General features: G+C 42.5%; 1 protein-coding gene and 4 long non-coding RNA genes across 5 annotated transcripts; 4 read left to right on the top strand and 1 right to left on the bottom strand.

Moving 5' to 3' along the window:
* The first annotated feature begins 8,913 nt into the window (after positions 1-8,913).
* Positions 8,914-39,923, top strand: LOC125756312 (uncharacterized). Its single transcript, XR_007414359.1, has 2 exons — positions 8,914-9,100; positions 37,336-39,923. It is a non-coding gene; the product is annotated as an uncharacterized LOC125756312 (long non-coding RNA).
* Positions 39,924-46,234: 6,311 nt separating this feature from the next.
* LOC125756313 (uncharacterized) lies at positions 46,235-60,906 on the top strand. The gene is made up of 2 exons (XR_007414360.1): positions 46,235-47,358; positions 59,025-60,906. It is a non-coding gene; the product is annotated as an uncharacterized LOC125756313 (long non-coding RNA).
* Positions 60,907-70,675: 9,769 nt separating this feature from the next.
* Positions 70,676-72,192, top strand: LOC119373999 (zinc finger protein 572-like). Its single transcript, XM_037644060.2, has one exon. The coding sequence runs from the start codon at positions 71,121-71,123 to the stop codon at positions 72,030-72,032; it is 912 nt and encodes a 303-aa protein (XP_037499988.1). The 5' UTR covers positions 70,676-71,120; the 3' UTR covers positions 72,033-72,192.
* Positions 72,193-124,730: 52,538 nt separating this feature from the next.
* On the top strand, positions 124,731-135,693 carry LOC119373715 (uncharacterized). The gene is made up of 2 exons (XR_005179947.2): positions 124,731-125,030; positions 134,054-135,693. It is a non-coding gene; the product is annotated as an uncharacterized LOC119373715 (long non-coding RNA).
* On the bottom strand, positions 134,001-136,240 carry LOC119373716 (uncharacterized). Its single transcript, XR_007414361.1, has 2 exons — positions 134,549-136,240; positions 134,001-134,213 (listed from the first exon to the last, which is right to left on the bottom strand). It is a non-coding gene; the product is annotated as an uncharacterized LOC119373716 (long non-coding RNA).
* Between the last annotated feature and the right edge of the window lie 7,939 nt (positions 136,241-144,179).

Raw genomic sequence — 144,179 nt, forward strand, 5'->3', positions numbered from 1 at the left:
AATTACTTTATTTGCTGTCATATTTATGCCTCAAGTCAAATATGTCTGTCGCCACTGAAAAGGTAATTATGAAAGCAGTGAACAAATATCTCACTTCCGTTGTTTTAGAGGATTTTGAGACACATGTTTCTTGAAACACTCGGTATAGTACCAATATTGGTAGACCTGATGATCTTGCTTGTGATTTTGTTCACTGCTGGTAACAATTTGTTCACCTCTTTTTTTTTTCCTAGGTACAATGTCAAGAAATGTCACTCTCAGGTCACAGTTGGATGGAGAACATCCTGTGAACTCCTACTGTCTACCTTTCATTGAATATGTCATTTTAGGTTTTGTTAATGGCTGTGTTATGTAACTATTTCACGTGTGTGTAACTCAAGCTTTCTGTGGTTTGCTTAGGACACAATATGATTTCATCTTTTTCCTTGATGCTCATGTGTTTGATCTCTTTAGAGAGTAGCATGTTCACTGGCTGGAGCCTCCTTAGTACAGTGCTGTTGTTTAGGTGCTTCAAATGAAAGTTCATATATTGTAAGTAGTATTATGAATGTGCTTGTTTAGAAGGAAGGAAATTTATGAAAACTGATGTTTTATTTTACTAAGTATTTGTGAAATTCGGTCGTTTCTATCTGTTAGAGGGTCTTATTGTTAGGTTTTTAGGTTTATTTTTATTTCGAGCTTCTTGTTATAGCGTGTTCGTATACTGTATCATATCCTCCTTTTACCAGAATAGTGGATTGCATTTATCGAGTTACCGGAACGCTTATTTAAGCAATGGTCGAGCTACCCATGTGTAAACAATTCTCTGCATACATGAACGTATTCATTTACACTTCCACAAACCATTAAATGATGATGATAACTGCTTGTAAACTATATTTAACTTAGGTAAGATTGAATCACCACTATCGTAAGATTGTAATAGGGGTTTTTAGCATGTACGGTATTCCGGTATACGCAATTACATGTATGGAATACAGGGTTACTGTACGATGGTATCGAAATCCTATGACGCTTCGTACAATGCAGAACATTTGTTTTCGCCTAGTGTTCTTAAAGGGAACAATGTTAAATGGTAACTCATTTCGAATTTTATCGCTGCAAGGGATTTAACACCAGCAGAAAAGTAGAATGCACCATGTTTCTGCAATAACAATTATGTTCTTGCCTGCTTCATCTGAGCCCTGCCAGATGGCACCACCTAACCAGCCTCTCACGTTTACGGCCATAAACATAAAATTTTCCTGGTGATTAGCTTAAGTTCCGTGAAAGCAATTCTACATTCTGTAAAGGTGTGTGCATGCTTAGATTCCAGCTATTATTCTGGTAGCACGATAACATGAAAAGGGTACAGACAAACTAAAAACCTCTTATAGCATGGGTGTATTTGTCGCCCTTGAAATATGCATTTTCCCGGTATTTTAATTATAGTGCTCAAGAAATAATGAGTACTACTTCTATTGTTCTACTTTACCTTGTTCAGTGCGGCATACTGTCTGGTATACTGTTTTTTTACTGCATGCTTATGCATTTAAAGGTATGTCAAAGGATAAGACATTGTAGCAAGACAGTAAAGGGCAGTAGATTATGTTCAATGTATTTTATTAGTAGCAATGTGTTTCGCCAGCTTGGTCTTTTGGCAATTGCACGTCGAGCAAATGTAGAAAGTTGGTTAACCAGTTATGTCTTGTCTGAAATTACCTTGATGTCTTTTTCAGTGAAGAATTAGTGTAAGTTAACATTAACCTCATTTCCAAATTGCGGCTACAGTGGCTGCATTCTTCTGAGGGTAAAATGTAAAACAATCGTGTGCTTAAATTTTCGTACACGCGAAAGAACCCTAGGTGGTTCAAAACAACCCAGCTTTCCCCGCTACATCATGATTCATAATCATAGAGTGCTGTTGCCATGTAAAACCCTACAATTTAAGTTTATTCGCATTTGAAAAGGAAAACAGCGTTTGACTAACCAGTCTTCTTTTCTTTGTGCAGCTTCGACATCTTTCGGCCATCCCGCAACTAGGGATGCTAAGAAGACACCTGGGGGACGCCGTCACCACTGTAACTTGTGTGACTATGAGACTGACAATGCAACGCACCTGAAACACCACATGACGGTTCATACAGGCGAACGGCTATTTAAATGCCACTTGTGCCCAGAGAGCTTCAAAGGAAAGTCCACATTGGATGTCCACGTGCGCAACCACACGGGCAAGCGACCATTTAAGTGCCCCTCATGTGCTCAAAGCTTCGCAGCTCTGTCAATATTGAAGAAGCACATTCGCACGCACACGGGTGAGCGGCCGTATAAATGCCCTTCGTGCCCACAAAGGTTCTCGACAAATACCACATTGACCAATCACGTGCGCATCCACACAGGCGAGCGGAAGTATAAATGCCACCTCTGCCCCCTGAGTTTCCCCAGAAAGTTCACATTGGATGATCACATGCGCTCACACACTGGTGAGAGGCCATATAAATGCCCTTCGTGCCCCCGAAGCTTTTCACGAAAGTTCGCGCTGAAGGAGCACATGTACATCCATATGAGCGAGCGGCGATATCAATGTCCTTCATGCCCCCGGGCATTTAAGCAGAGACAGGGCCTCACAAAACACATGCATGAACATGCACTACAGTGACCATTTAAGTGTAAGTTCTGCTGTCACAGCTTTTTAAATCGATGCTTTTTATGGCTAAGCGAAAGGTGGATCTGGTGGTCCTGTGTACAAAGAAAACTCCTGGCATGTGTGTGCCACAAGAAATTAAGGAAGCCCCACTACTCGCTACTGGTCCACTAAAAATGAAGTCATCGTCTGAGGGCAAAACCATATGTGTTGCAGAAATTGGGCGAATCTCACTACTCACCACTAAAGGTGAAGAAGAGAATGTACGTGCAGCACGCACCTATTAATATTTCTGGACAGTTGTTAATTGAGAAACACGTTAATGAATTATTGGGATTAACTTCGTGATAAACACCGGGGCAGCACGGTTCACCTTCACTAGTTAACTGTATGAGTGCTTGGGTGTCAATTTTTTGTTGTAATTTCACATTTGACTTGTAGTTCCGGAGCACTGTTACTGTGCCGAGCTACGTAGGGTAATAATACTTTCATTAGTTTCACTAGAGCATCATTATACGTGCGGTAAAATGTAGTGAAAACATTTCATTCCTCTTCATGATTCTTTACAGTGTTCTTTGCTGACCAGATGAGCGTTCGCTATGTCATAAGTTTAAAAATAGTACTGGTGTGTGACCACAGCTTGACATTGTCAACTCTAAACCCTTTTTGCAAGCCACTCATTTGAACACACATAAAGGTAGCACTTTTATACCAGTAAATGATAACTGTGTGGGTGTGCCTTTTGCAGTTTTGGTTCACACAAGGCTCGATACCTGAAAGGTAGCACCAAGGCAAAAATAAATATTGAAACGCAACCACATTTTTATAGTTGGAAAAACTTGCAGAAATTTTGGTCTGAAGCTCTTATAGATCCTACAGATAAACGTAAGTCATCTGTTGGCGCAGGGGCCGAACTAAAGAAATTCAAACCCTTTGTGGACTTCACCATTCGTACAACAGTGTCCAACCATCAGCCAACAAGGTGTTCATCACGAAGATGCGCGAACTGTAGCACAAAGGCACACCCATCTCGAACAATTTGGATGTGCCAAACATGCAACGTGCCACTCTGCCTTCGGAAAAGGAAAAATTGTTTTTAGGAATTCCACAAGAAGTGACTCCCTCTGTGCAAAGCGCAAAGTATGCTGCTACATTGAAAACGACCAGTTGTTACATATGTGCGGAGCATAGACCCTTCCGGCACGGTGGTCATCAGCGGTGACAACCACCTGGGAACTTTGTTACAAGTCGTAATTTTTTTCGTGTGTGCAATGTGTTAATTGTGATCTTTTATCATAATTTTTGCATTAAAATTCAAAATTTAAAGCAAAGCCAACTTCTGAGCTTGAAAGAGTTAAGCTAAGGATGCATCACCTTCGAACTGTCTCTACCCACAACAACAATGGACATAAGAAGCAGTGCCGGCTCCCTACTTTGGAAGTAACCGTTGGTGGTTCCGAAGGATACACAAGGCAAGATTGCTAGCCACTTCATGTGCAGTTTCTGTGCAGTCTCCTCCTGATATCTGCGAGCCTGACGTTGGTGCTCGCAACATCACCGAGCAGCGAGTGGCGATGCTTTCTGTTTGCTCGGTTCTGTTCGCATTCTTCGTCATGCCTGCATTATGAAAGCTAGTGTTGACATTCATTGGGTGACCTGTGTGTTAGCTTGTGCACGCATGACACTGTGCATGTTAATTTAATTGGTATGGAATTTTTCCTACTACGTATTGTGTCGGTAAAGCTATGATTCTCACTTTGTATATACCTAATGTTCTTATGAGTTGCTACGTCTATCAGCACTTGCTTCACCTTTCAGGCAGAGTTACGACTTTTTGTGTGCTCTTATACGTCGAACCTTAAACTCACGTCACGGGATGATTTGGCACAACCTAACAAGTTGCTTTGTTGCACTAGAACTTGGTGTTGCCACCCACATTGAATGCTGTACGTTTTTTTTTTGTTTTGTTTTTTTTTTTAGATTGCAGCAATTCATAGTGTCTATCATGGTATAACTTTGTACTGGTATTACATTTAAGAGCACTCATTCATTAACTTCACTTTCTATGGACTCATGTCTGTACTTGGCCAGTAGTAACTGTTAGATATCTCACTAGCATCTTTAATGACTGCAGTATGTGTTAACATTCTGGGAAACCAGATATTTACATGTGCTCTAGAAAAGCTCATAGTATGCATCTTTTTCGTAAGTGTCAATATAATGAGTTGTAGGAGAGTGTGAGCGTGGATGCCATATATTGTGGGCACCATTTCCAACTTTACATACGAGACCATTAACAATGTACGTACAGAAATGCAAGTATGTATGTCATCATGTTACTTCAATCTTTTTCTTCTGCATTGGCCATTACTTCTATATTTGTAATTGGAATGGACGCTGCCGATCCTATGCCATGATTTCGTCATTAACTAATCTCCTTTCGTAAAGAAGACATTGGAATGCTGTCATACTGCTTCAGGCATACTTAACATTCGTGTGTCTCACTCTCCAAGTGTGAGTGAATGAGATAATATAAATTTGCCCCTTTAATTGTGGAATGTTTTCATTAGTATCAACGACTGTCTCAGATCTCTTACGTCTGTGTTAATGGTGCTTTCTGTAGTGTTACTTTGTGAACGTTAACATGGTGTCTTTTCACTTTAGGCTCACACTAGCGTTGCGACTGTGTTCTGTACTTGTAGGCTTTTCTGCTGCTCTTTTCGTTATTTCCTATTATAATTATGTGTTCGATTTCTCATATTCCTACGGCATACAAGCACTTTGTTGCATCCAATAATTAAGAATTTAACCACTTGTCACTTGATGTAAGTATGTTTTATCATGCTCAATAAATTACTCTGTTTTGTGACTATTATTCCTTTTTGGTATTTCAATGTTTGCGCTAAAAGTATTCGAGTAATAAGCACTTTATTTTTCTCTGTATTGCGATGTAAGTTTGCTGATTGCACTATGTTTAATTGTTTTGCCATTGAACGCAGTTGCGCTGAAGGAATTTTATGACTAACGCTCATTATTGTGGAAATGTGGTGATCCGTCTAGGTTTTTTTTAACGCTCATAATTAACCGTGATCTACGTACTGTGTCTGTACCAGAGCATTACATGTGCTGTCTTAAAGCAATCTGGTATGTGTGTGATTGTGCTTCATAAACATATAAAGCCAATAGAAAATATTTTAATGGAATCTGCATCATTTGTCTTACTGTAGGCTATTTTAAGGCAAAACAATTACTAAGGTAATGTTACATGTATTGTTCATAAAGTATTAAGGCTGCAACCTGTATAGTGTTTACCTCAATTGAAATGTGTGTGTTTGTCTTGCTTTATTATATCATTTGCCGTTTGCTTAAAGCGCGATGATTGCCTATTTGGTATTCCTGGTAATGCACTGCGGTGTCACTTGATAGAATCAGGTAGAAGAATTCAGCACAAGCTCTGCTGCTTTGATCTTTACATGATAATGCAAGGTATTGTTCCGAGAAAGCTCCCGCCGTAAGAAACCTGGAGAGAAATGGGATATCCCGCAGGGGCGCCCGCAGTCTGCAGGCGTTTGGTGCGTTGCGACACCACGGACCCGAGCACGTGGTAGTCTGGCACCCCCTTGCCTATCTTTGGATAGCTGGACATTGTCCGAGCTCGCAGAAAAAGAATCCTTACAACTTGGTTGATTCTTTGAATTGGGACCCTTAATAAGGTGCCCCTCACCAGGCCAGATAACATATAGTTATGCACTGAAAGTTGTTACGTGCCCAATAGAGAGCATTCACGCGCTGTGGAGGGCTAGTTATGGTGCTTGACTGGTGACCCGCAGGTCGCGGGATGGAATTCCGGTGGCGGCGGCTGCATTTCAACGGAGGCGAAATGCAAGAGGCCCGTGTGCTTAGATTTAGCCCTCCACTATGGCGTCTCTCATAATCATACAGTGGTTTTTTGATGCAAAACACAACAATTATCGGGTATTATAATAGAGAGCATTCTACTGCAAAAATTTTTTTAATTACTTCATTACAAGCAGATACAAAGAATGTTTTAAAGGGAAGTGCAAACATGATGTGAGGGTGCGAGCTTCTCACCTTTTCCACTTGCCCTGCCTAGCCTTTGCAAGCAAATCTTCCCGGCATTCTCCCGTACTGGAGCCGGAAAATTGCGTGATGCACACACATCAGCTTGTTACGCACACATTGCAATGTGAGGGTGAGACACTCTATACTTCTTTCTGTGCAGTTTAAGCTGCTCTGTATGGTGTGCAGCGCAGGACCTTGTAACTACGTAGCGTACTCAGTGTTGTGTATGTCATCGCCCCATCTTGGAGCAGGGCACTTGCAAAGATTCAACTTGAAATTTTAGCTTTTTTGGCAGCGTGTCGCGATGTAACTTTTGGCAGACATCATCTGAGCGCACAATGTAAGCATTGCGCTTGTCAGCTCAAAATGGCCAGATCTGATGAGGGGCCTTTTAAGGCAAAGGTTAGGGAAAGTGAACCACTCAACTTTCTGGTTGTTCGCACAACTGTCAGATTTGCTGCAGTGTTTACAAATGTTGCAAAGATTTGCAGCATACGCTCCTAATATTTTCTTCTAGCATGGATACTACACCTTCAAGTCCAAGCCAGAGCCCACAGAATATTTGTCTTAAAGGGCTCCTGAACAAAAAAAAAGTCTCTCTTCATCCACGTATTAGCGTAGATAATTTGGAGGTGCTCCTTCTGTGACACCATTCCTTATGGGACTAAGTTCTGCTAGGAAATGTCAATTTAGCTGTTCGATTATCCCTTAAAGGATTGTCACTTGTAGAACTTCTGTGCCTGTGGATAACTTAGCTACTGTTGGCAGACCATAATTTATCGCAAATTCTCACTCACAGCAGCTGCACTGGCCGATTCCTGTTGTAGAGATGAGCAGATTTAATTGGTCCAGATGTTCAGGTGCCCTCAATTTATGTAAAGCGCATGTTATCCTTTTGTGCTGCAGGCCAAACAACTTTTATTTGCAGCATATTTAGAAGCAGACAAAGATTCTAGATGCAAAAGGTTCTAAATGAAAGTTTTTTTCATTCTGGACAATCCAATGACCCAAGGCTGTTGTTAACAGCAATGTGAGTGCTAGGGTCAAAGTCTAGAGCAACTTAAAGTTCCACAGCCAGCTGTCAGAAGTTTCAGGTTATCTTTTCTTGGGCAAATGCAATACAGTGGCAGACATGTAATATTGTTAAAGGGTCCCTGCAACAAATGCGCCATGTTTGTTATAACCAGAAGTGCATCCCGCAAATGCACTAAGTAAAGTTGATTGATGGTTGAAATAACGACACTCGCTCATTTAGATGTCTCGGTAAAGTACGGCAGTAGCACTCTTCCGCATTTCGGTTTTGCCAGCGAGATCGTTGAGATTTCATCACTCTGCTAACATTACCAGCAGTCACCTGTTGTAAATCTCGGAGCACCAATGGACTCCTTGCAGGAAGTGCTCGATGTCTTCCATTTGATCCGACTGTCTGTCTCCACTAATTAAAATGTTAATCAAAATCATTTCTTTATTTGCTGTCATAATTATGTTTCACGTCATCTTAAGATGTCTGTCAAATATCTCAATTCCATTAATTTAGAGAATTTTGAGTCACGTGTTTCTTGAAACACCTAGTGTAGTAGCAATATTGGTAGTCCTGATGATTTTGCCTGTGGTTTTGTTCACTGCTGGTAACACTTTGTTTGCCTCTTTTTTTTTTCCCCTAGGTACATTGTAAGGAAACATCAAAGACTCTCAGGTCACTGTTGGTTGGAGAACATCTTGTGAACTCCTACGGTCCACCTTTCATTGAATATGTCATTTTAGTTTCTGTTAATGGCTGTGTTTTGTAATTATCTCGCATATGTGCAACTTATGCTTTCTTTGGTTTGCTTAGTGCACAATATGATTTCATCTTTTTTCGTGATGCTCATGTATTTATTTGGTTTCTTCAGAGAGTAACATTTGCTGGAGCCTCCTTCTCGGCAAAGACCACTGACTTCTCGGCAAAGACCACACTGCGGAATCACCTGCGCATCCACACAGGCGAGCGGCCGTATCAATGTCACCTGTGCCCCAACAGTTTCTCCAGAAAGTTCATACTGAATGATCACTTAAGAAAGGGAAAATAGACAACCACCCGTCTGTAGCACGAAGCTACAAGGAAATCGCCGCTGTGGGTGCGCAAGTGAATGATCACTTGCGCACCCACAGCGGCGAGCGGCCATACAAATGTCCTTCATGCCCCTCAAGCTTTACACTAAAGTGCACACTGAAGGACCACATGCACACCCACACAGGCGAGTGGCCATATCAGTGCCCTTCATGCCCCCGGGCATTTAAGCAGAAACAGTGCTTCAAAAGGCACGTGCGTCAGCATGCACTACAGTGACCATTTAAGTGTAAGTTCTGCTGTCAGAGCTTCTCAAGATGAAGCTTTTTATGGCTAAGCGAAAGGTAAATCCGGCAGTCCTCTGCACACAGGAAACTCCTATCGCGTATGTGCCGCGAAAATTAGGCAAGCCCCATTACTTGCCACTGGTCCACTAAATATGAAGAAGAGAACACAGGGGCGGCAAACATCAATTAAGATTTCTGGACAGTTGTAACCAGTAATTGAGAAAGACTTTATAATGAATCGTCGGGATTAACCCAGTGATAAACACTAGGGCAGCACGGTTCAGCTTCGCTGGTTGACTGTACGGAGTGCTTGGGCTTCTTTTTTCCTTTTTTTTTTTCTTTTTTTTTTGCAAGTGCACATGTTACCAGTTGTTCCAGAGCACTGTGATTGTGCCTAGCTGCGTAGGATAATAATAATTTCATTATTTTCTTTAGATCATCGTCGTGCATGCAATAAAATGTAGTCAGAACAGTTCATTTTTCTTCACGATTCTTTACAGTGTTCTTTGATGACCAGATGAACGTTCGCAGTGTCATAAGTTTATTGAAAACCCATGTATTCGTACTGGTGAGCGACCACAACTTTAAATTGTCAACTCCAAACCCTTTTGTATTGTGTCGCTTAAACTATGATCCTCACTTTGTGTATACTGAGTGTTCCTATGAGTTCCTACGTCTATCAGCACTTGCTTCACCTTTCATGCGGAGTGATGACTTTTTGTGTGCTCTTAAATGTTGAACTTTAGGCTGGCTTCACAGGATGATTTAGCACAACCTAACAAGTTGGTTTGTTGTATTAGGACTTAGGTGTTGCCACATACATTGAATGCTGTACGTTTTTTGTTTTTTTTTTAGATTGCAGCAAATCGTAGTGTCTATGATGATGTCATAGTATTAATAGAACTTTTTGTTGGGCTAGTTGGTACATGCTTACTGAAAAACCAAAAAGACGCGTACCATCAAGGAAAAAGTAAGGACAGGACAGAAAGGGCGTCACTCGCAACTAACTTTATTCCCAGAACATCAGCGTCATATATAACCACAGCGACCCTACGCCCTTTATGTCCTGTCCTTACTTTTTTCTTGATGGTACGCGTCTTTTTGGTTTTTCAGTAGTCATAGTATTACTTTGCACTGGTATTTTGTTTAAAAGCACTCATTCATTAGTTTCACTTTCTAAGGAATCATGTCAGCACTCAGCCAATGCCAACTGTTAGACATCTCACTAGCATATTTATTGACTGCAGTCTGTGTTAACATTCTTGGAAACCAGATTGTTGGAGAGTGTGAGCGTGGATGCCATATATTGTGGGAGTGAAGCACCATTTCCAACTTTACGTACGAGACCATTAACAATGTACGTACACAAGTGCAAGTATGTATGTCATCATGTTACTTCAATCTTTTTCTTCTGCATTGGCCATTACTTCTATATTTGTAATGTGAATGGACGCTGCCGATCCTATGCCATGATTTCATCATTAACTAATCTCCTTTCGTAAAGAAGACATTGGAATGCTGTCATACTGCTTCAGGCATACTTAACATTCGTGTTATGTCTCACTCTTCAAATGTGAGTGAATAAGATGGTAAAAATTTACCCTTTTAATTGTGGAATATTAATTTTCATTAGGATCGACGACTGTCTTGGATCTTTTACGCCTGTGTTCATGGTGCTTACTGTAGTGTTACTTCGTGAACGTTAACACGGTGTCCTTTCACTTTAAGCTCACACTAGTGTTGTGACTATGTTCCGTGTGTGTAGGCTTTTCTGTGCCTCTTTTCGTTACTGCCCATTATAATTATGTGTTAGATTTCTCATGTTCCTACGGCATGGAAGCACTTTGTTGCATCCAATAATTAAGAATGTAACCACTTGTCACTTGACGTAAGTATGTTTTATCACGCTCAATAAATTGCTCTGTTTGGTCATTATAATTCATTTTTGGTATTTCAATGCTCGTGCTAAAAGTATTCAAATAATAAGCACTTTATTTTTCTCAGTATTGCCATGTAAGTTTGGTGATTGCGCTGATATGCTTAATTGTTTTGCCATTGAACGCATTTGCGCTAGAGGAATTTTGTCAGTAATACCGTAATTATTATTGCGGGAATGTTGTGACCCGTCTAACTTTTTCTTTACATGCTCATAATTAACTGTGTTCTTCTTACTGTGTCTGAACCAGAGCATTAGAGGCGCTGTTTTCAAGCAATAAGGCATGTGAACGATTGAACTTCATAAACCTATAGAACCAATAGACAGAAATTTAATGGAATTTGGACCATTTGTCTTAGTGTAGGCGATTGTAAGGCAAGACAATTGGTATGGTAATGTTACGTGTATTGTTCTTGAAGTATTAAGGTTGCAACCTGTATAATGTTAACCTCACTTGTAATATTCTTAAAGGGGCCCTGCAACAAATGCGCCATGTTTGTTATAACCAGAAGTTCATCCCGCAAATGCACTAAATAAAGTTGATTGATGGTTGAAATAACGACACTCGCTCATTTAGATGTCTCGGTAAAGTACGGCAGTTGCGCTGTTCTGCATTTCGGTTTTGCCAGCAAGATCGGTCAGATTTCATCACTCTGCTAAGATTACCAGCAGTCACCTGTTGTAAATCTCTGAGCATCAATATGCTCTTTGCAGGAAAGGCTCGATGTCTTCCATTTGATCCGACTCTCTGTCTCCACTAATTGAAATGTTAATCAAATTCATTTCTTTATTTGCTGTCATAATTATGTCTCACGTCTTCTTAAGATGTCTGTCAAATATCTCACTTCCGTTGTTTTAGAGGATTTTGAGACACATTGTTCTTGAAACACTCGGTATAGTACCAATATTGGTAGACCTGATGATCTTGCTTGTGATTTTGTTCACTGCTGGTAACAATTTGTTCACCTCTTTTTTTTTCCTAGGTACAATGTCAAGAAATGTCACTCTCAGGTCACAGTTGGAGGGAGAACATCCTGTGAACTCCTACTGTCTACCTTTCATTGAATATGTCATTTTAGTTTTTGTTAATGGCTGTGTTATGTAATTATCTCACGTATGTGTAACTCATGCTTTCTGTGGTTTGCTTAGTACATGATATGATTTCATCTTTTTCCTTGATGCTCATGTGTTTGATCTCTTTAGAGAGTAGCATGTTCACTGGCTGGAGCCTCCTTAGTACAGTGCTGTTGTTGAGGTGCTCCAAGAGAGTGTAGCACATTGCACATGAAAGTTCATGTATTGTAAGTAGTATTATGAATGTGCTTGTTTAGAAGAAAGGAAATTGATAAAAACTGCTGTTTTATTTTGCTAAGTATTCATGAAATTTGGTCGTTTCTATCTGTTAGAGGGTCTTATTGTTAGGTTTTTAGGTTTATTTTTATTTCGAGCTTCTGGTTCTAGCGTGTTCGTATACTGTATCATATCCTCCTTTTACCAGAATAGTGGATTGCATTTATCGAATTACTGGAACGCTTATTTTAGCAATGGTCAAGCTACCCATGTGTAAACAATTCTCTACATACATGAACGTAGTCGTTTACACTTCCGCAAACCACTAAATGGTGATAACTGCTTCTAAACTATATTTACCTTAGGTAAAATTCAACCACCACTATGGGAAGATTGTAATAGGGGTTTTTAACATGTACGGTATTCCGGTATATGCAGAAAGGTGTATGGAATACAGGGTTACCGGACGATGGTATCGAAATCCTATGACGCTTCGTGCAACGCAGAATGTTTCTTTTTGCCTAGTGTTCTTAAAGTGAAAAATGTAAAATGGTAACTCATTTCGAATTTTACCGCTGCTAGGGATTTAACACCAGTAGAAAAGTGGAATGCACCATGTTTCTGCAATAACAATTATGTTCTTGCCTGCTTCATCTGAGCCCTGCCAGATGGCACCACCTCACCAGCCTCTCACGTTTACGGCCATAAACAGAAAATTTTCCTGGTGATTAGCTTAAGTTCCGTGAAAGCAATTCTACATTCTGTAAAGGTGTGTGCATGCTTAGATTCCAGCTGGTATTCTGGTAGCACGATAACAAGAAAAGGGTACAAACTAAAAACCTCTTATAGCATGGGTGTATTTGTTGCCCTTGAAAATATGCATTTTCTTGCTGTTTTAATTATAGTGCTCAAGAAATAATGAAGACTACTTCTATTGTTCTACTTTACCTTGTTCAGTGCGGCATACTGTCTGGTATACTGTTTTTTTACTGCATGCTTATGCATTTAAAGGTATGTCCAAGGATAAGACATTGTAGCAATACTGTAAAGGGCAGTAGATTATGTTCAATGTATTTTATTAGTAGCAATGTGTTTCGCCAGCTTGGTCTTTTGGCAATTGCACATCGAACAAATGTAGAAAGTTGGTTAACCAGTTATGTCTTGTCTGAAATTACCTTGAAGTCTTTTTCAGTGAAGAATTAGTGTAAGTTAACATTAAAGGGGTGGTGCCATCAAATTTCGAGGCTATAGCAAGCCTGTTGTGGTTTTCCTCTGCATGCAAGGATACTCCACACGAAGGGTCGGACACAGCAAGCGTTTAGAATATATTTTAATTCACTTCCAAAGTGTACCTAAATGCCCATTCTCCCGATCGAAACCCATCACTAGCGCGCCAACACTGACGTAGATCTGTAGGATGGGCAACGAAAGTTGTACTGACGTCACGCCAAGTCTGCTTAGCAACGCGAGTGACCTCCGGACCTCCGCCACTTCCGCAACGTACGTACCGGCTGTAGTGAACTAGAATATACTCTGGTTCACTATAGTACTGGCAAAGCATCGGTTGCTACATCACTCGCCGAGTTTCGATCGCTGCCTGGCTATGTGCGTCACAGCCTTGGGTGGTCACGTGACCACGCCTCCTACACTTCTACGTCACTGCCCAACCTCGGAGCCCAGAAACCGAAACCGAAAGTTGTCCAAATCAAAAGGTGATATTAAATTATTTATCGAGAATACATGAATCTTGGTGCGTGCATTATGCTTCCTGGAGCTATAGGAAACGCTTACAGCAAAGAACGCGCAAGCCACAAATTTAGTGGCACCACCCCTTTAATCTCATCTCATTTCCAAATTGCGGCTACAGTGGCTGCATTTCTCTGAGAGTAAAATGTGAAACAATCGTGTGCTTAAATTTTCGTACACGCAAAAAACCCTGGGTGGTTCAAAGCAACCCAGCTTTCCCTGCTAAATCATGATTCATGATCATAAAGTGCACTTGCCATGTAAAACCCTAGAATTTAAGTTTATTTGCTTTTGAAAAGAAAAACTGCGTTTGACTAACCTGTCTTCTTATCTTTGCGCAGCTTCGGCGTCTTTCGGCCATCCCGCAACTACGGATGCTAAGAAGACACATAAGGGACGCCGTCACCACTGTAACTTGTGTGACTATGAGACTGACAATGCATCGAACCTGAAACAACATATGACAGTTCATACAGGAGAGCGGCCATTTAAATGCCACTTATGCCCAGAGAGCTTCAAAGGAAAGACCACATTGGATGTCCACGTGCGCAACCACACGGGCAAGCGACCATTTAAGTGCCCTTCATGCACTCAAAGCTTTGCAGCTGTGTCAATATTGACGAAGCACATTCGCAGGCACACGGGCGAGCGGCCGTATAAATGTCCTTCGTGCCCGCAAAGGTTCTCGAGAAACACCACATTGAAAAATCACGTGCGCATCCACACAGGCGAGCGGAAGTATAAATGCCACCTCTGCCCCCTGAGTTTCTCCAGAAAGTTCACATTGGATGATCACGTGCGCTCACACACTGGTGAGAGGCCATATAAATGCCCTTCGTGCCCTCGAAGCTTTTCACGAAAGTTCGCGCTGAAGGAACACATGCACATCCATACGGACGAGTGGCGATATCAATGCCCTTCATGCCCCCGGGCATTTAAGCAGAGACAGGGCCTCACAAGACACATGCATGAACATGCACTACAGTGACCATTTAAGTGTAAGTTCTGCTGTCACAGCTTTTTAAATCGATGCTTTTTATGGCTAAGCGAAAGGTAAATCCAATGGTCCTGTGTACAAAGAAAACTCCTGGCATGTGTATACCACAAGAAATTAAGGGAGCCCCACTACTCGGTACTGGTCCACTAAAAATGAAGTCATCGTCTGAGGGCAAAACCATATGTGTTGCAGAAATTGGGCGAATCCCACTACTCACCACTAAAGGTGAAGAAGAGAATGTACGTGCAGCCCGCACCTATTAATATTTCTGGACAGTTGTTAATTGAGAAAGACCTTAATGAATTATTGGGATTAACTCCGTGATAAACACCGGGGCAGCACGGTTCACCTTCACTGGTTAACTGTAGGAGTGCTTGGGTGTCAATTTTTTGTTGTAATTTCACATTTGACTAAGTTCCGGAGCACTGTTACTGTGTCGAGCTACGTAGGATAATGATCCTTTCATTAGTTTCACTAGAGAATCATTATACGTGCGGTGAAATGCAGTCAAAACATTTCATTCCTCTTCATGATTCTTTACACTGTTCTTTGCTGACCAGATGAGCGTTCGCTATGTCATAAGTTTAAAAATAGTACTGGTGTGTGACCACAGCTTGACATTGTCAACTCCAAACCCTTTTTGCAAGCCACTCATTTGAACACACATAAAGGTAGCACTTTTATACCAGTAAATGCTAACTGTGTGGGTGTGTCTTTTGCAGTACAGCATAGACCGCTTATAACGTAAGTCGCCGGAGTCGCGAATATCCGCACTATAAGCAGTACCGCACTATAACAAAAACGACATTTTTTGAAAGGCTGCACGTGCTTAAAACATGACCAACAGGCAGGTGCGCAATTCCGACTGTCCAGGCATTCGACTGGGACGTAAGTTTGCATCTGCTCACATTTGAAAATGTTGAATGGATAGCGTCCGCGGATCCGCGGTGCCGACATAACGAACACGGAAAAAATTCACCGTCAAGGGAAGTCACCGCGGTGGCACACTGCGCGTGCACGATGTTGAAACGGTGGCGACCACAAACCACCACTCGAGTGTTTCACACACACGCCCGCATTTTCGTTAAAGATATAAGTCACCCCTTCTAAATGCAACAACTGCAAAATGTTTCATTGACTCGGCACCAAACTGCAACTTCTGTAGTTCGCTGCCGCCGACATGGCAGCCAGCGCTTGTAAGGCCTAGCGTGCGCGTTGCAACTTGGCATGTCGTCGCGAGAAGCTTGCCCTAGACAACACGGAGATCGGGCATAGAAGAGATCGCACTCGCAATCTTAACCGAGGGCGTCACGCGTGAAACGAAGTTTCGGTTCGTGGTCGGGAGAACAACCGCGGCAACTATCCTGAAAAAGTCTTTCAAGCCTGTAAGTCCGCCTCTTGATGGCAAAGGCGAATTATGTGTCAAAGCATTCTTTCTTGCGGGGGAATCGAGGTTGAACGCGTGATATCTGCGCTCTACGACCATTGTCCGTTCGTTCCGCGTCCCCTCCTCCTTCAACACGCCGTCGCCGCTCTCTCCCCCGCCAGCGCATCTCCACTGAGAAGCATGCTTGCTCCCTCGCATCTCTGAGAACGTTCTGGCAGCCGCATTATAACCGGTCTTTCATCACGGGGGACTGCACATAAGCGGTATGCGTATACATAGAGTTCTATGGGAGGGTAAACGGGAGTCGGAAAAAACCGCATTATAGCCGGTACTGCACTGTAAGCGGTTACGTTATAAGTGGTCTGAGCTGTTATAAGAGTCTCAATCGGGTATCTCCATATAGTGAATTAAATTATAGTGAATTAAATACCAGCTTTAGTTGGTCACACCTCATTTCAGTGAGATTTATTTTTATAATAAAGCCAAAAATGCGAGAGGCGCCGTAGTGTAGGCTGCAGCAAACAAACATTTGGTTCACACAAGGCTCGATACCTGAAAGGTAGCACCAAGGCAAAAATAAATATTGAAACACAACCACATTTTTATAATTGTTGGAAAAACTTGCAGAAATTTTGGTCCGAAGCTCTTATAGATCCTACAGATAAACGCAAGTCATCTGTTGGTGCAGGGGCCGAACTAAAGAAATTCAAACCCTTTGTGGACTTCACCATTCGTACAACAGTGTCCAACCATCAGCCAACAAGGTGTTCATCACGAAGATGCGCAAACTGTAGCACAAAGGCACACCCATCTCGAACAATTTGGATGTGTCAAACATGCAACGTGCCACTCTGCCTTCGGAAAAGAAAAAACTGTTTTTCGGAATTCCACAAGAAGTGACCCCCTTTCTGCAAAGTGCAAAGTATGCTGCTACATTGAAAACGACCAGTTGTTACATATGTGCGGAGCATAGACCCTTCCAGCACGGTGGTCATCAGTGGTGACCACCTCCTAGGAACTTTGTTAGAAGTCATAATTTTTTTTTTGTGTGTGTGCAATGTGTTATTTGCGACCTTTTATCATAATCTTTGCATTAAATTTCAAAATTTAAAGCAAAGCCAACTTCTGTGCTTGAAAGAGTTAAGCTAAGGATGCATCACCTTCAAACTGTTTCTACCCGCAACAACCATGGTCTTAAGACCCAGTGCCGGCTCCCTACTTTAGAAGTAACCATTGGTGGTTCCAAGGGATACACAAGCCAAAATTGCTGGCCACTTCATGTGCGGTTTCTGTGCAGTCTGCTCCTGATATCTGCGAGCCTGACGTTGGTGCTCGCGACATCACCGAGCAGCGAGTGGCGATGCTTTCTGTTTGCTCGGTTCTGTTTGCATTCTTCGTCATGGCTGCATTATGAAAGCTAGTGTTGACATTCATTGGGTGACCTGTGTGTTAGCTTGTGCGCACGACACTGTGCATGTTAATTTAATTGGTATGGAATTTTTCCTACTACGTATTGTGTCGGTAAAACTATGATCCTCACTTTGTATATACCTAATGTTCTTATGAGTTGCTACGTCTATCAGCACTTGCTTCACCTTTCAGGCAGAGTTACGACTTTTTGTGTGCTCTTATATGTCGAACCTTAAACTGACTTCACGGGATGATTTAGCACAACCTAACAAGTTGTTTTGTTGTACTAGAACTTGGTGTTGCCACCCACATTGAATGCTGTACGTTTTTTTTTGTTGTTTCTTTTTTTTTTTTTTGAGATTGCAGCAAGTCATAGTGTCTATGATTATGTCATGGTATAACTTTGTACTGGTATTACATTTGAGAGCACTCATTCATTAACTTCACTTTCTATGGACTCATGTCTGTACTTGGCCAATAGTAACTGTTAGATGTCTCACTAGCATATTTATTGACTGCAGTCTGTGTTAACATTCTTGGAAACCAGATATTTACATGTGCTCTAGAAAAGCTCATAGTATGCATCTTTTTCGCAAGTGTCAATATAATGAGTTGTAGGCGAGTGTGTGAGTGTGGATGCCATATATTATGGGAGTTAAGCACCATTTCCAACTTTACATGTGAGACCATTAACAATGTACGTACGCAAATGCAAGTATGTATGTCATCATGTTACTTCAATCTTTTTCTTCTGCATCGGCCATTACTTCCATATTTGTAATTGGAATAGGCGCTGCCGATCCTATACTAGGATTTCGTCATTAACTAATCTCCTTTGGTAAAGAAGACATTGGAATGCTGTCATATTGCTTCAGGCATACTTAACATTCGTGTTATGTCTCACTCTTCAAATGTGAGTGAATAAGATGGTAAAAATTTACCCTTTTAATTGTGGAATATTAATTTTCATTAGGATCGACGACTGTCTTGGATCTTTTACGCCTGTGTTCATGGTGCTTACTGTAGTGTTACTTCGTGAACGTTAACACGGTGTCCTTTCACTTTAAGCTCACACTAGTGTTGTGACTATGTTCCGTACGTGTAGGCTTTTCTGTGGCTCTTTTCGTTATTTCTTATTATAATTATGTTTTAGATTGCTCATATTCCTACAGCATACAAGCACTTTGTTGCATCCAAAAATAAAAATGTAACCACTTGTCACTTGATGTATGTTTTATCGGCTCAATAAATTGCTCTGTTTTGTCATTATAATTCATTTCTGGTATTTCAGTGCTCGTGCCAAACGTATTCAAGTAGTAAGCACTTCATTTTTCTCAATATTGCCATGTATGTTTGGTGATTGCGCTGATATGCTTAATTGTTTTGCCATTGGACGCATTTCTGCTGAAGGAATTTTGTCATTAATAATCATTACTGTGGGAATGTGGTGACCCATCTAGCTTTTTCTTTACACGCTCATAATTAGCTGTGATCTACTTACTGTGTCCGTACCAGAGCATTAGAGGTGCTGTTTTCAAGCAATCAGGCATGTGAATGCTTGAGCTCCATAAACCTATAGAACCAATAGGCAGAAATTTAATTTAATCTGCACCATTTGTGTTAGTGTAGGTTATTTTATAGCAAAACAATTACTATGGTAATGTTACGTGTATTGTTCATAAAGTGTTAAGGCTGCGCAACCTGTATAGTGTTAACCTCACTTGAAATGTGTGTTCTTTGTCTTGCTTTATTATATCATTTGCCGTTTGTTTAAAGCACGATGACTGCCTAGTTGGTATTCCTGGTAATGCACTGCGGTGTCACTGGATAGAATCAGGTAGAAGAATTCAGCACAAGCTCTGCTGCTTTGATCTTTACATGATAATGCAAGGTATTGTTCCGAGAAAGCTCCCGCCGTAAGAAACCTGGAGAGAAATGGGATATCCCGCAGGGGCGCCCGCAGTCTGCAGGCGTTTGGTGTGTTGCGACACCACGGACCCGAGCACGTGGGGGTCAGGCACCCCCATGCCTATCTTTGGATAGCTGGACGTTGTCCGAGCTCGCAGAAAAAAAATCCTTACAACTTGGTTGATTCTTTGAATTGGGACCCTTAATAAGGTGCCCCTCACCATGACAGATAACAAATTATAGTTATGCACTGAAAGTTGTTACGTGCCCAAGAGAGAGCATTCACGCGCTGTGGTGGGCTAGTTGTTATGGTGCTTGACTGGTGGCCCGCAGGTCGCGGGATGGAATCCCGGGGGCCGCGGCCGCATTTCGACGGAGGCGAAATGCAAGAGGCCCGTGTGCCTAGATTTAGCTCTCCACTACTGCACCTCTCACAATGATACAGTGGTTTTGGGATGCAAAACACAGCAATTATCGGATATTGTAATAGAGAGCATTCTGCCGCAACAATTTTTTTAATTGCTTCATTATAAGCAGATACAAAGAATGTTTTAAAGGGACGTGCAAACATGATGTGAGGGTGCGAGCTTCTCACCTTTTCCACTTGCCCTGTCTAGCCTTTGCAAGCTAAACGCCTTCCCTGTGTACTCCCGTACCGGAGCTCGAGAATTGCGTGATGTACATACATCAGCTCGTCACACACACGTCGTGTGAGTGAGATACACCATCCTTCTTTCTCTGCACTTTATGATGCTCTGTATGATGTGCAGCACAGCACCTTTAACTACATAGCGCACTCGGTGTCGTGTATGTCATCGCCCCATCTTGGACCAGGGCACTTGCAAGGAGAGGAGCAGACGACATTCAACTTGAAATTTTAGCTTTTTCGACAACGCGTCACGACGTAACTCTTGGCAGGCACCATCGTGAGCGTACAATGTAAGCATTGCACTTGTCAGCTCAAAATGGCCAGATATGATGAGGGGCCCTTTAATGCAAAGGTTAGGGAAAGTGAACCACTCCACCTTCTGGTTGTTCGCACAACTGTCAGATTTGCTGCAGTGTTTACAAATGTTGCAAAGATTTGCAGCATACGCTCCTAATATTTTCATCTAGCATGGATACTACACCTTCAAGTCAAAGCCAGAGTCCACAGAATATTTGTCTTAAAGGGCTGCTGAACAAAAAAAGTTTCTCTTCACGTATTAGCGTAGACAATTTGGTGGTGCTCCTTCTGTGACACCATTCCTGATGGGACTAAGTTCTGCTAGGAAATGTCAGTTTAGCTGTTCGATTATCCCGTAAAGGATTGTCACTTGGAGAACTTCTGTGCCTCTGGATAACTTGGCTACTGTTGGCAAACCATCATTTATCAGAAACTGTTTTGTGGTGTAGAGATGAGCAGATTTAAATGGTCCAGTTGTTCAGATGCCCTCATTTCATGTAAAGCGCATGTTATTCTTTCGTGCTGCAGGCCAAACAACTCTTTTATTTGCAGCAAATTTAGAAGCAGACAAAGATTCTAGATGCAAAAGGTTCTAAATGAAAGATTTTTTTCATTCTGGACAATCCAATGACCCAAGGCTGTTGTTAACAGCAATGTGAGTGCTAGGGTCAAAGTCTAGAGCAACTTACAGTTCCACAGCCAGCTGTCAGAAGTTTCAGGTTATCTTTTCTTGGACAAATGCAGTACAGTGGCAGACATGTAATATTAAAGGGTCCCTGCAACATATGCGCCATGTTTGTTATAACCAGAAGTGCATCCCGCAAATGCACTAAGTAAAGTTGATTGATGGTTGAAATAACGACACTCGCTCATTTAAATGTTTCAGTAAAGTACGGCCGTAGCACTCTTCCGCATTTCGGTTTTGCCAGCGAGATCGGTGAGATTTCATCACTCTGCTAAAATTACCAGCAGTCACCTGTTGTAAATCTCGGAGCACCAATGGACTCTTTGCAGGAACGGCTCGATGTCTTCCGTTTGATCCGACTGTCTGTCTCCACTAATTAAAATGTTAATCAAATTCTTTTCTTTATTTGCTGTCATAATTATGTCTCGCGTCTTCTTAAGATGTCTGTCACCATAGAAAAGGTAATTATGAAGGCAGCGAGCAAATATCTCACTTCCCTTAATTTAGAGGATTTTGAGACACGTTTCTTGAAACACCTAGTGTAGTAGCAATATTGGTAGACCTGATGATCTTGCTTGTGATTTTGTTCACTGCTGATAACAATTTGTTTGCCTCTTTTTTTTTTTTTTCCCTAGGTACATTGTAAGGAAACATCAGACTCTCAGGTCACTGTTGAATGGAGAACATCATGTGAACTCCTACTGTCTACCTTTCATTGAATATGTCATTTTAGTTTTTGTTAATGGCTGTGTTTTGTAATTATCTCACATATGTGCAACTCATGCTTTCTGTGGTTTGCTCAGTACACAATATGATTTCATCTTTTTCCGTGATGCTCATCTGTTTGGTTTCTTTAGTGAGTAGCATATTCATTTACTGGAGCCTCCTTAGTACAGTGCTGTTGTTTAGGTGCTCCAAGAGAGTGTAGCACATTGCATGTTAAAGTTCACGTATTGTAAGTAGTATTACGAATGCTCTTGTTTCAAAGGAAGGAAATCGATAAAATATGATGTTTGATTTTGCTAAGTATTTGTGAAATATGTTTTCTCTATCTGTTAGAGGGGGTTATTGTTAGGTTTTTAGGTTTATTTTTATTTCGAGCCTTTTATTTTAGTGTGTTCGTATACTTTTACCAGAATAATAGCTTACGGTCCGTGAAAGCAATTCTACATTTCGTAAAGGCGTGCACACGCGTGGTTTCCATCTGGTGTTCTGGTAACATGATAATGTGAAAAGGGTACAAACTAAAAACCTCTAACAGCATGGTCGTATTTGTTGCCCTTGAAAATACAAATTTTCTTGGTGTTTTAATTTTAGTGCTCAAGAAATAGAGTTTTAACTCAATTGTTCTATTTTACCTTGTTCAATGCGGCATACCATCTGGTATACCATTTCCTTTACTGCATGCTTATGCATTTGAAGGTATGTCAAAGGATAAGACATTGTAGCAAGACTGTAGAAGGCAATAGATTATGTTCAGTGTACTTTTTTTGTAGCAATGTGTTTTGCTAGCTTGGTCTTTTGGTAATTGCACACTGGCCAAATGTAGAAGGTTGGTTAACCAGTTAGGTCTTGTCTGAAATGGCCTTGAAGCCTTGTTCAGTGAAGAATTAGTGTCAGTTACCATAAATCTCATCTCATTTCCAAATTGCGGCTACAGTGGCTGCATTCCTCTGAGGGTAAAATGGGAAAACTATTGTCTGCTTAAATTTTCGTACACACGAAAGAACCCTAGGTGGTTCAGATTAACCCAGCTTTCCCCGTACATCATTATTCATAATCATAGAGTGTTGTTGCCATGTAAAACCCTAGAATTTTAAGTTTATTTGCTTTTGAAAAGGAAAACAGCGTTTGACTAACCAGTCTTCTTTTCTTTGTGCAGCTTGGGCGTCTTTTGGCCATCCCGCAACTACGGATGCTAAGAAGTCACCTGGGGGACGCCGTCACCACTGTAACTTGTGTGACTATGGGACTAACAATGCAACGCACCTGAAACACCACATGACAGTTCATACAGGCGAACGGCTATTTAAATGCCACTTGTGCCCAGAGAGCTTCAAAGGAAGGACCTCATTGGATATCCACCTGCGCAACCACATGGGCAAGCGCCCATTTAAATGCCCTTCATGCGCTCAAAGCTTTGTAGCTATGTCAATATTGAAGAAGCACATTCGCACGCACACGGGTGAGCGGCCATATAAGTGCCCTTCGTGCCCGCAAAGGTTCTCGAGAAGTACCACATTGAAGAATCACCTGCGCATCCACACAGGCGAGCGGGAATATAAATGCCACCTGTGCCCCCTGAGTTTCTCCAGAAAGTACCCATTGGATGAACACTTGCGCACTCACAGTGGTGAGAAGCCATACAAATGCACTTCGTGCCCCCGAAGCTTTTCACGAAAGTTCGCGCTGAAGGAGCACATGTACATCCATACGGGCGAGCGGCGATATCAATGTCCTTCATGCCCCCGGGCATTTAAGCAGAGACAGGGCCTCACAAAACACATGCATGAGCATGCACTATAGTGACCATTGAAGTGTAAGTTCTGCTGTCACAGCTTTTTAAAGCATTGTTTTTTATGGCTAAGCAAAAGGTGGATCCGGTGGTCCTGTGTACAAAGAAAACTCCTATCGTGTATGTGCCACAAGAAATTAAGGGAGCTCCACTACTCGCTACTGGTCCACCAAAAATGAAGTTGTCTGAGGGCAAAGCCGTATGTGTTGCAGAAATTGGGCGAATCCCACTACTCACCACTAAAGGTGAAGAAGAGAATGTATGTGCGGCACACGCCAATTAATATTTCTGGACAGTCGTTAATTGAGAAAGACCTTAAAGGGGTGATGCCACCAAATTTGTGGCTTGCGCGTTCTTTGCTGTAAGCGTTTCCGATAGCTCCAGGAAGCATGATACACGCACCAAGATTCATGTATTCTCGCTAAATAATTTAATATCACCTTTTTATGTGGACAACCCTCGGTTTCAGTTTCTTGGCGCCGAGATTGGGCAGTGGTGTAGCAGTGTAGGAGGCTTGGTCACGTGACCACACAAGGCTGTGACACACTTAGCCAGGAAGCGATCGAAACTCGGCGAGTGATGCAACAACCGATGCTTTGCCGGTACTACAATATCGATACGTACGTTGCAAAGGCGGCGGAGGTCCGGAGGTCACTCATGTCACTATTAGAGTGCTTCTAGTACACTCTATCACTACAGCAGATCTGGTGTGACGTCACTACAACTTTCGTTGCCCCTCCTATAGAGCTACGTCAGTGTTGGCGCGCTAGCTCGATCGGGAGAATGGGCGTTTAGGTACACTTCGGAAGTGAATTAAAATATATTCTAAATGTTTGCTATGTCCGACCATTCGTGTGGAGTGTCCTTGCATACAGAGGAAACCCACAACAGGCTTGTTATAGCATCGAAATTTGATGGCACCACCTCTCTAAAGGGAAGCTGAAATACTTTCTTAAAAAAATGACTTTGGACTGTGTAATCATAGTTTGATCCCTGCTGAATTCGAAAACCAGTGTTAAGAGTTCACAGAAGTGAACGCAAATTGCATTTTTCGTCAAAAAACAGCGGCTGCAGTCGCAGGGCTTCTTGAGATTCTGAGCGAAGGTGACGTCATCTTCGATGTGCGCGTCATCGGCAACATCAAAGCCTGGCCTTTGCGATCAGTTTCACCAACGCGCACAGCCGGAACTAGTCACGGAGGCCACAGTTGGAGATACGACAGTGCTTCACGGCTCCCCGACTATGACGCAGTTCCGGTTATTTCGTTTCCACGCCCACACTTTCGGCGGGTTCGCGTGGGCGTAGCAAGGCAAACTTTTCTTTCCCGTATTTTAATGCTCCTGCTCCCACAACACCGGAAAATATTATGCCATTGTCAACAATAATGTTGGTCCTCATTAACAACAAAGTTTTACTGAATTCTAAAACCACTTCAGCTTCACTTTAATGAATGATCGGGATTAACCCCGTGACAAACACCGGGGCAGCACGGTTCACCTTCACTGGTTAACTGTACGGAGTGCTTGGGCGTCAATTTTTTTTTTGTAATTTCACATTTGACTTGTAGTTCCGGAGCACTGTTGCTGTACCGAGCTACGTAGGATAATAATCCTTTCATGAGTATCAGTAATGCATCATTATGCATGCAGTAAAATGTTGTCAGAACATTTCATTCCTCTTTGTGATTCTTTACAGTGTTCTTTGCTGACCAGATGAACGTTCACTATGTCATAAGTTTAAAAAATAGTACTGGTGTGTGACCACAGCTTTACATTGTCAACTCCAAACCCTTTTTGCAAGCGATTCATTTGAACACACATAAAGGTATTACTTTTATACCAGTAGATGACTAACTGTGTGGGTGTGCCTCTTGCAGTAATAAGAGTCTCAATCGGGTATCTCCATATGCATGCCTCATGCGTCATGGCATTCTCATGAACTGGAAAGTGTTAATGCATGTACAGTAGAACCTTGTTATAACAAACACTGATATAGTGAAATATCGGTTATAGTGAATTAAATACGAGCTTTAGTTGGTCACACCTCATTTCAGTGACATTTATTTTTTTATAATAAAACCGAAAATGCGAGAGGTGCCACAGTATATGCTGCAGCAAACAAACATTTGGTTCACACGAGGCTCGATACCTGAAAGGTAGCACCAAGGCAAAAATAAATATTGAAACACAACCACATTTTTATAATTGTTGGAAAAACTTGCAGACATTTTGGTCATACAGTGCAAAAAAAAAAAGTGCATTCTACAGCTTGCGTAGAGTGTACTAGAACAGGGGAGTGCTCGGAACGAGCTTCCAAAAGTGAAGCCCAAACAGGGTCAATCCGCTTGTAGTACTGCGATCGGTAGTCTACAATATGTCGTCATTTAAGAGTTGCGCGTGGCTCCGCCGAAGTGGTGCAGGGTAGAATGCCCGCTTATCACTCAAAAGGGCCGGGTTCGAATCGCAGTTGTAGACGGTGGATTCTTATTCTTACTGTCACTTTTTATAGCTGTATTGGTTTTCTTTTGTATCTTAAAACTAGATTCAGTTGCTACGTGTTGGTTCAAAAAGTAACGCAAACTGGGAAGTAAAATAGAAGAAATTTGACAGTGAGTGCAGTTATTTGCATCGCCACCGCCCGGGATTGAACAAAAACTTAAAGTATAGCTTCCGAGATTTTAGCAAATACGTGACTCGAAACGAGATTTCACATTTTACGTTACTTTTTTGTAGCAATACGTAGCGACAAGCTAGTTTTAAGAAACAAAGGAAAACCATTACAGCTATAACAAGTGACCCTAGAAATAAAAACCCACCATCTATAGCTGCGATTTGAACCCGGACCTTTTTAGTGGGAAGCGGGCATTCTACCCCTACACCACTTTGGCGGAGCCGCGCGCAACTCCAAAACAACGACACATTGCGGACTACCGATCGCAGCGCCGCAGGTGGATTGACCCTGTTTGGGCTTCACCTTCTGTACATTAGTGCTGTGGCCGTTCCGAGCATTTTCCTTTTCTAGTACACTCTAGCTTGTGCCAACATGTGAACCAAATAGTCTGTTTGCCCCGCCACGGTAGTCTAGTGGTTATGGCGCTCGACCGCTGACCCGAAGGTCGCGGGATCGAATCCCGGCCCCGGTGGCTGCATTTTCGATGGAGGTGAAAATGTTGGAGGCCCGTGTACTTACATTTAGGTGCACCTTAAAGAGTCCCAGGTGGTCGAAATTTCCAGAGCCCTCCACTACGGCGTCTCTCATAATCATATCCTGGTTTTGGGACGTTAAAGCCCAGATATCATTATTATTATTATCAAATAGTCTGTTTCAAGCATACAATAATGCGTTTTTGTTTGTAGCAATTTTACGTAAGCCAGATTGCAAATTGGTTATAGCTGATCTTTATCTCCATGGTTAGAACGAGTATCTCATATAACAAACTAATTTATTGTCGCGATGCTATTTCGTTACGACGAGGTTTGTTTGCACAAATTAATGTAAGGGCACTGCATGCAATATCTTATTATTCATTTAGTGGTTCACATAAAGTCCAAGTGCGATAATATCCTATAACAAACACCTCCTGCTCGGTATGCTGTGGGATCTCGAAGGAAAGCATTCAAGAGAGCATGCCGCCATCACGAACCTGAAGAGTGGGGGAGGAGGAAATGGAGAGTTGTGCGCTGCATGAATGTAGGAAAGCTATAAGCGCAGTTCCGTAGGGGAGCGAGAAGACAAACACATGCTTTTGCGGATGACGCTTAAGCTAAGGATGCATCGCCTTCGAACTGTCTCTACCCACAACAACAAAGGACATAAGACGCAGTGCCGGCACCCTACTTTGCAAGTAATCATTGGTGGTTACGAAGAATACAGGAGCTAAGATTGCTGGCCGCGTTATGTGTGCTTTCTCCGCAGTCCTAATCTCTGCGCGCCTGATGGTGGTGCTTGCGATGTCACAGAGCAGCGAGTGGCGATGCTGTCTGTTTGCTCAATTCTGTTTGCATTGTTCCTCATGGCTGCATTGTGAAAGCTGGTGTTTGCAGTCATCGAGTGATACGCATGTTTGCTTGTACACGCGTGACACTGCTTGTTAATTTAATTAGTATGGATACGTCTATTGCCACGTATTGGGCTGCTAAAACAACAAGCCTCACTTTGTATGTAGTAGCATTCTAATGAGTTGCTATGTTTATCAGCACTTGCTTCGCCTTTCGAGCAGAGTTATGACTTCTTGTGTGCTTTTGTGTGTTAAAATTAAGGTTTCTTCACAGGATAATTTAGCAGAACCTAACAAGTTGTTTCATTGTATTAGGACTTAGATGTTGCGACCCACGTTGAATGGTGCACGGTCTTTTCTTTTGACAGTGGGATTACAGCAAGTCATAGTGTCCGTGGTTATGTGATATTATTTTGTACTGGTATTACATTTGAGATCACTCATTCACTAAGTTCACTTTCTGAGGAATTACATATGTCTTCGGTCAATACCAACTGTTAAATATCTCACTAGCGCATTTATTGACTGCTGTCTGTATTAACATTCTTGAAAATTGGATACTACATGTCCACTAGAAAAGCTTATTGTATGTGGTTGTATGTGAAACGTTAAGAGGTTGTCTTTTTCACTTTTGGCTTACACTTGTATTGTGACTATGTTTTGTACTTGTAGGCTTTTCTGCAGCTCTTTCTTTTTATTGCCTTTTATTATTATGCTTTATATTTCTTGTATTCCTCTTGCATATAGCCATTTTGTTGCATCCGTTTAGCATTTAACCATTTGTCACTTGATGTAAGTATGTTTTTCTAGTCTCAATAAATTACTCTGTTTTGTTATTATTATTCATTTTTTGTATTTCGGTGATCACGCTAATAGTATTCTAATAACAAGCGCCTTATTTTGTTCGATATTCCCACGTTAGTTTGGTGATGGCATTGATATGCTTATTTATACTTGCCATTGAATGCATTTGTGCTGAAGGAATTTCATAAGTAATAATCATTACTGTGGCGAGCTACATAGGATAATAATTCTTTCAATATTTTCACTACAGCGTAATTATGCATGCGGTAAAATGTACTCGGAACAGTTCATTCCTCCTATGATTCTTTACATTGTTCTTAGCTTGTCATAAGTTTAATGGAAACCCATGTATTCGTACTAGTGAGCAACCACAGCTTTACATTGTCAACTCTGAAACCTTTTGGCAAGCCACTCACATGAACACATATGAAGATAGCACTTTTGTACCAATAAATTGCCAACTGTGTGGGTGTGCTTCACGGGATGATTTAGCACAACCTAACAAGTTGTTTTGTTGCACTAGAACTTGGTGTTGCCACCCACATTGAATGCTGTAAGTCCTTTTTTTTTCTTTTTTTTTTTTGAAATTGCAGCAAATCATAGTGTCTATGATTATGTCATGGTATAAATTTGTACTGGTATTACATTTAAGAGCACTCATTCATTAACTTCACTTTCTATGGACTCATGTCTGTACTTGGCCAATAGTAACTGTTAGATATCTCACTAGCATATTTATTGACTGCACTCTGTGTTAACATTCTTGGAAACCAGATATTTACATGTGCTCTAGAAAATCTCATTGTATGTACCTTTTTCGCAAGTGTCAATATAATGAGTGTTAGAAGAGTGTGAGCGTGGATGCCATACATTGTGGGAGTGAAGCACCATTTCCAACTTTACATACGAGACCATTAACAATGTACGTACACAAATGCAAGTATGTATGCATACCTGCCAAGTCTCCCGGAATACCCGGGAGACTCCCGGATTTTGAACGTTTCTCCCGGTTGTTCGGGTCATAGGAAAATCTCCCGGAAATCCAGTTTTGCCCCGCGCGTCCTGTGCTTTGTCTGGCCACATAAGCAAAGTTGTCTGGCCACGTAATAGAAAGGATTCTTCTTCTTTTTATTGCGATACAAATTATATGGACAGTCTCGACGCTTTTTTGCTGTCGCCGTCATGTCATTCCGGTCTGAAGTCCAAATTGATAAGATCCCCCCCGCGCATTGTATGTTCTACCGCGCGTAAACGTGCGCGAGCGGGGGCGACGAACACGGCTGAAGCAGAGTTCAAACAAGACGGCCCATCGCTCGGAAGGTGCATGCAATAACATCACCCTGCTCGGAAGGCCTGCCGTCGAAGCAGACAAGAAATGCCCCGCCTGTCTTTACCGAGCCTGACGCGAAGACGCGACAGAGAGGGGGGAAGTGTCGCGTCGCGCCGCGCGTGGAGCAACTTTGAATCTAAGGGCGCGGTGGCGATCACTGGCACGCGCGCTATCTCGAAAGCCATCACAGCGGGCGGCTCGTATTCTACGTGCTGTGCTCTCAACGCGAAGTGACTTTGCGGGGAGCATCTCCCCCTGGAGCGGCCGTATTCTCCTACACCAGCGTTTTGTAGTTACGCGAGATTGGATGCAAAACAGTTAGCTGCCAGCCTCACTTCGTGTAACATTACAATTTGTTGCTATCGCATTCATTGCTTCGCCCTTGCGGTGAAACTGTGACTTTTTTTTTTATCTCGCCTTCAAAATTTTGTGTCACTACTGCTTTAAGTGGAGAGCCCAGCACTTATAAGTGTAGCCGTTACCGATGTCTGTCGACTCAACAGACATCGGACTCTACAGTGTCGAGATAGCGCGTTCGCCAGCGCTCGCAACCGTCCCCGTCTCAACGGCGCCCCTTATGATCCCTTCCCAGACGAAATAACTGGTATGCAAGCGACAACAGGCCTCGCACGCGGAGCGATGTTATCGCATGTGCCCTTCGCGCAACGGTGACGGCCGGGTCGTTTCATCTCTGCTTCAACCGCGTTTGTCCCTAGCACTAGCGCGCTTTCACTCGCACGTAAAATAGACGATGCGTAAGCGATGCTATCGGTTTGGACTCTGTACAGATCAGCGGCGACCGCAAAATCCCGTTGACAGTGTCCATATAATTGCTATCCCCCTGCGATCGGCATACATTACACACACCCCCCCCGTTGAGTAGATCTCCCGTATTCCGTTTCTCCAAACTTGGCAGGTATGTGTATGTCATCATGTTACTTCAATCTTTTTCTTCTGCATTGGTCATTACTTCCATATTTGTAATTGGAATAGACGTTGCCAATCCTATACTAGGATTTCGTCCTTAACTATACTCCTTTGGTAAAGAAGACATTGGAATGCTGTCATATTGCTTCAGGCATACTTAACAATTGTGTTATTTCTCACTCTTCAAATGTGAGTGAATGAGATGGTAAAAATTTACCCTTTTAATTGTGCGATGTTAATTTTTGTTAGGGTCAACAACGTTCTTAGATCTCTTACGTCTGTGTTAATGGTGCATTTTGTAGTGTTACTTCGTGAACGTCAACATGGTGTCTTTTCACTGTAGGCTCACACTAGTATTGCGACTATGTTCTGTACTTTTAGTCTTTTCTGCGGTTCTTTTCGTCATTTCCTGTTGTAATTACGTGTTAGCTTTCTCATATTCCTACGGCATACTAGCACTTTGTTGCATCCAGTAATTAAGAATTTAACCACTTGTCACTTGATGTAAGTATGTTTTATCACGCTCAATAAATTACTCTGTTTTGTGACTATTATTCATTTTTGGTATTTCAATGCTCGCACTGAAAGTATCCAAGTAATAAGCACTTTATTTTTCCCAGTATTGTGATGTAAGTTTGCTGAATGCACTTATATGTTTAATTTTTTGCCATTCAATGCATTTGCGCTGAAGGAAAGTTGTCACTAATAATCATTATTGTGGAAATGTGTTGATCTGTCTAGGTTTTCTTTAACGCTCATAATTAACCGTGTTCTACTCACTCTGTCAGTACCAGAGCATTAGATGTGCTGTCTTAAAGCAATCAGGTATGCATACCTGCCAAGTCTCCCGAATTACCCGGGAGACTCCCGGTTGTACGGGCCATAGGAAAATCTCCCGGAAGTCCAGTTTTGCCCCGCGCGTCCAGTGCATTGCGCGCTCCGTGCGTCACGGTGACGCGAGGTGGGACGTTTCGCGTACAGATGCACTACACGCAATTTAAAAATTGGTCCTAAATGTGTTATAGGTTATATCAGCCGTTAATATTTCGTAGATGATGCGTTTATGTACACACAAATCTATCCCACAAGTTATCTCGCCTTCAAAATTTTGTGTCACTACTGCTTTAAGTGGAGAGCCCAGCACTTAAAAGGGTAGCCGTTACCGATGTCTGTCGAGATAGCGTGTTCGCCAGCGCTTGCAACCGTCCCCGTCCCAACGGCGCCTATTATGGTCCCTTGCCCGACGAAATAACTGGTAAGCAAGCGACGACAGGCCTCGCACGCGGAGCGATGTTATCGCATGTGCCCTTCGCGCGACGGTGACAGCCGGGTCGTTTCATCTCTGCTTCAACCGCGTTCGTCCCTAGCGCTAGCGCGAATTTACTCGCACGTGAAACATACGATGCGTAAGCGATTTTATCGGTTTGGACTCGGTACAGATCAGCGGCGACAGCAAAATCCTGCTGACAGTGTCCATATAATTGCTATCGCAGTACCCCCCCCCCCCCGCCCCCGCCGTTGAGTAGATCTCCCGGATTCCGTATCTCCAAACTTGGCAGGTATGGGTATGTGTATGATTGTGCTCCAAAAACCTATAAAACCAATACCAAGAATTTTAATGGAATCTGCATAATTTGTCTTAGTGTAGGCTATTTTAAGGCAGAACAATTACTATAGTAATGCTACGTGTGGTGTGCATAAAGTATTAAGGTTGCAACCTGTATAGTGTTAACCTCAGTTGAAATGTGTGTTCTTTGTCTTGCTTTATTATATCATTTGCCGTTTGTTTAAAGCGCGATGACCGCCTGGTTGGTTGGTATTCTTGGTAATGCACTGTGGGGTCACCTAATAGAATCAGGTCAAAGAATTCAGCACAAGCTTTGCTGCTTTGATCTTTACATGAGAATTCAAGGTATTGCGCCAAGAAAGCTCCCGCTGTAAGAAACCGGGAGAGAATTGGGACATCCCGCAGGGGCGCCCGCAGTCTGCAGGCGTTTGGTGCGTTGCGACACCACGGACCCGAGCACGTGGGGGTCTGGCATCCCCATGTCTATCTTTGTATGGCTGGACATTGTCCAAGCTCATCAAAAGAAATCCTTACAGCTTGGTTGGTGCTTTAAATTGGGACCCTTAAGGTGCCCCTCACCAGGCCACATAACAAATTATAGTTATGCAAGTTGTTACGTGCCCAAAAGAGAGCATTCACGTGCTGTGGTGGGCTAGTTGTTATGGTGCTTCCCTGCTGACCCGCAGGTCGTGGGATGGAATCACAGTGGCGGCGGCCGCATTTTGACGGAGGCGAAATGCAAGAGGCCCGTGCGCTTAGATTTAGCCCTCCACTATGGCGTCTCTCACAAGCATACAGTGGTTTTGGGACGCAAAACACAATTATTGGATATTCTAATAGAGAGCATTCTACCGCAAGAATTTTTTTAATTACTTCATTACAAGCAGATACAAAGAATGTTTTAAAGGGACGTGCAAACATGATGTGAGGGTGCGAGCTTCTCACCTTTTCCACTTGCCCTGTCTAGCCTTTGCAAGCTAATCTCCTTCCCGGCGTTCTCCCATACTGGAGCTGGAGAATTGTGTGATGCGCACACATCAGCTCGTCACGCACACGTCATGTCAGTGACATACGCCATCCTTCCTTCTTTGCAGTTTATGCTGCTCTCTTTGGTGTGCAGCGCAGCACTTTTAACTACGTAGTGCACTCGGTGTTATGTATGTCATTGCCCCATTTTGGAGCAGGGCACTTGCAAGGAGATGAGCAGACAACATTCAACTTGAAATTTTAGCTTTTTCGGCAACGTGTCACGACGTAACTCTTGGCAGACACCATCGTGAGCGCACAATGTAAGCATTGCACTTGTCAGCTCAAGATGGCCAGATCTGATGAGGGGCCCTTTAAGGCAAAGGTTAGGGAAAGTGAACCACTCCACCTTCTGGTTGTTCGCACAACTGTCAGATTTGCTGCAGTGTTTACAAATGTTGCAAAGATTTGCAGCATACACTCCTAATATTTTCTTGTAGCATGGATACTACACCTTCAAGTCCAAGCCAGAGCCCACAGAATATTTGTCTTAAAGGGCTGCTGAACAAAGAATGTTTCACTTCATCCATGTATTAGCGTAGATAATTTGGAGGTGCTCCTTCTGTGACACCATTCCTTATGGGACTAAGTTCTGCTAGGAAATGTCAATTTAGCTGTTCGATTATCCCTTAAAGGATTGTCACTTGTAGAACTTCTGTGCCTGTGGATAACTTAGCTACTGTTGGCAGACCATAATTTATCGCAAACTGTCACTCACAGCAGCTGCACTGGCCGATTCCTGTTGTAGAGATGAGCAGATTTAATTGGTCCAGATGTTCAGATGCCCTCAATTTATGTAAAGCGCATGTTATTCTTTTGTGCTGAAGGCCAAACAACTCTTTTATTTGCAGCAAATTTAGAAGCAGATAAAGATTCTAGAGGTTGACGGTTCTAAATGAAAGTTTCTTTCATTCTGGACAATCCAATGACGCAAGGCTGTTGTTAAAAGCAAAGTGAGTGCTAGGGTATCTGATCAAAGTCCAGAGCAACATACAGTTCCACAGCCAGCTGTCGGAAGTTTCAAGTTATCTTTTCTTGGGTAAATGCAATACAGTGGCAGACATGTAATATTGTTAAAGGGGCCCTGCAACATGTGTGCCGTGTTTGTTATAATCAGAAGCACAGCCCACAAATGCACTAAGTAAAGTTGATTGATGGTTGGAAATAATGACACTCGCTCATTTAGATGTCACTCGCTCATTTAGAAAGTACGGCAGTAGCACTCTTCTGCATTTTGGTTTTGCCAGCGAGATCTGTGAGATTTCATCACTCTGCTAAAATTACCAGCAGTCACCTGTTGTAAATCTCGGAGCACCAATGGACTCTTTGCAGGAAGGGCTCGATGTCTTCCATTTGATCCGACTGTCTGTCTCCACTAATTAAAATGTTACTCAAATTCATTTCTTTATTTGCTGTCATAATTATGTCTCACGTCATCTTAAGATGTCTGTCAAATATCTCAGTTCCGTTAATTTAGAGGATTTTGAGACACATGTTTCTTGAAACACCTAGTGTAGTAGCAATATTGGTAGACCTGATGATTTTGCTTGTGATTTTGTTCACTGCTGATAACAGTTTGTTTGCCTCTTTTTTTTTTTTCCCCTAGGAACATTGTAAGGAAACATCAGACTCTCAGGTCACTGTTGAACGGAGAACATCATGTGAACTCCTACTGTCTACCTTTCATTGAATATGTCATTTTAGTTTTTGTTAATGGCTGTGTTTTGTAATTATCTCACATATTTGCAACTCATGCTTTCTGTGGTTTGCTCAGTACACAATATGATTTCATCTTTTTCCGTGATGCTCATGTGTTTGGTTTCTTTAGTGAGTAGCATATTCATTTACTGGAGCCTCCTTAGTACAGTGCTGTTGTTTAGGTGCTCCAAGAGAGTATAGCACTTTGCAGGTTAAAGTTCATGAGTTGTAAGTAGTATTATGAATGCTCTTGTTTCGAAGGAAGGAAATTGATGAAATATGATGTTTGATTTTGCAAAATATTTCTGAAATATGTTTTCTCTATCTGGTAGAGGGCGTTATTGTTAGGTTTTTAGATTTATTTTTATTTCGAGCCTTTTATTATAATGTGTTCATATACTTTTACCAGAATAGCAGCTGCTTACAGTCCGTGAAAGCAATTCTACAATTCGTAAAGCTCTGCACATGCTTGGATTCCTTCTGGTGTACTGGTAACACAATAACGTGAAAAGGGTACAAACTAAAAACCTCTAACAGCATGGTCGTATCTGTTGCCCTTGAAAATACGAATTTTCTTGGTGTTTTAATTATAGTGCTAAAAAATAATGAGTTCTACCTTAGTTGTTCTACTTCACCTTGTTCAATGTGGCATACTGTCTGGTATACTGTTTTTTTACTGCATGCTTATGCATTTAAAGGTATGTCAAAGGATAAGACATTGTAGCAAGACTGTAGAAGGCAATAGATTATGTTGAGTGTATTTTCTTAGTAGCAATGTGTTTCGCTAGCTTGGTCTTTTGGTAATTGCACATCGACCAATTGTAGGATGTTGGTTAACCAGTTGTGTCTTGTCTGAAACGGCCTTGAAGTCTTGTTCAGTGAAGAATTAGTGTCAGTTAACATCAGTCTCATCTCATTTCCAAATTGCGGCTACAGTGGCTGCATTCTTGTGAAAGTAAAATGTGAGAACAATAGTGTGCTTAAAATTCCGTACACGCGAAAGAACCCTAGGTGGTTTAAATTAACCCAGCTTTCCCCGTACATCATTATTCATAATCATAGAGTGCTGTTGCCATGTAAAACCCTAGAATTTTAAGTTTATTTGCTTTTGAAAAGAAAGACAGCGTTTGACTGACCCGTCTTCTTTTCTTTGTGCAGCTTCAACGTCTTTCGGCCATACCACAACTACGCATGCTAAGAAGTCACCTGGGGAACGCCGTCACCACTGTAACTTGTGTGACTATGGGACTGACAATGCATCCCACATTAAACAACACATGAGGGTTCATACAAGCGAGCGGCCATTTAAATGCCACTTGTGCCCAGAGAGCTTCAAAGCAAAGACCACGTTGGATGTCCACGTGCGCAACCACACGGGCAAGCGACCATTTAAGTGCCCTTCATGTGCTCAAAGCTTCGCAGCTATGTCAACATTGAAGAAGCACATTCGCACGCACACGGGTGAGCGGCCGTATAAATGCCCTTCGTGCCCGCAAACTTTCTCGAGCAACAATACATTGATGAAGCACCTGCGCATCCACACAGGCGAGCGGCCGTATGAATGCCACCTGTGCCCCCAGAATTTCTCCAGAAAGTACAGATTGGATGACCACTTGCGCATCCACAGGGGTGAGAGGCCATTTAAGTGTCCTTCATGCGCTCAAAGCTTCCCAGCTATGTCAACATTGAACAGGCACATTCGCACGCACACGGGGGAGCGGCCGTATAAATGCCCTTTGTGCCCGCAAACTTTCTCGAGAAACAACACATTGAAGAAGCACCTGCGCATCCACACAGGTGAGCGGGCGTATGAATGCCACCTGTGCCCCCTGAATTTCTCCAGAAAGTACACATTGGATGACCACTTGCGCATCCACAGGGGTGAGAGGCCATATAAATGCCCGTCGTGCCCCCGAAGCTTTTCACGAAAGATTGTGCTGAAGGAGCACGTGGACATCCACACAGACGAGCGGCGATATCAATGCCCTTCATGCCCCCGGGCATTTAAGCAGAGACAGGGCCTCACAAGACACATGCATAAGCATGCACTACAGTGACCATTTAAGTGTAAGTTCTGCTGTCAGAGCTTCTTAAGTTGAAGCTTTTTAATGGCTAAGCGAAAGGTAAATCCGGCAGTCCTCTGCACACAGGAAACTCCTGTCGCGTATGTGCCAGGAAAATTAGGCAAGCCCCACTACTTGCCACTGGTCCACTAAAAATGAAGAGATCATCTGCGGGCAAAACCGTATGCGCCACAGAAATTGGGCGAATCACACTACTCATCGCTAAAGATGAAGAGAATGTACATGCAACACACACCAATTAATATTTATGGACAGTCTTTAATTGAGAAAGACCTTATTGATTGATCGGGATCAAGCCAGTGATAAACACCGGGGCAGCATGGTTCACCTTCACTGGTTAACTGTACTGAGTGCTTGGGTGTCGATTTTTTTTTTTTTTGTAATTTCACATTTGACTTAGTTCCGGAGCACTGTTACTGTGCCAAGCTACGTAGGATAATGACCCTTTCATTAGTTTCACTAGAGAATCATTATACATGCGGTAAAATGTAGTCACAACATTTCATTCCTCTTCATGATTCTTTAGAGTGTTCTTTGCTGACCAGATGAACGTTTGCTATGTCATAAGTTTAAAACTGGTACTGGTGTGTGACCACAGCTTTACATTGTCAACTCCAAACTCTTTTTGCAAGCCTCTCATTTGAACACACATAAAGGTATTACTTTTATACCAGTAGATGACTAATTCTGTGGGTGTGCCTTTTGCAGTAAGAGTCTCAATCGGGTGTCTTCATATGCATGCCTCATGCGTCATGGCATTCTCATGAACTGGAAAGCGTTAAATCATGTACAGTAGAACCTTATTATAACAAACACTGATATAGTGAAATATCGGTTATAGTGAATTAAATACGAGCTTTAGTTGGTCACACCTCATTTCAGTGAGATTTATTTTTATAAAATAAAACCAAAAATGCGAGAGGCGCCGCAGTATAGGCTGCAGCAAACAAACATTTGGTTCACACAAGGCTCGATACCTGAAAGGTAGCACCAAGACAAAAATAAATATTGAAACACAACCATATTTTTATAATTGTTGGAAAAACTTGCAGAAATTTTGGTCATACAGCGGAAAAAAAAAGTGCATTCGACAGCTTGCACCAACGTGTGAACCAATTATAGTCTGTTTCAAGCCTAAAATAATGCGTTATTGTATGTAGCATTTTTACATTAGCCAGATTGCCAATTTGTTGTAGCCAATTTTTATCTCCTTGGTTAGAAGGAGTATCTCGTATAACGAACTAACTTATTGTTGCGATGCTATTTCGTTATGACGAGGTTTGATCGTACGAATTAATATAAGGGCTGTGCATGCAAAATCTCATAATTCATGTAGTGGTTCACGTAAAGTAGAAGTGCGATAATATCCTGTAACGCCCTGCACTCGGCATGCTGCGGGATCTCAAAGAAAAGTTTTCAAGAGAGCATGCCGCCATCACGCACCTGCAGAGTGTAGGAGGAGGAAATGGAGAGTAGTGCGCTGCATGAATGTATGAAAGCTATAAGCGCAGTTGCGTAGGGGAGCGAGAAGACAAACACATGCTTTTGCGCATGAAGCTGAAGCTAAGGATCCATCACCTTCGAACTGTCTCTACCCACAACAACAACAGGCATAAGACGCAGCGCCGGGACTCTACCTTGCAAGTAATCATTGGTGGTTCCGAAGAATACGCAAGCTAGGATTAAGATATCTGGCCACTTCATGTGCGCTTTCTTCGCAGCGCGCCTGATGGTGGTGCTTGCGACGTCGCAGAGCAGCGAGTGGCGATGCTGTCTGTTTGCTCGATTCTCTTTGCATTGTTCCTCATGGCTGCATTGTGAAAGCTTTTGTTTGCATTCGTTGAGTGACATGCCTGTTTGCTCTTGCACGCGTAACACCGCTTGTTAATTTATTAGTACGGATACTTCTACTGCCCTGTATTTGGCCGCTAAAACTAGAAGCCTCGCTTTGTATGTAGCATTCTAATGAGTGGCTATGTTTATCAGCTCTTGCTTCGCCTTTCGATTAGAGTTATGACTTCTTGTGCACTCTTGTGTGTTGAACATTAAGCTGGCTTCACAGGATGATTTATCAAAACCTAACAAGTTGTTCCATTGTATTAGGGCTTAGGTGTTACGGGCCACGTTGAACGCTGCATGGTCTTTTCTTTTGACAGTGACATTACGGCAAGTCATTGTGTCTGTGGTTATGAGATATTATTTTGTACGGGTATTACATTTGAGATCACTCATTCACTAAGTTCACTTTCTGAGGAATTACATGTGTCTTCGGTCAATACCAACTGTTAGATATCTCACTAGCACATTTATTGACTGCTGTCTGTATAACATTCTTGAAAATTGGGTATTTACATGTCCACTAGAAAAGCTTATTGTATGTGGTTGTATGTGAAACGTTAAGAGGTTGTCTTTTTCACTTTTGGCTTACACTTGTATTGTGACTATGTTTTGTACTTGTAGGCTTTTCTGCAGCTCTTTTTCTTTATTGCCTATTTTTATTATGCTTTATATTTCTTGTATTCCTCCTGCATGTAATCATTTTGTTGCATCCGTTTAGCATTTAACCATTTGTCACTTGTATGTTTTTCTAAGCCCAATAAATTACTCTGTTCTGTTATTATTATTCATTTTTTGTATTTCAGTGATCACGCTAATAGTATTCTAATAACAAGCGCCTTATTTTGCTCGATATTCCCACGTTAGTTGGGTGATCGCATTGATATGCTTATTTATACTTACCATTGAATGCATTTGTGCAGAAGTAATTTCATAAGTAATAATCATTACTGTGGCGAGCTACATAGGATAATAATCCCTTCATTATTTTTACTACAGCATAATTATGCATGCGGTAAAATGTACTTGGAACAGTTCATTCCTCCTCGTGATTCTTTACATTGTTCTTAGCTGACCAGATGAATGTTCGCTATGTCATAAGTTTGATGAAAAACCATGTATTCGTACTAGTGAGCAACCGCAGCTTTACATTGTCAACTCTGAACCCTTTTGGCAAGCCACTCGCGTGAACACACATGAAGATAGCACTCCAACTGTGTGGATGTGCATTTTTTAATAATGAGAGTCTTAATCAGGTTTCTGCATATGCATGCCTCATGCTTTATGGCATTCTGGTGAACTGGAAAGTGTTAGTTGAAGTACAGTTGAACCTTGTTATAACGAACACTCACATAGCGAAATATCGGTTACAGTGAATTAAATACGAGCTTTAGTTGGTCACACCTCATTTAAGTGACACTTATTTTTATAATGTAACCGAGAATGGGAGAGGCACCACAGCATCGGCTGGAGCGAACATGCGAAGAAACATTTTAGTTGACACAAGGCTCGATACCCGAAAGGTAGCATCAAGGTAAAAATAAATATTGAAACACAACCACGTTTTTATAATCGTTTCAAAAACTTGTGGAAATATCAGTCATCCAGCGCAAAAAAAAAAGCGCATTTGACTGCTTGCGCCAACGTGTGAACCGAAGATTCAATTTCCACTAGGAGACAGGCAAGGATTACCGTGTTTATAGTTGGTTTGAAGCCTAGAATAATGCATTTTTGTAGTAGCATGTTTACATGAGCCAGATTGCAGATTTCTTATTCCTAATTTTTATCTCTATGGTTAGAACAAATATCGCGTATAACAAACTAACATAGGGTCGCGTCACTGGTTCGTTATGAAGAATTTTGATTGTACAAATAATATAAGGACACTGCTTGCAGAATCTCGGAATTTGTGGAGCGATTCAAGTAATGTCGAAGTGCGGTAATATCCTATAATGACCCGCACTCGGTATGCTGCGGGATCTCGAAGAAAAGCGTGCAAGAGAGCATGCCGCCATCATGCACCTGAAGAGTGGGGGAGGAGAAAATGGAGGGGAGTGCGTCGTATGAATGTAGGAAAGCTCTAAGTGCACTTGCTTAGGGGTGCGAGTAGACAGATACATGCTTTTACGAATGAAGCTGTAGCTAAGGGTGCAAGGGTGCATCATCTTGAAACTTTCTCTACCCACAACAACACCGACGTTCCTATGGCATACAAGCATTTTGTTGCATCCAATAAACAAGAATTTAACCACTTGTCACTTGGTGTAAGTATGTTTTATCACGCTCAATAAATTACTGTTTTGTGACTATTATTCCTTTTTGGTATTTCAATGTTTGCGCTAAAAGTATTCGAGTAATAAGCACTTTATTTTTCTCTGTATTGCGATGTAAGTTTGCTGATTGCACTATGCTTAATTGTTTTGCCATTGAACGCAGTTGCGCTGAAGGAATTTTATGACTAACGCTCATTATTGTGGAAATGTGGTGATCCGTCTAGGTTTTCTTTAACGCTCATAATTAACCGTGATCTACGTACTGTGTCTGTACCAAAGCATTACATGTGCTGTCTTAAAGCAATCAGGCATGTGTATGATTGCGCTTCATAAACCTATAAAACCAATATAAAGAATTTTAATGGAATCTGCACCATTTGACTTAGTGTAGGCCATTTTAAGGCAAAACAATTACTGTGGTTATTTTACGTGTATTGTTCATGAAGTATCAATGTTGCAACCTGTATAACGTTAACTTCACTTGAAATCTGGGCTCTTTGTTTTCTTTTATACCATCATCGGCCATTTGTTTAAAGTGCGATGATAGCCTAGTTGGTTGGTATTCCTAGTAATGCACTGCAGTATCACTTGATAGAATCAGGTAAAAGAATTCAGCACAAGATTTGCTGCTTTGATCTTTACATGATAATGCAAGGTATTGTTCCGAGAAAGCTCCCGCCATAAGAATCCAGGAGAGAAATAGGACATCCCGCAGGGGCGCCTGCATTTTGCAAGCGTTTGGTGCGTTGCGACACCACGGACCCGAGCACGTGGGGGTCTGGCGCCCCCATGCTTATCTTTGGATAGCTGGACATTCTCCAAGCTTCCAAAAAAAATCCTTACAACTTGGTTGATTCTTTGAATTGGGACCCTTAATAAGGTGACCCTCACCAGGCCACATAACAAATTATAGTTATGCACTGGAAGTTGTTACGTGCCCAATAGAGAGCATTCACGCGCTGTCGTGGGCTGGTTGTTATGGTGCTTGACTGCTGACCCGCAGGTCGCGGGATTGAATCCCGGTGGCGGCGGCCGCATTTCGATGGAGGCGAAATGCAAGAGGCCCGTGTGCTTAGATTTAGTCCTCTGCTACGGCGTCTCTCACTATCATACAGTGCTTTTGGGACGCAAAACACAACAATTATTGGATATTGTAATAGCATTCTACCGCAAGAATTTTTTAAATTACTTCATTACAAGCAGATAAAAAGGATGTTTTAAAGGGGCGTGCAACCCTGATGTGAGGGTTTGAGCTTCTCACCTTTTCCACTTGCCCTGTATAGCCTTTGCAAGCTAAACACCTTCTCTGCGTACTCCCGTACCAGAGCCGGAGAATTGCATGATGCACACACATCAGCTCGTCACACACACGTTGTGTGAGTGACATAAGCCATCCTTCTTTCTCTGCAGTTTATGCTGCTCTGTATGGGGTGCAGCGCAGCACCTTTAGCTATGTAGCGCACTCGGTGTTGTGTATGTCATCGCCCCATCTTGGACCAGGGCACTTGCAAGGAGAGGAGCAGACGACATTAGACTTGATATTTTCGTTTTTTCGGCAGCGCGTCACGATGTAACTCTTGGCAGACACCATCGTGAGTGCACAATGTAAGCATTGCACTTGTCAAGTCAAGATGGCCAGATCTGATGAGGGGCCCTTTAAGGCAAAGGTTAGGGAAAGTGAACCACTCCACTTTCTGGTTGATCGCACAACTGTCAGATTTGCTGCAGTGTTTACAAATGTTGCAAAGATTTGCAGCATACACTCCTAATATTTTCTTGTAGCATGGATACTACACCTTCAAGTCCAAGCCAGAGCCCACAGAATATTTGTCTTAAAGGGCTGCTGAACAAAGAATGTTTCACTTCATCCATGTATTAGCGTAGATAATTTGGAGGTGCTCCTTCTGTGACACCATTCCTTATGGGACTAAGTTCTGCTAGGAAATGTCAATTTAGCTGTTCGATTATCCCTTAAAGGATTGTCACTTGTAGAACTTCTGTGCCTGTGGATAACTTAGCTACTGTTGCCAGACCATAATTTATCGCAAACTGTCACTCACAGCAGCTGCACTGGGCGATTCCTGTTGTAGAGATGAGCAGATTTAATTGGTCCAGATGTTCAGATGCCCTCAATTTATGTAAAGCGCATGTTATTCTTTTGTGCTGAAGGCCAGACAACTCTCTTATTTGCAGCAAATTTAGAAGCAGACAAAGATTCTAGATGCAAAAGGTTCTAAATGAAAGTTTTTTTCATTCTGGACAATCCAATGACCCAAGGCTGTTGTTAACAGCAATGTGAGTGCTAGGGTCAAAGTCTAGAGCAACTTACAGTTCCACAGCCAGCTGTCAGAAGTTTCAGGTTATCTTTTCTTGGACAAATGCAGTACAGTGGCAGACATGTAATATTAAAGGGTCCCTGCAACATATGCGCCATGTTTGTTATAACCAGAAGTGCATCCCGCAAATGCACTAAGTAAAGTTGATTGATGGTTGAAATAACGACACTCGCTCATTTAGATGTTTCGGTAAAGTACGGCAGTAGCACTCTTCTGCATTTTGATTTTGCCAGCGAGATCGGTGAGATTTCATCACTCTGCTAAAATTACCAGCAGTCACCTGTTGTAAATCTCGGAGCACCAATGGACTCTTTGCAGGAAGGGCTCGATGTCTTCCATTTGATCCGACTGTCTGTCTCCACTAATTAAAATGTTTATCAAATTCATTTCTTTATTTTCTGTCATAATTATATCTCACGTCATCTTAAGATGTCTGTCAAATATCTCACTTCCGTTAATTTAGAGGATTTTGAGACACATGTTTCTTGAAACACCTAGTGTAGTAGCAATATTGGTAAACCTGATGATTTTGCTTGTGATTTTGTTCACTGCTGATAACAATTTGTTTGCCTCTTTTTTTTGCCGTAGGTACAATGTAAGGAAACATCAGACTTTCAGGTCACTGTTGAATGGAGAACATCATGTGAACTCCTACTGTCTACCTTTCCTTGAATATGTCATTTTAGTTTTTGTTAATGGCTGTGTTTTGTAATTATCACACTTATGTGCAACTCATGCTTTCTGTGGTTTGCTTAGTACACAATATGATTTCATCTTTTTCCATGATGCTCATGCGTTTGGTTTCTTTAGTGAGTAGCATATTCATTTACTGGAGCCTCCTTAGTACAGTGCTGTTTTTTAGGTGCTCCAAGAGAGTGTAGCACATTGCACGTTAAAGTTCATTTATTGTACCCAATATTATGAATTCTCTTGTTTCAAAGGAAGGAAATCGAAATATGATGTTTTATTTTGCTAAGTATTTCTGAAATATGTTTTCTGTATCTGGGAGAGGGCATCATTGTTAGGTTATTAGATTTCTTTTTATTTCGAGCCTTTTATTTTATTCTGTTCATTTACATTTACCAGAATAGTAGCTTATGGTCCGTGAAAGCAATTCTACATTTTGTAAAGCCGTGCACATGCTTGGATTCCTTCTGGTGTTCTGGTAACACAATTACGTGAAAAGGGTACAAACTAAAAACCTCTAACAGCATGGTCGTATTTGTTGCCCTTGAAAATACGAATTTTCTTGGTGTTTTAATTATAGTGCTCAAGAATTAATGAGTTCTACCTCAATTGTTCTACTTCACCTTGTTCAATGTGGCATACCGTCTGGTATAGTGCTTTTTACTGCATGCTTATGCATTAAAGGTATTTCAAAGGATAACACATTGTAGCAACACTGTAGAAGGCAATAGGTTATGTTGAGTGTATTTTCTTAGCAGCAATGTGTTTCGCTAGCTTGGTCTTTTGGTCATTGCACATCGAGCAGATGTAGAAGGTTGGTTAACCAGTTAGGCCTTGTCTGATATGGCCTTGAATCCTTGTTCAGTGAAGAATTGGTATCAGTTAACATTAGTCTCATCTCATTTCCGAATTGTGGCTACAGTGGCTGCATTCCTGTGAAAGTAAAATGTGAGAACAATTGTGTGCTTAAAATTCCATACACACGAAGGAACCCTAGGTGGTTCAAATTAACCCAGGTTTCCCCGCTACATCACGATTCATAGTCATAGAGTACTGTTGCCATGTAAAACCCCAGAATTTTAAGTTTATTTGCTTTTGAAAAGAAAAACAGCGTTTGACTGACCCGTCTTCTTTTCTTTGTGCAGCTTCAACGTCTTTCGGCCATTTGACAACTACGGATGCTAAGAAGTCACCTGGGGGACGCCGTCACCACTGTAACTTGTGTGACTATGCGACTGACAATGCAACGCACCTGAAACACCACATGACGGTTCATACAGGCGAGCGGCTCTTTAAATGCCACTTGTGCCCAGAGAGCTTCAAAGGAAAGAAAGCATTGGATGTCCACTTGCGCAACCACACGGGCAAGCGACCATTTAAGTGCCCCTCATGTGCTCAAAGCTTCGCAGCTATGTCATCATTGAAGAGGCACATTCGCACGCACACGGGTGAGCGGCCGTATAAGTGCCCTTCGTGCCCAAAAAGGTTCTCGAATAATACCACATTGAATCGTCACGTGCGCATTCACACAGGCGAGCGGAAGTATAAATGCCACCTGTGCCCCATGAGTTTCTCCATAAAGCACACATTGGATGACCACTTGCGCACCCACAGTGGTGAGAAGCCATATAAATGCCCTTCGTGCACCCGAAGCTTTTCGCGAAAGTTCGCACTGAAGCAGCACATGTACATCCACTCAGTCGAGCAGCGATATCAGTGCCCTTCATGCCCCCGGGCATTTAAGCAGAGACATGGCCTCAAACAACACTTGCGTGAGCATGCACTACAGTGACCATTTAAGTGTAAGTTCTGCTGTTAGAGCTTTCTAAAGCGATGCTTTTTATGGCTAAGCGAAAGGTAAATCCGATGGTCCTGTGTACAAAGAAAACTCCTGGCATGTGTGTGTCACAAGAAATTTAGGAAGCCCCACTACTCGCTCCTGGTCCACCAAAAATGAAGTCGTCTGCGGGCAAAACCATATGTGTTGCAGAAATCGGGCGAATACCACTACTCACTTCTAAAAATGAAAAAGAGAATGTACGTGCAGCACACACCAATTAATATTTCTGTTATCTTGTTAATTGAGAAAGACAATATTGATTGATTGGGATTAACCCCATGACAAACACCGGGGCAGCGCATTTCACCTTCACTGGTTAACTGTACGGGGTGCTTGGGCATCAATTTTTTGTTTGTAATTTCACATTTGACTTGTAGTTCCGGAGCACTGTTACTAGGGTCTTTTAGCCTGTACGTATACTTTTTAACGTTACCGTGTTACCGGAATACTGGATTGCATTTACCGTGTTACCGGAACGCATGTTTTAGAAAAGTTTTAGCTCGCCATACGTAAACGTTTACGTACGTACGTAAACGTATACCTTCACGTTTGCGCAAACACTAAATGGTGATGATAAATGCATTTAAAATACATTTAAGTTAGATAATATTGAATTACGCTGCGGCAAAATCATACGAGAGGTTTTTAGCATGTGCAGTATCCCAGTATATGCAAAGGAATGTAGCAATACTGGGTTACCGGACGATGGTGTCGACAGCTTGTGAAACTTCGTGCAACCACAGTTATGGAAACGTTTGTTTTTGCTTAGTGTTTTTGAGGGAAAGAATTATTAAAAAGGCAACTCATTCGTAATTCTATCGCTGCAAGGCATTTACATTGGCAGTGGAATGCCCGCTGTTTCTGCAATAACGATTTTGTGCTTGCCTGGTTCACCGTGGTTCCGCTACATGGCGCCACCTATCCAGCCTGTCGGGCCTTTCGTGTTTATGAATTCGGTATTGAAGGTTGCTGTAGCCTTGGTAATCCGGCTGAAACAAGGTGATCGTAAGTGGCGCTCGCACTTCGGCTTATTTTTACTCGGTGGCTGGAGTCTCCGCAAAGCGCGCATCGCGATTAGCCACGAACGAAGGTGGATTTGCGAGATAACGCCGTAACCATAAAAGCTTACGTTCCGTAAAGGTTTGCGCATGCGCAGATTCCATCCGGTATCCGGTAACACGGTAACGAAAAGTATACGTATAAGCTAAAAGTCCCTACTGTGCTGAGCTACGTAGGGTAATAATCCTTTCATTAGTTTCACTCACATAGTTTCTTACAATGATACCTAGTGGGGAATCTGGTGCTAGTGTCTACGCGCGCTCCTTGAGCAGCGCTTCAACCACCATGGGAATGATGGGAAGTACAGGCTTCGGATTTGCTTCGGATGGATTAGGTTCTTGAGATTCGCGAAGCTTGTTTGCCGAGTGCAAAACAAAACAGTATGAAGTTATTTCCCATTACAACTTGCTTGATTCCTTTGTACGTAAAACTTATTGCAAAAAGTTTGCTTTACCGTGAGATGGAACTGAAACCTGGACAAATTCAACCACCAGGGCCACCAACCACCAGGGCCACCAACCACCGCCAAATCTGGAATACAATTGCTCTGCAATTGTGTTCCAGATTTGGCATCACAATATAATGAATCATTTTCTTTACAACACTTAAAGCAAATGCTCTTGTCATTCCCTCGAAAGTACGCATTATCTGTTTATGGAAATAACAGTACCGCATTGAGTGAGAAACACTTAAATTATCATCTGCTGCGATGCCAGATGAGTCTGTCCATGTGGCCTGCCCCCACGCATCTCTCGTTTTGTTGTGAAGTCGAGTCAGAGGAGCGTGACAGTGTGTCTACTTTGCTTCGTCGTCGTTTTGCAGTCGATTTGAAAGAGTTTTGAGAAGTAGCGCTTATCACAAAACGTGAACTCTATGCAATTTCCTGCACTGGGATGGGACGCTACGTCTATGCGCAGCGGTGAGTGCATAACGCTTTGCTAAAGCTTTCAAATACAACCTGTAAAGCTGCAACGTGGCAGCAAACCAAGAAACCTAGCGGTCTTCAGCCTCTTTGAACAACAAAGCCAGTGCTTGAGTGCGTTGCAACGCACCCCACTGCCCACGCCTCGCAAAGAACGAAACTGAAACCGTAGAAAAAGATCTGTAGACAGTCCTCTAGCTAACGAAATCCAGTCCGAAGCCTGTACTTCCCATCATTCCCATGGTGGTTGAACGATCGCAGCGCCAGATTCCTCTCTAGGTTATTGTACGAAACTCTATGGTTTCACTAGAGCAGCATTATCCGTGCGGTAAAATGTAGTCAAAACATTTAATTTCTCCATGATTCTTTACAGTGTTCTTTGCTGACCAGATGAAGGTTTGCTATGTCATAAGTTTAAAAATTTTGCAGTGGCTTAGTGGCTTAGCGGCTACGCCAAGATATACAAAGCGTTAGCAAAGGTTCAGCTGATTATTCTTAGCTTTCCAGATTTGTCTAGGATTATTAGTCTTCTTCTGTTCATTCTTCGTACGCTGAACTGCTAATTGCCAGGCAACTACTTCGGGATCCAATGAGATAAGCTTCTCAGCTCTTCTGCGCCGTCGAGCAGCATTTGCGCTCTCCTTCTCCATGGCGTTACCCACCTGCAAACGCCAGTCAGAGGCGCAGCGGCCACAGCGCAGTGTCAGACGGCGACTGCACAGTAAAGGCAAAGAGCGCGCGCACCAGTGCCACTGTGTCTACGACGTCACTCCTCTCGAATGTGGCGCAGATCAGCAGCGGCGAGCCGCGCACGGCGGTGGCGGAGTCTGCGCGTGCGCCGGGGTCAGCGTGTCTTGCGTGCCTACAATGCCACTCCTCCCGAACGCGCAGACCAGCAGCGGTGAGCTGTGCCCGGCTGTGTCGGAGAGCGCGTGAGATGCCAGCTTTGGTGACCCAGCTGTGTGACATCACTGACCCTGGCGCATGCGCAGCACGGCTCACGATGCTCCACGCAAAATCGACTCCGGCTAGGCAAGTGTAGCTAACGCTACAAAATAGTACTGGTGTGTAACCACAGCTTTACATTGACAACTCCAAACCCTTTTTGCAAGCCACTCATTTGAACACACATAAAGGTAGCACTTTTATACCAGCAGATGGCTAACTTTGTGGGTGTGCCTTTTGCAGTAATAAGATTCTCAATCGGGTATCTCCATATGCATTCCTCATGTGTCATGGCATTCTCGTGAACTGGAAAGTGTTAATGCATGTACAGTAGAACCTTGTTATAACAGACACTGATATAGTGAAATATCGGTTACAGTGAATTAAATACGAGCTTTAGGGGGTTCATCACACCTCATTTCAGTGACATTTAGTTTTATAAAATATAACCGAAAATGCGAGAGGCGCCGGAGTATAGGCTGCAGCAAACAAACATTTGGTTCACACAAAGCTCGATACCTGAAGGGTAGCACCAAGACAAAAATAAATATTGGAACACAACCATATTTTTATAATTGTTGGAAAAACTTGCAGAAATCTTGGTCATACAGCGGAAAAAAAAAGTGCATTCGACAGCTTGTGCCAACGTGTGAACCAATTAGTCTGTTTCAAGCCTAAAAGAATGCGTTATTGTATGTAGCATTTTTACATTAGCCATATTGCAAATTTGTTATAGCCAATTTTTATCTCCTTGGTTAGAACGGGTATCTCGTATAACGAACTAACTTATTGTTGCGATGCTATTTCGTTATGACGAAGTTTGATTGTACGAATTAATATAAGGGCTCTGCATGCAAAATCTCATAATTCATGTAGTGGTTCACGTAATGTCCAAGTGCGATAATATCCTGTAACGCCCTGCACTCGGTATGCTGCGTGATCTCGAAGAAATGTTTTCAAGAGAGCATGCCGCCATCACGCACCTACAGAGTGGAGGAGGAGGAAATGGAAAGTAGTGCGCTGCATGAATGTAGGAAAGCTATAAGCGCAGTTGCGTAGGGGAGCGAGAAGACAAACACATGCTTTTGCGCATGAAGCTGAAGCTAAGGATCCATCACCTTCGAACTGTCTCTACACACAACAACAACGGGCATAGGACGCAGCGCCGGCACTCTACCTTGCAAGTAATCATTGGTGGTTCCGAAGAATACGCAAGCTAGGATTAAGATTGCTGGCCACTTCATGTGTGCTTTGATCGCAGTCCTCCTAATCTCTGTGCGCCTGATAGTGGTGCTTGCGACGTCACAGAGCAGCGAGTGGTGATGCTGCCTGTTTGCTCGATTCTGTTTGCATTGTTCCTCATGGCTGCATTGTGAAAGCTTTTGTTTGCATTCATCGAGTGACATGCGTGTTTGCTCTTGCACGCGTAGCACCGCTTGTTAAGTTAATTAGTATGGATACTTTTTCTGCCACGTATTGGGCTGCTAAAACTACAAGCCTCACTTTGTATGTAGCATTCTAATGAGTTGCTATGTTTATCAGCACTTGCTTCGCCTTTCGAGCAGAGTTATGACTTCTTGTGCGCTCTTGTGTGTTGAAATTAAGCTTTCTTCACAGGATGATTTAGCAGAACCTAACAAGTTGTTCCATTGTATTAGGACTTAGGTGTTGCGACCCACGTTGAATGGTGCACGGTCTTCTCTTTTGACAGTGGGATTACAGCAAGTCATAGTGTCCTTGATTTTGTAATATTACTTTGTACTGGTAATACATTTGAGATCACTCATTCACTAAGTTCTTTTTCTGAGGACTTACGTATGTCTTCGGTCAATACCAACTGTTAGATATCTCACTAGCACATTTATTGACATCTGTCTGTATTAACATTCTTGAAAATTGGGTACTATTTACATGTCTACTAGAAAAGCTTATTGTATGTGGTTCTACGTGTAACAATAAGAGGTTGTCTTTTTCACATTTGGCTTACACTAGTATTGTGACTATGTTTTGTACTTTTAGGCTTTTCTGCAGCTCTTTTTTTTATTGCCTTTTATTATTATGCTTTATATTTCTTGTATTCCTCTTGCATATAACCATTTTGTTGCAACCGTTTAGCGTTTAACCATTTGTCACTTGATGTATGTTTTTCTAGGCTCAATAAATTACTCTGTTTTGTTATTATTATTCATTTTTTTTGTATTTCAGTGATCACGCTAATAGTATTTTAATAACAAGCGCCTTATTTTGCTCGATATTCCCACGTTAGTTTCGTGATGGCATCGATATGCTTATTTATACTTGCCATTGAATGCATTTGTGCAGAAGGAATTTCATAAGTAATAATCATTACTGTGACGAGCTACATAGGATAATAATCCCTTCATTATTTTCACTTCAGCATAATTATGCATGCGGTAAAATGTATTCGGAACAGTTCATTCCTCCTCGTGATTCTTTACATTGTTCTTAGCTGACCAGATGAATGTTCGCTATGTCATAAGTTTGATGAAAAACCATGTATTCGTACTAGTGAGCAACCGCAGCTTTACATTGTCAACTCTGAACCCTTTTGGCAAGCCACTCGCGTGAACACACATGAAGATAGCACTTTTGTACCAATAAATTGCCAACTGTGTGGATGTGCATTTTTTAATAATGAGAGTCTTAATCAGGTTTCTGCATATGCATGCCTCATGCTTTATGGCATTCTGGTGAACTGGAAAGTGTTAGTTGAAGTACAGTTGAACCTTGTTATAACGAACACTCACATAGCAAAATATCGGTTACAGTGAATTAAATACGAGCTTTAGTTGGTCGCACCTCATTTCAGTGACACTTATTTTTATTATGTAACCGAGAATGGGAGAGGCACCGCAGCATCGGCTGCAGCGAACAAGTGAACAAACATTTTAGTTCACACAAGGCTCGATACCCGAAAGGTAGCATCAAGGTAAAAATAAATATTGAAACACAACCACATTTTTGTAATCGTTTCAAAAACTTGTGGAAATATCGGTCACCTAGCGCAAAAAAAAAGCACATTTGACTGCTTGCACCAACATGTGAACCGAAGATTCAATTTCCACTGGGAGACTGGCAAGGATTACCGTGTTTATAGTTGGTTTGAAGCCTAGAATAATGCATTTTTGTAGTAGCATTTTTATAATAGCCAGATTGCAGATTTCTTATAGCTAATTTTTATCTCTATGGTTAGAACAAATATCGCGTATAACAAACTAATATATGGTCCCGACGCTAGTTCGTTATGAAGAATTTTGATTGTACAAATAATATAAGGACACTGCTTGCAGAATCTCGGAATTCGTGTAGCGATTCAAGTAAAGTCCAAGTTTTGTAATATCTTATAATGACCCACACTCGGTATGCTGCGGGATCTCGAAGAAAAGCGTGCAAGAGAGCATGCTGCCATCACGTACCTGAAGAGTGGGGGAGGAGGAAATGGAGGGGAGTGCGTCGTATGAATTTAGGAAAGCTCTAAGCGCACTTGCTTAGGGGTGCGAGAAAACAGATACATACTTTTACGAATGAAGCTGAAGCTAAGGGTGCATCATCTTGAAACCGTTTCTACCCACAACAACAATGGACGTAAGATGCAGTGACGATGCCCTACCTAATCTTTGGTGGTTCTGAAGCATGCACAAGTCAAGATTGCTGGCAAATTCATGTGTGCTTTCTGTGCAGTCTCCTCCTGATATCTGCGAGCCTTACGTTGGTGCTCGCTACATCACCGAGCAGCGAGTGGCGATGCTTTCTGTTTGCTCGGTTCTGTTTGCATTCTTCGTCATGCCTGCATAGTGAAAGCTAGTGTTGACATTCATCTGGTGATCTGTGTGTTTGCTTGTACACGCATGACACTGTGCATGTTAACTTAATTTGTATGGAATTTTTCCTACTACGTATTGTATCGCTAAAACTATGATCCTCACTTTGTATATGCCTAGTGTTCTTATGAGTTGCTACGTCTATCAGCACTTGCTTCACCTTTCAGGCAGAGTTACGACTTTTTGTGTGCTCTTATATGTCGAACCTTAAACTGACTTCACGGGATGATTTAGCACAACCTAACAAGTTGTTTTGTTGTACTAGAACTTGGTGTTGCCACCCACATTGAATGCTGTACGTTTTTTTGTTTTTTTTTTTTTTTTGTTTAGATTGCAGCAAATCATAGTGTCTATGATTATGTCATGGTATAACTTTGTACTGGTATTACATTTAAGAGCACTCGTTCATCTTCACTTTCTATGGACTCATGTCTGTACTTGGCAAATAGTAACTGTTAGATATCTCACTAGCATATTTATTGACTGCAGTCTGTGTTAACATTCTTGGAAACAAGACATTTACATGTGCTCTAGAAAATCTCATTGTATGTATCTTTTTCGCAAGTGTGAATATAATGAGTTGTAGGAGAGTGTGAGCGTGGATGCCATATATTGTGGGAGTGAAGCACCATTTCCAACTTTACATACGAGACCATTAACAATGTACGTACACAAATGCAAGTATGTATGTCATCATGTTACTTCAATCTTTTTATTCTGCATTGGCCATTACTTCTATATTTGTAATTGGAATGGATGCTGCCGATCCTATGCCATCATTTCGTCACTAACTAATCTCCTTTGGTAAAGAAGACATTGGAATGCTGTCATATTGCTTCAGGCATACTTAACATTCGTCTTATGTCTCGCTCTGCAAATTTGAGTTAATGAGATGGTAAAAATCTGCCCTTTTAATTGTGGAATGTTAATTTTCATTAAGGTCATTTACCTTCTTAGTTCTCTTACATCTGTGTTAATTGTGCTTTCTGTAGTGTTACTTCGTGAACGTTAGCATGGTGTCTTTTCACTTTAGGCTCACACTAGTGTTGCGACTGTGTTCTGTACTTTTAGGCTTTCCTGCGGCTCATTTCGTTATTTCCTATTGTAATTATGTGTTAGATTTCTCATATTTTTACGGCATACTAGCACTTTGTTGCATCCAATAATTGAGAATGCAACCACTTGTCACTTGATGTAAGTATGTTTTATCCGCTCAATAAATTACTCTGTTTTGTGACTATTATTCATTTTTGGTATTTCAATGCTCGCACTAAAAGTATTCAAGTAATAAGCACTTTATTTTTCTCAGTATTTTGATGTAAGTTTGCTGATTGCACTTATATGCTTAATTTTTTGCCATTCAATGCATTTGCGCTGAAGGAAAGTCACTAATAATTGTTATTGTGGAAATGTGGTGATCTGTCTAGGTTTTTTTAACGCTCATAATTAACCATGGTCTACTCACTGTGTCAGTACCAGAGCGTTAGATGTGCTGTCTTAAAGCAATCAGGTATGTGTATGATTGTTCTTCATAAACCTATAAAACCAATAGAAAGAATTTTAATGGAATCTGCACCATTTGTCTTAGTGTAGGCCATTTTAAGGCGAAACAATTACTATGGTAATGTTACTTGTATTGTTCATGAAGTACCAAGGTTGCAACTTGTATAATCTTAACTTCACTTGAAATCTGGGCTCTTCGTTTTCCATCATTGGCCATTTGTTTAAAGCGCGATGACATAGACTTAGTTGATATTCCCTGTGATGCACTGTTGTGTCACTTGATAGAATCAGGTAAAAGAATTCAGCACAAGCTCTGCTGCTTTGATTTTTACATGATAATGCAAGGTATTATTCTGAGAAAAGTCCCGCTGTAAGAAACCAGGAGAGAATTTGGACATCCCGCAGGGGCGCCCGCAGTCTGCAGGCGTTTGGTGCGTTGTGACACCACGGACCCGAGCACATGGGGATCAGGCACCCCCATGCCTATCTTTTGATAGCTGGACATTGTCCGAGCTCGCAGAAAAAATATCCTTACAACTTGGTTGATTCTTTGAATTGGGACCCTTAATAAGCAGATTTAAATGGTACAGATTTTCAGATGGCCTCATTGCATATATAGTGCATGTTAAACTTTTGCGGTGCAGGCCAAACAACTCTTTTATTTGCAGGAAATTTAGAAGCGGATAAAGGTTCTAGATGCAAAAGGTTCTAAATGAAAGTTTTTTTCATTCTGGACAATCAAATGACCCAAGGCTGTTGTTAACAGCAAAGAAGTGAGTGCTAGAGTTTGTGATCAAAGTCCAGAGCAACATAAAGTTCCACAGCCAGCTGTCGGAAGTTTCAGGTTACCTTTTCTTGGGCTAATGCAATACAGTGGCAGACATGTAATATTGTTAAAGACGCCCTGAAACAACTGCACCATGTTTGTTATAACCAGAAGCGCAGCCCACAAATGCACCAAGTAAAGTTGACTGATGGTTGAAATAACGACACTCGCTGATTTAGATGTCTCGGTAAAGTACGGCTGTAGCACTCTTCCGCATTTCGGTTTTGCCAACGAGATCGGTGAGATTTCATCACTCTGCTAAAATTACCAGCACTCACCTGTTGTAAATCTCGGAGCACCAATGGACTCCTTGCAGGAAGTGCTCGATGTCTTCCATTTGATCCGACTGTCTGTCTCCACTAATTAAAATGTTAATCAAATTCATTTCTTTATTTGCTGTCATAATTATGTCTCACGTCTTCTTAAGATGTCTGTCACCATAGAAAAGGTAATTATGAAGGCAGCGAGCAAATATCTCACTTCCCTTAATTTAGAGGATTTTGAGACGCATGTTTCTTGAAACACCTAGTGTAGTAGCAATATTGGTAGACCTGATGATTTTGCTTGTGATTTTGTTCACTGCTGATAACAATTTGTTTATCTCTTTTTTTTTCCCCTAGGTACATTGTAAGGAAACATCAGACTCACAGGTCACTGTTGAACGGAGAATAACATCATGTGAACTCCTACTGTCTACCTTTCATGAATATGTCATTTTAGTTTTTGTTAATGCCTGTGTTTTGTAATTATCTCACATGTGCACAACTCATGGTTTCTGTGGTTTGCTGAGTACACAATATGATTTCATCTTTTTCCGTGATGCTCATGTGTTTGGTTTCTTTAGTGAGTAGCATATTCATTTACTGGAGCCTCCTTAGTACAGTGCTGTTGTTTAGGTGCTCCTAGTGAGTGTAGCACATTGCACGTTAAAGTTCATGTATTGTAAGTAGTATTGCTCTTGTAGAATGCTCTTGTTTCAGAGGAAGGAAATCGATGAAATATGATGTTTGATTTTGCAAAGTATGTGTGAAATATGTTTTCTTTATCTTGTAGAGGGCGTTATTGTTAGGTTCCTTAGGTTTGTTTTTGTTTCGAGCCTTTTATTTTAATGTGTTTATATACTTTTACCAGAATAGTAGCTTACGGTCCGTGAAAGCAATTCTACATTTCGCAAAGCCGTGCACATGCTTGGATTCCTTCTGGTGTTCTGGTAACACAATAACGTGAAAAGGGTAGAAACTAAAAACCTCTAACAGCATGGTCGTATTTGTTGCCCTTGAGAATACGCGTTTTCTTGGTGTTTTAATTATAGTGCTCAAGAATTAATGAGTTCTACCTCAATTGTTCTACTTCACCTTGTTCAATGTGGCGTACTGTCTGGTATACTATTTTTTTACTGCATGCTTATGCATTAAAGGTATTTCAAAGGATAAGACATTGTAGCAAGACTGTAGAAGGCAATAGATTATGTTCAGTGTATTTTCTTAGTAGCAATGTGTTTTGCTAGCTTGGTCTTTTGGTAATTGCACATCGACCAAATGTAGAAGGTTGGTTAACCAGTTAGGCCTTGTCTGATATGGCCTCGAAGCCTTGTTCAATGAAGAATTGGTATCTGTTAACATTAGTCTCATCTCATTTCCAAATTGCTTCTACAGTGGCTGCATTCCTGTGAGAGTAATATGTGAGAACAATTGTGTGCTTAAAATTCCGTACACACGAAAGAACCCTAGGTGGTTCAGATTAACCCAGCATTCCCCGCTACATCATGATTCATAATCATAGAGTACTGTTGCCATGTAAAACCTTAGAATTTTAAGTTTATTTGCTTTTGAAAAGAAAAACAGCGTTTGACTGACCCGTCTTCTTTTCTTTGTGCAGCTTCGACGTCTTTCGGCCATCCCGCAACTACGGATGCTAAGAAGTCACCTGGGGGACGCCGTCACCACTGTAACTTGTGTGACTATGGGACTGACAATGCAACGCACCTGAAACACCACATGACGGTTCATACAGGCGAGCGGCTCTTTAAATGCCACTTGTGCCCAGAGAGTTTCAAGGGAAAGACCTCATTGGATATCCACCTGCGCAACCACGCGGGCAAGCGACCATTTAAGTGCCCCTCATGCGCTCAAAGCTTCGCAGCTATGTCAGCATTGAAGAGGCACATTCGCACGCACACGGGTGAGCGGCCGTATAAATGCCCTTCGTGCCCACAAAGGTTCTCGACAAATACCACATTGACCAATCACGTGCGCATCCACACAGGCGAGCGGAAGTATAAATGCCACCTGTGCCCCCTGAGTTTCTCCAGAAAGCACACATTGGATGAGCATTTGCGCACCCACAGTGGTGAGAAGCCATATAAATGCCCTTCGTGCACCCGAAGCTTTTCGCGAAAGTTTGCGCTGAAGGAGCACATGGACATCCACACAGACGAGCGGCGATATCAATGCCCTTCATGCTCCCGGGCATTTAAGCAGAGACATGGCCTCAAACAACACATGCGTGAGCATGCACTACAGTGACCATTTAAGTGTAAGTTCTTTCAGAGCTTTCTAAAGCAATGCTTTTTGTGGCTAAGCGAAGGGTAAATCCGATGGTCCTGTGTACAAAGAAAACTCCTGGCATGTGTGTGCCACAAGAAATTTAGGAAGCCCCACTACTCGCTCCTGGTCCACCAAAAATGAAGTCGTCTGCGGGCAAAACCATATGTGTTGCAGAAATCGGGCGAATACCACTACTCACTTCTAAAAATGAAAAAGAGAATGTACGTGCAGCACACATCAATTAATATTTCTGCAATCTTGTTAATTGAGAAAGGCATTAATGAATGATTGGGATTAACCCCGTGACAAGCACCGGGGCAGTGTGGTTCACCTTCACTGGTTAACTGTACGGGGTGCTTGGGCATCAATTTTTTGTTTGTAATTTCACATTTGACTTGTAGTTCTGGAGCACTGTTACTAGGGACTTTTAGCTTGTACGTATACTTTTTAACGTTACAGTGTTACCGGAATACTGGATTGCGTTTACCGTGTTACCGGAACGCGTGTTTTAGAAAAGTTGTAGCTCGCCATACGTAAATGTTTACGTACGTACGTAAACGTATACCTTCACGTTTGCGCAAACCACTAAATGGTGATGATAACTGCATTTAAACTACATTTAATTTAGATAATATTGAATTGCGGTGCGGCAAAATCATACGAGAGGTTTTTAGCGTGGGCAGTATCCCAGTATCTGCAAAGGAATGTAGCAATACAGGGTTACCGGACGATGGTGTCGATATCTTGTGAAACTTCTTGCAACCAGTCATGGAAACGTTTGTTTTCGCTTAGTGTTATTGAGGGAAAGAATTATTAAAAAGGCAACTCATTCGTAATTCTATCGCTGCAAGGCATTTACATTGGCAGTGGAATGCCCGCTGTTTTTGCAATAACGATTTTGTGCTTGCCTGGTTCACCGTGGTTCCGCTACATGGCGCCACCTATCCAGCCTGTCGGGCCTTTCACGTTTATGAATTCGGTATTGAAGGTTGCTGTAGCCTCGGTGATCCGGCTGAAACAAGGTGATCATAAGTGGTGCTCGCACTTCGGTTTATTTTGACTCGGTGGCTGGAGTTTCCACAAAGCGCACATCGCGATTAGCCACAAACGAAGGTGGATTTGCGTGATAGGGCCGTAAACGTAAAGCCTATCCGGCGAGTAGTTTACGTTCAGTAAAGGTTCGCGCATTCGCAGATTCCATCCGGTATCCGGTAACACGGTAACAAAAAGAAGTATACGTATAAGCTAAAAGTCCCTACTGTGCTGAGCTACGTAGGGTAATAATCCTTTCATTAGTTTCACTCACATAGTTTCTTACAATAATACCTAGAGGGGAATCTGGTGCTAGTGTCTACGCGCGCTCCTTGAGCAGCGCTTCAACCACCATGGGAATGATGGGAAGTACAGGCTTCGGATTTGCTTCGGATGGATTAGCTTCTTGAGATTCGCGATGCTTGTTTGCCGAGTGTAAAACAAAATGATATGAAGTTATTTCCCATTAAAACTTGCTTCATTCCTTTGTACGTAAAACTTATTGCAAAAAGTTTGCTTTACCGTGAGATGGAACTGAAACCTGGACAAATTCAACCACTAGGGCATGCATTGCTCTGCAATTGTGATCCAGATTTGGCATCACAATATAATGAATCATTTTCTTTACAACACTTAAAACAAATGTGCTTGTCATTCCCTCGAAAGTACGCATTATCTGTTTATGGAAATAACAGTACCGCATTCAGTGAGAAACACTTAAAGTACCATCTGCTGCGATGCCAGATGCATCTGTCCAAGTGGCCTGCCCCCACGCATCTCTCGTTTTGTTGTGAAGTCGAGTCAGAGGAGCGTGACAGTGTGTCTACTTTGCTTCGCCGTCGTTTTGCAGTCGATTTGAAAGAGTTTTGAGAAGTAGCGCTTATCACAAAACGTGAACTCTATGCAATTTCCTGCACTGGCATGGGACGCTACATCTATGCACAGTGGTGAATGCACGACGCTTTGCTAAAGCTTTCAAGAAAATACGACCTGTAAAGCTGCAACGTGGCAGCAAACCAAGAAACCTAGCGGTCTTCAGCCTCTTTGAACAACAAAGCCAGTGCCTGTGTGCGTTGCAACGCACCCCACTGCCCACGCCTCGCAAAGAACGAAACTGAAACTGTAGAAAAAGATCTGTAGACCGTCCGCTAGCTAACGAAATCCAGTCCGAAGCCTGTACTTCCCATCATTCCCATGGTGGTTGAACGATCGCAGCGCCAGATTCCTCTCTAGGTTATTGTATGAAACTCTATGGTTTCACTAGAGCATCATTATCCGTGCGGTAAAATGTAGTCAAAACATTGAATTTCTCCTAATGATTCTTTACAGTGTTCTTTGTTGACCAGATGAACGTTTGCTATGTCATAAGCTTAAATATTTGCAGTGGCTTAGTGGCTTAGCGGCTATGCCAGGATATACGTAACGTTAGCAAAGGTTCAGCTGATTATTCTTAGCTTTTCAGATTGTCTAGGATTATTGTAATATTACCTTGTACTGGTATTACATCTGAGATCATTCATTCACTAAGTTAGCTTTCTGAGGACTTACGTATGTCTTTGGTCAATACCAACTGTTAGATATCTCACTAGCACATTTATTGACTGCTGTCTGTATTAACATTCTTGAAAATTGGATACTATTTACATGTCCACTAGAAAAGCTTATTGTATGTGGTTTTACATGTAACAATAAGAGGTTGTCTTTTTCACTTTTGGCTTACACTAGTATTTTGACCATGTTTTGTACTTGTGGGCTTTTCTGCTGCCTTTTTTTGATTGCCTATTATTATTATGCTTTAGATGTCTCATATTCCTCCTGCATATAAGCGTATTCTTTCTGCATATTTCACGTATGCCTCCTGCATATAACCATTTTCTTGCATCCGTTTAGCATTTAACTATTTGTAACTTGATGTAAGTATGTTTTATTAGGCTCAATAAATTGCTCTGTTTTGTGATTATTATTCATTTTTGTATTTCCCTGATCACGCTTATAGTATTCTAATAACAATCACCTTATTTCTCGATATTCCCACGTTAGTTTAGTGATGGCATTGGGGGATATGCTTATTTATACGTGCCACTGAATGCATTTGTGCTGAAGAAATTTCATAATTAATAATCATTACTGTGTAAATGTGGTGATTCGTGTAGCTTTTTCTTTAAATGTACATTGTTACTGGTTACTGCATCTGTACCAGAGCATTAAATGCACTATTTTCAATAGTCAGACGTGAAGAATTGAGCTCCATAAACCTGTAGAACCAACAGGCAAATTTTTAATGGAATCTGCACCATTTATCTTAGTATAGGGTATTTCAAGGTAAAACTATTACCACTGTAATGTTACGTGTATTCTTCATGAAATAATAAAGCGACACTAGAGAGACAATTTCTCTCATATTAGTAAATTCATATTAGTAAATTACTCTTTCACAGTTCCGAAGTAACCACGATATCCACGGGAAGACACTTGGTAAGCGAGAAAACGCGCAAAGATAAAATGCAGGTAGTGATGCCATCTTGGAATTCCTGCATCAAACACCATGACGTCATAGATTTTGACGGCCTCTGCTAGTCCTGAGTAGCTTTTAATCAGTAAAAATGAAGTGCACTGTCCTCTGGGAGGTTACATAGACCAAACATACCAAGTATCAGGAAATCTTTTGCGCCAACATCGCCATAATAGGAGGCATACAATTTGAAATCTGTGACGTGCGCCGTGGCGAATTCAGTGCAAAATTTAAAAATGAAATTCTGACCTTGATTTACCCCTTTATTAATAAGCCAAAGATGGTGAAATTGACGTCATTAGAGTTCTTGGAGTAAAATTTATAAATATAAACTGATTCATTCTTTCACTTTAGTGTCCTTTTAAGGGCGCTACCTGTATAATGTTAACTTCACCTGAAATGTGGCTTCTTTGTCTTTCTTTATTCCATCATGGGTCATTTGTTTAAAACACAATGACAGTGTAGTTTGGTGGCATTCCTGGTAATGCACTGCAGCGTCACTTGATGGAAACAGAGAAAAAATTTACAGCATATCCACGGGTGAATGATGAAGAGCTTGGGCGAAGCTCGTGAAGTAATCATGGTTACACCGTGAAATGTTCGGTGGTTTCGCCCAGCAGTAATCAAAGCGATATGCCGCTTTGATTACTGCATGCCATCTAGCGTGCAGAGTGCCGCTGCTTTTTTTTTGCACACATATTGCACACATCTCTATGGGACAGCGCCATCTAGGATATCGTCACCCAACTGCAGTTTACATGCATCTCTATGGGACTGCGCCATCTATTGAATGATACGGGAGACGTGACAGCGGGGACACGCCGCATGGAGCGACGACCGACCAGGTGATGCTATAAGGAGCTTCGCCCCTAAAATTCAAGCATAAGCTTTGCTGCTTTGATCTTTATATGAGAATGCAAGGTATTGCTCGGAGAAAGCTTCTGCCACAAGAAACCACGAGAGAATTAGGACATCCCGCAGGGGCGCCTGCAGTCTGCAAGCGTTTGGTGCGTTGCGACACCACGGACCTGAGCACATGGGGTTCTGGCACCCCCATGCCTATCTTTGGACGGCTGGACAATGTCCAGACATCAGGGTAGAGAAAGGGGACCACGGAAGCTTCTGGTTGATCGCACGACTGTCAGATTTGCTGCAGTGTTTGCAGATGTTGCAAATATTTGCAGGCAACGTTCTGAATATTTTCTTCTGGCAAGGATACTATACCTTCAAGCCAAGGCGAGAGCCTGCAGAATATTTGTCTTAAAGGACCGCGAAATAAAAAAAATTCAAAACGGTATTTACCGGAGCTAGGTGGTTCTTATCTAACACTGGTTTGAGCTGCGGAACCTAAAACGAGGGACAAAAAAAAAAAAAAAAACGCGATGTCCTTGTCTGTCTTCTTTTTGTACCACGTTTTAAGTTCTGCTGCTCAAACCAGTGTTAAAAAAAATTCACTTCGTGCATGTATTTAATAGCATAGACGATTTGATCATGTTCCTTCTACGACACCATTGATGATGGGACTAAGTTCTGCTAGGAAATTTCATTTTAGCTCATCAGCTATCCTGTCAAGGATTGTCACCAAGAGAACTTCTGTGCTTATGGATAACTTAGCTACTCAAACCAGTGTTAAAAAAAATTCACTTCATGCATGTATGTAATAGCATAGATGATTTGATCATGTTCCCTCTATGACACCATTGATGATGGGACTAAGTTCTGCTAGAAAATTTCATTTTAGCTCGTCAGCTATCCTGTCAAGGATTGTCACCAAGAGAACTTGTGTGCCTATGGATAACTTAGCTACTGTTGGCAGAACATTTATCGCAAACTGTCATTCACAGTAGTTGCACTGACCGATGTTATAGACACCCATTTTTTTGCAAAGCACATTTATCATCCTTTCGTGTTGCAGGCTAAACAACTGATTTAGTAGCACATTTAGAAGTAGAAAAGGATTCAAGATGCAAAAGGCTCTTAAAGTTTATCTAATCTGGACAATCCATTGACCCAGTGCTGTTAGCAAGGAAGTGAGTGCTGGTGCTTGTGAGCTGAGCCCACAGCAATAGTAAAGATCCACTGCCAGCTGTTGGAAGTTGCAGGTTATCTTTTCCTAGGCAAATGCATTCTAATGGTAGACTTGTAATATTGCTAACCGCATGTTACAGACTGTAATCAATCAATCATTCTTTATTAGTAACATAAGAGAATACAGTACAGGTAAATATGCAGAAGAAGATGCCAAGGTTGCCTACTGCAAGTGGGACCTCTTGTCTTAATGACGTCACTCGGATATGATGTTGAAATGTAGAGCAGTTTAAAGGATTAGTGAAGGTTAAACTATTGGACATACTTGTCAGCAGTGAGCACAGCCTCATCTTGTCAAAATGGGATCTCTGAAAATGTCACACCTTTTCATACATGATTCATCGTACATTCCAATGTAATCGTTGGTGTTTGGATAAGTTCTCAAACATTCACAACTACACGGCTCAGCAATGATTGCAATGCCAATGGCACTGAACCAAACTTGTCTGCTTCGCATCCATAAAGCTGGCTTTCAAGCGCAGTGTGGTAAAACATTTTCCTTTGCCTTTTTTACCCATGCTAATGCTCAGTGAGTAGTTTTGTGAGTGGTGCATACAAAAGATAGCTGCAACCAGGCCCGTACCCAGGAATTTTTTTCGGGGGGGGGCACTTGCTTAAAACCATGACTATTTGAGAAAAACGCCTATTTTCATTATTTTTGGTAAAACACCATGTATCATAAAAATTTCGGGGAGGAGGGGGGGGCAGCCCCCCTCCACCTGGCTACGGGCCTGGCTGCAACTCTGAAGCAAGCAAAGCAACTGTTCTCTACTAAGCCATCTCATTTTAATACTTATATTTTACATCAAAGCACTTGTAAAGCTACTGAGAGGTAATTTGTGCTTATCAAGGTAGAATGTCTGAAAGTGAATGTCTGAAAGCCAGTGCAAGCGGGCGTTTGGAGAGTGGCGTCACCACGGACCTAAGCCATGTCCCCTTGTTGGGCTCCGTGGTGTATGGTAGGCACCGTTGCCGAACAAGTCGCTTTTCTCATGGGACCTCCAAATCTTTCTCCAACCGATCATGCCCTGAAAAGGGTACACACTGACACAGGTTCTCTCTTTTGGCTTAAAAACAAAGAAACTTTCCTAAAATACCATGTCCTTCACTGTGAACAATTCGCTATGAAAGTTGGAGCAATTTCACCTTTCCTTGTGGCTAGGTGCCTAAAAGAGACCATCGGAACATGTTATAAGGCTACAAAGATGGCAAGTGGGGATTTTATCCTCCAAGTAAAAGACCAGGAACAATACAACAAACTTTCACTCCTCGTAGCATTTGGTAACATTAATCTCCGTGAGCCCACACCGTACCATGAACACAGTGAAGGGCGTGGTATCCGACGAAGACTTGATGATGTTAGATGAAGAATTCCTTGATGGATGGAAGGACCAAGGCGCAACGCATGTGCAGCGCATCTCAGTCAGATGCAACAACACTGAAATCGCAACAAAGCACTTAATTCTCACCTTCAGCTCAACCACTTTGCCCGAGACCCTCGAAACCGGCTATGTAAAACTTCATGTGCAACCGTACATTCCAGACCCGACACGTTGTTTCAAATGCCAGTGATTTGGACATGCATCCCAGAGCTGCCGAGGGCAGCTGACTTGCGCTAAGTGCGGCACAACTGGTCACAGTGCTGATGACTGCAGTCATGATGAGATCCCCTGTGCACACTGTGACAGTAGTCACCCCGCATACTCCAGAGCATGCCTAGCCTGGAAAAAAAAAGAAATCATTGCTATGAAAGTTAAGGAAAATATCACGTTCCGGGAAGCAAGGCAACGAAATCTCATCATGATTCACACTAGACATCTTTTGCCGAAGTGGTGCAATGAGGGGCAGCACCACAACGGTCCCTGGCCTGGGCCACCTGGGCACGCCTAGCGTGCCCAGGCTAAAGCCGCTTGCCCCTACGGTGGGAGCTGCCAGCGCTGCCCTGCCCACTGTCAATACGTCCACACCAGTGGCCTGTGCAAGCTCTGGCGGCAGCCAGGGCATCCCACAGGCTAAAGAGGTCCCTTCGACCTCTGGCCTGGTGGGGTCGAAGGTTTTGTCCACCTTGACGAAGTCTACGCAAGCACCGCTCCGAAGAGCAACTGTCTGGCACCTCTCAAGAGGCAATGGACACTACTGGTCCACCGGCGCCGGATGAGTGGCGAGCATCCCTTGACCGCTCCAAAAAAGACAAAACCCCAATCAGAGGGCCTGACAAAGGCTCTGTAAAATAAGTGACTTTCCTTTGCACACACAGCACACGTACACTTTCAACATGGACACAATATTGCAGTGGAACACTAGAGGACCCTTACACAACCCATATGATATACAAGAACTCCTTAGTAAATTGTGTCCAAAGGTGCTTTGTGTACAGGAGACACACTTAAATCCTAAACACACAAATTTCCTACATCAGTATGTTTTTCAGAAAGACCGCCAGTATGCTGTCGCGTCATCTGGCGGGGTGGCAATCATACTTGACAGAAATGTAGCATGCCAGCATTTTCCACTTTAAATGGCACTGGACGCAGTGGCCGTTCGAGCTATACTCGCAAACAAACTCATAACTATCTGTTCTGTATACATACCCCTTCATTACCAGCTACACAAACATGAATTCCAATCATTTATAGACAAGTTGCCCGGGCCTTACCTCGTTCTCGGCGATTACAGCAGCCTGTGTGGTGACTCTGGCACTGACGCGCGAGGCTGCCTCATTGAGAATTTCCTGTTTTCCACAGGCACATTTTTACTCAACAAGAAAGAGCCCTCATTTTTTAGCCTCACGAGCAAATCGTATTCAGCCATCGATCTTAGCATCATCTCTCCATCCATTTTACTTGATTTTAACTGGGAAGTGGTTAAAAACCCCTATGGGAGTGACCACTTCCCGATACTCCTCAAAACACAAAAACAAAATGAATCTCCACCCCAGGCTTCTCGGTGGAAGAGCTTGACAGAGCCAATTGGGAGGAGTTCCACAACCTTTCTAAGATCTCATGGTTGGACATTTCTTCTTTTAGTATTGACGCTGCTGTTTAGTATTTTACTGCTTTTATAATTAACGCTGCTTTTAAATGTACACCAGAAATAACTAGTGTGACAAGTAGACGTCATGTTCACTGGTGGAACTACGAGTGCCGCAAGGCTCGGAGGAAACAGAACAAAGCGTGGGGGCTTCTGCGAGATTCCCCCCGCCAGAAAATCTTATTAATTTTAAACAGGCAAAATCACAAGGCCAGAGAACGCACCAGCAGGCTAGAAAGGACAGCTTGCAGAAGTTCATATCGGGCATAAACTCCTATAGAGATGAAGCAAAGGTCTGGAATAGCGTGAAGAAAGTAAGAGGTCAACCAGCGTATTCGCTACCCTTAGTAGACACCCAGGGGAAAAGCTTCGAAGACCAAGCTGACTCTCTGGGAGCACATATTGAATTCACATCTAGTTCTACACACTATTTCGAAACCTTCCAAAAATATAAAAAGGCTGGAACGAGAGGTTGGAAAGAAAATCAACAAACAATGAAGCATACAGTGAACCATTCCGCTTAGCAGAGCTACAGGTAGCACTGAACTGTTGCAACGTCTGCCACAGGTTCTGATCGTATTGTATACGAACTGTTAAAACAATTTTCCCACGAAACACAAAAAACACTGCTTTCCCTCTACAATACCATATGGTTTCCCGGCGAGATTCCTACTTCCTGGAAGGAGGCTACAGTGATACCTTTTCTGAAACAGCACAACGATGAATCGTCTGTCACAAGTTGCAGGCCTATCGCGCTGACAAGTTACCTGTGCATAATCTTCAAAAAAATTATAAACTGCCAGCAAATGCATTTCCTCGAAACAAACAAATTACTTGACCCATAGCAGTGCGGATTTCGAGAGGGTCATTCCACAACCAACCACCTAATACGCATTGAGGCATAGATTCGCGAGGCATTCGTCCATAAGCAATTTTTTCTCTCTCTATTCCTTGACATGGAAAAAGTGTACGATACAACATGATACAACATGGCACTTTGGAATACTGTGAGACCTCTCACACTTAGGTGTGCGATCTATCCAATTGCGCATTTCGTGTTCGAGTGGGCAATGTCTTGTCCCGACCATTAGTTCAGGAAACTGGAGTACCACAAGGTGGTGTCCTGAGTTGTACCCTTTTTAATGTAAAAATGAATTTTTTGCATCTATGCATCCTACGTACCGTGCTCTATTCCACGTATGTGGATGATGTGCAGATAGGCTTTAAGTCTTGTAATCTTGCCATGTGTGAGTGGCAGGTTCAGCTTGGTCTGAACAAGGTGTTTAAATGGGCAGACAAAAACGGATTTAGACTGAATGTGCAAAAAAGCACTCGCATGTTATCTTCTAGAAAGAGGGGCCTTCATCCCGATCCTGATTGGCATTGACTTGCATGGTCAACACCTGTCTGTAAAGACAGAGGATAAATTTTTAGGCCTAATCCTAGACATGAAACTAACCTTCATACCGCACATCAAGTATATAAAAAACAAGTGCTTCTTAAAAACAATGAATATTCTGAAAGTGTTGTCACGAACTGCACGGGGTAGTGACAGGAAGTGCCTGATGAATCTGTATAAAAGCCTCATTCACATACGCCTGGATTACGGGGCCGTGGTTTATCAGTCTGCGACACCAAGTGCCTTGAAGATGCTTGACCCTGTCCACAATTTAGGCATTCGTCTTTCTACGTGTGCTTCTCGCACCAGCCCCGTAGAAAGCCTCTACGTAGAATCGGACGAGTGGTCACTCCACCTGCAGAGATCTTATATGTCCTTTGTATATTTGCTCAAGGTGAACACAGAGAAGGAACAACCTTCCCACTCTACAATCAATGATTTGTCCACGGCTGCACTTTTTCATAACCGCCCTGCCGTGAGACAGCCTTACGCACTTCACGCGAGAAGCCTAGCTCAGGAATTGGGTCTGTCACTCCATGAACACTCTCTAATGGCTCCCGCTGCACATCTCCCGCCGTGGCAGTGGTAGTTCATAGAATGTGATGTATCCTTCGTGGAAGTTACGAAACGCGCTCCTATTGCACACATCCGTACGTACTTCCTCGAACTGCAGCACAAATACACTTTTCCTGAATTATTCATAGACACCTCAAAGTCTAGCTCACACTTCTGTGTCCTACGCAGTGGTCGGTCCATCTTTTACAGATGTAGGTGTGCTGCACCCCAATACAAGCATCTTCACCGTGGAGGCATGCACAATATTAGCGATCATCAAACATATCAAAGAATTTAAACTACAAAGTGCAGTGATATACACCGATTCCCTAAGTGTGATAAAAGCTCTGAAAACTCTTAAAAAGCAAAAGAATCCTGTCGTTGTCTCGGTCTACGCACTTTTATGCATGGTCTACACACTCAAACAACATGTCGTAGCGTGCTGGGTGCCAGGGCACCGCGAGATCCAAGGCAACGTGTTGGCAGACCAGCTGGCTGCATCTGCCCACGAAAACACTGCCAATACATCCATAGCTATCCCTGCACTAGACCTAAAACCTTTCCTTAAACAAAAACTTGGGACTTATTGACAGAGCACATGGGATAGGCACACTCAAAATAAACTACATGTTATCAAGCTGCACCTTGGTAATTGGCCGCCAGTATCAAAGTCACGCCTTGCAGTAATAGTACTTACAAGGCAAGAACAGGACTCACACCTACAGCATGCATACATACCTTCTGTCCCGTGATGATCCACCCGTGTGCGAGAAATGTGGTCAACCACTTACGGTCCTTCACATTCTCATTCAATGCAGTGAAAAAAAAGCACTTCCCATTACCCTACCGAGAGCAAATACCACTTCATCCATCTATGTTCATTGGTAGGGATCCGCTTTTCAAACTTGATTCATTGTTCGTGTTTTTAAAAGGTCTGCATAGTTTTCACGTGATATACCCAGGTAATCCGAAGAAGCGACCTCTGTCTACATTACCGAAAGCACCTGTCCTGTGGCCCTAGGACACAAGGGCGTTAACGTGGCATTCGTGCTCGTACCATGTCTTCATAGTCTTATCATCACGACCGTCTGCCACTGATTCTCACTGCACACATTTCATGTCACTTTCATGATTTTAATACTTATATGTGTTACCTGCGTTTAGCGTGTGGAATTTTAAGGCCCTTATACAGCCACTTACCACAATCATTGTTTGCATTTCTTGTCCCATGACCTGGCACTCTTTGGCCATCAAATGGCCCTTGCGCCATAACACACCACATATCATCAGCATCATCATCAAAGTGAGATGGCTCCATGATGATGCAATATATGCACTGAAAATAACTTACCACCATAGCAGTGTAGATCACTGATGATGGCATAACTATCTCAGAATGCAAATACAGTTCAAAATTCCATTTATTACAGCATTATTTGTAGATCTGATGATAAATTTGCTTGTGATTTTGTTCACTGATGGTAAGGTCTTGTTCCCATCTTTCTCCAGGTGCATGTCATGAAATATCAATGGACTCTGAGGACACAATTCGACGAATAACATATCGTGAAACCCATGCTGTCTACCTTTCGTGTAATATGTCTTGTTACTTTTTGTTAATGGCTGTATTCGGTAACTTTATTGCATACTTGTTACTGGCACTTCCAATGGTTTCCTTATTATGCAATATGATTTCATATTTTTCTGTGGTGCCCATGTATTTGTTCTCTCTAGGTTCTAGCATCTTCACCTTCTGGAGCCTTTATGTGACGCGCTTTTTTAGCTGTTCCAAGAGAATGGAATTTATTGCACAAGAAAGTTCATGTATTGCCAGCACTGTTTCACATGCACTTGCTTAAAAGAAAGGAAATCATTGAAAAGCGGTCTTTGATTCCGCTTGGCATTTGTTAATTTTTGTCATTTCCTTCTGGTTTTCACTTGGTCGTACTTTTTGCCCTTTAAAACACATCCTCTTGTTGTTTTAATCATAGTGTTGAAGAGCTATGGAGTACTACCTCTGTTGTACTTTACGTTGTTCAGTTCAGCATACATTGTGGTATACTGTTTTCCTTACGACATGCTTAGGCATATAAAGGAATGTCAACAGAAGACATTGTAGCGAAACTGTAGAGGGCAAGAGATTTATGTTCAATGTGTTTTCTTAGTAGCAATGTGTTTCACTAACTTGGTCCTTTAGTAATCACATACATGTATGTCGAGAAAATCTAGAAGGTTGGTTAACCAGCTCAGTCTTGTGTGAAATTGCCTAAAAGCCTTTTTCAGTGAAGAATTAGTGTTAATTAACATTAGCCTCAACTTATTTCCATGGTATTTCATAGTTACAGCTACAGTTGCTACATTCCTCAGAGGGCAAAATGTGAAAGCAATTGTGTGCTTGGATTTTTATATGTGCAAAAGAACTGTAGGTGGTTCTAAATTTACCCAGCTTTCCTCACAACGTTATGATTCATAAAGAGTGCTGTTGCCCTGTAAAACACTTAAGTTTATATTCTTTTCCAATGAAAATCACTATTTCAGTAAGCTGTCTTCTTTTCTTTGTGCAGCTTCATGGTCTCTCATCGATCCAGCAACTATGGATGCTCAGAAGTCGCATGGAGGACTCCGTCACCGCTGTGACTTGTGTGACTATGAGACTGATTATTCGTCCCACCTGAAACAACACATCAAGGTTCACACAGGCGAGCCACCATTTGAGTGCCACTTATGCCCTGAGAGCTTCAAGCTAGGCTGTGCATTGGACGTTCACCTGCGCACCCACATGGATGAACGGCCATTTAAATGTCCTTCATGCTATCTAAGCTTTACAACAATGTCCGCATTAAGAGACCACTTGCGCACTCACAGGGGCAAGAAGCCGTTTGAATGCCCTTCATGCCCTCGAAGCTTCACAGTGATGTCCGCATTCAAGGTTCACATGCGCACCCACACAGGCGAGCGTCCATTTAAATGTCCTTCATGTCCTCAAAGCTTCTCAGTGAAGGCCATATTAAGAGACCACCTACGCACTCACACGGGCGAGCGTCCGTTTAAATGCCCTTCGTGCACTCAAAGCTTCGCATCTACGTCAACATTGAAGAAGCACATTCGCAGCCATACGGGTGAGCGGCCGTATAAATGCCCTTCGTGCCCGCAAAGGTTCTCGGCACAGACCACATTGAAGAATCACCTGCGCACTCACACGGGCGAGCGGGCGTATAAATGCCACCTGTGCCCCAAGAGCTTCACCAGAAAGTTCACATTGGATGATCACTTGCGCACCCACAGCGGTGAGAGGCCACATAAATGCCCTTCGTGCCCCCAAAGCTTTGTACGAAAGTTCGCACTGAAGGAGCACATGCACACCCACACAGGGGAGCGGCGATACCAATGCCCTTCTTGCCCCCGGGCATTTAGGCAGAGACAGGCCCTCACTAGACACATGCATGAACATGCACTACAGTCACCATCGAAGTGTAATTTCTGCTGTCAAAGCTTGTTAAGGTGAACCTTTTATGGCTCGGCAAAAGGTAAATCCGGCCAGTCCTGCTGTTCACAGGTAACTCCTAGCGCGTGCAAACCGTATGTGCGACACAAATTGAGCAAATCACACTACTCATCACTGGTCCACTAAAAATAAAGAAGGGAGCACAGGGGTAGCAAACACCAATTAACACCAGTAGTTACACCAGTAGTTAAAGAAAAACACCAGTAGTTAAAGAAAAAGTTTAATGAATCGTCGGGATTAACTCAGTGATAAGCACTAAAGCAGCATGTTTCACCTTCGCTGGTTAACTGTACAGAGTGCTTGGGCGTCAATTTTTTTTTTGTTGTTGTAGGTGCACATTTGGCCAGTTGTTCTGAAGCGCTGTGTCTGTGTCGAGCTACGTAGGATAATAATAATTTCATTATTTTCTCTAGAGCATCATTATGCACGCGGTAAAATGTAGTCAGAACATTTCATTCCTCTTCACGATTCTTTACAGTGTTCTTTGCTGACCAGATGAACGTTCGTGATGTCATAAGCTTAACGAAAATTCATGTAGTCATGCTAGTGAGCGACCACGGCTTTACATTGTCAACTCCAAGCCCTTTTTTCAAGCCACTCACTTGAACACACATAAAGGTAGCACTTTTATACCAGTAAATGACTAATTGTGTGGGTGTGCCTTTTGCAGTAATGAAAGTCTGAATTGGGTATCTCCCTATGCATGCCTCATGCTTCATAGCATTCTCGTGAACTGGAAAGTGTTAATTCAAGTACAGTAGAACCTTATTATAATGAACATTGATATAGCGAAATATCGGTTATAGTGAATTAAATAGGAGCTTTAGTAGGTCACACCTCATTTCAGTGACATTTATTTTTAGAATAAAATCAAAAATGCAAAAAGGCACCGCAGTATCGGCTGCAGTGAACAAATATTTGGTTTGCACAAGGCTCGATACCCAAAAGCTGGCATCAAGGTAAAAATAAACATTGAAACACAACCACATTTTTATAATCGTTTGAAAAACTTACGGACGTACATATTGGTCATCCAAGGCAAAAACAAGTTGGTGTACGTTCATAATTGCTTTCAAACCACGAGAGAACACAGTCACAGGAAAGGACACGGGACAGAGCGTCGACACGGGACAGGCACTCTTTCCCATGTTGTGATTGTGATTGTGTGATTGAATCTGGTGATTGTGTTCTCTCGCGCCTTAAAAGCAATTATGATCCTCACTTTGTATATGGTGCTCTTATGGTTTGCTACATCTATCAACACTTGCTTCATATTTCAAGCAGAGTTACGACTTTTTGTGTGCTCTTACATGTTGAATTTTAATCTGGCTTCCCTGGATGATTTAGCACAACCTAACGAGTTATTGTATTAGGACATAGGTGTTGTCACCCACGTTGAATGCTGCACAGTCCTATTTTTTTGTGAGATTGCAGCAAATCATAGTGTCTATGATTGTGTCATAGTATTACCTTATACTGGTATTACATTTAAGAGCACTTATTCATTAACTTCACTTTCTAAGGAGTCGTGTCTATACTCAGTCCACACCTAACATTACCCCTTATTCTAAATAACTGGGCGTGCAAACATGGACTGGGCGTGTTTGCAAGCCACAAAGACTGGACGTGTTTGCAAGCCCAGTTGTTTAGAATGAATATTTACCAACTACCTCAGCTCTCTTTTATTTTAAACCGAATGTTACATCTTTCACTAGCACATTTTCGTACTGCTGTCCATGTTAAAGGGCCCCTAAACCCCCTCCGACATTTTCCCAAACATTTCAAGTAAACAAGCTCATCGCGTGCAGAATGCCGTCGCGATCAACGATGCCACACGCCGCAGCGCTACAGGTCATGGGCGCGCCACAATTTCGAAAAAACAATAGCTTCTCCTTTCCGGTCCCTGCCATTCCCGCCACTGACATGTGTGACATCACCAGTGAAACTCGATGACGTTATCACTTTCGATGCTTGCGATTGGCTGAACGACAACCGACAACTTCCGGTTACTCTGCAAACAGCTGTTCGCGCGCACCTTGCTGTTCTTGGTCGTGTTGCCGCTTACGAATTGACAACTGCGGCCCGTAGGGCCTGCTCACGCTAGTGGCAAGCCCGCCACAACGGCGCAGTGCCGCAGAACGTTCGCCGTCGCCGCATGCACGAGAGCTGTCCAACTTGCACGGCAAGCTTCGACGGCAAGCCTCCAAAAAACATGGCCGCAGTGCCAAAAGCGGCTGTCGTCCACCTCGAATCTATCAAGTGCCCGCCGTGCGCTCTGTAGTGTGCAAGCTCCGAACTGATGCTTCCATTTGCTTTAGATTCATGTCCTTAAGCTTCGACAGCAAAGTATTCGTACCGATTCAGCCCCGTTTTGGAGAGCCATACTCAAATAATCGATGATGTAGGCTTAGCGAGTCGAGAAGGGCGCATTGAATGCTCGGAGGACATAGATTACGCGTTTGTTAGTTGTTTCTAATCCTCCATAGATGGCGCCACTTGACCTGGCGCCAGCTTGGGGACATTTTATTTGGTTTTACGCGACGCTTTCTTTCATGCTGGACAGACTAAAACGCTTTATTGACTGCTGGAACCATGCCTGGCAACGACACGGACGACATCCGCAATTCTAGCGTGAAAAGCGGAGAAAAAAAGCAAGCAGCTCGAAGCGTCCTGCGGCAGACGCACACGACGCGGAGAGACGAAAGCATATGACACGGCGCGCCGTCGTCATGGTAACTGCTCCTTCGTCACTGATTGGCCACGTCGCTCTCCGGCAGACGGAGAACGGCACGAAAATGGGTCTCGAACCTATTCTTCGAACGGCAAAGAACGGCTGACGTGCACGAAGGAAATCTCTTGCGCACGGCAGCCTGAGAATGGCAAACGACGAGCTGCCGTGCCGCTAGCGTGGGAGGGCCCTTATAACGCAACCGCCAAGACGCTAGCATAATTACACATCCACGCCTTGCGGTTTGATGAGCTCCGTGAACTCAAGCTCGGCTCCTCATCTCGAGCCGAGGTGGTCTGGCACGGCGTGTCCCCATACGGGTCCATCACGTTGGCGATCCTTTGAAGGCGTGCGCGCAACACAGGGTCCATACCGGCCCGATTCGTAGGGGCACGGGCCGGCACGGCAGCAACAGCGATTAGTCAACGAATAGTGCACCCAGATACCACACAGAGTTGACGGCGAGCTGGAGCATCGGAGTTGCTGGAGTCGCGGCAACCGGAAGTAGACGCTGTCTCGAACAGCGCGTCAGCGGTGACGTATGCCACGTGAGATGAGGAGGGGCACTCAGCGAGGAGGGCAAAGCGGTTTTGGAAGAGGGTAGCGTAGGAAAGAGGGAAAGAAGCGATCGTCGCGTTTCGATCATCACACGCATGTAACTCCGCTACTGCGGCACCGTTTCGAAAAATTCTCACGGCTACGTGTTCGTTGTACACTCGAGCACAACTTCCTCACCTCAACTAAATTTCGACCGCTGGGTGGTTTAAGGGCCCTTTAACATTCTTGGAAACCGAATATTCACATATGCTCTAGAAAAGCTCATTGTACATATACTGTATTTACTCGAATCTAGGCCGGCCCCGATTCTAAGCCGACGCGCAGTTTAAACCTGTTACGTTACCATGAACCGACTAGCCCAACAACATGTATTGACCCCCGAAATTCGCAAGGCCAGAAAAAAAAACATAATCATTGTACTCGAATCTAAGCCGACCCCCCCCCCCCTTTTCACACATTGTTTTTTCAAAAAAAAAAAAAAACATCGGCTTAGATTCGAATAAATACGGTACTTTTTGCAAGTGTCAATATATTGAGTTGTAGGAGAGTGTGCAAGTGTGGATGCCATATTTTGTGGGAGTGAAGCACCATCTCCAACTTTATGAGAACATTAACAATGTACCTACACAAATGCAAGTATGCATTTCATCATGTTAGTTCAATTTTCTTCTTCTGCATTGGCCATTACTTCTATATTAGTAATTGGAATAGACGCTGCCGGTCCTATACTAGGATTTCGTCATTATCTAATCTCCTTTGGTAAAGAAGACATTGGAATGCTGTCATATTGCTTCAGGCACACTTAACATTTGTGTGATGTCTCACTCTTCAAATGTGAGTGAATGAGATGGTAAAAATTTACCCTTTTAATTGTGCGATGTTAATTTTCGTTAGGGTCAACGATGTTCTTAGATCTCTTACGTCTGTGTTAATGGTGCTTTTTGTAGTGTTACTTCGTGAACGTCAGCATGGTGTCTTTTCACTTTAGGCTCACACAGTGTTGTGACTATGTTCTGTACTTTTAGGCTTTTCTGCGGCTCTTTTCGTTATTTCCTATTATAATTACGTGTTAGATTTCTCATATTCCTACAGCATACAAGCACTTTGTTGCATCCAATAATTAAGAATTTAACCACTTGTCACTTGATGTAAGTATGTTTTATCACGCTCAATAAATTACTCTGTTTTGTGACTATTGTTCATTTTTGGTATTTCATTGCTCGCGCTAAAAGTATTCAAGTAATAAGCACTTTATTTTTCTCAGTATTGTGACGTACGTTTGCACATTGCACTTATATGCTTAATTGTTTTGCCATTGAATGCATTTGCGCTGGAGGAAATTTATCAGTAATAGTCATTATTGTGGAAATGTGGTGATTCGTCTAGGTTTTTTTAAACGTTCATAGTTAACTGTGATCTACTTACTGTGTCTGTACCAGAACACTAGAGGTGCTATTTTCAAGCAATCAGGCATGTGTGTAATTGTGGTCCATAAACCTATAGAACCAACAGACAGAATTTTAGTAGAATCGGCACCATTTGTCTTAGTGTAGGCTATCTTAAGGCAAAACAATTACTATCGTAATTTTACCTGTATTGTTCGTAAAGTACTAAGGTTGCAACCTGTATAATGTTAATTTCACTTGAAATCTCGGCTCTATGTTTTCCTTTATACCATCACTGGCCATTTGTTTAAAGCGTGATGACGGCCTAGTTGGTTGGTATTCCTGATAATGCGCTGCAGTGTCACTTGATAGAATCGGGTAAAAAAAATCAAGCACTAGCTTTGCTGCTTTGATCTTTACATGAGAATTCAAGGTATTGCGCCAAGAAAGCTCCCGCTGTAAGAAACCAGGAGAGAATTGGGATATCCCGCAGGGGCGCCCGCAGTCTGCAGGCGTTTGGTGAGTTGCGACACCACGGACCCAAGCACGTGGGGTCTGGCATCCCCATGTCTATCTTTGTATGGCTGGACATTGTCCAAGTTCATCGAAAGAAATCCTTACAGCTTGGTTGGTGCATTGCATTGGGACCCTTAAGGTTCCCCTCGCCACGCCACATAATAAATTATAGTTATGCACTGGAAGTTGTTAGTTGCCCAATAGAGAGCATTCACCCGCTCTGGTGGGTTAGTGGTAGTGATGCAGAACTATCGATGGTACTATCGATTTTATCGATAGCTGAGTCACTATCGAACTATCGATGGTAAAAGATGCTATCGATAGTTTAAAATCAACAGCGCGAACTCATTGCAGAATAAATCTGGTTCCCCGCGCGTGGTACATAGTGGAGCCGGAGGAGCAGGCTGAAGGGCAAGAAAGTCGACATGCTTGCGTTCTTCACCAGAGTGCTTCGCTGAAACATGGTCATAAAGTCAAACTATTAAGCTGTAGCGGAAAGGAAGCTGTTACATGGGGTGGAACTGCGCGGCTTCAGTTTTATATTGTATTTGATGATTGCAATATAAAAAAAATATCAAGAACTAAGTTTGTTAATTGTAAGATGTAACTGATCGCTTTTAAATATTAATTTATTGATGGAAATATGCCGCCATTCTCACTGCGCAAATAATTTCTCTCGATAAAAATTTCCTCATAAATTAAGCGAAGCTGATAGTAGGCTATCGCAAATATTTTGGCAATATGGCCAGCCAGCAACAGCCTCGTTATTGGCACCACTATGGATAGTTTGTCACGTGGCTGTGACGGTGAAGAATGCTACAGCAAGACTGGGAAATACGAAGCTCTTCTTTTGGTCGAAGTTGTGCCCAGAGAATCAAAAGTCAGAATACAAGCGATACACGCTGCGCACTGATTGCGGCGAGAACAGTCGCCGGCCGTCGAGTAATCTGACAATCGGTGGAAGGCTTCATCTTTTATACATCAGTCATCAAAGCTTCCAGTGTTATCGCTATTGCTCGCGCAAGCTCTCGAATAAACTTGAATATTCACGTCAGGCGCGTAACCTTAAAATGTCAATCGCGAAACTTGCCAAACATTGCGGTCCGGTCTGCGTCAAACGCAGCTAACAGTCTGTGGGTGAAACCCGAATACATCAAGACAAAGCAATAAACACGCGTGGCAGTAATATCGTTACTAATATTACCAGTGGTACTACCGATTCGACTATCGATAGTTTATCGATAGTAGTACTATCGATAGTTTGTTTACACTATCGATACTCAATTTACCAATAGTTCTGCATCACTAGTTAGTGGTTATGGTGCTTGATTGCTAACCCACAAGTCGTGGGATGGAATCCCGGTGGTGGCGGCCGCATTTAGACGGAGGCAAAATGCTAGAGGACCATGTGCTTAGATTTAGCCCTCCACTACGGGGTCTCTCACAATTGTATAGTGGTTTTGGGACGCAAAACATAACAACTATTGCATATTATAATAGAAAGCATTCTACCGCAAGAATTTTAAAAATTGGTTCATTACAAGCAGAGATAAGGAATATTTCGAAGGGGCGTTCAACCATGATGTGAGGATGGAAGCTTCTCACCCTTGCCACTTGCCCTGTCTAGCCTTTGCAAGCTAAACGCCTTCCCTGCGTTCTCCCGTACCGAAGCCTGAGAATTGCGTGATGCACACACATCAGCTCGTCACGCACTCGTCGTGTGACTGAGACACGCCATCCTTCTTTCTGTGCAGTTTATGCTGCTCTGTATGGTGCATGGCACAACACCTTTAACTACGTAACACTGTTGACTCGGTGTCGTATTTCATCGCCCCATCTCGGAGCACGGCGCCCACTAGGAGAAGAAAAGACGGCGTTGAGCTTGAAATTTGAGCTTTTTCGGCAGCACGTAGCGATATAACTCTTGGCAGACACCATTAGGAGTGCACAATGTAAGCACTGCGCTTTTCAGCTCAAAATGGCCAGATCTGGTGAGGGGCCCTTTAAGGCAAAGGGTAGGGAAAGTGAACCACTCCAATGTCTGGTTGATCGCGCAACTGTCCGATTTGCTGCAGTGTTTGCAAATGTTTCAAAGATTTGCAGCAAATGCTCCTAATATTTTCTTCTAGCATGGATACTACACCTTCAAGTCAAAGCCAGAGCCCACAGAATATTTGTCTTAAGGGACTGCTCAACAAGAAAAAAATTTTGCTTCGTGCATGTATTAGCGTAGACAATTTGATGGTGTTCCTTCTGTGACACCATTGCTGATGGGACTAAGTTCTGCTAGGAAATGTCAATTTAGCTGTTCGATTATCCCGTAAAGGATTGTCACTTGGAGAACTTCTGTGCCTGTGGATAACTTAGCTACTGTTGGCAGACCATAATTTATCGCTAACTCTCACTCACAGCAGCTGCACTGGGCGATTCCTGTTGTAGAGATGAGCAGATTTAATTGGTCCAGATGTTCAGATACCCTCAATTTATGTAAAGCGCATGTTATTCTTTTTTGCTGAAGGCCAGACAACTCTCTTATTTGCAGCAAATTTAGAAGCAGATAAAGATTATAGATGCAAAAGGTTCTAAATGAAAGTATTTTTTTCATACTGGAGAATCCAATGAGCCAAGGCTGTTGATAACAGCAAAGAAGTGAGTGCTAGAGTTTATGATCAAAGGCCAGAGCAACATAAAGTTCCACAGCCAGCTGTGAGAAGTTTCAGGTTACCTTTTCTTGGGCTAATGCAATACAGTGGCAGACATGTAATATTGTTAAAGGGGCCCCTCAACAACTGTGCCGTGTTTGCTATAACCAGAAGTGCAGCCTGCAAATACACTAAGTAAAGTTGATTGATTGTTGAAATAACGACACTTGCTCATTTAGATGTCGCGGTAAGGTACGGCAGTTGCACTCTTTGCATTTTGGTTTTGCCAGCGAGATCGGTCAGATGTCATCACTCTGCTAAAATTACCAGCACTCACTTGCTGTAAATCTCGGAGCATCAATAGACTTCTTGCAGGAAGGGCTCGATGTCTTCCATTTGACCCGACTGTCTCTCTCCACTAATTAAAAGGTTAATCAAATTGATTTCTTTATTTACCGTCATAATTATGTCTCTAGTAATCTTAAGATCATGGAACACGTCATCTTTTCTCATATTGCTACATTTTTTATCATCCGTAAACTTTTTCACCAAAACGAACATGGCTTTTGTGCCCCGTCACGGTGGTCTAGTGGTTATGGCGCTCGACTGCTGACCCGAAAGTCGTGTGATCGAATTTCAGCCGTGGCGGCTGCATTTTTGATGGAGACGAAAATGTCTGAGGCCCGTGTACTTAGATTTAGGTGCACATTAAGGAACCCCAGGTGGTCGAAATTTCCGGAGCCCTCCACTACGGCGTCTCTCATAATCATATCATGGTTTTGGGACGTTAAACCCCAGATATTATTATTATTAGCATGGCTTTCGTAAAGATCACTCATGCGAGACCCAACTAACATTATTCCTGCGCGACATTCACCTTCATATGGACCGTAACATCCCAGTTGACACACTCTTCTTAGATTTTGCAAAAGCCTTTGATAAGGTACCCCACTCCCGTCTCCTCCTAAAAATCTCGCGTCTAAACCTTCGTCGGCATGTTTTCAACTGGATTAAGGCATTCCTAACAAACCGTGAACAATTCGTGCATGTTAATAATCACTCCTCTGACCTCTCCTATGTCTTGTCCGGCGTGTCTCAGGGTACCGTCCTAGGGCCTCTTTTATTCCTAATATACATTAACGATATTCTGCTTTCCGTTGAATCTAACCTCCGTCTTTCTGCTGATGATTGTGTCCTCTACCGCCCTATAAATAACCCTACCAATGTTTCCTCTCTACAGCATGACCTCTCGCGCATTCGGCAGTGTTGTACCACCTGGTTGATGTCCCTTAATGCGAAAAAACATTACTAATTTCTTTCCATCGTCGCCGAAACCACATGTCGGCTACTTACACAATCAACAACTGTCATATAGCTGCTACTGACTCGATTAAATACCTAGGTGTCCATCTTTCAAGTGACCTATCTTGGGGTAATCATATAAATTACATAATTCACTACGCTAACCGCGCTCTCGGGTGCATACGCCGTAACATTTCTATAGCACCACCTTCCATTAAACTACTCGCTTATAAAACCATTGTCAGACCAAAACTTCAGTATGCATCTGCCGTCTTTGACCCCCACCAAACTAATTAGATCAAAATTCTTGAGTCAGTACAGAACCGAGCAACTAGATTCATTGTTTGAGATTATTCCCGCTACTCCAGCATCTCTGCCCTCAAATCCCAGCTAGAACTTTCTACCCTCACTCTTCGTCATCGTATTGCACGTCTCTGCCTTTTTCACAGATTCTTATCTTACAACCACCTCATCCAACCAGTCCATCAAGGTCATCGCACAAGTCATCCAAATGCTTTGATTCCGCGACGTGCCCACACCACCTCATTTCAGCGGTCCTTTTTGCACACCGTCCGAGACTGGAATGACCTTCCGAACGAAGCAGCAGTCATCCGCGATTTTGCGTGCTTCAAAAATGCCATCCGGGAAGCAGACTCAACCACATCCTAATATACACCTTCATTGATACCGCCATTTTTATGTCGCCCACCCCTCATCTAAAGTCCCATACGGGACCTTTGAGGATATAAAAAGAAAAAGATGTCTGTCGCCACAGAAAAGGTAATTATGAAGGCAGCGACCAGATATCTCACTTCCGTTACTTTAGAGGATTTTCCGACACATTTTTCTTGAAACACCCGGTATAATAGTAATATTGGTAGACCTGATGATTTTGCTTGTCACTTTGTTCACTGCTGCTAACAATTTGTTTGCCTCTTTTTTTGCCGTAGGTACATTGTAAGGAAATATCAAAGACTCTCAGGTCACTGCTGGATGGAGAACATCCTGTGAATTCCCACTGTCTACATTTCTTTGAATATGTCATTTTAGTTCTTGTTAATAGCTGTGCTTTGTTATTATCTCACATATGTGCAACTCATGCTTTCTGTCGTTTGCTTAGTACACAATATGATTTCATCTTTTTCCGTGATGCTCATGTGTTTGTTCTCTTTAGAGAGTAGCATGTTCATTGGCTGGAGCCTCCTTAGTACAGTGTTGTTGTTTAGGTGCTCCAAGAGAAAGTAACACATTGCACGTGAAAGTTCATGTATTGTAAATAGTGTTATGAATGCACTTGTTTAGAAGGAAGGAAATTGATGAAATATGATGTTTGATTTTGCTAAGGATTTATGAAATTCTGGCGTTTCTACCTGTTAGAGGGTCTTATTGTTAGGTTTCTAGTAAAGCTGTGCAAATAGCAAAATTTTAGGTGCAAAGCGAATTCGAATATTGAAATGTGAGTGCGAATCGAATCGAATATTTTTCTAATATTTCTCGAATATTTCTTGAATATTTTTTTAATACTTCAAAGCGAAATTGCAGAAAAAGAAGTTAGAGAGGATTCCTAAGCATATTCTTATGAGATAGCAACATGAAAGTGTTTCTTTTCACTAGGTTGATGAAGCACTGGTGGGGTGGTGTTTCATAGTTGTCTTATCAAGAATGAGGCAATGTAGAGGCCGAATTCTATTTATGTACATGATTTGGTGCAACCACAGTGTTGCCGACAACACTTTACACGTGATAAGCAAAGAGGCCATTTCCTCAGCCTCTCCTCCTCTTTCAACTTCTGTGGAAGCCCAGCTGATGTGGCGGACAAGGGTGTGCTCCCTTCAAGTCCGGAGTTCCAAATCTGGCTCGTAGACGTCGATATATAAGAACATCCGAAATTTTGGATGCTAAAAAGCTTCGGCTTCCAATTTTTCGAACTTCCTGGCCAAATTTCAAGTCCAAAGCAGCACTAATTGAGCGAGCCCGCACCTCTGCCACATCTTTCATCTTCATGTTGGAACCAGCGTTTTCTTGGGTTCATACATTTGCGACCGTAGCAGAGCTTGAAAGGCAGCTTTGCTGCAATACCGGGGTGTGATGAGATGAAGCATGTTGAAAATTTTGGAACCACTTCCAATCGGATGTTGACTGTCTCTTGGCAAAGTTCGACCGTAACGGAGCTTGAAAGGCAGCTTTGCTGCAATGCGGGAGTGTAATGAGGTGAAGCATATTGAAAATCTGAAGGGGTCATTTCAATCAGACGCTGACTGTATTTGTTTTTGGGAAGTTCGAATAGTAAAGTTCTAGTGCGAATCGAATCGAATAGCAAACTTTATTCGAAAAATATTCGAAATCTTGAACATTCGCAGACCCCTAGTTTCTAGGTTTATTTTTATTTCGAAGTTTTTATTTTAGTGTGTTTGTGTACTATATCACTGTATCTTTTTACCAGAGTAGTGGATTGCACTTATTGTGTTACCGGAACACTTATTTTAGCAATGGTTCAGCTACCCATATGTAAACAATTCTGTACATAGATAAACGGATCCATTTACACTTGCGCAAACCACTAAATGATGATGACAACTGCTTGTAAACTATGTATAATTTAGGTAAGATTTCCTCACCACTGTGGCAAGATCTTAATAGCAGTTTTTAGCATGTGTGGTATTCTGGTAAACGCAAAGGGTGTCGGAATACAAGGTTACTGGACGATGGTATCGACGTCTCGTGACGCTTTGTGCGGCACGGAATGTTTGTTTTTACCTAGTGTTGTAGAAGGAGACAAAAAAAATTAAAATGGCAATTTATTTGGAATTTCGCCACTGCAAGGGATTTCACACAAGCAGAAAACTAGAATGCACCATTTCAATAACAATTTTGTTCTTGCCTGGTTCATCTGGGCCCTGCCAGATGGCACCACTTAACCGGCCTCTCATGTTTACGGCCATAAACTTAAAATACATCTGGTGAGTAGTTTGCGTTTCGTGAAAGCAATTCTACATTTCGTAAAGGCATGCACACAGTTAGATTCCTTCTGGTGTTCTGGTAACGTGACAACGTAAAAAGGGTACAAAGTAAAAACCTCTAATAGCATGGTTGTATTTGTTGCCCTTGAAAATAGGCATTTTCTTGGTGTTTTAATTATAGTGCTCAAGAAATAATGAGTACTACCTCAATTTTTCCTTTGCGTTGTTTAGTGCAGCATACCATCTGGTATACCGTTTTTTTTTACAGCATGCTTATGCATATAACGGTATGTCAAAAGATAAGACATTGTAGCAAGACTGTAGAAGGCAGTCGATTATGTTCAGTGTATTTTCTTAGTAGCAATGTGTTTTGCTAGCTTGGTCTTTTGGTAATTGCACATCGAGCAAATGTAGAAAGTTGGTTAACCAGTTATGTCTTGTCTCAAATTGCCTTAAAGCCTTGTTCAGTTAGGAATTAGTGTCAGTTAACATTAATCTCATCTCATTTCGAAATTGCGGCTACAGTAGCTGCATTCCTCTGAGGGTAAAATGTGAAAACAATTGTGTGCTTAAATTTTCGTACACGTGTAAGAACCCTAGGTGATTCAAATTAGCCCAGCTTTCTCCATTACATCATGACTCATAATCATAGAGTTTTTGAAAAGAAAAACAGCGTTTGACTAACCAGTCTTCTTTTCTTTGTGCAGCTTCCATGTCTTTCGGCCATCCTGCAACTACGTGCAGGACTCAAAAACGGGCCACGTGTGCGTCAGTTCCTTTTTTGTTTTTTTTTCTGTCTGGTCGGTATTGTTTGGCCATGTCCCTTTTGGGTAACAACAGCACAGTTCGTGTGCCGTGCGCTCACTTTGGTATGGGTTTGACAAAACGGAAGCGGCTGTCTCTGTCAGACAAGATCAAAATCCTTGAGCGTCTGTTACATACTAGGATATATTAGAAAGTTGCAAGACGTGTCGCTGTAACAAGCTATGCCAGAGGAAGTGCACAGAAACATAGGCTCACTGGATAGCTCTGTCTCTTCTTGCGCTTTAAGGGTGTCAGACCAAATGAAAATTACTGAACTATTTTCAAAATAAATTGCATTTCACACTTTTGACTGGATATCTGCTGCACCCAGTGCTGTTCCATATTCTAGTGAATATTCAGTTGAGTGAACTATTTCCTTGGGTTCCTTGAAGTTCACTCAAATGAGAGTTCACTGTACAGTTCAAAATTGCATTTATTAGAGCATTATTTGTAGACCTGATGATAAATTTGCTTGTGATTTTGTTCACTGATAATAATGTCTTGTTCCCATCTTTCTCTCTCTAGGTGCATGTCATGAAATATCAATGGACTCTCGGGACACAATTCGACGAATAACATTATATCGTGAACCCCATGCTGTCTACCTTTTGTGTAATATGTCTTGTTACTTTTTGTTAATGGCTGTATTCGGTAACATTATTGCATACTTGTTACTGGCACTTCCAATGGTTTCCTTATGATGCAATATGATTTCATATTTTTCTGTGGTGCCCATGTATTTGTTCTCTCTAGGTTCTAGCATGTTCACCTTCTGGAGCCTCTTTAATGTAACGCACTTGTTTAGCTGTTCCAAAAGAGTGGAATTTATTGCACGAGAAAGTTCATGTATTGCCAGCACTATTTTACATTCACTTGCTTAAAAGAAAGGAAATCATTGAAAAGTGGTCTTTGATTCCGCTAGGCATTTATTAATTTTTGTCATTTCATTCTGTTTTTCACTTGGTCGTACTTTTTGCCCTTTAAAACACATCCTCTTGTTGTTTTAATCATAGTGTTGAAGAACTATGGAGTACTACCGCTATTGTACTTTACGTCGTTCAGTTTATAATACATTATGGTATACTGTTTTCCTTATGACATGCTTAGGCATATAAATGGATGTCAACAGAAGACATATTGTAGCGAAACTGTAGAGGGCAAGAGATTTATGTTCAATGTGTTTTCTTAGTAGCAATGTGTTTCACTAACTTGGTCCTTTAGTAATCACATACATGTATGTCGAGAAAATCTAGATGGTTGGTTAACCAGCTCCGTCTTGTGTGAAATTGCCTAAAAGCCTTTTTCAGTGAAGAATTAGTGTTAATTAACATTAACCTCAACTTATTTCCATGGTATTTCGTAGTTACAGCTACAGTTGCTGCATTCCTCAGAGGGCAAAATGTGAAAGCAATTGTGTGCTTGGATTTTTATATGTGCAAAAGAACTGTAGGTGGTTCTAAATTTACCCAGCTTTCCTCACAACGTTATGATTCATAAAGAGTGCTGTTGCCCTGTAATTTAAGTTTTTATTCTTTTCCAATGAAAATCACCATTTCAGTAAGCCATCTTGTTTTCTTTGTGCAGCTTCATGGTCTCTCATCGATCTAGCAACTATGGATGCGGAGAAGTCACATGGAGGACTCCGTCACCAGTGTGACTTGTGCGACTATGAGACTGATTATTCGTCCCACCTGAAACAACACGTCAAGGTTCACACAGACGAGCCGCCATTTGAGTGCCACCTATGCCCTCAGAGCTTCAAGCTAGGCTGCGCATTGGACGTTCACCTGCGCACGCACATGGATGAACGACCATTTAAATGCCCTTCGTGCTATCTAAGCTTCACTGAAATGTCCGCGTTAAGAGACCACCTCCGCACTCACAGGGGCAAGCAGCCGTTTAAATGCCCTTCATGCCCCCGAAGCTTCGGAGGGATGTCTGCATTCGAGATTCACTTGCGCACTCACACGGGTGAGCGTCCATTTAAATGCCCTTCGTGTCCACGAAGCTTCGCGGTGAAGTCCATATTAAGAGACCACCTGCGCACTCATACGGGCGAGCGTCCGTTTAAATGCCCTTCATGCCCTCAAAGCTTCAGCGTGAGGTCCACACTGAGGAATCACATGCCCGTCCACACAGGCACACGGTCTTTTAAGTGCCACCTGTGCCCTAAGTCCTACTCTAGAAGATCCGTATTGACTACTCACCTGCAAGTGCACGCGGGCGAGCGGCCGTTTAAATGCCCTACGTGCCCCCAAAGATTCACGCAGAAGAGCAACCTGAACGTGCATGTGCGCATCCACTCAGACGAGAGGCCATTTAAATGTGCTTTTTGCTCCCAGGCGTTTAAGCAGAAACACCTCCTCACAAGACACATGATTCGGCATGAGCCAAGGTGAATATTCACGTGTAAGATCCTTACAAGACACGTGATTCGGCATGAGCAACAGTGACCACTTACGTGTACATTCTGGTGTGAGATTTCTTTTTTTCTTTAGTACACATATGACGGACTGTTCCAGAGTACTGTGAAACTTCTTAGCTGCATAGGCTAAAATTAAAGCTGTGCTTCAGGTAGTGATGGCAAGGCTTCATTATTGTCGCTGTAACACAATTATGTATGCAGCATTAAGATGGGAACAAACAGCTCTAGACATGGGACGGTGATAGAACGACAGACATTAGCGCCCTGTCTGTCATTCTACAATCGTCCCGTGTCCAGCACTGTTTGTTTCCGTCTTAATCATGTGCCAACCAGCCCAGTTAGGTGCACTGGTGATGTGTGCAGTAAAATGTAACAAAACAATTTCACTCCTTTTAAGTGCTTCTTTAGGGTGTTCTTCACTGGCCAGTTGAATAGTTAATATGGTATAAGCTAAATGAAAAATCCTGTAGTCATATCAGTACATTATGTTGTGCTAGTTGGTGCATCGTTACTTGAAATACATGGCACAAGGTTGCAACTGAGAAGACTCTTCTTGTTTCTTCTCAGTTGCAACCTTGCACCACGTATTTCAAGGTCCTGTTAGTCATACTTGTGAGCGACATAGCACCATTATATCAGTAGGTTACTGAATGTGTACGTGTGCATTTTTTAAAGGCCAACTCCGGCGATTTTTCGAGGTCGATGGATGTCAATGAAATTCGCTGGGTACGTTCATTTGCACGTTTCCGTCGTTTATGCCAAATTACAGGCTTGAGACATGCGCAGATTGTTTGCAAATGAATTTTAAAGATTGTCTGCAAACGCCCCCCTGGCTTCCCACAATTATTGGCAACATTGCGTCTGTGACGTCAGTATTGGGAAGGCGGCGGAAGTGACGCAGCCGAGGGCACCGCTAACTTCGGCGCTTCGGCTGCTACAGCGAGCGTCTGCTGTGCACAAGGCGACAGACAGCGTTGGTTTGGCCGGCGCTTCGCTGGTCGCCCCGGCTGCCACAGTTTTCATACTCGGTGCCAGCGTGACTGGCATGCCTTGCACGACTTCCGGTTCGTTCGTAACAACATCTACGTCATACGTAGACAGCACACTCGGTTGGGTTTCGGTTTCGGTGTTGCGCTTTTTTGCTTATTTAAAATTATTCTCCAATTTGCCGAGTATTTCTGCTATCGGGCCCGTAACAGGAGCGTCTCAGGAACATAAAAGCACCATTACTTTGACATGGCCAAAAAATCGCCGGAGTTGGCCTTTAATAATCAGAGCCTGAGCTTTGAATGTGCTTATGCATGCTTCATGCTTCGTGGCATTCCGGATGATCGGAAAGAACAAATGTTATCTCAGTTGCAGTTATTAGGACACTCCCCTGGGGCCCCACGTTGGGCGCCAGATGTGGTGTTGTTGTCTTAGTTTAGGCTTACTTGCTTACTTTTGCTGTTGTTACTACTCGGCCTTTAGCGACCCCTGGCGCGCACGGCCTCTCTATATACTCTTTAGCTTTACGCGCCGAACACCACCGCAGATTCGAGCACTGGGAGCTGCATGCAGAGTTCCGCGTCCTCGTTCGTCTCACGCCGTGTACCCTTCGCACCGCTGCGCACGAGAGCTCGGCCCATCACCGTGAAGAGACGGCGAGTCCGTGCGCGCAGCGAGGGAGACCCTAGGCGACACTCTCCAAATTAGTGGTTTATTATTGGGATTTTAGTACAAAGAGATCCACTGTTTTACACCAAAACCAATCGTAAGTGACATAATTACACATGGCACCAATTAGCTAATACAAGTTACAAACTATATCGATTAGTGGCCGTGAATGGCACACCTATAAAACAAACAAACAAAGAATGAAGTTTGGAGAACCGACCTACCCTTCGGCCAGCACTCCCGTGATCTCGCACCCCAGAGCAGAAGAAACAGAACAGACATACAAACACTTGAGAGAAACATACGGTGCTCGATCATGAGGCGCTGCCTTGGGACTTCGAGACCGCGGAAGGGAGCGCGCGCCTGCCGAGGCCGGGGCCCCGACAGACAACGTAACCGCCAGCCGGCGACGAAGAACAAAGAACAAAGGATCGCCGCCGGCTGGAGAGGCCGAAACGCATACGCACCCTCCGATGTCCCGAAGTCGTCTCCCCGAACCCCGTCACACACCCCCGCTTCTCGGGCGAGCGCGATCAAGGTCCGAATCCTGCCAAAATTGGGCCAATGGGACACAGAGTTAGACTTTTGAGGAGCAGGGTGGTTGCAAAGTGACGGCGATTTATGACCAGCTGCCAACAGTCCGGACGGGAGGAGACAGACACGAGAATTCTCTAAGGGAAAGTGACGTCCATCCACTGGTGTGGACGCCTAAATTCCCACAAAGCGAGTTCTTGTCGTTGGAGTAGCAGTTCATGCAATGTTCAAGTGAGATCTGATGCTTTCGTGCCCCGCACGCAGTATGCTGCGGGACCACAAAGAAAGGCTTTCAAGGGAGCTCACCGTCGTCATGCTCCTGAGTGGTGGGGAGGAGGGAATTGAGTGTAGTGGGCCATATGAATGTAGGAAAGCTATAAGTTCAGTTGTGTAGGGGAGGGAGGAGACCAATGCGCTCATAGCATGTGGGGAAGGGGTTGAGGGTTTGGTGCACAATATCTTATAGTGATTTCTCTCCACAACAACATTGACCATACAGCATTTGTCTGTAAAGTAATGTGACTGGGTCTGGTAAAAATAATGTAGTATTGATTCGATCAGTGTGCACATATTATTAAAGTTCTTCAGAATAGTTTCCTTGGGCGTAGATGCAGCGCTGCCAACGCGTGTCCCATGCTTCAACAGCTCCCTGAAAGTCGGCTGCTGCGAGCTCTTTCAGAGACTCTGTCACCGCCTGTTGAATGGTAGGAACAGCGTTGAAATGGTGACTTCTCTGGCTTCTCTTGAGATTTGTGAACAGGAAGGAGTCTGCCGGGCTCACATCAGAGCTGTATCAGGACTGCATTAGCCCTCATGTGAGCCCAAAAAACTTCTTCCTGTTCCCGAAGCTCAAGCGAAGCCTGAAAGGTCATCGTTTCGACAATGTTCCCGCCATCCAATGGACTGTCCCAGAGTCTCTGACAGAGGTTGCAGCAGCTGACTTTTAGGGAGCCTGCGCAGCGTGGGAATCGCATTGGCAGCAGGTTAGCGACACCCAAGGAAAAGTATTTTGAAGAATTGTAATGATACGTACCGATCGTATCAGTAAGTTCTCGCTATCAGACCCACTCTCATTACTTTACAGACAAAACCTGTAAAAGGCAGTGCCCCCGCCCTGCATTGCAAATAATCTGTGGCGGCTCCAAAGGCAGACTACACCAACATTTCTGGTGCTTCACTGTTAGCTTTCTTCGCCAGCATCATTTTATCTGTGTATGCCTAATGTTGGAGCTTGCAATATTTAAGCATCGAGAGGTGATGCTGCGTGTTTGTTCTGATTTGTTCGCATTGTTCATCATGCCAACTTTGTGAAAAACCAATGTTTACGGTCATCGAGTGGTGTTCGTGGTTGCTTATGCACGCATGACACCATGGTCAATAATTTAATTAGAATGAAAATGATGTCTGCATTACAAAGGCCAATAAATCTACACTTCTTGCTTTGTATGTAGTAACTCCTTATTGAATTGCTGTTACTATTAGTGCTTTGCTTTAAGGGCAGAACTGTGACTTTTGCTTTGTTCTTATTTGTTGAGCTTAATATGGCTTCAGAAGATGATACAGCACAATCTAGCAAATTTTTCCATTATATTAAGCCGTAGCAGAGGCCACTAGTATTAAATGCTGCTGAGACTTTTTTTTAATGTTATTGCAGCAAGCCTTACAGTCCGTGATCAAGTGATATTACTTTGTTATAGCACTGTATTGAGGAGTAGGGTATGCATTTGTTAACTACACCTTCTTAGCACTCACAGTGGTTCTGAGTCATTCTTGGTAATCATGTATTTCCATGTACACTTGAAAAGCATGATTGTGTTGTAGCTGCAAGGGACAAAGCAGAGCCAGAGTGACGAACAACATAAGCGTTTTATTAGTATTTGAGTGCTGAGCCAGAAAGAACACGGAGCGCCCGGCTCACAGTGCTTATATAGCGATGAGCGCCGTGCTGTCAGTGTGACGTCGCACATGCTTCACATGACACCACACTCCTTGCCACAATCGTCCCTCGCGGCTGCAACAGATTGTAGGTGGTTTTTCTGAAGTTTCAATGTAGTGCTTTGTAGAAAAGCGGTATGGTGAACCTGAACTGACATGAATGCCTTGTTGTGTTGGGGCTAACTGCTATTTGTGAGTTTTTGGGAACATTAACTATGTGTATGCACAAATGCAAGCTCTCATTTCACCATGCTATTGGAATATTTTTCTCCATGCCTATCTGATTTAAACTTGTCCTTGAAATAGATTCCACCAATCCTGTTCTATGAGTGTGTCATCAACGAAAGTCCATTTGTTAAAGGAGACATTGAAACAATGTCACATCGCTTGAGGCACACCTGATCTTTGTTTTAATGTCATGCTATTCAAACGCAAATTAGCAAGCTGGTAGAAATTGACCCATTTACTTGTGAAATGTGTGAGCATGGGTGCCTTATTGTGTGGGGTGCGAATCGCCATTTCCAAGTCTATAGAAACATTATAAACATGCGTACACAAATTCAAGTATGTATCTGACCATGTTGAATCTTTTTTTCTGCATTGGCCATCTCATTTAGATTTGTAATCTGAGTGGACACGACCAATTCGATTCCACGATTTCGTCATTAACGAATGGCCTTTGCAAGAAGACACTGGAACGTTGTGAGATCGCTTCAGGCACACTTCATGTTTGTGTTATGTGTGAATCTTCAAAAGCAAATTAATGAGCTGTTAAAATTGACCCATTTTATTTGTGCAATGTTACATTTCATTTGAGACTGTGCCTTTCTTACTACTCAAAGCTCATGCTACTGGTGCCTTCTGTAGTGTTGCTTGGTGAACGATATGTAGCGTTTTCATTTTAGGATTATACTTTTGTGGCGACTATGTTCTGTATTTGTAAGCTTTTCTGGAGCTATTTTGCTATATCCTATTATTAATTATGTTCTAGATGTTTTCATTGTCCACCTGCATACAAGCATTTTGTTGTGCCATTTAAGTATTTTAGCCATCTGTTGCTTGCTGTATGTTGTATCACGCTCAATAAAGTACTCCATTTGGTGATTGCTATGAATTCTGGGTATTTCTGTGCTCATGCTAAAAGTATTCAAATCATTAGCACATTATTTTTTTAACATCACGTCAGGAAGTTTAGTGCTGGCTCTTATATGTGCTCATTTGTTATTGCCATTATGTGCACTTGCACATAAGAACGTTTATCAGTAATGATCATTACTATAAGGATGCAGTGATTCATTTTGCTGTTTTAAACACCTATAATTAACCATACTTAGTCACTATGTACCAGAGCTTAAAAGAAGTCAGACATGTAACCTGTCGAATTCCATAAACCTGTAGAGACATCAGACAGTATTTTAACCGCATCTGCACCATTTGTCTTACCATAGGCTATGTTGAGGTAATGCTATTACTATGATAGTGGTACTTGTGTTGTCCATAAAGTACTGAGGGAACTAGTTGTATAAGGTTAGCCTCTTTTTAAGGCAAGCATTTTAATGCTTTCTTTTATTCCATTATGGGCCGTTTGCCTAAAGTGCACCTTTGATAATTTTTCACATTTCAAGTAAACAGGCGCATAGAGTTCAGAACGTCGTCGCGATCAACGATGCCAAACACGGCAACGTTATCGGCTGCGGCCACACCACAAATTCCAAGAAGCAATCTCCTGTCCTCTCCGGGCCTTTCGTTAATCCCCAGCACTTGCCGTGACATCAACGTTCACGCCTGCTTATGCAATCCACAAAAAGAACCTGTCTGATTTGCTCACAGGTACGAGCACTAGCTGCTCCACCTCCTCACGCGGTGAGGCTGAGCACTCGGCTAGGAGGAGAGACGAGCCGACGAATGGAGCGTAGCAAAGGAAAGAGCAAAACTACGCAGGGCCTCTTTTGGATGATCAGACGCGTGTAACTCCACTATTACGACACCGTTTCGAAAAAAAAATTTGGCGAAGCTTGCACTAAGTCGCGCAAGGCTTGTAACAGCTAAACTGTACAATTCTGAAGTCTAATCTGGTTGCTTCTAGGTTGTTGCTAGGCTTCAGCTAGGTTAGTCACGATGTCGCGGATGTCCAAACTTCAGAACCAAGTGTTCGCACCTCTCATAGATCTGCGGGCACGTCGTAGTTGGCGTAGGGCTTTCATATTGCTTCGGGCTCTTCTCGCAGCCACCGTTGCCTTTCCCGTTCCGTAAAATGGCAGCTTCGCACTAGTCGTGCCAAGTATTTATATCTTTTTATGTCTTTATTCCCGTTATTTCTTTCTGTTTTTCACTCTCTCTTTCTTTATCTAGCTTTCTCTCTCTCTTAGTGAACCAGTGGTGAGTAGTGGGATTTCCTCCTCCTCACCCTCCTTCTCGCCATCACATCTCTCCTCATGCTCTCTTCCCTTTCCCACCCCCTTGCTACACTATACTATATAAGGCTATGCTATGCTCTGCTAGCATGCCTACATGTTGATGGGACGCTCACCTTCAGATCAAGGGTGCGCGGGTTGGAATCCCACCTCGTGAAGAATTTTTTTTTCGGCAAGAATTTTTCTCTTTCTCTTCTTTTATATCTTCCTTTACATCTCTCTGTTTGTTTCTCTCTTTCTTTCTCTCTCTCTCTGTCTTCGTTCTCAGGGTTATTACAGGCCATGCCGTAGCAGTGAGTAGTGGGATATGCCCAAATTCTGTGGCACATATACCCATTCATGATGATGATAGTTTTCTGGTAGGCCGCACATTACAGCTAGCTTTAACAGCTTCGCTGTTAAAATTCTCACGGCTACATGCTCATTGTAGACTCGTGCACAACTGCAACACCACAACTAAATTTCGACCTCTGGGTGGTTTAGCGGCCCTTTAAATCGCAATGACGACCTAGTTCGTTTGGTATTTCTGATAATGCTCTGCAGCATTACTGAATTGAGACAGAGGTAAAAATTCAAGTACAAGCTTTGCTGCTCTAGACAGTCCATGAGAACGTAAGTTCTTGGACGTAGAAAGCCTCTGCTTTAAGAAACGAGGAGGGAACAAAGACATCCCGCAGGGACGCCTGCAGTCTGCAGGCGTTTGGTGTGTTGCGACACCACGGACCCGAGCACAGGGGGGTCTGGCACCCACATGGCCATCTTTGGATGGCTAGACATTGTCCAAAACTTGCAGAAAGAATTCCTTATAACTTAGTTGATGCTTTGTACTGGGACCTTTAAAGGGGTCCTGAACCAGTTTTCCAAGCGATCACAACGAAATTTTTTTAATCTCTCAAGTACGAGCAGAGAGATTCGTCACACCCTGCAAGTGCCTTCTCTCTTGTCTCGTTCCGACGAGCATGCTGGAAGCTACACATGGAGGGATGACAAGGGTGAACGAAGCTACTTCATGTGTGTGTCGTCAACTGAAACGTGCATCATGAAACGCGATCGCTTTCTCTCCATGTTACTCCAGCGGGTGCAAGTGTCACTACTACGTAATCTTAGCACACTATAGAGCGCATCACCCGGAACATAGTGAAACCCCATGGCGAAAAGCACATCTGATCTAAACGTTGCTCTTGCTTTATGTAAAGTATTAGCCCATAGCAGCAATCTTGTGGCGCAAAATCTGCTGTATGATGGCTCTCCAAAGAGCGCGAGTACAGGCCTCTGTACGAAGAAAGGGCTCTCGAGAAAGTGGCAACTTTGCACTCTGCTTGTCAACTCTCCTTGCTGCGCAGAACCATATGATTTGGTTGAACTATTCGCAGCAGCGCCTGCTTTCCGTGATATGTGTTTTTTCACCAAGCCCGAGAGGTGGTTCATGACCCCTTTCTTTAAGGCATCACAGTAGAGAAAATGGACCACTTCAGCTTGTCGTTGATAGCATGACAGTCAGATTTGCCGCAGTAAGTGTTTGCAAATGTTGCAAAGATTTGCGGCAAATGTTCCAAATATTTTCATCTAGCATGGATACTATACCTTCAAGCCAAACGCACTGAATATTTCTCTTAAAGGGCGTCTGAATAAAAAAAATTCACTTCATGCAAGTATAATTGTAGACAGTTTGATCGTGTTCCTTCTATGACACCATTGCTGATGATACTAAGTTTGCTTGGAAATTTCATTTTAGCTGTTCGACTATCCTGTCAAGGATTGTCGCTATGAGAACTTCTGTGCCTTTGGATAACTTAGCTACTGTTGGCAGAACATCATTTATCGCGAAGTGTCACTCACAGCAGTTGCACTGACCAATTCCTGTTGTAGAGATGAGCAGATTTAAATAGTCCAGATGTTCATATGCCCTCATTTTATGTAAAACACATTTTATCATTCTTTTGCGCTGCAGACTTAACAGTTGCTTTCATAGCAGCAAATTTTGAAGGAGAAAAAGATTATAGATACAAAAGGTCCTAAAACAAATTATTTTTGTTCTGGACAATCCAGTGACCCAAGGATATTGACAGTAGGGAAGTGAGTGCTGGTGCTCGTGACCTGTGTCCAGAGCAACAGTAAAGATACACAGCCAGGTGTTAAAAGTTGCAGATTATCTTTTCCACTGCAAATTGCAAAGACTTGTATAATGGTTAAACGTACATTACAGACTGTAAGTTGTCACACTGTGTCGACGTTGGAAAGTACAGCAGTTCAAAGCATTAGCGAAGGTTAAAGCTATCGGGCGTAGTTGTGCATAGCAGGACTATTGCAGTGAGCGCTGTCACCCCTTTTCGAAATCTTATCTCTGGGAATGCCACATCTCCCTATGCACCTATGATGGTTTGATTAACGACGTTGTAGTTCTTAGAGCACAATTTATCAATCTAAACCGATTCATTGTTTCTCTTTAGTGTCCCTTTAAAAAAACACTTTTTGTTTCTATATCAAGGGGGCGGTATAACACAGTGACGTATAAACACAGTGTGGCGTAAATCTAGGTCACGTGGGGACAACAACTCTTGAGATGCTAGCAACACTCTGGAGTCTGCTGTAAGTGTTGCACGTAAACAACGAGGAGTGAATTGGTGTCCAATGGCCTCAAGAGCAATTTTGGCCACAACCAGGAAGCAGAGTTTGCAAACTCGGCGAACTGCATTGACTCATCATGATTAGGTCCATTGCGGTGGGGTTGGCTTGCAGATGCTGGGCAATGAAAACTTCAAAATTTACGTGTGTTTCCGTGTGATTTACGAAAAATATTCCTTTTGCGATGCCTGAAAGTCGTGTCTGTACTCTTTTACATTAGCCTAGCTCTCCGAATCAGGTCATGATTCATTATCATAAAGTGCTGTTGCTGTGTAAAACCCTAAGACTTAAGTTTATTTTCTTTTCAAATGAAAAGCAGTAATTAAGCAATCTGCGTCTTGTTTTCTTTGTGCAGCTTTGGCATATTTCAGCCATCCAGCAACTACGAATGCCGAGAAGTACCATGGACTAAGCCGTCACCACTGTGACTTGTGCGACTACGAGACTGACAATTTGTCCCACCTGAAACGACACATCAGGATTCATACGGGCGAGCGGCCGTACAGATGTGAATTATGCTGCGAGGGCTTCAAGCAGAGGTCCGCTTTGGATGTTCACCTACGCACCCACACTGGCCAGCGGCCGTATAAATGCCACCTGTGCCCCCAAAGCTTCTCGGTGAGCAGCACCCTGAACAAGCACTTGCGCATCCACACAGGCGAGCGGCCATATAAATGCCCTTGGTGCCCCCAGACGTTTAGGCAGAAACACTGCCTCACAAGACACTGCCTCGCAAGACACATGCGCCATCCTGAAGAGCAGTGATCATTTAAGTGTAAGTTCTGCTCTCCGAGCTTTTTCAAGCAAAGCTTGTATTGCCTCACAAGTGTTGTTGGTGTTGTAGGTGTGATGGCAAAAAAACACCCAGTGCCTGCGAGCGTAAAGAAATGCAGCCCTTGAAGGTGTGCCGGTCGCATGTATATTTGTATGTGCCGTTTTCCAATATTAATTGATGCTCTCGATCATGGGCTGGTTGGCGATCAGTCTGTTCTGATATGACAGTTTAATTTTTTATTGAGGTGACTTGTCATTTCACGTTGCCAGATTTCATTTTTTGCCTGGATATGAATGCATGACCATCGTTGTTTTCTGTAGCAGCTGAAGTGTTGCACTGTTAAAGGGGCCCCGCAACAATTTTTTAAGGGATCATACAATGGCTTCATTAAAGGAGCTTATTGCTTCACGAATCAACTGCCACCAAAATTTTTAGAATCCGTGAAGTACGAGTGGAGTCACATGGATTTGTCGCACGCTTCAAGCACCTTCTCTCTCTTTTCGTACGAGCGAGCGCACTGAAAGCTATGCAGGGGGATGACAAAGAGGCTACGTCCATTCGTCAAAGCACGTCATGACTTTGAGCACTTTCTTTTATGTTTTTCTTATTCTTCTGACGCGCAGCTTACTTTTAGTGTGATCACGAGAGAGTGCACGGGTCAGTGGCGGCAGCCCGCGGCGGCCATGGTAACTATGCAGCTCACGATGCTCAAATCAGCCAATTGGCATGGACTTTGTGTTTATGGCATGGTCATTTGGGTTCATGGCACAACTGGTCAAGAGAAGAGCGAACGATTTCTGGCTGACTGAGAATTAATTGTAAATTACAGGCCATGTGCTGTGCTATAATGTTTGTCTCGCATGTTCTCAGGAGCCTAGAACAGCGATCGGCAGCGTTTTCTTGCAATGCTGAAAAAGTGTTGCAGGGTCACTTTAAGCATGTGGACGATGGTCCAATTCGTGGCATTGAGGAAGGAAGCAGTTAGGAGGGAGCATTGCGCAATGCTATATAGAAAGAAAGAAAGAAAGAAAGAAAGAAAGAAAGAAAGAAAGAAAGAAAGAAAAGTTAGTAGGTCAGGCATGCACACGCCATGCTTTGCTTGCCCCCATTTTCATGATAGGGCTAGGCCTGGCTTCCGAGTTTTTCGGAAAGGTGCATTTCACCATTTGTTTCCCCGTTTCTTTCCACCGTTTCGCGAAGCATGAGCACACACAATATGTACGTAGACACAGTGCATATTAGCTAAAGTCAATCACTCAAGTCAGTTGCCTTCGAGAATAGTATTTAATGCAGGGGTTTTACATGCCAAAACCACAACATGCAGGCACGCCGTAGTGGGGGACTTTGGATTAAGTTCAGCCGCCCTTCGGTTGTTTAACATGCACCTAAATCTAAGCACATGGGTGTTCTTAGCACTTCGTTCTTGTCAGAATGCGGCAGCATGGCCGGGAACTGCACCCATGTCCTCGAGCTCTTTCAAGAAGTGCAGAAGTGTTCATGTGGCACGCAGCCAGATGTTAAGTTTCCCCGGACTTGGGACTAACCGCATAACAACGGCAGACTTGTGAAGTCATTAGGCAGAGATTACAGACTGCAATGTTGTTGCATTTTTGTAATGGTGAAAACAAGACCTGTCAAAAGCATTAAACAATTGGGCAGTTCTGTGCCCACTAGAAACAAGTAGCACTACATACACGACAAAATCAGCAAGCACAGTCGTCACTTCTCAAAATCTGACATGAAATGCGTCGGCTCTACATACGTGCATCACTGTATATTCCAGCATAATCACAGGTGCTCAAGTAATATCTAGAACATTCATGACTGCATGACTGACCCCCGATTACAATGTGAAAGGCACTGAAGCAAACATGTCAGCGTCACGTCCATAATGTTGTCTTCCTAGTGTCCTATGGCAGAAGGTTTGACTTATTTTTGTACCAAGTGATGTAGGAAAGCCAGTAGTGTTGCAATAGGTGCAAGGGAGACGTTGATGGTATTCTGCTCTCCGTGAGCATATAGAGGGACATTAGTTGTATTCAGCTAAGTCATCTATCTCTCTTCTTTCTTCATTTTATGTTATGTTCCTGTACCTTTGGTAACGTTATTGACAGGATCTTTATTTAATGTGTCAAAGTGAGATGGCTCGAGCAATCCAAATGCACACAAACTGTGCCACAGCAGCAAACTGCCAAGCAGCCTTGCTTCGTGTTTTAGATTTTGTGCCTATAAATTTGGCATGCATGTTAAAATGTGGTTTCAGAAAACAACTCTGCAGCAGTTGCAATGTTGAGGCAAATATGTGTAACCACGAAATTTTGTTTTACTTGGATTTATCCAGTAAATGATCTGAAAACTAGATAACCACAATAAAATTACTTACTATTTGTAATAACATAGCTAGCTCTGAATTTAAATGCAATTCAGGGATGCATTTCACACAGTATCAACATTTTTAGGCCTGTTGATATTGCATGTCATTTTATTCGCTGTTGGTAATATTTTTTTTATATCTCTCTCTCTCTAGGTGCACATTACCAAATGTCAAAGGAATTTCAGTCACTGTTGGATGGAGAACATTGTCATGAACTGCTGCTGTCCACCTTTCACTGAATATATGCCATGTTAATTTTAGTGAATGACTTTTTTTTGTAATCATCTTGCATATTTGCAACTGATGCTTTTAATGGTTTGCTGAGTGCAGGATTTTATTTCATTTTTTTCTGTTATTCTCATGTATATGTTCTCACTAGGTTCTAGTGCAATCGCTTGTTGGATCCTCTTCAATATTACTCTGCTGATTAGGTGCCTTGAAAAAGTGGTGTTTAGAGCACTGGAACGTTTGTCTTGCAAGCATTATTTATTATTATTTTAAGTGCTTAAAAGAAATGAAGTCCCTCAAGTGTGTTCCTTGGTTCCACTAAGTATTTGTTAAATTCTGTCTTTTCATTTGTTTCTTCACTTGTTCATATTTCGCATCTTTTATAATGCGTCCCCTTGCCTTCTTATATTTAGCGCATGAGAAATAGTAAGTGCTACAACAGCTGTTCATGTTGTTCAGATTAGCATATATTCTGGCATACTGTGCTTTTAGGGCATGTCTATACGTCTTAAAAATGGCAATATTTATTTATTTATCTATTTATGTAGGCCGATACCACAAAGGCCAACCAGAGGGGGGGAATTTTACATGAGGGGTGGACGCGTGCATTTTATTTAATGTAATACGAGTTCTTCGACGATGTGTCTAAAATGAAGATGCCTCTCGTAAAGCACAGTTGAAGTGGGAAGCTCATTCCAGTCTCTTGTGGTTCGAACAAAGAATGAAGATAGATGAGTAGTGGTTCGGATTGGAGGACACGTGGCCTTGTAATGGTTGGTGCGGTTGGAACAGCAGTAGGCTGGCAAAACATTGGAGGTCTGAGGAGGAGCTCAGAAGAACTTGTGGAATAGTGAAAAAGAAGCAGCTTATTGATGAAATACAAGGTTAGGCAGGTTAGCTTGTGACTTAAGAACTGTGGTACTCGAACTGTAGGAATAATCGTAGAAAATAAACCGTGGTGCATGATTTCAAATTCCTTCTAGCATTTGAATATGTTTAGTTTGGTGAGGATCCCACACAGCACATGGGTATTCAACTTCAAGCCTGATCAAAGTGCAATATGCCACATGTTTGACAGAAGTGGGAGCAAGTCGGAGGTTACAGCTTAAGTAGCCATGCATGCAGTTAGCATCGTCATGGCGAGACCATAGACGGCAATTCAATTCATTATGTTGAACATGTTTTCTTAGTAACATTAAAAGTGTGTTTCACTGACTTGGTCTTTAGCGATGGCGTGTATATACATGTATCGAACAAATGCAGGAGGTTAGCCAGCTGTGTTGTTTCTTAAATTGCCTTCAAGCCTTTTTGGATGAAGAATTAGTGTGAACTAAGATTGGTCTTTTTTTCATTTTCTTGACATTCAATAACGATGCTCGAATGGCGGCATTGCCATTTGAGGTTATGTATACAAAAGCATTTGTGTGCATTAAGGTACACTATTAAAGAAAACTTGAGTGGTCCTAAATTCTGATTTCCCCACTATGGCATGACTGTTAATCGTAGAGCCGCATTGCCATGTAAACCCAGTATCCAAATTTATTTTCCTTAAATATGAAAAGTAACACTTGATAATCTGTCTTGCTTTCTGGCTCTTTCTTTTTTTTTTTTTTTTTTGCAGAGGCGAAGCTGTTCAGCCATCCAGAAACTACGGATGTTGAGACAACACGTCGGGGATGCCGCCATCGCTGTAACTTTTGTGGCTATGAGGCAAATTATCTTTCTTATCTGAAAGCTCACATCAGGGTTCACACTGGCGAGCGGCCGTATAAATGCCACTTGTGCCCCGAGAACTTCTGCCGAAAGTCTGCGTTGGATGATCACTTGCGCACCCACACGGGCGAGCGGCCATACAAATGCAATGTTTGCCTCCAAAAGTTCTCCAGAAAGTCTACGTTGAACGATCACATGCGCAGCCACACAGACAAGCGGCCATATAACTGCCACTTCTGCCCCAAGACCTTCAGACAGAGGTACTCGCTGAACGTTCACCTGCGCACCCACACGGGCGAGCGGCCATACCAGTGCCCTTCATGCCCCCTGAAGTTCAAGCAGAATGCAGCCCTGAAAAGACACCTGCTTGTGCATGATTGACAATGACTGTTTCTGTGAAAGTTCTGCCGTCTGAGCTTTAATATAAGAATGGGAAATTGACAACCACCCACTTGTAGCCCGAAGCCACAGGAAATTCACATGGATCCGTCTGGTCCTTGGGTCGAAACTGGGACCAATGCCTTTCCGGGGTGGTCGTTCTACTAATTGAGCTAACCAGGAAGCTAGCATTTGGCGGCACGAGGGCAAATTAATTTACAACTCGAAGCAACATGTTGTTGACCCGGGACCAACGCCTTTTCGGTGTTGGTCCCGGATTCGATCCCCGGACCGGGACTAATTTTTCGGCAACAAAGAAACTTTCTTTGTTGCCGTTCTTAATCGACAACTCGAAGCATGTGCTTCAAGTTGTAGATTAATTTGCCCTTGTGCTGCCAGTTGCTAGCTTCCTGGTTAGCTCAGTTGGTAGAGCGACCGCCCCTGAAAGGTATTGGTCTCGGGTTCGGTCTCTGAACCAAGACAGATTTTTCGGCAACAAAGAAGCTTTCTTTCTGAGAAGGCCATGTGGATTTCCTTGCGGCTTCGTGCTACAATTTGGTGGTTGTCAATATGCCCACGTTAACCACTCCGCCACCTTGCGAGATTCCGCAGAACTGACTTGCAGTAGTGTGTGTCCGACCTTTACTTTTTGGAAAGGCTTCTTTTTGTAAAGGCCCTTCTCTACAACACCATGTGTGCTCTCTTCACTGACTCTGCCTGATCTCCACTCACTTAGTGTTGCAACTTGCTGCATCTCGGAGAAATGAGAAGAACTGCAATGCATTTGCTCACGTTTGCTTGCGTACTTCATCAGCGTAGCATTGTGAAAGTGAGTGTTTGCAGTGATCAAGTTATGTTCATGTTTTCCTGAGCATGCGTGACACCATACTAATTAATTTAATTATATGGAAATGTACAATCCCAATAAAAATAGAAACCTGAGTTTGTGGGTAGCTCTCTAATGAATTGCTTTTATAAGTGCTTTGCCTTTCTGGCAAAATTGTGACTGCTATTATTGGTTGAACCTCTCAATTGGTTCACAGGATGTTGCAAGGCAACCTATCAAGTTGTTCTATTATATTTAAATGTAACTGAGGCCACCATTGTTGAAATGCAGCTGGGTCTTCTTTTAACAAAACAAAAACAACAAATTGCAGCGAGTCATATTGTTTACGATCATGTGACATTACTTTGGGATGGCACTACACTGAATACTGCTCATTCATTGCCTGACCTTCTGAGAACTTATGCCTGTACTCTATTCATGGAAAATACTTAATGTTAGATATCTCACTAGCACATTTTGTTCACTTTTGTCTGTTCCTGGAAATCAAATGTTCATGTGTATACAGAAAAGCATGATTGCATGTTGTTTTTATTAAGCGTCACTGTAGTTATATATTTGAAGGAAAGCTGTTTGTGCTGAATTAAAACCAGCATGGATGCCTTATTGTGTGTGAGATAGGCACCATCTCATAGTTTTCAAGAGCATTAATAATGTGCAAATTAGCTCAAATAAAGACGCAAATTTTACAGCTGGTGAAACTGACCCATTTATTTGTGGCACGTAATTTTTAGCGGTGTGCGAATATTCGAAATTTCGAATATTTTTCGAATAGTGTTTGCTATTCGATTCAATTCGCACTGAAATTTTACTATTCGAACTTCCCAAAAACAAATACAGTCAACGTTCGATTGAAAGTGACCCCTACAGATTTTTAATATGCTTCACCTCATTACACTCTCCTATTGCGGCAAAGCTGCCTTTCAAGCTCCGTTACGGTCGAACTTAGCCAAGACGCAGTCAACGTCCGATTCGAAGTGGTCCCTAGATTTTCAATATGCTTCACCTCATAGCATTCCCGTATTGCGGCAAAGCTGCCTTTCAAGCTCCGCTACGGTCGCAAATGGATTAACTCAAGAAAGCGTTGGTTCCAGCATGGAGGTGAAAGATGTGGCAGAGGTGGGGGCTCAATTAGTGCTGTTTTGGACCTGACATTTTAGGCAGGAAGTCAGAAAAATCGGAAGCCGAAGCTTTTTAGCATCCAAAATTACAGATGTTCTTATATATCGACGTCTACGAGGCAGCTTTGGAACTCAGGACTTGAAGGGAGCACACCCTTGTCCACCACATCACAGAAGTTGAATGTGGAGGAGAGGCTGAGGAAATGGCATCTTTGCCTATCACGGGTAAAGTGTTGTCGGCAACACTTTAGTTGCACCAAATCATGTACATAAATACAATTCGGCCTCTACATTGCCTCATTCTTGATAAGACAACTATGAAACAGCACCCCGTGCCAGCGCTTCATCAACCTAGCAAAAAGAAACACTTTCATGTTGCTATCTCATAAGAACATACTTAGGGATTCTCTGCAACTTTTTTCAGTAATTTCACTTCGAAGTATTCGAAAAATGTTTGAGAAATATTCGAAATTTATTCGAAAATTATTCGATTCGATTCGCACTGAACCTTTATTATTCGACTTTGCTTCGCACCCAAAATTTTGCTATTCGCACAGCTCTAGTAATTTTACATTAGGGGCTGTGCTTTTGTTACCTCTACACCTGTATGATGGGCGCCTTTTGGTGGGTTGCTGGGCGTATGACAAGATGTGGTATTTTCATTTTAGGTTTGTGTAGTATATGTACTTTCGTTGCCTCTGTGTTCCGTACATGTAAGTCTTTTTGGTGGTCTTTTTTAATTGTCTATTAGTATTAGATGTTTTAGCTTTCTAATTGTCCTCTTGCACACAAACTCATTGCCGCACCAATTAACCATTTGTCAAGTAATCAACGCTGTAAGTCTGTTTTGTCACACTAAATAAATTACTGTTTTGTTAATATTATGCATTCTTGGTATTTCATTCCTCGCACTAAATGCGTATCAAATCATTAGCACTTTATTATGCTCAATGTCACAATGGATGTCGAGTGATGGCTCTGATAAGCTCATTTTTTGCTGCCATTGAATGCACTTGCACTGGTGAATTCTCTTCACTAATAATCGTTGTAGAAATGTCGTGACCCATCTAGCTTTTTTTTTTTTCAAACGTCCGTAATTAACTATTCTTTAATCTATGTGCTTGTGCCAAAGCACTATTTTTAAGCAATTAGACATGTACTAAACACGGCAAGTTGGGTGAGTTGGTACGTTAACATATTTGGTGGAATGTGCTGTGCAAACACTTGAGCACCATAAACCAAAAGACCCAGTTAGACATTAAAATTAAACTTTGCTGCACCATTTGTCATACCCTGAAATATTTCAAAGGAAAAGCACTACTGTGGTACAATACCACTTGTATTGTTAATGAAATATTGAAGGCACTAGTTGTTCAAGGTTAACCTGTATTAATAGTCTAGCCTCCTTGCAAATTTTCCTTTTGTGTCTCTGTAGGATGTTTATTCATAGCATGACGGTGGGCTAGGTGATTGGCATACGTGGTACTGGGTGGGAACTGAGAAAAAATTCAAGCATAAGGGTTACTCTGTTGAAGTGGCCACAGGTCCAGGGTCAAACTGTTTACAATGGACATGCTAGAGCTGGACATTGGCCATAACTTCAGCCTAAGGATTGCTGAAGAGCTTTTGTGGAACTGCACCATAGTAGAGCTATCGTACTAATGTTCATCTGCTTTCCGCGCTTCCTGCTCGTTTTTTTCTTTTTTCTTTAAGACACAATATTAATGAGAACTGAGGAAGACGAACAGTGTGCTCCAGGCACGTAGCCAGGATTTTTTTTCGGGGGGGGGGCCCAAGGCCAAATTGTTCGAAAGAAAGTATTTCCATGGCAAAAATAAAACAAAAGTTGCCCGGGAATATAGAAGGCCGGACGAATTTCGGGGGGGGGCCCGGGCCCCCCGGGCCCCCCCTTGCCTACGTGCCTAGTGCGCTCACGATGCTCACTCTCACGGGCTGTCAAACGGATAGGCCAAAGCGTCTGTGTGAGCTTCTCCGAAAACTCATGGAAGTTGCGACATTGGAAGCGCTGATCGCGAAGTGGCACTTTGAGATGATTAACTGCATGATATTCACCGCCGTGATTGCCACAAGTAATTCTTTATGCAGCTTCAGCCTTCGGTTCGGACACTGCTGCAGCGACTGTGGCCTTCAGCACGAATAATTGCTTCATGCAGTGCAGGGAATGTATATACGACTTGTGGGTTATAGTGATGCAGATAACAAGTGTGCTGCTGCAAAAGATTGCCCTTGACATCCTCTGGTGCAGCAGTGTAGAGTGCTGTAGATCGTCGCCAACGTAGCTGTGTAGCACACGGCAGAGAGGTGACACAGAATTTTGATGAAAGGTACGGAAAGGCACACAATATTCGTGAAATGTTCAGAAAGTCCCTTTTGAATTTAGTGTATGCTTCTTTAAAGCATACATTAAATTTGTGTTGTCCAATTATTCTTGTGTCTGTGTTTGTGCACCCTGTCATTTAGAATGAATACTTACCAACTAGCTCGGCTCCGCAGTTATTCTAAGCTTTTTTAGAGCTTTCCATATTCGAGTAGCGTGCATCTTTCTGCTGCGACATGCCTCGTCTTTGTCTGGTTTGCTGCATGCGCTTTGGCATTTTGTGCACGATCTTGAGGAGCCATTTGAGCAGCATGTCTTTTTTTGCCAAATCCTCCATTTCACGACAACTTAGTGGACCAGTGGAGTGGGTTTTGCCCTATGTGTGTGGCACATATATGTTTTTGCCCGTGGACAACTTCATCCTCAGTGGACCAGTGGTGGGTATACTGCATGGGGTAATTGCCAAATTTCTGCCGCACATACCTGCGCTCAGAGTTTTAGGTTAATTGTTCCGCGCGTCGTATGTTCTATGTACGACTGAAAGCGTGCAAGCTAGGGCAGCCAACAATCGCTACTCGAGCGAAGAGGAAAGGCGCCGGCTGTCTCCCGTCGCGCGAAAGACCCATGGGGGCCCCGAAGGGGGTGGGGCTGCTTAGCCAAGGTCGGCTTAGCTACGGCAGTAACCGCGTGCTATGCGCTGCTAGGCGCGGCCGCGCGCGCCCGATCTTGGCGGTGATTAGCAGACTCATACCTCTGTACTTTCGGTGGTCTCGCCGCTGCAGTAGACGGCACGAATGTCGCTTTGCTCGCAGCAGCCACCTTTCATTATGCCAGCGTTTGTAGATGCGAAGCATCTTATGATGGAGTTCAATCCGGTGGTGGTGGTGGTGGTGGTGTGCGGCGTGACCACCCTTACTGCGCACGCCCGAACCCTCTCCCCTACCTCCTCTCCCCCTTTCCCATCTCGACTTTCCCTCCACTCCCCCTCTCACTCCCCCCGACATGCCGAAACGCTACTTCGCGTCGCCTCATGGTCCCCTTTAGCGGGAGATGGCGTGATTTTTTTGCTGAGTTACGCCGCTAGACCACTTCCTCATATGTAGCTGTCGCATTCATTGCTTCGCGCTTGCGGCGAATCTATGACTTTATTTCAGAAGCCGAAGCATTAAGCAGCTACGGGACGGCGACATGCCGTATGCCTTCTTTTTCTTTCGGTTTTTGTTCTTTCACTTCAATTGTTTTTTTCTCTTTTATTGCGAAGTTACATGACGGCAATGCATAACGGGAAAAAGACCACCACATCATCATCATCATCGGTGGCATGGCGGCGGCAACACGACGTGCGTTTGTTTTTCTGCGAAAGCTGTCAGATACTCAATTTGACACATTTTACGGTGCTTCTGAATATTTGTGACCGCGTATACGGCTCTTCTGTGTTCACCCGCTACGTGGAAAGCCAACGCAGCCTCACTCAACCAAACAAGCGTATATTTGCGGGAATCGGTACGCCAAGGTGGACCAGGTGGACCATCAACGTAGTCGGCCCTCAGCTGCGAGTGCCAAGCATCTCGAAAAACGGTGATTTTGAGCACGAAGCATCCGATGTTGTTGGTACCGAATTTACTGGAGCCGTACAGGTGTGCGATCTGGCAGCTGCATCGCGATGCCCCCGATTGCGATCCTCTCGATCCCGATCGAGCCTGATCGCGATTAACAGTGACCGTGCAGCAGTACCTGGTCCGAATCTAGCATCACCCGCATCGACCATGATGATATCGATCAAAGGTGCCCTTGTGCTTAGATATACTGTGTCAACTATGGGGGAGGGGCTTAAAGTTCAAATTTGGATTGAATCGTGCGTCGGCATTTGCATTGAAGTGTCCCTATGCAATGAAAAACAGGTGGTTCTGTTTCTGTTTTACAGTTTTTAGAACAGCTCTGGAATTCTCCTTGTACTGCCCTCAAATAGCGCAGCTCTGAAAGAAGAAAAGTTCACTGCATCTTAATTATGGTGAACAAATGTTGGACTACAGTGTGTCGCACCACTTATTCGCCGCAGTGTGTTGTGCAGTTTGTATCACGCAGTTCGTTCCAACAAAGAACAGAGATTCAGGGGCGTAGCCAAAAGGGGGGGGGGGGTGAACCCCCCCCCCCCCCCCGAAAATTTTTAATTTTGCTTGCGCATATATACATGCAGACATACAAATGCACGCACGAACATAAAGTATGATTGAACCCCCCCCCCTTCCCCAGAAAAAAATTTCTGGCTACGCCCCTGGATTCTTTTCAGCGCACGAACTAAGGTTTGAGTCTAAAATGCACCCTGCCACGGTGGTCTAGTGGTTATGACGCTCAGCTGCTGACCCAAAGGTCGCGGGATGGAATCCTGGCCGCGGCAGCTGCATTTTCGATGGAGGCGAAAATGTGGTTGAAATCTCCAGAGCCCTCCCCTATGGTGTCCTTCATAATAATATTATGGTTCTGGGACGTTAACCCCAAATATTATTATTATTATAAGGCTAGAATGCATAAAATATTTGTGTTAAGGGGCTTTAAAAAGAAGCTTCATGGACATAGCATAGATATCATTTGTTCCACAACATCATTGCTGATGAGACGAAGTTGTACCTGAAAATGTGTGAGCACTTTCAAGCTGCTCAACTGTCCTGTCTAGCATTATCACAAAGCAAGCTTTTGTATTTGTGCGTAACTACCCTAGCATAACCTAGCAACTGCTGCCACAATGCCGTTTATCAATTGTTCATCTCTAACTGTCATCTGCAGATTTCAATATTCCAGAAGGTTATGTGCACACGTCTTGTATAAAGTGCATTTTGCATTCCCCCAATGCCTTTATCTCGAGCAATTGCAGACCAGTCGTTATCCCTAATGTGTTGAAGTTGTGCATTATTCCATGAATGAATTGTGCTACAGCAGCATTGAATCGTTGAGCACTGCTAGGTGAGCCTTGGATTTAAGGCATAAATGTGCAGCGTGTATGGTTTAATCTGGTTTCAGAAAATGGCTCAGTAATAGGTGCAATGACTGGGCAAATGCGACAACCACAGAAATTTTGTTTTACTTGGATTTATCCAGCAAACGCTTTGAAAATGAATCCAACCTAGACTACTTGTGATGGCGCTGCTAGCTCAGAATTCAAGTGCAATTCGAAAATGCATCTCACGTAGTAGCAATATTGGTTCGCCTAATGATTTTTGCTTGTGACTGTTCCCTTCTGGTAATATCTTGTTTCACCCGTCTCCCTAGGTGCATGTCACCAAATATCAAAAGGACTCCGAGTTCACTGCAGGATGGATAATGTGAAATCATGAACTGCTGCTGTCTACCTTTCACTGAATATGTTGTGTTACTTTTTGCTGGCGGCTGTATTTTGTAATTGTCTTGGATCACTGCAAGTGATACTTTCAGTGCTTTGCTTCGTATGCGATATGATTTCCTCTTTTTCTGTTACGCTGATGCATTTGTTCTCTCTAGGTTTTAGTCTATTAATTTCTTGAAGTATCCTTATTATGCTTTGTTGTTTATGTTCTCCATTAGACTGTAGCTCTTTGCGCTTGAAAATTTATATATTGTAAGGATTATTTATTATTAATGCAAATGCCTAAAAGAAACAAGATCACGGGAAATGGGTCTCTGATTCTGCTGGGCATTTGTGAAATTCTGTCTTTTTATTCCTTTATATTTTTGCTTGGCCTTGTTCGGTGCCCATTAAAATAGGCACTCTCTCATCTTTATCACTGAAGAAAAGAGTACTACTTTTGTTCTACTTTACATTGTTCAGCGAAGCATACATTCTGGCATACAATGTTCTTTAGGTCACGTGTGTGCATATAGAAGAACATCCCATTGCTTTTTCCACCTTAGCACTGAAGAAACAGTAAGTACTATACTTCTATTCTAATTTATGTCTTCAAGAGTAGCATACATTCTAGTATACTGTGTTTTTTACGGTATGTTTATATGTGTAAAACAATGTCAAAAGATATTAAGATATAGGAAGACATTGGGGTGCAAGAGATTATGTTTATTACATTTTCTTAGAACAAAAGTGTCCTTCACTAACTTGGTCCATTAGCAATCGCATATATATATATCAGCAAATGTAAAGGACTCACAAGCAGTACCTTGTTTCTAAAGTTGTCCTGAAGCCTTTTTCATTGAAGAAATAGTATCAATCAGTATTAATGTCATTTAATTTCTTTTTACGTTTCACATTTATAGCTACAGTGGCTTCTTTGTTATGAGGATGAAATGCAAAAGTGCTCACATACTCATGTTTATGCACAAATTAAACAAACCCTAGGCGGTTTTAAATTAGCCCAGATTTTCCCACTATGGCATGACAGAATTATGAACTGCGGTTGCTGTGGAGAACTCTAGAATTTAAAAGTCTTTCTTTTCAAAGAAAAGCAATGGGGTAGACTCTCATTAAGCGGAACCTGAAGGGGCCAGGAAAATATGTTCCATTTAACAGGAGTTCTGTTTACTGAGAGATGAGCGTGATGATTTTGCTTGTGATTTTGTTAACTGTTGGTAATGTTTAGTCCCGCTCTTTCTCTCCCTAAGTGCGTCATGAAATATCAGAGCAATATGAGGTCACTATTGGATGAAGAACATTATACCATGAAACCCTGCTGCCTGCCTTTCGCTGAATCTGTCATGTTAATATTAGTGAATGGCTGTCTTTTGTAATTGCCTCGCATATTTGTTACTGATGCTTTCAGGTTTGCTCAGTGCGCATTATGATCTAATCCTTCTGTGGTGCTCGTACATTTGTAGTCTAGGTTTCAGCATGTTCTGTTGTTTTTGTTATTTAGGTACTCCAAAGAGTGAAGGTCATTGCACTTCAATGTTTATGTATTGCAACAGTATTATAGGTGCATTTACTTAAAAGAATAGAAATCACTGAAAAGCAGTCTAAGTATTTGTTAAATTTTGTTTTGCATTCTGGCTTTTCCCGTGGTCGTACTTGTTGCCCTTCGAAGTACGCATTTTCTTGGTGTTCTAATCATAGCGCTCAAGAAATAAGTACTACCTCTGTTGTTGTTCTTTATGTTTTACAGAGCTGCATACATTCTGGTATACTGTTTATTTAGGGCATGCTTATGCATATAAAGGGTTGTCATAAGGTCTTAAGACATTGTAGCAAGCCTGTAGAGGGCAATAGGCTTTGTTCAGTGTACTTTTTTAGTAACACTGTGTTTCAATAACTTGGTCCTTGGGCAATTGCATATAAGAGAATCGAGCAAATGTAGAAGGAAGGTCTTGTCCGAGATTGCCTTGAAGCCTTTCCCAGTGAAGAATTAGTCTTAATTAACATTAGTACGATCTCATTGCTGTTGTATTTCATAGTTATGGCTTCAGTGGCCATAACTCCTCTGGGGATAAAATGTGAAAGCAGTTGTGTGCTTGGATCTTTGTACATGCAAAAAAACTGTAGGTGGTTCTAAATTCGCCCAGTTTTCCCCATAACACTATGATTCATAATCAAAGAGTGCTGTGGCCCTGTAACCTCCTACAATTTAAGTTAATATTCTTTTTGAATGAAAAACACTGTTTGAGTGAGCCGTCTTGTTTTTCTCCTGCAGCTTCGGGGTCTCTCATCCTTCCAGGAACCACGGACGCTGAGAAGTCACGTCGGGGACGCCGTCACCAGTGTACCTTATGCGACTATGAGACTGATGGGTCGTTTTTCCTGAAACGGCACATGAGGGTTCACACAGGCGAGCGGCCATATCAGTGCCATTTGTGCTCCCAAAGGTTTTCGGTAAAGTACACATTGACTGGTCACCTGCGCACCCACACAGGCGAGCAGCCGTATGAATGCCACTTGTGCCCTCAAAGGTTCGCACGGAGGTCCTCGTTGACTGAACATCTGCGCACCCACACAGGCGAACGGCAATATAAATGCCCTTCGTGCTCAGAGACGTTTAGGCATAACGTAACCCTAATAAGACACCTGTTTCAGCATGGAAAATAATGACCGTGTCAGTGAAAGGTCTGGCTCAATGAAACGTTCTGCTACGCGAATCAGTTCATACTTGCATGGGAAAATGGTTGCACGCAAACTAAACAATGACAAGCTTTGACATGTCCACTTTTTTCATGTTACTTGAATGATTGTCCCTGTCTTCTGCATCCTTGTCTAGTTTGCGCACAACCATTTTTCCTTGGAAGTTGTGCCATCCGAGCTTTATTTTTGTAAAGGTGCCTGCACGCAATGGATTGTTGCAACTAAAGTGTACCAGGTGTTCTTTTGTACATCTCAGATTTTGCTGAAGATATCGATAATTAAACAAGACACGTAATAATTCAAGGAATTTCATTCCCCCCATATTTTTTTTCTAATATTTGTAGGGTGTTTGACTCTTCACAAACATAAGTGAAATTATCGTGTGCAGAGTAATTAATAGAAAAGTTATTGCTGCTTTGATCTGTCGCTGTGAAACTTTTTTTTTTTTTTATCGGTAATCATAAAACTGCAATCAGTTGTGACTGTTAGGGTTTATTACTTGTTTCAACGTACACTATGTTTATCCGCATGAAAATATGTCTAAATGTTTCATTTTGAGTGTTCTTTAGAAAAATAATTTTCTTGAGTGGTTGTGTATCATATTGGCTTTAAACATATGTTTATACTACATAATAAAGATGACCTATGAAGAAACAGAGGTTAAACATTCTATCAAAAGGTTGGAAAAGTTGAAAAAATTAGCTTTATTCATATGGCAGCTTTTTTTTTTTTTTGCAATAAAACTCCACAGGAAAGTGGTACCATTGCGGCATTCTATATTATGTTCTATTTTCTTATTGCCTATTTCTGTTATGTTTTAGCATTTTCATTGTCATCTTGCATACAAACATTTGTTGCACGTATCTATTAACCTTTTGTCCATGATCAGTGCTGTATTTTTTGTTGCACTGAATAAATTACTGTGTGTTGCCAATATTATGCATTCTTTGCATTTCGTTGCTCACACTAAAACTGTATGAAACCATTCCCATAGTGTTATGCTTAATGTTGCAGTATAAGTTGAGTGATGGCTCTGATATGTTCTTTTGTTATTTCCATTAAATGAAGTTGCACTTACGCATTTTCATCAGTAGCAGTCATTGTTTTAGAATTGCTGTGATCCATCTAGTCATTTATACACCATTAGTTATCTGTACTATAGTCATTGTCCTTGTTTCAGGGCATAAGGCCCACTGTTTCGAAGCACTGAGGCATGTGAACAAGCGAGCACCATAAACCCAGAGACCTAAGTAGAGTGTGTTTTAATTTCTGCAGCATCATTTATCTTACCGTGGGCTATTTCGGGGTGAAACCATTACTATTGTACAATGTCACTTGTATTGTCCATAAAGCATTGAACACACCACTTCTTTCAAGCTAATATCTTAAAATCTAGTGTTTTTGAACGTTTTTCTTTTTTTTTTTCATAGTAGGCCATTTCATCAATGCACAATGGCATGCTAGTTGATTGGTACTCCTAATTGTACCGCAAGCTGATTGGGTGGCAGCATAGAGTAATTCAAACACGAGCTTTACTGCACTGCACGCTCCACAGTAACAGCAGCTACTGTAATAAAATGCTTTGTTAGGCGCGTTGGTTCATCCTGTAATAGATTGAGCGCAAACGGACGGGACACAAGAAGACAAGACTACTACACGAGTGCTCGTGTAGTCGTCTTGTCTTCTTGTGTCCCGTCCGTTTGCACTCAATCTATTACAGGAGCTACCGTGTATTAATAATTCCTGTGTCATAAGAAACGAGGGAAGTATTAGGATTTTCCTCAGGGGTGGCTGCAATCTGCAGGCGCTGGGATACCATGGAACGGAGAACATGGCAGTCTGTCCAAACTAACCGAAAGAAATCCTTTTAACGTAGTTGATGCTTTCGAGCTCCACAGAGAAAGTTGACCTCTTCACCTCATCGTTAATGGCAGGAACTGTCAGATATGCCACAGTAGTAGAGGCAAATGTTGCATTCCAGTATGTTACAGAGCTTGCCATGGAGTACTTCGCGAGAAAAAATTGACTTTGTCCTAACGTGCACACTCAGCATCGTTTCTGCTGGGACTGAATTGTGGTAGGATATACGTAGGTGTGTGTTGGCACCTCGACTATTCCGGTGAGGATTTTCATCAAAAAAATTTACAGTGGCTTAGCTTGGCTATGCCAGGATATACGTAGCGTTAGCAAAGGTTCAGCTGATTATTCTTAGCTTTCCAGATTGTCTAGGATTATTAGCCTCCTTCTGTTCATTCTTCGTACGCTGAACCGCTAATTGCTAGGCAACTACTTCGGGATCTGATGAGATAAGCTTCTCGGCTCTTCTGCGCCAATGAGCAGCATTTGCGCTCTCCTTCTCCGTGGCGTTACCCACCTGCAAACGCGAGTCAGAGGCGCTATGAAGCGGCTCCAGCGCAGTGTCAGATGGCAACTGCACAGCGAAGGCGAATAGCTGCGCGCGCGCTGGCGCCAATACGTCTACCAAGGCTACGATGTCACTCTGGAAAGCGCAGACCGGCAGCGGCGAGTTGTGCGCGGCGGTGGCGGAGTCTGCGCGCACCGGCGCCAGTTTGTCTGCCGTGGCTACGACGCCACTCCTCCTGAACCCGCAGACAAGCAGCGGCGAGCCACGCGCAGCGGTGTCGGAGAGCAGTGAGATGCCAGCTCCGGTGACCCAGCTGTGTGACACCACTGATCCTCGCGCTTGCGCAGCACGGCTCATGACGCTCCACGTGAAATCGGCTCCGGCTAGGCAAGTGTAGCTAACACTACAAAAGCTGTTGCGCCTGTGGTTAAGCTAGCGACTGTTGGAAGAACATCATGCATCACTAATGGTAAATCACAACAGTTTCACTGTCTGATCCATATCATCAGGATGCACAGATTTTAATATTTCTAATGCTTATATGCACAAACTTTATGCAAGGCACATATACTCACCTCATGCTGGAGATTTAACAGCCGTTTTTGTACTAGCACATTTCCAGGTACAAAAAGACAAGGTACAGGAGTTTATTTTTATTAGGCATTTCAATGACCCAGATTCGTTAACAGGGTGGCAGTAAACGCCGGTGCTTGTGAATGCAGCTCAAGGCAACTGGAAAAGTAGTCCGCCAGCTGTTGGGTGCTGCAGGTTTTTTCGTTTGCCCTAACCACATTACCAAGGAAGACATCTAAAGTCGTTAACCACACATTACAGACTTATATTGTCATATTCTTGTAATATGGAAAAGTATAGCATTCTGAAACATTAGTAAAACTTGAACCATTGAGCAGTATTGTGGTCACATGAAACAGATAGCACTACCAACACAACAGCAGCAAGCACAGTCATCAGTTGTCAAAATCTGGTCTCTCAGAATGCGAGAGCTCTTTATGTATGCATCTTCGTACATTGCATCGGTAATCACTGCTGTCCCTACAAGTGCTAAAATTTACATGTTCGCATGACCACTTGCTAATTACTATGTCAAGGGCAGTGAATCGAAACTAAAAGTAGCATCAGTCTATTTTGTTACCTCTTGAGTGCAGCCTTGTTGAAAATTTGACTTATTTTGTACAAAGTAACAGTACTCTGTGAGGAGCACTGAAGTGGTGCATGGAAAAGATAGATAGAACTCAAATTCTTTTGGTAGTACATATGGGGATAGCAATTGCACTGCCCAGAGTCATTTCTTTTGTTCATTTTATAATATACACCAAAGCATTTGTAAAAGCTACTGACAAGGTATTTGTGCATAATGAAGCAGAATGTGTCACATTGAGACGGCTCGGAGTATGTAAATTTATGTGTACAGTACTATATAAGCGTTGAACTGTTGAGCCTTGCTAAGTGTATTTTCGGTTTTAAGCATAGATGTGTGTTATAGCTCTAAATTGATATTTCAGAAAGAAATCAGTGTAAAAAGTGCAATATTACGAGACGTAGCTATATCTTATAATTATCTTGCATATTTTCAACTGATGCTCTCAGTGATTTCCTTGGCACACAACATGATTTGATCTTTTTCTGTGATGCTCATATATTGGTTCTCTCTAGTTTCTAGCACATTCAGTTCTTGGAGCCTCTTTAATATTACTCATTTGTATAGGTGTTCCAAGAGTGTGGGGTCCACTGCACTTGAAGGTTTATGTATTGCACGCATGATTATAAGTACAATTTCGTGAAAGATTGCAAATCACTGAAAAGTATTTTTTGATATTGCTTAGTATTTGTTTAATTTTGCCGTTTCATTCCGTTTCTCACTTGGTCATGTTTGGTGTTGTTTAAAATATGTATCCTCTTAGTCTCTTAATCTCGGTGATGAACTAATAACCGGGTCTCTCTATTATTTGTGCTCAGAGCAGCATACATTTTTATATACTGTGTTTTTTTGGGGGGCATGCTTACTGATACAAAGAGATGTCAAAGGATGTAATGATACTGTAGCTATATAGTCGAGCGCAAGAGATTACTTTGACTTATACATTTCCTTATAACAATAAAAGTCTGGTTCCCTAACATCATCCTTTAGCAATCGCATACATGTATACGGAGCAAATGTAAAAGGCTGACCAGCTGTACCTTGTTGCTGGTTGCCATCAAGCCTTCCTGATTGAAGCAGTGTGAATCAAACTCAGTCTCATTTAATTTCTTTAAGATTTAATAATTACTGCTACAGTGGCTCCATCGCTATAGGTGTGAACTGCAAGAACACTCGTGTGCTTCGATTTAGGTACACACTAAGAAATTCCAGGTGCTTCAAAATTAATCTAGATTTCCTCACTAAGGCATGACTCACAATATTCAAATGCTTCTCCCTGTTAAACTATAGAGCTTAAATTCATTTTTAAGTAACCTGCCTTGTTCTCTATATGCAGCTTCGGGGTCTCTCATCCGTCCAGCAGCTACGGATGCTGAGAAGACACACAGGGGACGCCGTCACCAGTGTAACTTCTGTGACTATGAGACTAATATTACAACCCACCTGGAATATCACATCAGGGTTCACACAGGCGAGCGGCCTTATCCGTGCCATTTGTGCCCACAGAGCTTCAAAACAAAATGCGCATTGAACTGTCACATTCGCACCCATACGGGTGAGCGGCCGTATAAATGCCCTTTATGCCCCCAAACTTTCTCACACATGTTTGCAGTGAAAAGGCACATGTGCATCCACACGGGTGAGAGGCGGTATAAGTGCCCTTCGTGCCCCCAGACATTTAACCAAAGTTGCCATCTCAAAAGACACCAGCATCGGCATAAAGACCAGTAACCCTTTTAGCAAAAGTTCTGCTGTCCTTGCTGTTTGTTTGTTTAATGGGGACATTTCATTTCTTTTTACTTCGCCGACCATATGAATATTCAGTATGTTATAAGCCGAATGAAAACTTGTGTATTTGTATTGTTGAACGACCGCACCTCTTCATTGTCAACTTTGAGTCCTCTCCAAACCATTCATTTGAACACACATGAAACCATAGCACCATTATACTGCTGCCAAGTAGGTCACCGGCCACGTGCGTAGGTGTACATTATTGTAATAATTGGTCGGAATTGCTAATTTACATCCTTCATGCTATGTGGAATTGTGTGCATTTTATATAATGTGTTTGTATGTAATTAAGATATCGACATACTTAGACGTAAGAAGGGTGTGTTTGTGCTAAATTCAACATGGATGCCTTGTTGTGTGGGAGTTAAGTGCATTTTCTAACTTGAAGAACATGAACAATGTATGCGCTAATGGAAGCACCAATTTCATTGTGTTCTTGGAATCTCTTTCTTCTGCCTTGGCCACTTCTTTTAACTTTGTAATTAGACTAGACGCCTTCAATCCTGTTCTCTGATTTCATAGTTAACAAATGGCATTTTGTTGAACACATTGAAGCACTTTCATATAGCTTCAGGCTCACTTACTACTACTCATATCACACCATTCAAATGTGAGTTAACAAGCTTGTACAAATTCACTTGTTTATTCGTGAAATGTTACAATTTGCTGTGCCTTTCATACTTCTCCTACATGTGTGTTACTTGTGCCTTCTGTATAGTTGTTGCTTTGTGAATGATAAGATGTGGTCTTTTCATTTTATGCTTATAGTTTTGTTGCCTCTGTTTTTACAAGTGTGATCTTTTGCTGCTCTCTTCTTATTGCCTATTTTTTTATGTTTTAGTATTTTTATTATTGTCTTGCATACAAACGCACTGTCGCACCAATTAGCCTTTTGTCGCATGATCCCTGCTGTATTTTTCGTCTCACTAAATAAATTGCACTAATTTTTACACTACACGGCTGCACTATTTTCATTGCTATAGGGGTGAAATGCGAGAACACTTGTGTGCTTGGATTTAAGCATGCACTAAGGAATCTTAGGTGTTTATAATTTAATCCAGATTTCCTCACTATGGCATGACTCGTAATAGTAAAATGCTATTCCCATGTAAATCTATGCAACTTAAATTAATTTTCTTTTCATCTGAAAAGCAATATTCGAGTATTCCGTCTTCGTTTTCTTTGTGCAGCTTTGGTGCTTCTCATCGATCCAGCAACTCCGGATGCTGAGAAGTCAAACCGGGGACGCCGCCACCACTGTAACTTGTGTGACTATAAGACTGATAATTCATCCCACATGAGAGATCACATCAGGGTTCACACAGGCGAGCGGCCGTATCACTGCCACTTGTGCCCACATACCTTCAAACGAAGGTTTGCACTGGATGAGCACCTGCGCACCCACACAGGCGAACGGCCATATCAGTGCCCTTCGTGCCCCCAGACGTTTAGGCATAACATAAGCCTAAAAAGACACCTCCTTCAGCATGAACGACAATGACCGTGTCAGTGAAAGTTCTGCCTCAATAAAACTTTCTTCTGGGCAAGTTGCTTCATACATGAAAGGGAAAACGGTTGCATGCAAACTAGACAAGGACAAGGTTTCACATGTTCGCTTTTTTCATGTTACAAATTATTTAGAAAATTTGAAAAGAGCATACATCGTTTTAGGCATGTACAATTTTAACTGAACATTCGGAGCGCCGCTCATTGGTTAATATTCCATGCTGGCCATTCCACATGTTCACTTTTTTTCCCTTTGTTTGTCTACAATGCAACTGGATAGAATTATACTCCTTTGCGACACGCATTACAGTAGACTGTCTATAAGTGCATGAAATTAACATGACTTGACGCCAATCGAATTTAAAGCGTGTGGATGTGTTAGAGTAAAAAAATTTCGTATTTTATAACACTTGTGAAATAGATATCTAATTTTTGTGCTGTCAGTCATGCCATATTTGTTCATAAAACATTTTAAACGACCCACTCAAGTTACCTGCGATAATTATCTGATGGCAGTAAATATTGCTATGAAGGTAAAAAAAAAAAATATTGCGAAAGTCCTGTCAAAATGCCCCTTGTCCAGCATCTCAAACACTGTACTGCCTTCACCAAAGCTATCGTGTGTAGTGAAATATTTCATCCAGAAGTCGTATAAATGAACTTACGGTAGCACGAATGTTTAGTTCACCATAAGCTGAGTGTTGGAAATGGCCAACAGTGCTTGCCAACAGTGCATGGAAATGGCAAAATTATGTCGCATCTCCAAATGAGGATGTTGTGTCCCACAGGGATACCTACAGCACATGCTTCTGGGTTGACCAAGAATTATGTAAAAATGAAATGAATTAGATGAGCACTTTCAAGGGCCCGTGTCCTATATTTCATTCGCTTACTCTAGATAATTTACAGAAAACTGGTACGTAGCAGACAACCTCCATAAGTAAAATTCGTGGGACCTGTTTCATGTTACTTGAATGACCAACTAATATTGATTTACAATATACTATAATATGATAAGTAATCAGGCTTTAACCGATAATTCAAAGGCTCATGTTAAATGTGAGAGGTTAGAGTTGGGGCATTCAAACGTTGCACTTGTAGGATGCGTCAAAACTGAGTGGAATACGGATGCTTTCCAGTTATGGATACTTATTTCCATGATACACTGTGAAATAAACTCGCAGGAAATGTTGAATACTGCCTCTGCTCGTACAATTTGTTGTTTTTTATGAGATGAACGTACGTGCAAATTTTCTCTTATTGACTGTTCTTATCTCAAAACTGAAGCTCGGCAAATCCGGGAGCTGTCACACAAATCATACTTTAGATCTGTGCTAGAGTATGCGTCCCGAGTGTGGTACCGTTGGACTGCAACTAAAAAATATCAACTCGAGTTAAAAAGTTCAGTCCGTGGCAACCAGATATGCATACTCGATATATTCTTGTTGGATGTGCAATTTAGTGCAACACAATCTAAGGTAATGTGAGAATGGGAATCTCCGGACGACCGAAGGGTGTGAGCACTTTCAAGGGCCCGTGTCCTCTATTTCATTCGCTTACTCTAGATAATTTACAGAAAACTGGTAAGTATAGAGAAAGTATAGTTGTCATATATTCATGTTCCCCATGACATATATTTAGCAAACTCACTACACATCAACACACAGAGACCATGAAAACAAAGTGTGAGTACAAATACAATACATCGATATTTAGCAGCTATTTTATTCTGAAGAACAAGCCATCACTGAAAACGCCTACGTTCCTTAAATGCTTCTAAAAATTTTTTTTGGTAACAATTTTTTTATCTGTATTAATAATGATACCAGTCTTTTGATCGGTAAGATCTCATATACAGTTAAACTCTATATAACGAAACCTGATTTTACGAAGTTCCCGATCTAACAAAGAAATTTCTATTCCTCTACAAGTGCCCAGAGGGCTCAGTGTTACCATCAACCCGAATTAACGAACTAACTTGGCTGCCCAACCCGATTTGACAAAGTCTTTCGAGAAATAACTGAGTAAAAAAGTGGCGATTTTCTTCCAATTTTGCAGAGACGGGTTTTTCTTTGAGCGTGCGTTCTAACAGTACCGCATTAAAACGTCTAGGCGCCCTACTCACGGCCCTATAGCTTAAGTTTGACGAAGCTGCACGTCGCACCCATGCGCGACGTGCAGCCTCATCTGCATCCTACGCCGATTTGTCTGGCGTGAGATGCAATAACACTGATGGGTGAGAGAACGATTTCAGAGAGAGAGAAAGAAAGAGAAATTCTTAGCGGAAAAAATTTCTTGGCGACGCGATATTCGAACCTGCTTGCCCACAATCCGAAGGCAAGCATCATAGCCACTCGGCTATCCAGGCACGCTAGCAGAGCATAGCATAAGCTTGAATAGTATAGTATAGCAGGTGGCTCGGAAAGGGAATTGTGGGTGAGGTGGCGAGATGTGAGGGTTAGGAGGAAGGGACAGAGTAAAGCATAGCGTACAAAGAAAGAGAAAGAAATAAAGGGAAAAAAGAAAGAGCGTCAAAGAGAGAGACGTAGATAGAGAGAGAATGAAACAAATAGAAGTAAACCGACAGAAAAAAGAGAGCAAGCATAGCCATTTATAGTATAGTATAGCAAGCGGCGGGAAAGAGAGAGGTAAGAGGGTAAAAGCCTAGCCAAGCCAGGACCAGGTAGGTGCCCACCAGCTCTGCTGTGACCCAGACATGGACGACCTGTAGTGCAAGCTACGCTATAGAGAATGCTGACTAAGCATTGCATCCTCTTTTTCTATGTGCTTTTCACTTTGTTAAACTCTGCGTTTTTATTGTGAATTCTTTTTATTACCATTGCCTTTGTGTTGTAACCTGTGATTTATGCTTTTCTCATCCCCACCCCTTCTCCACATACTGTAGTGCTTAATAGGCACGGTCGGGACTAAATAAATAAATAGTAAATAATTGCAAGATTCGGTTCCACTGAAGGGTCACGTCAACTTCTGTGTCACACTTGAATTCCTATATATTCCGTCTATTCTGACATATACAGTACTATAACATAATTATTTACAAGTGTGCAAGAATTTTGGTATATGTTTTATAACTGGACCTGAAGGTCAGTTATAAAACATATGTTACACAACTGAAGGTTGTGTCACACAAAGAACCGAGCCCTCGAAAAAAAAAAAAATCCTATTTCCGCCACCACACCAAAAACTGAACAAGAAGCAGGCGGTCACGTGGCGACAGCTGCAGACCAGAACGTTTCCGAGCCTAGCGATCTTGAATCTCTGTTACCCAGAACTTTATTCGGCAAGATGCAAGTTTTGCGAGGCCAGGGCAACCCTGGAACACATGTTATGGGAGTGTGACAGAGGTCGGGTTCTAGACAGAGACGCAGCCTCGAACCGAACGCGCTGGAAGACTGCACTGCTCAGCTGCGCCCTCGAGGACCAACTCTGGGCCGTCCAGCGCGCCGGGGCAGCCGCCAGAGCTCAATTGGGCTCGTGGCCGACGCCTAGGTGGGGAGCCCAAATCCCCGAAGAACTCGGCGGACTTTTCTTTAAAATAAAGTTGCTCTTACTTTCTCTCCCTTCATTTATAACTGACCAATGATTTACAGACCCCTCACGTACATTATCGATCTTCACTACATCGCGGAATGCATTAAAAATATGGCAATGATATGCCACCACCAACATTTTACAAATACAATAAAAAGAAAAGGAAAACAAAACTTAGCCTGCGACCTCTTGAAACCGAAGTGCGCATGTTTTCCATTTATAAAACTCATTATTACTCAGGCCAGCCGTCACGAATGGAAAAACAGAAATATGTACTATATGCAATTGGCCGGCCAAGAAGGAAAAAAAATTCCATGTAAACAGTGCAATAGGCAGGTCGCCCGCCCGCTTTGACCATGCATCTAATGCATCTAAGGGGGTACAAATTCTGCCCCACAGTTTTACTCAGTGACAGCATTGACAGCATCGCACAGATGTGAGCCTGCTCAGTGTTCTCCAATGTAGGGGGGGGGGTGTTACCGCAGCGCAATCCCCCCCCCCCCTTTCTTGTTCGAGTACAAAAGGAAACGAGTATCGCGATGAATGCAAAAATGGAAATGCAGTGATGATGTGCTTTTCACAATGGCCTGTTTTTAGTCCCTGGCTTCCGGGAGTAGAGATGAAAAGTAAGGACTTCTCATTTAATGCAACAGCCTTCGGCCACCCTTATCGTCAAAAACCAGCGTAGCCGAGGCGGGGGGGGGGGGGGGGGGGGTTGAAACCCGCCGAAAATTTTAAATTTTTTGTGTGTATAAATACGTGCACACATACAAACCCACGCACGAACATACATCAAGTAACGTTAACACCCCACCCCCCCCGCCCCCTTTCGAAAGGAAATTTCTGGCTACGCCACTGGCCATAACCGTGTCCATTAAACAATGAAGGGACAGGTCCGTCTTAGTACGTATGAGGCAGACCTTGCATGTAGCCAAGGGGGGCCTCCCGCTCTGCACCCTCCCGTCCTTGGTGCGTACGCGATGTCACTGCTGAACCACGGCGCAATTTTGATAAGGAATGAGCCGATAAGTGCACCCAGGGTATTGCGTGGGGTGCTGTACAGTTCTCGTCCTCGGCTTGACAAATTGCTCAACTAAAATTGCATCATTGCGGTACAAATAAAGTTCCGCGGCGTAAAAAGTGAGGAAACTGCCTTATCATGTTACGTGTTCGCGATTTCACGTATCGCGACAAATGAATGAAACTGCTCCGAAAGGAGGATGCTTTGTAAGCTAGTACGTAAATTTGAAAATGGCGCCAAAAAATCAGGGCGGCCGTCATGCGGCAGGATTGAACAGTTTAACCGTGTAATGCGATACATTTGGCCTATTAAGAATAATTTATTACCTTCAAGTATCTTTTTTTTCAAATGTATTATTGTATTATTATTACAGCAGTATATTTTTGTGTGTGTGTGTTGTGCATCTATTTAGTAGCGCCACCAATGTGTTATGACACAACGACGGATTACGCGAAGCATAGAGTTGACGCAGTTGACGCGAAGGTTTCGATCATAGAGTTTCCTAAACTGACCTAGAGGGAACTCTGGCGCTGCGATCGTTCAGCCACCATGGGAATGATGGGTAGTACACGGATTTGCCTAGTCTTCGTGCTTGTGGGCTTCGAACGCACTTGTGGCTTTGTTTATTGCTATGTTTTGGTTTTCTTTCGGATAAAAGAATGGATCGTTGTGAACTTCGTGACCCGAATTGAATCGGTGAACCTAAAGAAGTTAAAGTGGTGATGTGAAACTGCTGATTTTTGCTGAACTTCGTTTTGCGACAAAGCGGATGCAGGCGACGCGGAGCCAAACGGAGCCGAAAGAATGAAGTTTAGACAAATCCGTGTACTACCCATGATTCACGACGAGACCTTCAACAGTAGGCGGAACCGTCAATGTTGCCAACGAGTGCCGTTCGTTCTGCGCATGCTCGTGTAATCTCGGGACGTCTGGGGACTGGGTATGTTTTCGCCTAGGTACGTCTGAGGATGACGATGTTTGGTCCGTTCGTCCCTGCCTAGTGCCTCAGACCACGCCGCCACTCGTATGGCTTCAAACGGTTTCGTGAGATGAAGTTTATAGTGTACACTTTATCGCGCTGATAATAGACGAAAGCTACGTAGAAGGATAGTAAAGTTGCTTCTCTCTTTCTCTCTCTCTCTCTCTACGTAGAAGGAACGACACGGGACAACACAAGCGCGGTTCCTTCTACGTAGCTTTCGTCTATTGTCAGCGCGATTGTCAGGCCCTTTGGCTCTTCTAGAGGTGAAGTTTGTTTGCAGGCGGTCGCTGCTTGCCATCTGCTTGCACAGCGTGAGTTAGTAGCGCGGTCGAGGTGAGTGCCGTGCTATTTCTCATTACTTTGTGTGCAGTGCTGGCATATTGTTACGTGGAAATTAACAATATGAAACTCGCAACGCGGTGTCCGACTTGGGCGCGGTGCCAATTCAGTGGAGTCAGTCAAATTTCATGGCCATGGACCACGCCGAAACATTTAGAGTAGCACTTATTGTGACCGCGTTGTACGCATAAATCCGTAGTGATTTTGATGACGCTAGGCGAACGCGTCCAACTTGGAGTTGCAACTGGTACGTGCACTGCATAGAAATTTATGCAAGATGTCTGTGCTCAGTAAAGCATTGGAGGCGCATCCACCGTTCCAAGCACTTGCTAGTAAGCTTCTACGTTGCGGTGCTTAGTATGATTGTTAATGTCATTATGGTGGTGGAACATAGTTGCTACACGCTTTCAAGAGGAGTGTTTGTTGAAAAGCTTGAAGTGCCTTTTTTTTTTTTTCGAACTCGGCGGTCGCATTTTGATAGAGATGAACTGGTAGGGGCTCGTATACTTAATTTTAGGCGCACGTTAAAGAACCCCAGCTCGTCCAAATATCCGGCGCCTTTCACTACGGCGTGCTTCATAACCATATCGTGCGTTTGTTGTGTAAAACCCCAGACATTATTTTTATTATGAAGTCACTCTTGATTCACTATCACTAGCACCATTGCAAATCACGGAATTGTCAGGTGCAGCGCATTCGTCGTCCGTTTAGTAGAAATGTTGACAAATCCATTTAGTAGAAACGTTATGAACATTGTTATGAGCAGCTTACATTGAGGACGGAGAGGAAAAGCTGTTGCCTGGATCGTCATTTTTGTTTTGGCTTTCTTCACTGTCCTCGTGTAAACATTCTAAATCAACCTACTTTCTGAAGTGTTGTAGTTCGGGCGAGTTGGTTATCCATGAACTCAGCTTCTCGTGCGGTACACACGAGAAGTAGACACGACACACAAAGAAGAGACAGGTGGGCGCCTACCTGTGTCTTCTTTTGTGTGTTGTGTCTACTTCTCGTATGTACCGCGCTAATACAAGCTAACTACTTTCTGACATCTCCCTGCAACAGCTTTGGTGGTGGACCTCGGCACATCCAAAGCACATCATAAAACTTCACGGCTGACATATTATGGGCCATTTTATCATGTCAGCTAAAAGGCCCACTGGACCTTTTACAGCTCAACCACACCAGATTGTCCTGACTGAACTCTGAGATCCTGGCACTTCCTGCAGTACCGATAATATGCATGTGAAAGATTGGCTGGCTGAGTACAACTGAGCCAGCAAGACTGACAGGTGTCACCAAACTAGTATAATGGCTAACATGATGTACTGCCTGAATGGAATGGCCTGGGTGTGGTTCTAAACACATGAGGAGGAATTTGCCATTTGGGGCTGCATATAAGCTTTATATTGGTGAATGGACAACGAAATGTCCGAAGCCTAGAAAGTGAACCACATGCTGAAAGGCATCGTCTATGACTTTAATTTACTCATGCACAAGGACTGTTTGACCATTGACGACATAAAAAGAGAGTGTCGATGCTTTAAAGAAGTGAAGAGCCTCCATGTCAAACAGTTTGTCCAGATTCGTGAGACCACTGTGTCATTCGAATGAACGGTGACAAAACGTTGGCCAAGGGCATAACTGAACCATCAGTGAGTTCTTGGGCCACCTGTGTGGTTCTTGTATGAAAAAAGGGACAACACCTGGTGGTTCTAAAGTGCCAGCATTTGAATGAATGATGGACTCCCCAATTCGTGGTTTCATGTGGTCAACTTGCCTTTGCTGCCTTGACGCTGTTCTTCACCTATGTTCACAAGTCATCTAGTCCACAACATCCACTCTACAGATTTCTCACAACGCTGGTATTCAGCAGAACTGTTTAAAATGTCATTTTGGCCACAGAGAGATGGCCGTCTTGTTGTCGTATGCTGTTGGTAAGTGAGGCAAGGTTTGTGAAATTACAGTAGCTGCATCGTTTGCATATCGAATTACTATTTTAATACAAAGAAGAATGACATGCAAGTGACCACCTTATATGTGTTGTAAGGATTACACAGGGCATACGTTATTCAATGAATCAAGTTTGACTAGATTAGACACGTAATCCAGTCAGCCCAAATACATAGGGTTGTAGGCTAGTCAAGCTGTCCGGGGACAGCTTTTTTTTCTACGATCCCCCCATCTGTATATTACAAAGATGGCAAATAAATTATTATTATTATTATTATTATTATTTGTGATGGTTCGCATTTGGCTGGCAGTGTGGTGTCGATGGGTCGTTGGGTTGTGCCTCGCACTGACGGTATGAACTTGACATGGACTGACGGGAGGGTAGTAGTGGCACAAACAAGTTCCAGACAGCCAACAGAAGGCTCAGGTCTGGAGTACGTCCCAGATTTATGTGCAGCGAACTGGAGCTCGCTACATTAGTGCCAAGCAAAAGGGAGCCAGGCGAGTGGTTTAACTAGGCAGCGGATAGGCTTCAGGACCAGGACCCGACAAGCTTTTGCGACCTGCAACTGCTTCCTTCAGTTCCTTTCTCATAGCTTGCACTTTCTTTTTATCCTCTCTTCTCTTCACGTCAGTTTACTATTGGTCAAATTCATGATTTCATCATTTCCGCTGTTTTGTGATCTCCGTCAATGCATCGCACAACACCACAAACACCGCATACCACATGACAAATTCCCCCTTTTGAGAGTTTAAACAATAGACTGTCCGAAGTGTGTGGAACAAAAAACTTACGAGAAACACATGTATGCAAATTGTTGTAGGAAGATATAAAGTCTGACCATTGAAGTCTAAGCAGTCTGACAGGTATATTGTTTGTTATGGGCAGTGCCTACATCTGCAGCCTACTCATACAATCTGCACCAGTGTTTCTTGAGCCTACGATATTGTCGCAGTTTATAAAGCACAGGAGCTTTATTGCGAAAAGCAGAAGTATGGTATGTCATACTCGAAGGGAACGTCTTCTTTCTCACTCTTTCGTGCTGTGCCTCTCTAGTGGATCGGTTGTCTTCACTGACGTCGTTGCCAGCAGTGCTGGGCAGTATCGAAGATGCATGTATCTTCGATACTGCTATCTACTATCTTGGATCTATACTACTATCTTAGATACTCTTTGGGTATCTTGTATCTGTATCGTGATACGTCTCGCAAAACAAGTATCTGTATCTGTATTTCCAATACATTGAAGAATGTATCGTGTATCAAGATACTGTGATCGCACCACCACCGTGCGAAGCGATAAACGTTGGCCGATATCCGCTTCTCAAGCTGATACTGCTGCCACTAAGTCACCAGAATAATACTGCTGCCACTAAGTCACCAGAATAAAACTAAAGGCAGTGACATTATATTATCTTTCCGCAAGAGTTTTCCAGCAAGGATAGGCAATAAGCTCTGAGCGTCCCTATATATTGGTTGAGCAGAGCTATGAGGTGGCGCTCGCGTCGTCTCGACAGACAAGAGCACGAACGTCTGCGCCCAGCTGAATTTTTGTTTAATCGTTTATTTCTTTAGTTTTGTCAGTGCCATGACGCTTGGCACTTAGCCACTCTCCACTGCTGCACACTACAATGCGTGCGGGGTCTTTTGCACACAAGTTGATGCCGCTGTAAAGTCCTTATTGAAGTTCCTTTTGTGTGGTGCTTCGTTACGAAGCCTGAAGAATGCAACAATGGCGGGTTGCTTTGCCTCTTGTGGCTTTCACACATCGGCGATTTGAAGCATCTCGTGAATGTAAGTTTGCATTACATGCAATGAATTGGACTTATATGCAAATAAGATTCTAACAGCTATAGCACCAACGGTATCGCTGCTGGATTTAACAGAACAAGCATTCACCTAACAGGCGCTGTATTGGCGTACGTCTGTCTTTCTTTTATCCAAAGAGTTTTTAAAATCATAATTTAATTGTCAGCAGAAGTTCTTTCTTAGCTGTCCTTCTTTTCCATCTCGTACATTATCTATGTCTCTATATTGTTTTCTTTTCTGCCGGTCTGTTTACTGCAATATGCCTTTAACGTGCTGCCAAGGTAAGCTCTCTGCTTTATTCCTAGTTTTAACTGTCTGCATCATTTCTGCTGCTGTTCTTCTTCAAGTGGAATATAAGTTTACATACTTATATTGTACTTGAATTTACTGCTATGTAAAGGTGATATTGAGAACAAATATATAATAATCTGGGCACACCTGGAGTATACAGTAACGATAATTCTGCTTACTGCAAAGAAAATAGCAAATTGAGTTTGCATTATAATAACGTAAATTATTAGGTGCCATCTTAAATACTTTCGCAAAGATATTCGAGAAACGCTGTTATACCAAATGGTCCGTTTTTGTCATGAGCGTCCCAACGAGCCGTTTTACTCTATTTTACATAGGCACTGAATTCAATTGTAGCTATTAAGGGTTACCCGCCGCGGTGGTCCAGTGCTTATGGCGCTTGACTGCTGGCCCAAAGGTCGCGGTAGCTGGATTTCGATGGAGGGAAAATAGTAGAGGCCCTTGTGCTTATATGTAGGTTTTAGAACCCCAGGTGGTCAAAATTTCTGGAACCCTCCATACAGCGTCTTTCATAATCATATCGTGGTTTCTTGACGTAAAACGCAACGATTATTATTTGCTCTTGGGCGTGCTTCCTGTATCGTGTTTCCATTTTTATTTGCTGTGTTTGATATGGAGCCACTTTTCTATTTTACTTATATATGTTTGTTTTCGTTGTTTAGGCTTCCCAAAATTCTTTTACTGTTGCTAATCACCAGCTAATCGGATCTATAAGTGGCAATAATGTGAATAGCGGCGGTGTCCTGCAGCGCTTTGTGCAAATCTACAATACGTCTGAATAGTTTCTGGGCTGCACATGAGGCGTTTTTTTTTCGAAATGGGTCAAATCCATCCAAAGAGAATTTGAGAAAACGGCAAAAATTTGCTATGCAAACTAAATACAACGCTGTCAAAGCTATTCTATGATATGTTTTACATGTCGGCTAGGGGAAGTTTCCGGCCACAATCAATTAAAGAATATGCAGCGGATTTCACCATTATTAGCATGATAACTTTGGATTTGGCTCATTTCGAATTGAGACATGGAATTCAATGCGGTATTCTTGAAAACACTTTATTGAAATTCGGGCACTGGCACATTCTTGCTTCGTCGGCGTCGACATTGCTTCTGTTCACGATGCAGTCGACGTCTCGGGACCGATCTCTTGCCGATCTCTTCACTTCCATCAGAATCCATGATAATCCAGCTCCGAAAGGGAAAAAAAAAAAAAAACTTGCACACACACCCAGAAAACAGGCAGAGTAGTCAGGCTAGGCAAGAAATCACACGGAGGCTTCCACGTTCGCCGAATCACGTGATCGCCGAAGCGCTCTACTATCGGCATAATGGATTTGACTCATTTCGATCCATACAGCGCATGGATCTGGCTCAATTTCGTTTTGAAACGGGATCTGTGAGCACACATAGCTGTTGGTATTTGACTCATTTCGTTCCGATCTCTCTTTTAGAGGAAAGTTGAGAGAATGTACTTGCCAATGGAGCAATATTTGAGCTAGTTTCGGTTTCTGGATTTAGCCCATTTCGAAAAAAAACGCCACACATGTTCTTGGTGACGTACACCTGTCCGGTGATCCGTAATTGCGAAAACCGTAATATGTTTACTGGCAAGGTAGAACTGCACAGCGGTATTTGTACCATCGTGCGGAGGCTTCTTATTGAAGTTCATATGATTAGTTGACAACCCGCTTGGTGTTCAGCAAGCAGAGCAGCGACTAGCCCCTATCAATACAAAAGCTATAAGCAAGAACCGCTATTAGCGAAATGTATAAAGAGCTGTCATGTTAAGCAGCTAAAACAATGCCAATGAGTTGTTTCGGAATGAAACAGATATAATACGTTGAACAAGGAGTGCAAAACTTTTGAGATACTAACAGAGTTTTCATTCAAAGAAACACAATTGGTCGCAGTTAATAAATTTTAAAGCGAAAATTTATGTGCATAGGCGTTTAATGCTGCATTATATGGATATATATTAACAAATTTGAGAATGTATCGAAGTATCTTAAGATACAATTGGAATGTATCGTATCAGATACAATCGGTGTTGCAGTATCTTGTATCTGTATCTCAAATACTTCTTGCCTCGTATCGCGACACAATTTCAAAGTATCTTTGCCCAGCCGTGGTTGCCAGCGCATAGCTATACACAAATAGGGACACTGCAATGTGTTCCACATGGAAGGTGTACTGCTCCTTTGCCCTCATTTACTTTAACGGGGACAAGTTAAAGGTCATCGAAAAAAATTGATTTTCTGAAAATAGTATTTTTGTAACATACAGGCATTGCTGCAAGTGCTTACCAAGTTTCTTACACCTTGGATTGATATGTGCCCCTACCCCCCTCCCAACAGCAATTTATGTCAAGACAAGCTATATTTCGACTGAAAGAAAGCCAAAAAATGGGACCTTTCATGCCATGCTGCTGCTGAAGATGTATGCTGCAGCAGTAGGCATGCAGATTGTTTTCCTTGTGGTTACTAAACATCTAACAAAAACATTTCCATATCTTGTCTTAGGTGTGGTCCAAAACGAGCTTTATCTGCTTTCTTGCATTTCCTAAAATGAAAGAAAGCCTTTACTGACCTTGCTTGTTTGAGGCAAAATTTCCCAAGCTCTAGGACAGCTACAGCTGTAATGTTTTCTGCTATATGAAACGAAGTGCATAAATCTTGAAGTGCTACAAGTAGATTCCTTCTTTTCTTCCTCCAAAATGTTTTCTTACCTGCTTTTGTTTTGGATCCTTAGTAACTGTGCTGTAATTGCTGCACTTCTCTTGGGGTCCTGGCCAAACATTTTCGCAGCTCATTGCAGTACTGCTTCATCACTCGCACTAGCTCGTTTTGATGATTGTGCCCCAAATGAAGTCTGTACTGATGCCAGTGTTCCTAGCATAGATGTCGTTCTCGCTTAATGTCAACATGGTCACGATCATGTTCTTGCCAGCTGCCTTCTATTCGCAGCTGGGTGGAATTCTTCCATCTCAGAGAGCGAGCGCCTGTCTCATGTTTGGAGTGTAGCGAAATTTAGTCCTTATCTGTGCAGCAGACCGTTCAACATGGCCTCTCCTGGCAATAAAACAGGAATTAGGCGACTTAACATGGATCCATGATATATGAGAAGCATGAACTGTAGACAAATACACAGTGCAGAAAAACACAACATAAACATCTCTGCCTCTCTTCAAACATCCTCCTGGTCACCTTGGGCATGGGGCTTTATGACTTCATGAGTACTCATACACAATCTGCAAGTCTGGTCGCTTGCGTCGATATTCCGACTGCCTTTTCTGGTACACCGTAGACCTACCAGAAACGGCACTGAGTGATACTAGTTTATACGTGCTTGCCATATCTGAACTCGTCGACATTGCTGCTGAACAGTGCCATGATCTGACCCTATGCAAGATTATCGACCGCTTCAACTCACCAACTTGCGATTTCCCCCTAAGCTTTTCTCCTCATAAAGGGAGTAAATGTTCCACAGGCAGTTCGAGGGGACATTTCACCAGCAGTTTGTCCTTATTGGCTATATTCCTACATTATTATGGCTTTGAAAGAGCCATAAAACCCGTATGTCAGCAACAGCAACAGGTATGCCAGCCACCAACAAAATTTTTCACAGCTCCTTTGGAGCTATAACAATAACAGCATAATAATATAGCCAGTAAGGACAAACTGGTGGTAAGTTTCGAACTTGTCTTCATCACTTATAGCAACAAGCTAACAAGTTTGACGAGCATTTTAACAGAGGTACTAAATATCTTATCCAATTTGCAACTCCAGAACATCATAACATCAGGTGTACAATGTTTGAGTATTCCTGGATATTTATTGTTCCACATAATTACTTTGTAAGGAAGCAAAGATGTTGACAAGTGTCATGGTGATTGGCATCCACTTGCACAGGGGAGGTCATTCTTTCATACAGGCTCGTTGGTGTGGCATCTCTGAATAATACTGTGGTGTATATAAGATGGGGCACAACCAAGGTGCACACAAGACTGCCTTTTGCTGCTGTCTGCATATTCCTATATGCCTCGCAGTATTATCGAAAGGAGACCATCGTTTCTGCACATTCATGACGAGAAAGCAGTGTTAGAGCAAAAATTTGAGGCGTGATGTCCTTTTGTTTTTTGTTTATAAATGTTCATTTCTATTTTTCTGTTTTGATTGTTTAGGATTGTTTTCTTTAAACAGCATAGCAGCTTTTCTGGAGGTTCCGCGGTCTCCTTAAAGGGGCCCTGCAACACTTCTTAAAGTAATTGTTGAATGACTTCCTTAATGGAGGTAATGTCTCATGAATCAGCTTCCACAAAATTTTAGAATCTATCATGTACGAGTGCAGTTACAGGGATTTGTCACGTGCTTTCTTTCTCCTTTTGTACCAGCAAGTGTGCTGAAAGCTTTGCAAAGGGGGATGATAAGGGGGCAAGAAGCTACGTCAGTTTTTCAGTGTGCGTGACCTTGAGTATTTTTCTTTCTTTGAACACTTGCCTTACTTTCATTATAATCACGAGCGTGCAGCGTGACCACGTTGCGGCGGCCACGATAACTATGCAGCTCACAATGCTTAAATCAGCCAATGGCCGTGGACTTTATGTTTATGACATGATCATCTTGGATTATGGCATCATTTGTCGAGGGAAGAGTAAGCGATTTCTAGCTGCCCTTGAAAATTAATTGTAAACTCCGGGCCGCATGCTGTGCTATATTGTTTGGCTCACATGTTCTTGGGTGCCTCGAATATCGATCGGCAGCATTTTCTAACCGTGCTCAAAAGTGTTGCAGGGCCCCTTTACAACTGTTTACTTGATTGGCTAACCACATTCAGGCAAACACTTAAAAATACCTTAAGTGTTTTTGCCAGGAGAGTGAATTTGCATACTCATGATGTAAGCTTTTGCAGTTTACAGACTTGATGACTTTATTAACTTGCAATATTCCAGTGTCTTCAAAGGAGCGTGAAATTTCATCAGAGGCATTTCTGTGCAATATCCCTGTATCTGGAACAATCAACGCGCGGTGTCCGGAGGAATGATTTGCACCTGTTATGCATGTTTAGGAAAATATGTTGCCGACATCTGTAGAGGCCAAGGCAGCTACTGTCTGAAAGGGAAAAAAAAAACAGGATGTCAGTACTATGGTAAGCAAAAAAATAACATATACAATAGCCTTAATGAATTATTCAAAACTGTTAATAATTAACAAGGAAGCACACAGAAAACAGGACCAGCTGTAACTTAATTCTAAGTGTAAAATAACAAGCATCTGGAGCTGCTGAAACATCACTTTGGAGCAGCATAACAACCTTCTGAAGCAGTTACTCAGCACACATTTTGTAATGGAAATATTTGTCTCTAAGCTGCAGCAGTTGTACCGCATGTTTAACAAAATCGATTTATGCACAAATACATGCACATTTGCTTAGAACACCCCCTTACCTCTTTCCTAGTGCATGGTAGCAAACCGGATATTTATCTTCTGGTTAACCTTCCTGCGTTTACTTAGCCTTTAGCTCCCTATAGAATAATAGCCCAGAAGATGAAATGAAGTTGCTGCTCTTTGTTTTTCTATGGAAAGTGCCGAGTTTCTTTACGGCACTTTAGTTACAGTACAGTAAACACAAGCTGTGTAAATCTTCCATGCATTGTGTTTACAATCCAGAATCTAGGCTTTCACTGCATGGTTAAGTGCCTGCTGTTGTGCTTAATAAAGAGGCTGTTGTGGTTCATGCGTGATTAATAAAATACAGGGTGTAATAATTGGTCCCTTGTGTACGAAATCAAGTGCTCCATGAAATTTGCAGTAATGGGAGGCTTTGTGTTTAACTTCGACAAGTTCTCAAACACGACCTGTTGCTGCGGTCAAGAAATAGAACTGAGGTACTTGGCTGCTGGTACACCATGCTTTCTTTGCCAAATCCCACAGTCCACTGCAGTGCATGGAATAGTTGACAAAGTCTCGTAATCGTACAGTGAGACATGACTTAAGGGGGGACGTGGCAATGAAAACTATCTTGGTTATTTATGGAGATAAAGTGATGAAATTTGGCATGCAGATGTGATATGTTGTGCTGATATCATAACTGAAGTCGGTTTTGAGCTATCTGTTGTAGTTGTTGAGTTACAACACTTGATACTCTCTCATTGTCATCCCAAAATTAATTAATGAATTAGACATAAGTTCGTCACAATTTTTGCATAAGCATATTCACAAGGGCCCGTTCTGTGCTGTAAAGCTATTGGTTTATTTTTTAGTACTCAAATAAGCACACAAAAAATTTTTGACATTTCTTGTACTCATTGTCTTACTAACAACTTTTACAAAAAGCCAATTATAAAAATCTGTATGGCGTGCAGACAAATATGGGCAGCTTTACGGGAGCTAGATTTGCAGTATTCCAATGTGTCTTGTAAACACCAGAAAGCAGAATATGAAAGTCACCTATGCCCTCAGAAGTGCGTACAAGTTCAGAACTTAGTGTAAATGGAGGAGCTAGAGCAGATTTCATGTACCTTGTTTCAATCACCCACACCATGATTAGTCCTCTGCTCCAAAATAAAAGTTTGCACCCTGAAAAAAAAAATCACCTGCACCAAATTGTTCCATTCACAAAACCAAGGTCTTGTTCCAAAAGCTTGTCACGCTCTCTCACCTATCATGAGCAAAACAACAAACAAAATCCACTTTGTATTCATGTTCAAGGGCATTTGCAGGGTGCATTCTTTTCATGTGATTGCGCTAGTGTTTTAAATATTTATTGCATTTTGTGTATGTTTGGATGTCTAGTTCGAATGTTTTTATGTCTAATTATAAAGATTGATATGCAGTTTGTGTCATTGCGTTGTAGCTTATTTGTAGTTGTGCAATAAATTTTAAAGCTTTGCAATGCTTCTATGCAGTGCTTACACATCCTCAAACTTTGCTTAAAGGAAAGCTGAAGCACTTGGAAAAAAAATTACTTTGGGGTGTACAATCACAGTTTGGTCCCTGCTGAATTGGGAAACCGATGTAAGAGTTCTCAAAAGTGAATACGAAAAGCATTTTTTTGGCAAAAAAAATAGCGGCTGCAGCCGCACTGCTTCTCGTGACGCTGAGTGAACACGGTGATGTCGTGTCATCTGCAACAGCAGCACTGTTGATGCGTGGTCTGCACTATTTTACCTGCGGCAATGATGCGCAGTCACGGATGCCACAATGAAGATACAAGAGACGCTTGTTCACGTTGCACCTCTTTTACAGATGATATTTATAGATGTCTCCTTGTGCCTATTTCTGCTGCATAATCCTGTAGCATTCACATTTGCAGCATTAATCACATACTCACACACTCCACTCGTCACAAGCACATAAGTTCACTTTCAAATAAATGAATTGCAATGCTTTATTTCTTGGTACCTACCGAAGATGCCTTTCAGGTGCAGCAGAAGTCTAAGCAATTTAAATAGCTCAAGAGTGGACATAAATATGAACACCTAAAAAGACAAAGCCTGGGCCTAATGGAAAAATAAGCTGGCTCATGCATGTGCTTCCACTTTAAGTGGCATGCTAAGTAGAGTTTTGTTCACACAAAAGAATAAGTAAGTTCTACAGGGCTGAAAAGAAACGTATTGAGCAACTTATGAGGACAAGTAGCAAACAGTAAATTGAGAAGAACAAGGGCACGTGACTGCCCCATGTTATAGTGCCTGTTTTTGTCCTTTATCATTTATGTGATGCTTCAGCCATACTGCTGATCATCTAGCGTACCTAAGAATTCATCTAAAAGCAAAAATAGCCCATTTACATTCAAGAATAGTCACTAAATAGGACAGCCAGCACAATCGAGTTATGCAAGTTAGCTATGTCGTAGTTAAATAGAGGTAATTTACTGTTTGTGTCATTAGACTCATTACCTAAACTACAGAATGACAGAAGTAATGAACTTCATCAAAAGAAAGCACAACACTTGCCAGACATTGTGTGAGCGGCATGAATATCTGCGATTCTGAAGATTTATGGAATAAATGCGGCAATAGAAGGGAATAACTTGGATGTGCCATAAACAGTACTTTAACCAATCAGTGACAATGCGAGTAGCCAAAGCACTATATCACGCTGTTGTCATCATATCGTTGCACTTGCCACTACACAGAATACAACGCCTGATTTTAAACAAACAATTCGCGTACTGCTGGTCTACAAGAAGTTTGTGACGTTTGAACAAGAACGAAAATGCCGCAAAATAAAAATGGACAGACAACGCCAGCGCTCCAGGTGCCGGTCAAAAACCACGTCTGCACGGTAACGTAACCATCGTGACGAAAGGCGTCCTTGATAAAAAAAATAGCATGCGTACATTATCGTAAAGCAAACGGAAGAAAACTGGTAACCGTGCACGAGGGCTCCGAAAAGTGGACGTTATTTAGGCAGGACGGGCGCTCAGTTTCAACTTTTTATTATTCATATTTTGCAGAGAGGAAGCATGTGCCGTAATCATTTGTACTGTTCGACAATGATTGCACACGTGAAATCGCACATGCAAGGGAATAAACAGTGCAATGTGAGCACCTGTGTAGTCTATATCCTCTCCTCTCGGAAATCGCATTTTCTTCGGCTAAATATTTTTACTGAGCAAGCACAAATAACTTTAGCAAGTTCTACTTGCCGACGATTGCACTGGCGGTGCGGTAATACGCAGAAGGTTCACAATCTTAAGGATTACGACTCACCTTTGCCGTGATACAGTAGCCGTGACAACACCCGACTTCTGCGAGTTTAACCGGTTAAACTTCAATGTGAACGCTTACAAGCAAGGAATGCTCACGTGCAATGACGAACATGCAGAAAGAGAAGATTTTTCTTCTACAAAAATAGGAGAAAAACAAATATTTCTGCATACGAATCTAAGAAATTTAGCAATTTAAAAAAAAAGTGAGAGAAAACAACTCAGTTACCACGACAAAACCATAATGCAAAATGTTTCGGTTTCAGTTCCTTGCTGCGCGAAGCGCCATCTGCTTCCTGTAGAAACATGCGGTGGCGGCTTCCGTTTCTAATTTCGAATTCAAGTTTTCTTCTCAAGCTCGAAGGCCCATGGAAAACACAACACAGTGCTGTGAAATACATATGTGTGTGGGTGTGTGTACGCTACAAGCATTACGGGCACCTCAAGAATGATCGTGGATATTACTGCAAATCTGAAAGGTAAGCAAGATATTTATGACGTGATCCAACTTTCTTGTTATCCTTGCTTTAACACCATGCTTTATCGGTTTACGGCAGCATACAATGCCCACTGTTATTTCTTGTGGGCATGATAAAGTTTAAATGAGCCCACGTACTTGCAAAAATCAGCGCAAACACGACGGAGGCACAAGACGAGAAGGGGACAGTACGAGCGCTGACGTTTCTACTACCGCGACCGCCAACCCGCAACCTGCATTTGTTGATATGCATAACTTTGTCCTCCATGTCATATGCACTTCTAGCGTGTACCTTGCCATCGGAGCATCTCGAGTCCATACGGTTCGCTGCCTGTTGTGATACTGTATGAATGTTTTTTTTTTTTTTTTCAAATAACGTGGAGTGAAGAAATCCAGTACTGCTGTAGCACTTAAGCGCGCGTACCGCTACTTTTAAACGAAAGCAGCGGTACTCACGAATTGCGATTCTGCTTCTTACATTTCAGGCATTGACTTCTTGTTAAATCAGTAGACGGCAGGAGGTTCGTGCAAAGTACCTCTACAACTACTACTTTTGAATGATAGTACATGCAGACAAAAATGGATGCACATTTTTTAGGAGCAGTAGAACTTGCTAACCCCTCTGGTTTCAAAGGCGAAGGCATGGCTGGCCTTTCAGGCAAACGTTACCATACAATTGCTTACTTTTTTTAACGGCACCCTGTCATTTCCCACATGATAGGGTGGGAAATGACAGGTATGATGCCTGTCCTACATGCAACGATTTAATCAAACTTGGTATTGTACCTATAAGTTTTTTCTCAAGGGAAAAAAAGCAGCCCGCAGCCATACTATCATCATATTGTTGGTCTTATCTACACCAACATCATCTGTAACTGTCAGACTACCAGTAAAGGAATAAAATCCAGTGGCTTGAAAAGTGTTAGGGCTTCACTGCAATTGAAACATCACACCATGCCATGTACAGGATGCCCACGATTGATGTTTTGTTATTTTGTTTATGCATGAAGCCATTTGGTTCTGTTTATATGCTTTGTTGTTCAGATAGGCATTCAGATGGACTGTTGCTTAGATCTCCGAACAATTCCAGAATTTATTTAGTCGCTCTGGTTGCCTGGCAGAACTTGCAATGAGTATTTGCAAACACTTGACTCCTTCTGAACCATGCCTTTATATTTCCAGTCAGCTCTTTCACTGTTTCGTTTGTTGTAGATAGATCCTTCGAAATTTTGAATGTGAAAACAATATGTGGGCTTAGTAGCAGGGTTACATCATCATCTCAACAGTGGCAAAGTGAATAGGGAAAGGCTCATTTATGCATTACTTGTTTCCCCATTGCTCACTAGTCAGCTCTGCTACAGTAAAGTTATGCTATGCAGTATTGCACCAAGAGTGAAAAGGGGGAACAGTCAATGTACCTAGTATGTGTTATAGATCATTGCATGTGCTCGTGCCAACACAAACCAGGGTTGGACAGGGTAAAGTAGTTTTCATAAGAGGCCTAGGCCTGCACAGCCCGAACCTCTAAGTGCAAAAATCCATGCGCTAGCAACGAGTGATGAAACAGGCCATTTGCGTGACGAGTCGCCCTCCACTATGGCGTCTCTCCTAATCATATTGTTTTGGGACGTAAAACCTGAGGTTTTACGTCCCAAAACAATATGATTAGGAGAGACGCCATAGTGAAGGGCTCTGGAAATTTTGATAACCTGGGGTTCTTAAATGTGCACCTAAATCTAAGCAAATGGGCCTCTAGCATTTCATCCATAGGTCGGCAAAAAATGTCGAGCTCACTCAGACTCACTCCCGAAATATATTTTGCCTTTAAGACTCACTCGGACTTAGACTCGGCAAAATTTTTATCATTCGGACTCACTTGCACAAAGACTCACTGAAATTTTTCTCAGCCAGACTAACTCGGACTCAAACTCATCAAAATATTGCTCGCTCAGACTCACGGCTCGATTTGAGTCTGAATGAGTCCACTCATGCGTCCATCAGCGTATAATTTACTTTATCGAGCATAGTGTCAATGCTCTTTAACATCAATATCTCATATAACTGGTGTTTTCATCTCATACCTTCAAATACGAGTTATAAATGGTTACAATGCAGTAAGAACATTTTTATTGAAAGAGATGACTTACACGGGATATTTTATCAAGGACTTCCCATGAAAGATTTTGCCAGAGGGAGGTTAAACCCCCCTCCCCTCGCCCCCCTCTGTAACTCACGCCTCTGATCAATAATATTGAGATGGCTTATGAACGCTAGTGCTTTGAAGTATGTGCCAGTACACGTGAGTATAAACGTGAGTCATCATAAGCTGAAGTTGAGTAGATAGGACCATAGGTCGGGAAACAAATGTGAAGCTTACTCAGACTCACTCACGAAATATATTTTGCCCTTAGGGCTCACTCGGACTCAGACTCACAAAAATTTTCCTCATCAACTTGTTCGCGAGTGGGGGGGCTGGCGTCACTCACTCTGCGCACCGTACATATATATATATATATGTGTGTGGAGAGAGAAAGAACCATATCTGCTCTCAATTTAACGTGATTTTTTATGTTCATTGTTACGATTAGATGATTTGCTTTTCAAAACTGTTCTCTGAAATCAAGGAAGAATCTGCACAAACAGATTGTGCAGGCTGGGCCGCCCTGTACTGCGACAACACAGCAGTGTTTGATAACATTTTGGAAATATTACAGTCAAGTTTAAAATTAAAGCCACATTTAACCTGTTCTTTATTTGAGCATTCCATCTGGAAACTTCACAGTCTCAGTTTGGTATTGTAAATACGATGAGTATGAAGAACCTGCTATGACTCTAGTACCTTAAATTCTCACTTATTAAACAAGACATGTGGCTGACAAAGCAAGGTACTTAGCGAAAGTCTTTAGAATAAGCCGAGTGCCAATTTCTTTACTGTTAGACCCCTCTAATATAAAGTCTTTCTGAAGAAGAAGACCAAGTTCAGTCGATTAATATTTATGGAAACCACATTGAGCTGGTTGTGTATACTATACAGGGTGTCGGAACAAAGTGTTTTTCGTTTCGGTTTTAGTTTCGTTCCACCGCAGAAAGTTCCGTTTCGTTTCTGTTCCAGAACGAAAAAAAATGTTACGTAGCGGTTTTCTTTTTTGTATGCAAAAATTTGAAGCTAAGGTAATCATAAAAAACATTGGGTTTGTGATGTAGTTACTTGCCTTCCTCTTAGAAAAGTGGGAAAACGGTAAAACACGTTCTTCAGAGGAGCGGAAGTAACTGTACCACGAATTCCTACAAACTAGCACAAGCCAGTATTAATTTCAAAGTCATAGTATTTGTTTTCTCAGAAGACAAATACGAATTTTTTTAATGGGCTCAATGCTTTGTGTCAAGGGAGTGAGCACGATTTCAGAAGCGGCATGTCATTGAGTGTAATCTCTGATGTGCAAGAGCGCTGTTCTGATAAAAAAGATCACAGCATATCCACTAAGTGAATGATGATGAAGGAGCTTGCTCCAGAGGTTAAATCCGGCAAACCGTGATTTCCCTGTACATCTGCTCAATCATCATCATATAAGGAAGTGACACGAGAGTTGTTGTGGTGCGATTGTATATACACATTATATACACAATGTTTATAATTTACATATCGATGCACTATATACTGAGACTTACATATTGATGCAGTATATACATTTTGTTCAATAGCTCATTTACGGATCACATAAGCTCGGGGGAACGTTTTCCTTGTAGTATAATGGCGGTGGCTGCTGCCGCCGCCTCGGTGCCTGTAGTGGCTTGTGCTTGCTGTCGGCGCTGGCGTCTCTCTTCGGCCTCGTGAGCTCTCACCACAGGTCTTGGCGGCGAGCCCGTGCTGCTGCTGCATTGCGAGCTCTCCGCGCTACTTCCTTTGCTTCTTCGGTGTTCACAACGAGTAGCAGTTCACGACAAGAGCGAGCGCTGTCTAAGGCGCGACCCTTTAGCGGTCTCCTATCAAACTAGAGCATGCACCGAGGGCGGAGCCGCCTGAGCGGTGGCACGCCACCTCGTGAGCGCTCTTGAATCAACAGAGAGCACAGCTGCGCCTCTAGCGGGAGCAATGAGAGCTAGCGTACACGGCAGGAGGGACGAGAGACTACCCCCCAGCAAAAGGAGCCAGCTCCTAAATGATTGCCAGCCCTGCGCGGAACACGCAGCACAGTCACAGCGAAAGCTGGAAGAGCGGACTTTGTAGAGCCCGTTGTATAGTCTCTTGGGGCAATTAATACAAGTACACATGCAAGGTACCCACTATGCCATAAATCATCCCAATTTTTCTGAAGTAGAGAAGTTCCCACTGTGCCATTTTTTGTCATTCTTCGCAGAATCGTCGTACCCGCTACACATCTGTAAGGCATTATGTGATCATTGTGCTATGACTGATGATGATAAAGACATGGCTGAGCACTTTGCAGTGGATGGAAGCAGTGTTGCGGAATGGGCGGCTCCATTGAATTCCAATCCCATTCCGGGGAATTAGAACTTGCCGCAATTCCATTCCTTTCAATTCCTCGGAATGAAAAAACTTAGCATTCCCACTCCGGGAATGGCCGGGCAGTTCAATTCCATTCCTGTAATTCCTCAACATAGGAAAGTCATCTTGATAGTTTTATCGAGTTAAGAATGAACGCCCCGGGGCATAAAGCTGATGTCATCAGATGCATTAAGAACTGCAAAAGTATTCAAAACACGTTAACAAGGTTGAGGAATAGTAGCTTGGTGACATATATCGTGCAGTACAACCACCCTATTAATTCCCATAGGGGCAGTTGTCCCGCTACCTATAGTATTTGCATGGTCAGCATGTTTTAATGAATGGTGATGTTTTAATATTCTTTAAGCTTAAATGTGTTACTGCTAAAATGACGACATAGCGTATTTTTATGCTGACAAAAGTAGTATTCAAGAAGACTAAGCGGTTTTGCCACGCGTCTGGAGCGGTCGTGAATATGGAGAAAACCAAGATTTGGTAAAGGCGGAAGAAAACCCTCTAGCTGTGCTAGTATTAGTTGGAACAGTGCACCGCTCGGGCACCTTGTGCCTTTGCATCGAATACTGAACACTGGGCCGCACTGCTTGTCAGCACTCACACTTGTCAAGCGCGCCTCGCAAGCATGGATGGGGTGAGGAGAACTTTCTGTGTTCGCCTATGCGCCGGTATGCAATGCCTTCCTTGTCGCAAAGGGTATTTACGCGTGTCAGTTACTAAACTGCTCGTGAGATAAAGATCAGGCTGTGCATAGAGTATTGGCCACTTTCGTGTGGTGCTATCAATGGGAACCAACGCACAAAGGCAATTTGTTTCTCCCTTCGGTATCTGCTGGGATAATGCATTTGTTTGTACACTGACTTATGCCTCGGTTTCTAGTAGGCGCGTTGCTTATAAATGTACCATGCTTGTAAACAGCCAAGCCATTTTAAAAATACTGCTTTATTGTTAAATTCGAGGCTCTGACTTACTAATGTTTGAAGTTTGAAAAACAGCATGTAGACGGAAACGTGCTTTATTTTCGGAAAAAGACGTAATTCCATTCCCATTACATTCCGTGCCAAAGGCGCTTAATTCCACTCTCATTCCATTCCTCCAAGCGTTGTCCCCATTCCACTCCGGGGTCGCGAAAATGTGGAATGATTCTGGAGTTATTCCAATTCTGGTGAGGCAACTTCGCAACACTGGTGGGAACGCAATCTTTGCGCTATTAGCATTGTGTGATGACTGGTTGTTATTTTACTCTTCTGCCACGCTATATTACATATATTAACACGATTCCTTGCCTGACATGATGCCTATATAGAGTATTTGTGCGAAGAAGTTGCAAGCACCAGCGTGGCACTGTGGTGAAATACCCGACTG

The sequence above is a fragment of the Rhipicephalus sanguineus genome, chromosome 11 (genome assembly GCF_013339695.2).
Source record: "Rhipicephalus sanguineus isolate Rsan-2018 chromosome 11, BIME_Rsan_1.4, whole genome shotgun sequence".
Classification (NCBI taxonomy): Eukaryota; Metazoa; Arthropoda; class Arachnida; order Ixodida; family Ixodidae; genus Rhipicephalus; species Rhipicephalus sanguineus.

Excerpts from the sequence above, each read along its gene's own strand:
- LOC119373999 (XM_037644060.2), top strand. The coding sequence starts at position 71,121 with ATGGATGCTCAGAAGTCGCATGGAGGACTCCGTCACCGCTGTGACTTG.